At 44.6% G+C, this 142,098-nt stretch overlaps 1 protein-coding gene and 2 long non-coding RNA genes across 3 annotated transcripts in view; 2 read left to right on the top strand and 1 right to left on the bottom strand.

Annotated features, from left to right (window-relative positions):
- LOC118691573 (uncharacterized) overlaps nucleotides 1-15,167 on the top strand; it is a 20,326-nt gene extending 5,159 nt beyond the window's left edge. The window contains exons 2-3 of the long non-coding RNA XR_004981032.1: nucleotides 14,311-14,369; nucleotides 15,088-15,167. This is a non-coding gene — a long non-coding RNA (uncharacterized LOC118691573). The remainder of the gene's footprint in view (nucleotides 1-14,310; nucleotides 14,370-15,087) is intronic.
- A 6,738-nt stretch (nucleotides 15,168-21,905) lies between these two features.
- On the top strand, nucleotides 21,906-112,947 carry WNK2 (WNK lysine deficient protein kinase 2). The gene is given in 29 exon segments (XM_054516062.1): nucleotides 21,906-23,013; nucleotides 58,511-58,683; nucleotides 59,673-59,893; nucleotides 62,941-63,098; nucleotides 70,081-70,169; nucleotides 70,979-71,198; nucleotides 73,633-73,921; nucleotides 75,993-76,189; nucleotides 76,754-76,897; nucleotides 79,078-79,269; nucleotides 80,291-80,794; nucleotides 83,751-84,065; nucleotides 86,801-86,850; nucleotides 87,451-87,616; nucleotides 87,698-87,814; nucleotides 87,967-88,134; nucleotides 88,342-88,387; nucleotides 88,565-88,681; nucleotides 89,126-90,072; nucleotides 90,074-90,148; nucleotides 91,693-91,744; nucleotides 92,181-92,236; nucleotides 92,310-93,001; nucleotides 93,498-93,712; nucleotides 95,223-95,438; nucleotides 96,340-96,438; nucleotides 101,894-101,938; nucleotides 103,423-103,676; nucleotides 110,714-112,947. Coding segments are annotated over 29 exon segments (6,879 nt in total). The 5' UTR covers nucleotides 21,906-22,299; the 3' UTR covers nucleotides 111,062-112,947.
- A 16,938-nt stretch (nucleotides 112,948-129,885) lies between these two features.
- On the bottom strand, nucleotides 129,886-132,809 carry LOC118691501 (uncharacterized). Its single transcript, XR_004981014.2, has 2 exons — nucleotides 132,668-132,809; nucleotides 129,886-131,717 (listed from the first exon to the last, which is right to left on the bottom strand). It is a non-coding gene; the product is annotated as an uncharacterized LOC118691501 (long non-coding RNA).
- Nucleotides 132,810-142,098: the final 9,289 nt, after the last annotated feature.

The raw sequence follows: 142,098 nt of genomic DNA, 5'->3' as shown, positions 1-142,098 counted from the left end.
TCATTTTACCTCAACAGTCACAAAATTTGGCAGCCACTACCATCAAACTTTGATTTTTTTACATATTTGCATTCAGATATTTTTTACTCTTATGTTTTTAAATAAGGTTTACCAGGTCTATCTCAGATTCTGTGTATCTCATCTGCCAGAAAAGGTAAGGGAGTTGAGGTATTAACTACTGCTGCCACTCTACACATGCAGCATCCCCAACCTGATGTGCACATCTTATCCACCTGTTTCACGTCTTGCCTTCAGAACATGTTGAAGGGAATGTGCAGGTAGAGGAAGCACAGCTCACTGAAATGAGCCTCAAGCCAGGCTTCCCTCACAGCTTGGCTGTGATATATAACTGACATTGCCTGGTCCATTACCTCTTGCTATTGAGTTGTCTTCCTTTAAAGAAACTTGTTTGTATTGAAGAAGGAAGGTCTGAGCAAATAGGAGTTAGGAATGCAGTTGCATGGCAGTGAAGCCTTAATGAAAATGCACAACAAGCTGGAGAACTGCTGAAAGCAGAAGGCTTTTGAAAGTATGGTGCACTATATACTTTATTTGTGTTATTGGCATCAGAAAGTGGTTTTGGACGGTGTGAATCTTCATCCAGCTACAGCAGAAAACAGCACCTCTCTGCAGTTGCACTCAAACTGCCTCTGTTTGGTAAGGTATGTCCTCTCTGACAGCAGAAATAACGACCCAGTAAAAAAAACTTGACCAAAGGTTTTTTTAACTCCCCATTAGTGTTTCCCTGCTGGTTTTCCTTATTTTCCTGTATCTGAAGCTGTTTCTATCTGTTGTTGTGTTCATTAACTTCAGCTCCAGAATGAGCAGCTGGAATCAGCATATTTCCCTATAAATTGATGAAACCTGGAAGAAAGATTGCAAGACCCTGATGCGTCTTCCCATAGCTGCTGGTTCATGATGGTGAGGAACCAGTTAGTGACCCAGGGTGAGAGCCTGCTTCAAACAGGCAGCTGCTGCTCGCTGTGCTGAGTCTGGACCAGTGAGGCATACATCCATTGCAGCACTGGCAGGAATGTCTGTAGCATTTCCTTTCTGTTGTTTCCTGGTTAGAAACTGCACATTATTTCACCACTGCATATGTATGGCAGTGTGGGTTATCCTACTTATTTTATTATAGCAGTTAAGGTCTTAGGTTTCTCAAAATACTGTTTGCTTTAACAAGGAAATGCCTCTGCTGTTTGGCTTCCTCTTTGCAGCGTGTTTCCAGCAGATAAGGTGTTTGAACCACTCAAGTGTAAAATGTGAAGAAAAACCATCTAACAAACAGGGAAGGTGCCTTTGTTGAGTTCCAGCTGGTCGTGTGGATGGTAGAACCTGAGCAAAGGGAATCTCTGGTGGGGAGCTCTTGTTGCCAGGTGAGGTTAAGGTGGAGCTGTGCCAGCTGCTGCAGAAAGCCCCTGCTGCTGCTCAGTCTGTGCAACACATGGAGGGACAGAATCACAGAATCACTAAGGCTGGAAAGGCCACCTAAGATTGAGTCCAACTGTTCATCACTAACCCACATCTCTAATCCATTCTTCCAACATTCTAAGCTACTCTGTTTCTGTCAGCTGTCTCTTGCACAGATTTACTCACCAGGGTCACTCATACGGGGGAGTTCTGCACCACGAGCCTGTTCCTGTGCTTTGCCAGGTGAATGCATTAGGCAGGAGTTGGTCAATTCCTGTGTCTGAAACTGACTGAGTATTTCAAAGTCACAGTAATTAACTCTGCCATAGGAGCTGATCTGCTGAACTGTTCTCCCAGCTAACATCTGAAATGTGTTTAATGAAAATTCCAGAGCCTAATGGGTCTTGTCTAAAAGACCTACTTCCAATGACTTATTCCAGTAAATCTATGTTTATGAGAGTGCTCAGGTAATCTCCTGGGGCTTATATCACATCCACTGTAGATTAATTTCAGGCTGTTGGATTTATTCTAAACAATTTTCATAATGAAAGTAAGGTCTCGTTTATTTTTATTTACTTTGTAATTAATGTCAGCTACATATTAGATACTTGGAAAAATGTTGATCAAAGGCCTGGGGTGATAAATTGGGCAGAAGTCTCCCCAAAACAAACGGCCAGCACAATCTGGAGCATGTTCTTGAGATTTCAGTGGTTTAAAGAAGGTGACCTGTATGATTATTATTAAATATTTCTGTTTCCATTGTGGGGGTCAAAACCAGTTTCCAGAAAAAAATGGGAAATAATGAATTAACTCATCAAAGTACATCTAGGTCTGTTCTGTAAGGAAGTTTAGCTGTTAATTTATTCAGATCAAGTCACCTACCTCCAGCTGTCTTAAAACACATTCAGAAGAAGGGGAATGTTCATTCTAGCAAAAATAGTACACTCCAAAACTATAAAATTAAGAGTGGGTAGTAATTATTCTCATCTCTGGAATAGAAGAAACTGCAGAAGGCGTTTGAGCAAAGAGGGCAAGGAATTAAATGCGGATGACTCATATCACAGCTTTCAAGGAGAAATTTCGTTTAATAGATAAAACCTGAAGGCTTCAGATGAACATAACCAACCAAGCCGCAAAATGGATAAAATTTACGGTTAATAAAAAACAACCCACAATAGAAAAGAAACTTGAAGCATCTCTAGACATTGCAGAGATGAAATTAAAGGAAGCTGATCAGAGTGTGGCTGTGGCCATATCATAAAATGTGAGAAGATGGTTAATAATCTAGATAAATGCCACAGCAAATGTAACCACATCCTGTTTGAGGTCCACATCACAGCCTCACCTGCAGCACAACTTTCAATTCTGTTTGCAAAAGGATTTTTAAAATAAAAACTACTGAGAAAAGCAGGTAAGAGATAAGCCAGACAAATGGCAGGCAGGGAGTATACAGGCAAGAGGGGATGTGCTAAGAGATCTGAAGAGAAATCTTGCACTTCTGTCTACTTTGGTTGCAGAAGCAAGTGTTTTAAATCAAGAGACATCAAATCTGATGTATTGAAAAGGCAATACACAGTTTCACTGAGGAGCCACTTGTCCTCAGATGTTGCCTCTTTGCTGGACAAACATTAAGCACTAGAAAAGATGTAAAAAACCACCCCTAAAATTGCTAAGATGGCAATGCATTTATTGCCATAAATAATTGCCATCTTCAGAAATCTACTTAAATCCAGAGCAGGCCCCAGGGAACTGCAAATGTACCAAAGGTTTTCTAGGCACCATATGGTGGTTATGAAAAAACCTAACACAGGCCTATTTTTGAGTCAGCAGAATGGCAAAGAGGAGGGCTAAGCTTTGGAAAGCAGCATGTTCATGGTTATGAAACCCAAAGTGGTAGACAGGCTCAAGCCCTCGACACTTCAGCAACACTCAGTCTATATCGTTTTGCTAGGGGGACATTAATCAAGTGAGAAAATACTCTTGCTCCAGCCTGTGAACGAAGCAAGTGTCATGACAAAAGAAAAGCAAATAGAGCTATTTTAAGATATTGGAAGAGGCATTAAATGCAGTCATGTGTTCGCAGAAGGTTTAGCCTTGGCTGCTGTCTCTTGTCCTGGGTTGTGAGAGCCATGGCAGCCCAGCCTTGCCCTGGGCAGGCTTTGCAGAGCTTGTGTCATCCTTGATAAAACAAAGCCTGATAGTGTACAACTACCTACAGAAATGCTGGCAAAGCATTTCAGAGAATGTTCATAAAAGCATGCTGAGTGCCTTTAGGACATCTGCCTTGCATGAGGAGATTTCTGTTGCTGTGATCTCCTACCCCGTGTCAGAGAGACACCGTGTGATGATTTTTAAGAAATTCATTAGAAAGTGTCCAAAGGGGGGACACAGGATGGGGAAGGTCTGGAGGGGCCCTACAAACAGTGGCTGAGGGCACTTGGTTTGCTCAGCTGGAGAAGGGAAGATTGAGGTCAGAACTCCAGGGGCTGCAGCTCCTCCCGAGGGGCAGCTCCAACCTCTGCTCCCTGGGACAGGGACAGCACCCAGGGAACAGCTGGAGCTGGGCCAGGGCAGGGTTAGGGTGGACATCAGGGAAAGGTTCTTCCCCCAGAGGGTGCTGGGGCACTGAACAGACTCCCCTGGGTTTGGTCGTGTCCCCAAGGCTGCCAGAGCTCCAGGAGCATTTGGACAACACTCTCAGGGATAGCTGGGGTGGGATTGTTGGGGTGTCTGTGCAGGGCCAGGGGCTGGACTCGATGGCCCTTCCAGCTCAGGAGAATCCATGAGTCTGTGGTTTTACTGGTGCTGTCACTGTCCTTCTCCATGGCACTCCCAGAACCTCTTTTCCCTTCGTTGCTTTTCCAGCTCTGGAAGACCCCACAGCTGCCGTGTTTGGGAAGGTGGAGTTATGTGTATATTCATATGTCACATTGGGAAAGCGCATTCCAGGCAGTGGTGGTTTCCTTGCTATGATGCAGCTCCAATGTCTACTGCACTAATTCTATTTTATCCTTGATATAAACAACCTTAGGGATAAGCAGATGTATTTAAATAGGACACATTTGAAACTGATCTTTTATTGTTTCGATATTTCTATTATTTAGTAATTAGATCAAATGGACCTGAACCTAATAACAGAATTTGGCACTGAATAGTTAATTCTGTAATATAATCTGCAAGATCACTGGAAAGAGCCAAATTCAGGGTTCCAGTGCAGAGGATAAAAGTTTATTTTTGCTCCCCTGTGGCTTAGATAAAGGATGTTCGATCTACTGAACACAGATAGAGTTTCAATTACTTATTGAAGTTGGAGTCTATTGGTAAAACTAGAATAACACTTTAGAAAATGTAAATGCTTAAAAGAGTGAGCTTGAAAATTGCCTACTGAGGTATTACCCTAATGCCTTATAGAGTGCAATTCTGCCCCACAAAATGAAATAGAAAAAGATCCAGCTGTAATAGGATATTGCACAAAGGGGAGAACTGGGAATTTTGATTTAAAATAATAATAAAAATATTTTATTAGCTGGTTTTATTTAATTTTTGCAAATATTTTTTGCAAACCTCTGAAAAACATTGTAAGTCCATCTGCACAACAGATAAAAATTTGTACAACAGATTTTGTTATTCAGATTTGTCCAAAATTGTAATGAAATGCAGTACAGAATGGTCTGTGTCCTATTGTCAAAAGTTGCCCAAAAATAATTAGAGTGCCTCTCTGATGCATGACCTGAAAGCCCCATGTTTTAGCTGCTTTTCCAGCTTCTAAGATCTTTGGGATGTTTGCACTGCCCCCTTGATTACAGAAGTATTTAAGAAGCAATGATATTATGAGGTGACACTATTTCAAAACAATTATGATCCCCTATAAAGTGCAAGTAAATTATTAAAAAAACCCACTCACAACTAGTACCAGCAGAAACATTGTTTATCCTGTTTCCTACAAAAGCCGAGCTATAAAGCCACCTAAAGACCCAGTTAAAGAAGGTATGGAAGGACAAATGAAAATTAGGCATCCTCATTCAAATCCTCAATTGTTTCCCACAGCATTTTCCACCATCCTGAACCATGGCTGGCTTTGAGTTCGATGTCCTGTAGAAATGAGGGCTTTTGCCGGTGTAGGCTGTATATTCTAATTTTTACCGAATGTTGTGAACTGCTTTAACTTGGTGGCCAAGGAGTGACTTCCTGGGCAGGAAAGAGTAGGATCAGCATGTTGGAAGCTAGCTTTAGGTGGTGCTGTGCCCAGGTGAAGTGCTGAGCCACCCTCAGCTCCTGGTCTGTCAAAGGACAGCACATTCAGCCTCTGGAAACTGTCACCCTATTTGCAGTTTATTACATGTCATAGAATCCCAGAATGGTCTGGGTTGAAGGGACCTTCAAGAGAATTTTGTTTCACCCCCTGCCATGGGCAGGGACACCTTTCACTATCCTAGGGTGCTCCAAGGCCTGTCCAGCCTGGCCTTGGATACTGCCAGGGATGCAGGGGCAACCTCAGCTCCTTTGGGCACCCTGTGCCAGGGCCTGCCCATCCTCACACCCTTTCATTACCAATGTAATGAAAATTGCAGATTTAACTTTCCAGTGTGCCCTGAAGCACACCCAGCCCTCATTCATTCCCAGTGACATTCTCACAGTTTCCTGAACCTGTTGCTCAGGCATTTAACTGTGAAAGCCACACACTTCTTTTCCCTGTCTAATTCAAACTTCCCTGTCTGATACCCATATGCTTTGCTCAGATAAAAGGTGACATTCAGGTGATGCCTGTTGTTCCAGCTGAGGACTGTGTTCGCTGGGTGCTGTCACCTGGTGCTGCCAGAAACCAGGACTGAAACCTCACTTTGGTCTCCAGCAGCAGCACAGATTTGTCCCCATCTCTGGTGTTCTGACAGAGGCCCTGAAAGGTGATGTATAGTCTTCAGATGAAATTCCTAGAGGCAAACCAATTCTTACAGCTATGGAAATAACAGGGCTTTTGAAGTCTTTGAAAACTGGCTTCCTTTCCAGGAGGGTGCTGGAAGAAAAAACACTGAGATTGTCTGACGTGCCTGAAGCCACTCTGGTGTTCAGGAGCAGCAGACACAGTGCACATCATTTGAAATGATCAGTGTCTCAGCAGCTTGGTCCCATCTCCCAGAGACATGAGCTCATGAACCACTGATCTCTCATCCAATATGCAATTATACATCTTCCTCTTCCACTCTTTCCTTGGGGTTGCACTCATGATTATTATGGATTGATCCTTTAGCAGTGGGGAGCTGGGTGTCATTTCATGCTTGTGGGGATGCACAGGATTTACTGAGCTTTACAGGGCCTGGGTGGAGCATGTCATGAGAAATGGAAGTCAAGGGTCAAACATAACAACTGAGGCTCTTCTTCATTCTGTTGCATTCTCATATAATGGAGCATCATTAAAACCTCTGGTAAAAGGATAATAAAGCTCACAGAATTTATCTGACATTCTGAAAAGGAATTTGCATGTTGAAGAAAACACTGTCTTTTAAACAGTTCTTGTTTCCAAGTTCACATTCTGTGCCAGTTTTCCATGCTAGTATTATCTTAGAATTCAGTGGCTATTATCAGAATTCCATCTTCGAATACAGCCGTTCCAATATTTTGGTGCCGTGCACTTCATATGACCTTTTTAATATTCTGTTGCTTGACTGCTGCCTATTCCTATTCTTTTTGCTATTTACGGTTTTCTAGCCCCATGGGGAAGGAATAACTGCACTGACTAATAATGACTGCTGGAATGAGCAAAATAGTACCTCAAGCAGCTACAGGCCAGCATGGTTATGGAGTTAGGATTTGCAGCAGTCTCATCACAGTGGCAGTCCCCTCTGTTCCCAGAGCAGTTTCTGAGTGCTTTGCCATCATCTCAGTCACTTGCAGAGAGCAGGAACAGCACTAAAGAGCTGTTCCAAAAACATTTAAGAGACCGTGTCAAACTGTAAAGAAAGTGGGCATTATGAGTACAGGTGTTACTAGGTTTTTCCTCCTCTAGTTCATCACGGGGGTTTCTTTAGAGCAACAGTTTACAAGCAAAAAGAAATGAAGCCTTAAAAATGAGGCTAAGAAAGGACAAGAATCTGCAAAAAATCAGGATCAGGGAATTAAGTTTACATAGCAAAACTGAGATCAGAAACTGAACTTTCAGCACAATTTTTTTATGAGGTAAGAGTAGGATCAGAATGTTCCTTCCTGCTTTCCTTCCAAGCAGAAAGGAAAATTGGCAGATATCTTTCGGTCTCTCTGTCCCTCAGGGCTGGGTCCATGGTTGCTGCTGAAGCAGGACTGGTCCCCTTGAGCGGCTATGACAACTCCATAGCACTGAAAGCTTGGAAGTACCAGGAGATGCCTTGCCCTGCCCTGGAAGGTTGGCTTGGGAGCTGGGAGGTTTGTCCTGCTTTCAAAAGTTCATTTAAAAGGACTAAATGTTATCAGAACTTCAAAGATAGGTTATTGGTAGTTTTGGGTACATGGCTGAAATCCAGAGGATGGATTTAAAGAAGGGAATCAACAGTATGTATGATAACAGCTCATTATGGATTTATTATGTTTGTGTTTGTGAAAGAATTCTTCTACTCCTGCATGAATGAAAGTGAGCAGACACATCCTTCAAGTACCTTAAGGGGGCTTATGAAAAGATGGAGACTGACTTTGTACATGGGCAGATAGTGGTAAGACAAGGGGGAACATCTCTATATCTGGATTAGATACTAGGAAGAAATTGTTCCCTGTGAGGGTGGGGAGGCCCTGGCACAAATTGCCCAGAGCAGCTGTGGCTGCCCCTGGATCCCTGGCAGGGTCCAAGGCTCTATGGGGCTTGGAGCAGCCTGGGTAAGTGGAAGGTGTCCCTGCCCAAGGCAGGGGTAGAACTGAATGGGCTTTAAGGTCCTTTCTAACCCAAGCTATTCTTGGTTCTGTGATACTTGCACACTTAAAGTAGCAGAAGAGGAATATGAGCTTAGGGCATGATAGGACCCTATCTTTTCTGGCTGTTTCTTCACTGTGACTTTGGCAATATGTGAAGGGCAGCACTCCTGGGCTGCAGAGTGTTTTTCCTTTGTTTGTTTAGCTTTTGCTATGGGATAGAAGCTGTAACACATAGCTCTGAAGAATCATGGAATATGGAATCATCAAGGTTGGAAAAGACCTCCAAGGTCAGCCAGTCTTCAGCCAAAACCCAACCTGGTCACTAAACCATATGGCAAAGTGCCATGTCTGCTCTTATTTTGAACAGCCCTGGACTCTACCACATCCCAAGGCTGTTCCAATACTTAGCCACTCTTTCAGTGATTTTTTTTCCTAATATCCAGCCTGAACCTCCCCTGGTGGAACGTGAAGGTGTTTCCTCTTGTCCTATCACTTTTTACATGGGAGAAGAGATTGAGAAACCCCCTGATTGCAGCCTCCTGTCAGGGAGCTCTGGAGAGCGAGAAGGGCCAGAGCTGCTGCCTGGGAAAGGCAGATGTCTATAAATAAAGTGAATCAGATGTAGAACCCGATAAGGAGAGAGGAGAGTGTGCAAAGTGTGCTCTGTGAGCCAAATGAAAACATATGGCTTAAGCTTGGGTTGTGTGTGCTGCAATTAACACTGTAAAGGTTATCTGAATATTTTCCTCCCATAGCAAGAACCTAAATTATCCCTTTTATCCCAGAATTGGCAGAAACAAGAAAAATACAGACTCTTCAGGAGGTGGTTTGCAGCCCAGTCCCCTGGGAGAGGAAGGGAGAGGGTGAGATACCCCTGACATTCAGCAGAGGAATCCCAGTTATGCCTCCTCTTTGCCAAGTCCAAATCTGTCTCTTGTGAGAATGCTGCTGGATTGGTAACATTCAGCATCAAGGAATTTGCGCTCAGCAAGGCACCGGCTCCCAAATGGAGGTGCCTGGGGTCTGATTTCTGGGGTCAAAGGGAAATGAAGAGCCTTTCTCTCCTACACCAGCCCCCGATGCACAAAGACAACTTTTCCCCTAAAGCCATTTCTGCTTCACATTTGCCCTAATCAAAGAAAAGGGACTCACATCCTTATTGACCTGTGGAAGAAATCTCTGAGGCAGGTGCATGAATTCTCAAAGCAGTTGGGGTGGGGTCATGGCTCCCTTTGCAAGGAACTATGTGTTAGAATTTTTCTGGGCAACTTTGACTCCTCAGCCTAGAGATCCCATAATATGCAAACATTAAGGGCCTGCTAACAAGATCAGGTCCCTGTATAGAGCATATTCCCTACAGCTTCAGAATGACCTGTGTTATAAACAAACCCAAGGAAGGTTTCCTACCTGTCCTAAGGCAACTCCAAAGCCTGTCCAGCCCTTGGCAGAGAGCTCTGTGTGCCAGTGATTGACTCCTGGCTTTGTGTTCCCTGTGGCACTTTGCAGGGTTCAGAGCTGGCACAGCTGGTGTGAGGCACCTTCATTTAATGGGATGGGGCACTGTAGAACTGCTGTGAAATGAAGGAATCAAGATGTATTCTGTGACATTACATATGAATTTCTCCTTGTAGGAACTGAGTAAATTGAAAGTAATGTTCTTTGAAGCTTCTCTAACTCAGTCTTGCAACCTGCTGTTGAGGGATGCATTAAAGCAAATGCTGTATCACAAAACCACAGACAGTGTGGTTTCTCAGCTGCTTCTGCCTACCCTTGTGTTTGCAAAACTTCATTAGTATGTTTTTGCAGTAAATAAGTGAGAAAGGGATCACAAAAGAGCTCACATGTTGCTCATAGATGCTGCTGTGTAGACTGTTCACTAGCAGCCTGCGTCCTTGCAGTCAGGGCTGGAACAGCCTGACTTAGCAGGAAACTGATGGAAATCCCACTGCCCTCCTATTCCTCTGAGACCAGCAAGTGCTCGGGGCAATGTCCCTTTAGGATCTGGATGATTTGGCCTTTGCACATTGTATGGTTCCTAATGCCACACATCCTCAAATGTTGCTGGGAACTGTGAAAGCCAGAAAGGGCTGCACTTCCACCCAAGCTACAGACAGCTCAGTAGGGAGGCCCCAGCTCAAGTTGCCCAGAGCAGCTGTGGCTGCCCCTGGATCCCTGGAAGTGCCCAAGGCCAGGCTGGGCAGGGCTTGGAGCAGCCTGGGGCAGTGGGAGGTGTCCCTGCCATGGCAGGGGTGGCACTGGATGAGCTCTAAGGTGCCTTCCCACCCAAACAGTCTGTGATTCTGTGATATCCACCCTTCAGTTGCTGAGAACCAGCTGCACCTCAGTGTGAGGAAGGCACTGTTCCCTCTGAGACTGTGTAACTTGTGTTTGATCCCTAAACATGCCTTTCTGCTGGCATCCCCTGCTTCGAGGGGAAGAGCAGTACCCACTACTGGTATTTCTAGTATTTTTTCAGGTTGCCAGACAGACAGTTGTCTGTTTTCACTTTACAATCCTAGCATCTGGGCCCAATTCCTCCAAGAAATAGTCAGGGGTGAATTTTTTTTTTCTCCTCTCAATCTTCACAAATTCCCCAGCATCCCATCTCCCTACCTGTGCCCTCCCTCCCCTATGGTTTCTCTCAGCACTTGGAGAGCCCTGATCATGAGAGGGGAACCCTGGATAGAGAGGGCGGTGGTCTGGTCAGGATCTGCTCCTGGGAAGAAGAACCTTCTGTCACAGACCTGAGTCTCCACACCCACACTCCAAAGGATTTTCCTCAAGACTTAGTGGCCTGGCCATAACCTTTTGGATCATGATTCCCTTTTAAAGGAGTTACAGGATAACCCTCACCCCCTTCTTTCTTCCTTTCCTTCTTACTTTCCTTCTTCCTTTCCTTTACTTTCCCCTTTCCTTCCTCTTCCCCAATCATATAAAAAACCCAGTTTACTAAGCCATTTCCTGTGTTTATTTCTCTTGTGGGATGCAGTTCCTGATGTGGAAGGTGCTCCTGCTCCCTGCTCTTGCTCTGTGTTCGTGCACAATGCTGGAGAATGTGGTGCTGCAGGTGGGTAGGTGCTGGTGCAGGTCCAGGACCATCCTTCTGCTGTCCACAGCTCTCCAAACACAGATAAAAGGGCTGCCTAGTTTGGAGCATATGCAGTCTAAGTAATGTGAGAGCCAGAAATACTCAGGAGACTGATACTCAGTGAGGGAAAAGGAGATGCTCCCTCAGAACACCGAAGAAAAGCAACAGATACACATCACTAGACAAGGGTGGGTAGATGTTTTCATGTGTAAGAGAAAAGTGGGAGACGGTGAGGAGAGGAACCTAGGGAGAGGAGACTGCTGCTCTGCAGTGCTGTGGGTTGTGGAGGCAGGAATGGCAGCAGAGCACAGCGACTGCCTCAGATGGAGACAACGCTGAAAGCATCACTGCCTCTGGAATATGTTCTGGGCTCAGAACACAAGTTGCTAGGAAACTTTTATATTAAAAGGCATTCATCTTTAAACCCTGGGAACATAGTAATAACTTCTCCTCTATGCTCGGGAAGCTGCTTTAATGTCAGTCCTGACATTACTGAGACAAGTAATATGTGAGAGAGAGAAAAATACCTTGAATTATCTTGAGCAAAGATTAAAATCTAACATTATTTTTAGATAGCTTGCAGGGTTTAACTGAGGTTTAGTCATTCTGGTGTGACTAGCAGACACTGATGAAACATAGAATCATACAGCTGTAGAGTATCCCAAGCTGGAAGGGACCCACAAGGATCATCCAGTCCTGCAGTTTTTTCACTCTTTCTTTTTTGTTTGGGGCTGTTTTGTTGGGGCTGTTTTGTTGAGGGTTTTTTTCTGTCAGTTTTTCCTTCCTTTCCTCCCTGACTGGTGGTACTGCCATCCCAACAGTCCCAGACAGATGTGATTACCAGCCAGCAGCCTGAGATGCCTGGTGACTGCAGTGGTGGCTTCATTCTTCCTGTTACCACACTGCATCACGCCAGTCCACTCAGGGAACTGCACAGTACTTGCTGCTTTTATTTCCCCAGTGTGCTCTCTCCCTCTGTGCTCTGGGCACACCAAAGTATACCTGGCTTATTTCCCATGTCAAATTCACAATTTAAAGCATCTTATATGACATGTAATGGTCCCCTAAAAAATAAACAAAGGGTAAAATATCCCCCAAACCACTGCTGATAACAGTACTATGAGTAGTTGTAGTGGAGTTTTATTATTACTCTCACTATGGGACCTGTCCCAGGGTGTTGGCACCTTTCCTGTAGTATGTTGAGCCTCTATCGTTGCTCTGGGGGAGCACTGCAATTCTGAATCATTCACTGAGAGAGAGAACACCCTGCTAGGGTTGACATTAAACATGTTAAGGGATTCTAAAAGTAACATCCTTGGAGCTCTGTGCAATGAAGATTGTTGGGCGTTTTTTTTCTGGATGAAAATGATGGCCTTTATCACATCAGCTGATAGACCTGGAGAAAGCAGACATGTTTTTGAACTCAACCCAATTCTAACTTAACACTTGTATAATGACAACGCAGTGGAATTGGCAACCAGCAGTTCAGCATGAAAAACATTTACCACATGTTTGCCAAAATTACCTGTAACATGCAGGTGTCCTTAATATGTGGTTTTGAACTGAGAAGATCACTGAAGTATTTGGCAGTAGAGCAAAGTAGACAAATAAGCACTCTCTTAACAAGGAACTTGTTATTTCTGTTAATAGTTATTTGTAATATTTATCTAATGGTCTACATCTTAAAGGACATGATGTGTCCACAGCTCAAAATACAGACACACATGGAGTTGGACTTTATGATCCTTATGGCTCTCTTTTAGCTCAGGGTATTCCATGATGCTATGGTAACCTGTGGGATGGATGAGTGGATCTGCACTGCAGGATCACAAGTTGAATAGTGGATAATAATTATATTGCAGGGAATCTCTCCCTCAATGCTCTACACCTGCCACATAGGTAGCTGCAGACTGAATTATGGCAGCATAAAGAGAGATCAGTTCCTTTGAAATCATCTAATGCTTCAACGTTATGGCAACACCTTCTCTCTCATGCCACTTGGTGGTGCTTAGTGATTTTGGCTCTCACATACATAATTTTGTAAACTTACTCTTCAATTACACAACCAGTTGTCACTATGTCTTGAAAATGGGCCAAATCCCTGCCCAGAAAGTAAACCATAAATTCTAATGAGCAAGGTGCTGGTGCCTAGCTGCTAATGACTTTGGTAATCATCTCTTCTTCTCAAAAGCAATAAAATGTATAGTGTGCTAATTTCAAGGAAAAAGTTAAAATATGGGCTTAGAATCTTTGAATGTATGATATCTAGGATAAGAGATGGGTAGAATTGTGTCACATTTGGTTAATTTTTCAGATTAAAAATCATGTTTTAATTTCCCTTGCAGATTTTTGGGATGTATCTGGGTGGGAGACCCCCCATTCCTTTGAGTGCATGTTTTTACTCAACAAGCACATGCACAGTGAGCAGACCCACAATTAAACTAGGAAATTATTATATCACACGCTGATCCTGCCTTCATTTTAATCAATGGCCAGTCAGTGCAATTAAACCAGAATTGGGACCTTGGCTCAGACATAGGTCTTGTGTTTAGAGCCTACTTGGAAATTCAGGACATTGCTCCAATTTCACTCTGCTGTCTTCTAAACTATTTGTTAAGTATAAATTAGTTGCTCTGCAAATCTTATGGAATTCTATGTTTTTATTTTTGTCCAACACTTATTCTAAATTATCAGACAAATACTACTGACCAATGAATGATATCTGATGTTTTGAAAACACTGAATTTTAACATCTGAACCTGAACTCCAGACCTTGATGTTTGGTACCCAAAGTGAGATATGCTGCTTTTATTTTTGGAGGTATGTTGTAACTGAGAGGTCTCAAAGGCTCTTCCTAAACCCTCCTCATGCAGGATGCCAACTCTTGGCAGAGTCCCGAGATCAAGGGTTCATGTGCAGCCTTTTGCTGTTATCAGGGAGAAGAAGGAAAAAGAACAAAGGACTCAGTCCTGGAATCTATTGTCTGTGGTCTGAGGTAGGATCTTCAATGGATTTTCTGGCTTCTTCTTGGGAACTGGAAACAGTAATTGCAGCTTCTTTATACCGTGGTATTTCTCACTTTCTTCTTTGTTGTGTTGGACTGACAGATGAGAAGGAAATTTTGACATAGCAATGTGCCATACTTATTCATCAAATACTGAATACTGCTCTTCTGGAGTATTATTCTACAAGGCATAAGAGTAAGAGTGATATTCTATTATGACCTCTAAAAACAATTCAGAGGTAGCTGTGACTCTGAACATACACACCAGTGGCTCTCCACTAATTCTTATTACAAGAAAAAAAGCCACACATGTAGCTTAAACTGTGATGCAGCTTAAACTGAGGTAGTTTGGAGAAAATGAGGCTCGTGGGGAGGCCTTTTCACTCTCAGCATCTCCCCGACAGGAGGGTGTAGCCAGATGTGGGTTTCTTCTCCCAACTAACAAGTGACAGGACAAGAGGAAACAGCCTCAAGTTGCCCTGGGCGAGGTTTAGATTGGGTAATAGGGAAAATTTCTTCACTGAAAGAGTTGTCCAGCTCTGGCACAGGCTGCCCGGGGCGATGGCAGAGTCACCATCCCTGAAGTGATTTAACAGATGTGTAGATGTGACACTTGGGTTACTGGTGATTAAGGTGGTACTGGGTTAATGGTTGGACTTGATGACCCTAGAGGGCTTTCCCAACCTCACTGAATCTATGGCTTTTTCAGATGTTTGCAGGGGATCCAGCAGAGAGAAGAGCAACATTATACTAAGCAACTGCATACGTCTGCAGGAGATGACACAAGGCCACCTCTCCTGTGTAGCCCACACTCCATGTCTGAGCACTGAGTCCATGGATGCACCTATTTATCCTGAATGTACTGCCTGCTTTCCAATGATTCCAGCAGAGCAGTCAGCATTGGCTGAAAGGCCTGGTCATGTATCTCAGTCACCTTGGGACTCCAAAAGGTTCCTTGTCCTTGTTGTGACCCCTAAACAGGCTTGAAGCTCTGCGTGTCCATGTGGTGACTCCCCTCAGGAAGCCAGTGATGTTTGCTGCTTACTTAAAAGCTCTTAAAAATGAAGTGTCAGTGTACTAAACAGGAGGCTTCTCATGAGGAGGGTGGAGGATGAAGGCTGTTTGGAGCACAGGTGTTGACTCCACAGGTCTTTCATTGCCATCCGTGTGTGACACAGTTTCTGTATTCCTTTAGTGGTTAACTTTTCTAAATATTGTTTTAACTTCAGGTTAATGTTATGATAGAGGTACTTGTGACTTTTGGGTGTTCCTCACAGTGGTGTGTCCAGAGCCACTGGAACCAGTCAGGCACATGGGTGCAATCTTCACAGCACAGCACCTGTTCAAACTCGTTTGTGACATGACCCTGTCGCTAAACGCACATTGCATGAAGGGAGGATTTTGTGCTGAGGTTTTGTGCTCTCACCATTTCTTCAGTTCATGGAAAAGCCGGGATCAAAGAGCTCAGTATAACGAGCAGTGTTGCATAGAGACCAGATCAGCAGATGTTCTTATTGAAGTTAGAAGAACTTATGCCCCATCTTTTATGTTAAGAGGAATAATGGCACTGTCGTTATGTCTTAAATCTGCATATTTTGTAACACAATGTGTTCGATGGGCTCTTTGATAAAATATAGCTTCATGTTAAAAATAAAAAGTAAAAGGTATTCACTTGCTCAACTTAAATATTTAACATTTTGGAAAGTCCTAAGCGTGCTATTAAGTGTCACATTCAACTCCTTGATTTGGTCTGTTTTGCTCTGTTCCTTGTTTTGATCTAATTCTTACATTGCTTTTTCCATCTATTTTGTTTTCATTATAAAGGTACCTGAGGGATCATAGCGGGAAATGGCACAAGAGGTGAAAGAGGTTTTCAAAAAACCCAATTTACTCTTTGAACTCTTGCAATCCCTGTGGACACGCAGGAGCATTTGGAAATTAATTGGGTCATTCATTTGGGCATATGGCAGGCTGAAAGCCATTGTTTTCTGGCAAAGAAAAGCAGATAAATAATTAAGTACAAACTTTGGAATTACACAGTAATTTTAAAACAACTATTCATCATTGGTCAGATTTGGTGTGGGAAAGATGACAGGCTGCCTGTCTGAAAAATAAATCTCACCTTTGTAGAGTGGTGTGGAGAGATAATGCTCAATGTAAATCGTGGAATTGTAAAATAACTGTGTTTTTGCTGACTAAGCTGCCCTTCAGGGAGGCCTGAACACAATTCCCTAGGCACAGCTGGTTCCTGGGCTGGGGAGCAGCAATCACACCTCATAAATCCATACAGCAATGAAGATACTGCCCATTAACTTCTGTGCAGCACCATTAAGCTTGTTTATTTAAGGAACCTGAGAGGTAATGTGGTGGCATATTATTATGCCTATTAAAATCTGTAGGAATTAAAAACATGGAACATTTTTTTCTGTCTAAGCTTGTCATGCATGTTAGAATGATGTGTTGTACCAGTGTCACACTGCAGGGCAAAGAAAGATAAATGGAGCCCAGCCCCTCCTGAGGAGGGTGGCACACACCTTCCCACCGCTTGCTCCCTGCCCTTGCCTGGCTCCCTAACCTGCAAGGTGAGTTTGCCAACAGCATCCATCATTCTGACATAAAGAGACGCTTGTTTATGCTTTTGTGATTAGTTTGTATTAACTCAATGACTGAGTATCATAGAATCAGAGTCATTAAGGTTGGAAAAGACCTTTAACATAAGTCCAACCATCAAATTGAGATCAACTGATACTTAGGAAGAAGTTCTTTACTATAAAGGTGAGGAGGCCCTGGCACAGGTTTCCCAAGAAGCTCTGGCTGCTCCTGGATCCCTGGCAGTGTCCAAGGTCAGACTGGATGGGGCTTGGAGCAGCCTGGGACAGTGGGAGGTGTCCCTGCCCATGGCAGGGGGTGGAATGAGATGACCTTGAATCCTTTCAGGATTCTAGGATTCTATGATACTTGGACCACTGTATCTACAGTCTCTATAAACAAATTATTAGAACAGAACACAGATGACCTAACGGAGAATATATTGTGAAGTTGGGTTTTTAAATGGTCATTATTGCTCTTTCTAAGAAAAAAACAATTACTACATAACACTACATTAGGGCCCATAGCACATGTGCAGGTGTAAGAGCATACCCTGGGTGCAACTGAAAGTAGCTCTCAATGGGTGTTTGACCTGATTCAATCTGGTCATAAATTATATAAAAAACTGAGTTAATAGAAAACTGGAGGCCAGTACAGAGGTTTCCATGGTGTCCTGAAAGCATTTATTTTAAACAAATAAAAAATTTCTCAGTATCTGAGAACCTGAAAGGCAAGCTGGTTGAACAGGACTGAACTTCCTCACTCGAAACTAACAAACATGGAAGGAAAATAAGGGTTGTTTTTAAGTGAAAATGGTTCTTCTTCTCCCTTTTAAAACTAACACTAGCTATTAACTGGGACAAGCTGTCCTGCTCTGTGTCAGTGAGTGACTGACTGTTCCTGCCAGAAGTGAGTTGAGTCAAAGACAGACCAGTGGTAATCTGCTTGTCAAGTGCAAATGCCCATCTGTGCTCTGGGGTGACACGTGTCTCACTCAGCACCGTGCATGGAGGGAGAACTTCACCGGAGGGATGAGCATCCTTTCATTCCTGCAAGGAGCAGTTCTCCAAGTCAAAGGCTTGATTAAGGTCACAGTCTGAGGTAACACCTTCGCCGCCTGTTAGTTGAAACATGCTATAATTTCCAATGCCATCTGCATACCAGTCAGCTCTGAAGGGTGAAGCTGCTTCTAGCTTGCTCTGATGATGGCTGATGATCCAACATTCAGGAAAACTGCAACTGTTCATCTTTTTTCATGCCCTTTGGTAACACAGCACACTGATGTAGTAAGCTGTGTGGGTAGAACAACATCCTTGTGTCTGTGTGTCTGCTGGCTTGCACAGGATGAAACAGGTGAGCAGGAAAATCAATAACAGACTTCTGTTTTGGGTAAACTGAGGAAAGTAGAGGCAACCCCATAAAATAGCTCATGACAGGGTGGAGAAGGTTGGAGAGGACCACAGTGGGTCACCAGGTGCTCCTACTCAAACAGAGACATTCTAGAGCACAGGATTGTGTCCACAGACAGCTCTGAAGTATCCCAGTGGGGGAGACTCTGCACCCTCTCTGTGCAGCCTGTTCCAGTGTGAGGTCCCCTGCCCAGGACGGACATTCTCCCTTATGGAAAGGTAGCTTGTAGGTGACTGTCCCCAGTGCTGGGGGCTTTGGGTAGATGGCAGAAGCAGAGTGTGCCAGTCTGTACTTTGGGTGCCATTGCAGCCCACCCCATATGCCTGCTGAGCATTCCTCACCCATCAGGCATGAACTTGGGACAGGGGACTGGCTTGGGACTGCACAGGACATGGCAGAACTAGGCACTGGATCCCTCCATGGCTGTGTGTCCATTGTGGTCATTGACATTCGGGAAGGCTGGGATGACAGCTCCTGATGGCTGAGGAAAACTTCTCTGTCTACTGGGTAGCATCCCTCTGCTGGGATGGGCCATTGTTTGCTGCCATGGAGTGCTGGATCAGACTGGGGCCAGTCCCACAGCTGCCCATGCTGTGCCATGCTGCTCTGCAGGTGTGGCACTGCCTGAGTGGGGTGTGGAGCCCGGTCCCGCGGTGCCCCGTGCTGTCACACCTCTGCCCAGCTCACTCACCTGGGGACGTGGAGCAGGCAGAGGGCAGCATGGAAAAGGTCAAACAGCTGTCTGGGAAGAAGCATTTTCTTTCCATTTTAGAATATTAAAGATCATCATGTAACAGACTTAGAGCACTTGATAGTGGATCATGATTAAGTTTGTGACATGCAAATTATTGCTAAGTTTTCAGTAGACATATGGACACAGGAAAAGCCCTGGGCACCATGTAGCACTGGACAGCACAAAAACTCAGCTGTGAGAACAGGTCTTGTTTTGTCTGTGGAGCCCTGGGAAGGGGTGAGGGGACACTGGTGCAGCATGGCAGTGCTCATGTATCTTCCTGAGGCAGAGGTGGGATGTTCCCTACACCTGAGGGTGTACAGATTCCCTCTTTCTTCTTGCAAGACCTGGCAGACAGGGAAATCCAGTCTTCTTCCCCCCCCCCCCCCCCCCTCCCTCCCCCAAATTTTTCTCGATTGTGGGTTTTGGGGTTGGTATTTGGTCAGCTCTAGAATATTCCCATTTTATCCTGTCCACCTGCAGAGTGAAATACTGCCAGCTACGTTTAGCCCTCTAATTACCCTGAAACTTATTCTTTTTCTACATGTTGGTGGGAATTTCTGTTGCTCTGAAGAGAGTTTTAGGTCAATTTATGTAATAAGTAGGAGAAGGTGTCAGAGCTCTTCCCCTTCCCTTCTTTTCTCCTGGTAACTGCAGACTGCTCTCCATGTACCAAATCTCCATTTGCACAGAGAGGTGCAGAGCCCAGCATATAAGACTAATATTCGGGAATTCGGGTTTCTATACAGCACACAAATCCGTGTTTCATGCCACAATTGCAAGTCCTAGAAATATCACTGATATTTGAACACTTCAAAAAGCAAACCACTGAAAGATCAAATGCATCCACGAGGCTGAATTATTAGTGAAGTGTGAAAAATAAAACACCAGTACAATAACTACCCAGTTTCTTATTTTAAAGTTGTTTTTTTTAAAAATCATTCTGGACTGAAAATTAATTAATTAAAAGAAGAACTAATTACGGTTGCCTGACAGTCAACTTCCTTTCCCTCAGAAATCTCAGGGATTTTACTTGGTAAAACTTATCTTTTTCTTTTTCTTTATTTCTTTAAATTTTAATAACAAAAACATATGGTATGTTTGTATGAACCTAATACTTGAGAAAGCAGCTTGGCAGTAGTGGCAACCAGAGTCCTTTTGTGAATTTACAGAGCAGAAATGTCACAGCTGTTACAGGGCACAGCCTTTGGCAAAGCCAGTGTCCCACGTCTCTGACCTCACCTAAAGATGGATTACAGAAGTTTGGGTTGGAAGAAATCTTAAAGCCCATCTCATTCCTAACCCTGCAATGGACAGGGACACCTTCCACTATCCCAGGATGCTCCAAGCCCCATCCCAACTGGCCTTGGACATTTTCAGGGATGGGGCAGCCACAGCTTCTCTTGGAAACCTCTTCCAGGACCTCCCCATCCTCACAGGCAATAATTCCTTCCCCATATCCCATTTAACCCTGCTCTCTGGCAGCGGGAAGCCATTCTCTTTTGTCCTGGCCCTCTAGGCTGTTGCCCAAAGTCCCTCTCCAGCTCTCCTGGAGCCCTTCTTCTCCAGGTGAACACCCCCAGCTCTTCCAGCCTGTCTCCAGAGCAGAGGGGCTCCAGCCCTCCAATTATTCTTGTGGCCTCCTCTGTACCAGCTCCAGCAGGTTGATATTCTTCTTGTGCTGAGGCCCCCAGAACTGGAGGCAGTGCTCCAGGTGGGTTCTTCGAAGCACAGATGGATGTCGAGATCAAAGTTTCCCTCTATCTAGGCTAATTTGAAGTGTTGGTCACAGTGAATGATGGGGTCAATATCCATAGACTGATTATTGAACTGCCTGGAATAAAGAAAAAAAACCACAAAAAAGATAACAGATAACCCAAGGTTGTGAGGCTTGTCATGTGTTGTGACCTGCCACGCAGTACGTGCGTGGGCTGTGTGGTGTTTGCAGTGGCCACGTGTGAGTCGGTCCCTGGTCACATTTTGCATTTGAGGGATGCTGATACAAAGATGCTGTGTGCAAATAGTATCCAGTTCCCTTCAAGTCACCTTCCCTTTACTCGCAGGCATGATAATCGGCTTCTTGGGACAGCCACCTCCTGGATCCAGAAATCAGAGGGAGTTGAGGCCCGCGCCCTGCACTCATCCCACACCTGCGCGGGCACTGAGCGCTCAGGGAGATGCTCTGGGGGAGATGTCTGGGAGTGATGCACTCGGGGGATGCTCTGGGAGGGATGCTGTGGAGGGCAGGCTCTCGGGGGATGCTCTCGGCGGGATGCTCTGGAGGGGATACACTCGGGGGATGCCTGTCGGGAGGATGCCATGGGAGGACTCTCTCGGGGGATGCTCTCGGGGGATGCTCTCGGGCCCGTGGGGGCACCTGCCAAGGGGCGGACGTTGCCGGACGCGGAGCGAGGCCGCGGCGGGGCGCGGGACCCTCCCATTGTCTGCGGCGGGGCCGGGAGGGGCGGGGGAAACGGGGGCCGAGGTCGAGGGGCGGCCGCCCACCCTCTGCAGCCTCATTGGCGGTCGCCGAGCGCCGGTGCCCTAAATGGGCGCTGCCCGGGAGCTCTGCCACTGACAAAAAAGCGGCGGCGGGCGGAGGCGCGGCGGGGCTGCCGCAGGGTGCCCGCGGGCAGGGGCGCGGAGCCGCCGGGCGCGGAGCGGGAGGTGCGGCAGGGCCGGCGCTGCGGCGGGGGCGGGCTGCGGCGCAGGGGCGGGCCGAGCCGAGCCGCGCCGTGCCGCGGAGCGCCGCACCGGCAACGGGTCCCCGGCCCCGCCGCGCACCCGGGCAGGCGCACGCTCGGCGGAGCCGCCCCTCCTCCGCCGCCCGCCTTCCCCCGCGCATGGCGCTGAGCGCGGCAGCCCCCGGCTCCGCACGTAAGTAACGGCCCGGCCGCGCCTTTGTGCGCGGGCCCGCCGCAGGTGAGGGGCTGCACCCGTCGTCTGGCGCTCTCGGCCGCGCCCCTGCCGGGCACCGGGGACAAGGGGGAGGCCGGTCAGAGCGGCCGCGGCCCGGCCCGGGGGCCCGGCTCGTCGGAGCCCCGGGGCCGGGGGAGGTGCCCGGGGGCCGGGCCGGGCCGTGGCGGCGCCTCAGGGCTGCGCTCTGCCCCGCGCAGGTGGCGGCGCGGGCGCGGCTCGCGGTGACTCCCCCGGGCCGGGGCGGCGGCGGGCGCTGAGCCCTCGGCCCGGATGGAAAGTGGGGGTGATGCCAGAGCGGCACCTCGGCGGAGCGGCAGAGGCGGCGGCCGTGGCGGGGTTCCAGCGGCTGCCGAGCCCGGCGCTCCCCCGGCCGCGGAGACCGGCGTGAACATGGATGGGCCCGGCGGCGGGGGGAGCGGGGCGGCCGCAGACACGGACGCTGCTGCAGCGCCGGCAGCCCCCGCGGCCCCCACCCCGCCTCCTCGCGGCCCCGGCTCCAGGGACCCCAAGCTGGTCCATCAGCGGTTCCTGCGGAGGAGCGTGGTGGACTCGGACCAGGAGGAGCCCGCCTTCGACCTGCCCGAGGCGGAGCACCAGCGGAGAATCATCCTGCTCCCCAAAACCAGGAGGATAATCGCGGAGCGGGCGAAGGCGGGGCAGGGGGCGGCGGAGGCGGCAGGCCGGGAGGCCGAGTGCTCCGGGGAGCCGCGGGCAACGCCGCCCGCGGGCAGCACCGCGGGCGCCGAGGAGCAGAAGGAGCCAGGCAAGGATGTGGAGCGGAGAGAGGCGCAGGATGCTGCCAAGGACCAGGGCAAGGCTAAGAAAGAGGAGCCCGAGGAGGAGGCTGATATGAAAGCGGTTGCCACCTCGCCGGATGGCAGGTTCCTAAAGTTTGATATTGAACTCGGGCGGGGATCCTTCAAAACAGTCTACAAGGGACTGGACACGGAGACGTGGGTCGAAGTCGCGTGGTGTGAACTGCAGGTAAGCCTAGCTGATCTTCCTGTGCTTTTTTTTTTTTTCTGCCTTATAAGCCGGGAACTAAAGGCGCCGTGCTGGTGTCATTCAGAGCAGCTCAGCCCTGAGCAGCCTTTATGGTCACCATCGCTTAGAATCCAGTGTCTAACTATAGCGCAATATCCCCATTGGCTCTGGATCCACCACCTTATGTACACTCCTCCCACGCTTAACCCCCTCGGCCCGGCGCCGCTGCCGCCGCGGGGGCCGCGCAGGACCCGCCTGGTGCAGCGAAGGTCACGCGTGGCTCCCGCGGCGTGGGAAAGGGCGGAGCGGGGATGCTCGGCCCGGCCCCAGCCCCTTCTCGGGCGGCAGCTCCCGGTTAAAAAGACACCGACAGTCAGTGATTTGAGAGCGTTTGCAGGGGGAAAATTTCCTTTTGTGTTATGGCTTCATAAAGCTGAGAAGCTGCTCCCCCCGACCTTCCCTCTCCCCTGCCATGAAATTGTCACTGTCCTGGTGAATCAAACCTAATATGCCCCGGTGCTTGTCCTTTTCTAGGTACCACGTTTACAGTACTTTGGTTAGGTCAAAGACTTATCTGTCCAAATACCTTTGAAAAGGCAGATTTTTACATTAAAGTTCCAGATCTTCAGAATGAAGTAGTATCATCCAGTAATATCTAAAGAGAATGAAAGTTTAGATGCCGTCTTTTGCTGTTACCCTGTTCTTGGTGGATTTTGTAGCATTTAGTAAAAATCACAGTAGTACATGCCTATTTTTTTCTTTTTTTGCTTATAGTGCCTGCTACCTCACTTTTGTTGGCATCCATTGGAATGAGACCTAATAGAAAAACCTAATACAGAATTGATATTGTTTTTTTTTTTTCAGCCTGAGTTACTCTGTAACTTAGGTGAAAGGAGGTTTAACTCTTATGATTTGGGATCTTTAAACTTCCATTGGATGACTGAGCTTTATGGCCTACAAGAGTATTTGAAACTGATATGGAAATAATGTGTTATTGTACATCTAAGCTCTTGGTTGTTTATATTTAAATGTTGGCCCAATCTGTTTGTAAATTACTCCTGGCTGCCTGGGATAGCTGGGGATGGATATACAGCCACATCTTTATTCTCTGATGATTTCATTACACAACATAATCATAATTCACTGCAGCAGTGCTCTCTTAATAAGAATTATGGGGAACACTTCTCAGTCTTCATAGTCGTGCATTCCCCAGCTTTTATCAGACAGGGATGCAGAATGGGAGACACAGCAGTCGGGCAAGGTATGGAGGGCTGGTGGTGAGGGGCTGAACCCCTCTCTCCTCCAGCCCGGGGGTCCTGGTGGGTTTGTGGGGAAAGGGGGGGTCTGGGGGATTGTTAAGGGGATTTAAAAGAGCTGGTGGAGGAAAGCCTGGGGGCAGGCCTGGGCTTTTGTCTGGCTTTGCTGGGAACTGAATCCGAAGTGTGTAAGGCTTCTGCTTCAGCAGCCTGAAATCCACGAGGGATGGTGGCTGGGGTGCTGCTGGAGGGCAGGTTGGAAGAGACTGATGCTGCTCCTGTCAGTCCATGCAGCCCAGGCCAGCCCCATCACTGCAGAGCCATAGCACAGACCCAGAATTCAGCACGATGCCAGGTTTTCTCAGAGGGCTCTAGCAGGGGGTTGACAGAAAGGGATTTTCCATGTATTTTCTGTAATGGAGCAGCTTTAAGGACCAAAGCCTGCCAAAGGTATTGGGGAACACTGCTTGGAAGTGCTAGTCTGGATCATGTACACCTAAGGAAGAGATTAGGAAGGGAAAACTGCAGCGTGAAAGCTTTCTTACCTGGTGAATGGCCTTCATATTCTTAGTTACACTTGTTTAGGAATTCTTGTACTGACTGTGTGTGAAGAAATCTGTACAATGCTCAAATTCCTATTAGTTTTCACTGTATGTGCTTCAGCCCAAATCAGATCTTACTGCTAGATATCTTCAATTTCATACAGGATTTGCTTTAGGCTCCTAATTGTGGAAAGAAAACTATTGTTTGGCTGCTTTAGAGAAATTGGTGTGAATCCCTTGGAGGCAGGGGCTGCTGGGTCCCTTAAACTCTACTGTGTGCAGTTTTGAGTGATGCCGAAGGTAATGTGAGATGGTATGTGACTTTAGAAGCCATTACTTGGGTCTGGATTGGGAAAGCCTCATTGAATGACAAAAGCCTTTAACGACTACAGGATTAAAGCCTGTGCCTCCGGACTGGATTTGCATGGAGGAGGCAATGGGAGAAGATGTGAATGGCTGTGTTGTCTCTTTGACTTGTAGAATGCTCTCAGTTCAGCTGGGGAATTTTAGGGAAAACATACAGAGGATGCTGTCAAGTAAATCACTTTATTCATAGCTGTTGGGGAAGTTCCCTATAGGTAACAGGAGACTGAATGGAAGCCATCATATCACCATGCTGTTAAGAGACAAAATGCCTTCCTCTGCAGCCTCACACCATCAAAACCCAGGCCAGAGCCTTTTTGTGGAAAAATTGCTGCAACCTGTAGTATTTTTGTGGAGATGCACTTGTGCTTTTTCCACTTGGAGCGGGGAAATGAAAGTGGACAGCATTGAGGTTCCATGCAGGCATTAATCCTGTCCTGGCTCAGCGGTTTTTCAGCCCACTTGTGCTGTTGCCTGTGTGTCTTTGTCCATCTGTACAAAGGCCTCGCAAGCTATTCTTGTTCAGTGGCTTTATTTCGTTGAAAAGACGGCTTTAGGGTTCAGAACTGAAGTCATAGCTCTGATGAGGGCGGGACCCAAGTGCTAGCCAAATGATCTGGGCTTTAGACCTGTCTGAAGAGGTGAAAGCTGTAGTTGAATTCTAGCTAGAAAATAAGGCTATTGTTCCTTCATGAAGCTGAAGTGCTAGAGCAGGATTAGTGTACCCTTGCAGTTTTGGAAGGGTTTGCATTCCAAGGTTTTCAGAAGCTATAATTAATATTAATTGATGGTGTACAGTCACTGTGTGGTGAGGCTTTGGCATAACAGTATTACAGCGTTGCACTCCTGAGTAAAGTGTTGGGTCATGAATAAGGAATACAGGCTTTACCACTCCCCTGCTTGCAAGCCAAATATTCTGTTTAGTTAGATTAATGGTTTCAAAATCCCATCATGTTTCCCTTTGGGGATATATAGGGACCCTGTAAAGAGTCAGACCTGGTATTGTGAAATGCAGAGGCCCCGTTGTACTTTATGGTTCTTGCTTGGACTGTGAATACCACCATTGTATTTAATTTTAATTTTTTTTTGTTGAGAAATGGGGAAAGGTTGGGCTGTCTTATCCTGCTCTCGCAGGAAGGTGTGAGATGCCTAGTGATCATCACAGTCTTATGCTCCTGTATCAAAATTCCAGGTTTTTTTTTTTCCTGAAAAGGGTAGTAACTCCAGGATTTCAAGTAGTGTGGTAGTTTGGCTTTTGTTAGTGTCCTTGCTGGCTGGCAGCATTCACCTGATGTCGAAATAGTAGCAGGTTACTATCTATGCTGGTAATTTATTGGCCAGATAGACTTTGTAGTGTAAATGCACAGAATAATTTAGAAAATCTGAGAGAAGAAAAGAGACAGAGACTATACCTGAAAGCTTGAATCTGGTATTGCTGTCTGCTCACACTAAGTGAAGTTCAAGACCAATTTTGTCTGTTTCCAGTTAATTCTTGTGAATATGACTTCTGTTTAAATTGAAACAATTGGGATTAGCTGTGTTCTGCAGTGTCAGTATGAAAATGTGTGCCTATATCACTGGTGTTTGCTAGCAGAGCTGTTGCCCTGGCATGGAGAAGCAGGGCAGGGATATGGTAGTGAACTATTAATAGACTGCTTCTCAAATTCAGTAAATGAAATAGAGCTGGGTCAGGCTTCACATTCTGCTTGTGAATCACACAAAAATCCTTTCTTTTGCTTTGAGCACATTGTGCCTCAAGATTGGTTGTGTGCCCTTAATTCTGGTGAAATTCTTCATGCTAAATGTGTGGGTCCAGCTGCCTTAAGAAGAATCTACTTCAAATCAGAGCCGTGTGTAAAGGATATTTCTGGTCCCTTTGGTCATCTCATATCCACAGCTGATGGGGGGTGGAAAAAGTTGATGTTGCAAGCTGTCACTGTGGTCATCCTTGCAATTGATATGCAGTCTGACATGAGTGACACATGAGTTTACACAGGTGATGTTTTATGGCTGGGGTGTAACAGAGGTTTAAGGGTTCGGAGGCAATGGTAATGATGTGCTCAAAGATGCTGGCTACTGGAGTTAATGCATTTTGGTTGTGTCAACGATTAGAGATGCTGCAGAGGTTTGAAAGAGTGTCTCCTGGAAGGTAGGAGACGCACTGGAAGGGTTGGGTGTGAAAGCATTGCTGAGGAGGGAGGCTCCTGCCTCAGGAGCTCACCGCAGTGGTGCATGCGGGTTCAGTGAGAATTGAGAAGTTTGGTTTTTAAATTTGCCACGATGTGGCTGTTGACGGCCAGCAGCAGGACACTTTCCTGTGTGTGCATTAAGCTCTGGATTGGGTCTGCTGGCCAGAAGACATAAATATGAGCTAAGTGTTGATGCGTGATGCCTGGGCAGGCCGTGGGTGCAAGGCAAGGGCAGCCAAAGGTGTGTCACACAAGATGTGTGACACTTGGCGCTCCTACTGGAAGAGACGTCTTTGTTGTGCTGCAACAGGAGGGGCTTGCAGATAGCAGCTGGAGAATATCCAAAAGGGTCATGTGGAAGCAGAACTGGTTTGCTTCATATGTATGTATCTATATATGAAGTTATGTTTGGGAATGCATCTTTTCCTTCAAGTGACACTTATAGACAGTATGGGTGCTATCCATCCCAGTGTTGATTTTGATGTGCCTGAAACAGAGGTTGGCTAAGGAGGGCGGCAGAGGATTTTCTTTGTGGTGTTGATCAGTCAAGTGGAAACAACTTTCAGTCCAGTACCTTGCTATTCCTGTGTAGCTCTGAAAGGAGGGAGCAGGTCCCTGATTGTGCTGCCCTCCTGCCTCCTGGGAAGCAGAGGTCAGCAGTCCTTCAGGAGGGGTCACAGCACCCTTCTCCAGCACTGCCTGGCTGCAACTGCTTCTGCCTGGACTCTGCACCAGTACATGAGTACTTGTACATTCTTCTAAGCCCAGTTTCTACACAAACCACAAAATAGAGCCCCTTTTATGTGTCACTGGTCCCTTGCTCTGGAATGTACTGATCTTCAAACCATAAGCAACTTCCTTTATCCCTGATTAAAATTTCATCGTCCTCCAAAGGAATCAGGTCCATATCTCATTCTGGCATTACGCTTATCTCAAGCAGTGTGATTGTTAGGAATTTTGTCCATTTAGACTTAGCTACATAGCTTCTGAGAGATTCTTTCCACATGCAAATGGCCATGTTCTCTAAAAGACACTGGGGTTTTGGGACATGGGGTGGATCACAAGTCCTGCTTGTTCTCTCCTGTCCCCTGCCATCACCTGTGTTGTGAATACAAGTTGAGACATGTTACTGAACACCTCTAAGCCTTAGGAAGCATCTTATTTCCCAGCTGGTTGTCTGTAACAATTGGTGAACCTTAATTGAGTTTCAAATCAGATGGTAAAAAATGTGCACTGAAAACTTTCTGGAGTGACTCTTCCATGATGTTCAGGTAGTGGAGGGGGTGGTGATGTCTCTCTGCAATCCCTTAAAGAAATATAAGTAAACTCATACCTGTACTCATCTTGAATTGTATTTTATGGGAGATGCTCCATCTTGGTCTTGAATGTTCTTACCTGTGCTTTCAGTTCACCATAATCCCCAAAATGCTTTTTAAAAAAAATTACACCCACTGGAAAATTATTTTACTGTATAGTGTTAGTAGAGTAATATGGCTATGTTAAATGTGCTTAATGTGTAATGGGAACAATGGGCAGAATGAAAGACGATGTTCTGGGAATGTCCATCTTGTTCAAACTGACAAGGAAGGAGTAACTGAAGACCTAATACCATCTGTTCTTCAGTTTGCTGCAGTGGGCTATAAACCACTTATTCATGAACTCTGAGGAAAACTGAGGGGGGAAGGCATGGCTAACACTGGGGGGGATTCTAACTTGGTGTCATGGTTTGACACTGGCACAATGCCAGTGCCCCCATGAAGATACCTTCTCCCTGGTTTCTGCTGTGAGATGTGACCAGGAATAAGCAAAGCAGGCTCCTACTTAGGGAAAAAGAACCAGAACTTTATTAACTACTCTACAACTACAGATAAAAAGGAACACACACACAGGGAAAATGAAAACTTCACAAGTGCATTTCCTCCTCCCCCCACCAAATTTCCAACACAATACATTTGGTTCCTCAAATCACCAACTCTCGGTCCAGCACCACCTTTTAGACAATCAATCTTCAGTTCATCAAGAGGAGAGGAGTCCTTCTTGTGCCATGGGCTTCCCCTGGAAACACAGCTGAAGCCTCGTGTGTTTCTGTGTCACTCGTGGCACTGCCTGGAGTACATCTGCCATCGTGACTTCTTCCTTTCATTTCCAGTGCTCTCACCACTGAACACAGACCAGAGCTGCTTCTAGGGTTGTCTTTTAAGGATGCTCTGTCCCGATCCAAAAAAGGCACAGTCTCTCCTTTGGGACACCTGTCCCCACAATCTCTCCTTTGGGACACCTGTCCCCCCCATATTTTTTCACCCCCTGGGGCCGAGGGGCACCAACACTGAACCCTCTTGGTTCTGAGGCCATTGCCTCCCCCTAGAATGCAGTCTCTGTATCACAAGGAACATGGTTCTGTCCATGGCTATACAAAAAGAGTCCAGCAAAAGCTACTCCATCATCTCTTCTCACTAGGATTCTTCTCTATTCTTCTACTATCTCTCACTCGCCCAGACCTCTCTCACACTGGCCCATTTCTTCCTCATCTTCCACTCTATCTTCTAGGAAAGGTCAATGTTCTGTAAAGTTCTCATTCTCCAAAAAGAGGTTAAAAGCTCCTACAAGCGGCCGGCTGAACCCCCCCTCTTCTCCATCCCAGCCGTGCTGCCGGCAAAGGCCCATGTTTATCCAGCTTCAAGGTTACAGTCTCAGGCACCGGCTCGCTTCTCTCTCTCTCTCTCTCTGTGTCTCTGGGGGGGCTGCCCGATGGCTCCCGGTGTCTCTCTCTCTCTCTCTTCCACCCCTGGGCTCAGGCCTACTTCTCTCGGCCTCATGGTTTTCCCCTCCCCCTGCCCAGCCAGCAGCTGGACCGGGGGAGAGACCCAAACTCCTTCCCGCTGGAAATCCAAAAGGACCCTCCCAGGGGAGAGCTCTGCTTTTAACCCTGTGCTCTCAGAGGCGGATCCACGTCCTAAATGGCCAGGTTAAATGCCAATATTAAAGTCTGAATATCCATTGGCCAAAAACACAGCATCCCAAAAAACACATTTCCTGTCAAACCACCACACTTGGCCATGTTATGTGAATTCAATCTGATCTTCATTTTTGACCTCCTTAAAGGAAAATTAAATGTTCTTAGAATGGTATTTGATCCTGTGATGTATCTCAGCACCACCGTACTAAAGTTAATTTGAGTTTTAGATATTGGTTAGATTAATATTTTTTGTAAAAAAAAATGAAAACCTAAAAGGAAATGAGCATTTTGTTTTGTTACACACCAGTCCTGTTTTGTAATGCTTTTGTGTGGGAGGAGGCTGTACAGTAGCTAGTTGCCAAAGCTATTAATGAATATCTTTTTCAGATTCTGGAAGTCCTGATATAGTTAATCTCTCTCTATTTTAAAGGCCTTTTGTTTCCTCAAAATTCAGAGAATTTGAATGTAAACCTATATGGATGATGGCTGCCTTATTGTTTGTTTTGGAATGTTTTTGTTTATTTGTGTATTTGTCGTTTAGGGGAACTGTCAAGTATTTTCCATTAACTTTTTTGCAAAGCATGAGCCTCTAAACTGGTTCAGAAATGAGCATGGTAATGTTATATTTTGTATTCTTGAATTAAGAGGGCTTGTCCAAAGGCAGTGTTAGTGCATTTCACATGCTTAAACTGCCTAAAACCCAGTCAGGCTAAACAGATGGAGAAAGGTTTTTTTTCTTTAACTGAATGATAAAATTTGTTCTATGTTCTATAAAATAAGGCTTTATTAAAAGAGCAGATGACAGTTGGTCACCTCATGTATTGAGAACCGAGTATTGATTTTACAGAATCAGGATTTGATTTTAGCCACACAAATACTATCTGGACCAGGCCCTGCCTCTGCTTCTGAAATGGATGTTCCCTTCTCTCACTAGTGCGTGCTCAAAGGATTAAAGTTGTGGCATTTATTCCAGGTTTTCATAAAATAAGCAGCTTTTTCATGTTGCCTTTCCTGATGCTGGACTGCTTCAGTTAGAGGAGCATTTCAGGTGCCCCATTGTGCTGGCCAGAGCTGGTGCAGCTGTGGTGCTTGACTGAGCAGAATCAATCCTGCTGTTCAAACAGAATGCTTTGGAACGTGGCGGGGGGGAATCACAACATTTCCAGTGGATGTAGCTCTTTGCTGCTGGCCTGTGCAGTGCTCTGCTAAAACCCTGGAATCAGTTTTACAAGAGCCAGATATTATCAAAATAGGCTTGTTTGGTTCCAGGCTTTGCTGATTAATTAAGGAAAACAGGCATGGTTGTTTGCATCTGAACTTGTTTTGTTTCTCTTTCATATCAGTGTGTGTTTGGAGAGTTGTAGATAATAAAGTAAGTGTTACACTAATGAAATGGGCTTGCTTTTATCTCAGTTATGACACTTCTATTGCTAAGAATGGCAGATTCTTCTGTTTTCAAAGCATGAAATTGCAGGAGCTGTGCCCCTCGCTCTTTCCTGGGCTGCCAGGGTCGTAGTTTAAGGTGGTTTGGTAAAGGCTTCAATGAGCCTTGCACATGTGAGGGGAGCTGGGAATGAATCTCTTCTCATGGTGTAAGTTCTTTAGTCTAAGCTTGGCCATTGTGGGAGGGGAGATGGGCAGTACCTCTTCCAGGTGTCATGTCAGAGGAGAGTAGGTGCCATCACTCAGCTCTGTCTCCATGTGATGGGTGTGCAGTTTGAGGAATGGCTGAAGAGTTAATTTCTGCGTCCCAGCTGTGCTCACACATGGGGGGGGGGGGCACATTTCAAGGCTGAAGCCATTTGGGGCATGTGCTGGAGGCTGTAGCTGTTGCAGGCACCTTACCCGCAGGAAAGGCACAGAGCCCTCAGTGTGCTGGCAGCTGAGGACTGGCTGTCAGAGCCCCAGGTGCCTTCAGCAGAGTTCTTTTGGACCCAGGTCAGTTTTATGCCTTATTTTTACAGTCTCATGTTAAATTAAGCCGACTGGATAGTTTCCCACGTGATACCAGATACTGCTGTGGAGGCAGGCTGTGGCTTCCTCTAGGCTATAGACAGCTCTGAATCCCTCTCTGAGCAAGAGGATTAAGCCTTGTTTTCAAAGTACAGAAAGAAGAAACTTGAAGCAAGTAACTGGTTAGGAGAGGGAAGTGAAATGTCTTTTTAATTTGCTGGAATAAATGATAATTTTTATGTTTAGGACTTGACAGCTTGAATTTCTGTCCTCACTCATGAGTACTCTGCCAGAACCCATTCTCCTGCCATGCAGTAGGTACACAACATCACCACAGGGGCTGCTAACATGGAAGGCTTTGATAAGAGGCTGATATCCCTGACCACAAGAAACAGTTAGTGATTAAAAAGTGTGTGATTAAAATGTGTATCTGTTCACTTGGATGAATCTATAATGACAAGTTTTTAACCAGTAAAGCTACAAAACTATTAGAGCAATTCTTTCTCTAAGTAACACTAAAACTTTAAGTACAGCTTCATTTACTGAAGCGTGGATATACTTTTTTTAGTATATATAAACCATGTTTTTTGTTTGAGGGAAGGCGATAACAAGCTCAGGCTTATGCACTTGTTGGCTTCAAAGAATGTTTGCTGCATGGCTGTGTTTTGAGGCTTTTCAGTGTGAAATGAGACACTTGGTATAATGAAGCCTGGGTATTCAAAAGTAACTGCCACAAGGAGGGGACTGGGGATTTGATTTTAGCCATACAAATACTATCCAGACTTTTTCTTCCTTTTATTTGTGATGTTGCTGAATAACAACCCCATTTATAACTGACACTGCTGGGGCTGTAGCCATATTGGGGGGGAATCTCTCAGCACGGAGCTGCTGATGGAGAGTGCCTGGAACAGGAAGGTCTGTGCCTGGGGCAGTTGGCTTTGTCCAAGCAGGACACCACAAAAAATACACACTTTACAAACTTGGTCCTGAAAATTAAATCCAGTGTTGCTGCTGAACCCCATATGCTTTGGGTGTGATAGGTGTGACTGATACCGGTCTGGCTTTGTTATGGGTTAGGGAATGGTTACAGGGTGTTTCATCAGCCCCTTCCTCCCTGCCTTTGACATTTTTTAGAATCACAGAAGGGTTTGGGTTATAAAGGAACTTAAAGACCATCTCATTTCAGTCCCCTGCCATGGGCTTGGATAATTTGCACTACACCAAATTGTCCCAAGCTCCATCCAACCTGGCCTTGAACATGTCCAAGGATGGGGCATCCACCGCTTCTCCAAGCAATCTGTGTCAATGCCTCATCACCCTCAACTGCCTTGTTAGGAAGGCTTTATTAGTAAAATGAATGCTACCTCACAAAAGCTTTCCAGTAGGCTTTTAATAAGCAGTTTAAATTACTTTTTTTCCTTCTCATTCCTTCTCTTTCCTGTCTTCTGCCCTCTAAAAGTTAAAAGGACATGGTTCTGCACCATGTCGTACACTGCCACAGGTTATATACACTTATCCTTTTTTCACATTCCTTATTTTTCTTTGGAGGGTCATCTTAACAATTGCATGAATTATGTCCTATGATTAATCTGATGAGATGCCATTTCACCTGAGAGCCTCCCAGTTGTGCAGAGTGTTTCCTTGGGCACTGCTTTGTGCAGCCTCGGGACTATCAGTCAGTGACAGCTGGGACAGCATCTGGTGTCTCTGAACATCCCCATGAACCTGGGAGAGAAATCAGAATTTGCAGAGAAACAAAGGAAAATAGGGTGACACCTAGTGAGACAAGATACAAAGGCAGTTTATAATGTCTTGTGCAATAATTGTTTCTGATTCTTAGCAGTGACTGATAGTTATCTTTCTGCCTGCCTTGTTGATATTTTGGTACTGCAGTTCTGCTCCTGCAAGTACAGTCCATGTGCTGGAAGTGCTTTTTTTAAAAACAAGCTTCCATAAAGCTTATGTGTTGTGCATTTTTGTGGGCTTTATCCTGTTTGCAGTATCTGAGTTTTAGAATTGAAATTGTAATTTATGATTTCTGTTAGAGAAAGAAAAAAGTCATTAAAACATTTCCACAAAGCTAATTTTTGAGTGCAAAAAGAGATAACAATGTAATGTTTTGTGAACTGTGACCTTTGTGCCTTGAAAGATGTATAGGATATGTTTCCTAATGGATTTCTGACAACAGGGTAACTAATGAAATTCTCTGGCAGTGGAGACCTTGGTGCCTAATAGGATGTGAACTCCCTGTGTGGCTGCTTCAACAGTTTGGTTATTTCTGATAGTGCTCTATCAAGTTTAGTAAAAATTCAGAAGTGCTTTGTTTCCATGTGTTGCTACCATGATTTACTCACTAAATGTATTGTGGAACATATTTTCCTTAAGAAGCAAAGGCTGAAAATCAACCTTTGAAACCTTGTGGTTTTGACAACCACTAGAAATAACAAGAATGGGTGACTTTTTTTACTCTTACAATCACACAGTGGTGTTTTAGAAGCAGCCTTAAATCCCATCCAGTGTCACCCCTGCCATGGCAGGGACACCTTCCACTGTCCCAGGCTGCTCCAAGCCCTGTCCAGCCTGGCCTTGGACACTGCCAGGGATCCAGGGGCAGCCACAGCTGCTCTGGGCACCTGTGCCAGGGCCTGCCCACCCTCACAGGGAAGAATTTGTCCCATAAAATAATTCTTGCTCTTCATGAGTTTAAGTTGATGCAAGATAACAAACTCCCAGTAGTTTTGTTTGTATTTCTCTTGGAGGATCCTTCACTAATCTATAATCTGTGACACAGCAAAGTGCTTAATTGTGTGACTGAAAAAAATGGATGGACTGGTTTAACTGGAAGATCTTACATATGTTGGAATGTTAATTAGTCTTAGAGGTCTAAGACAGATGAATAATTAGTCATGAAAGCCTGTTCACCTGTTTTTAGGTGTTCAGTTAAAAAAAAAAGTTAAAAAAGAAACACTCAGTTTCTAAGGTGCTCCTGTACAGAAGTTTTAAACCCCCTGAGGCAGTGTTTATACATGTTTCAATAAGCATTCTGTCTAGTCTGTTCTTTAAGGATGTGACATATTTTGAAATGTGGTAACAGTCTCAGAGCAGAAGCTTTTATTCTTAGGTTCCCCAAAATTCCCATGTAAATTTACCTGCTTAAAAAAATTGCATGCACTAGTCGTGCTAGAATGGTGGCAGGTCTTAAGAATCTGGCATGATCAAAGTGAACACCCAATTGTTTTTAGTTGATGGGAGGCATGAAAAGCCACACTGTAGCTGAGTAAAGTATGCAGCAGTGTGTAAGCCTGGACCGGGGCTGTAATTCCCGCAGGGGAAATCTCAGTGCAAAATCAGCATGTTTGCAAATATGTGTATTTTTATAATAGAGATATAGTTGGTGGTTCTAGGGCTTAACTTCTCCTTAGGCTTAGATAGGGAGGTGAAAATAAAGACTCAAATGCTTCCTTTGCTTTTCAGAGAATATTCTGGTAATTCTGCCTTTCTGTATGAAGCTGATTTAAGGAACATTGTAGCTGCTCTCTGGCTTAATTTTTTTAGTGTTACACCTTGTTTAATAGCTGATGTGGGATAAATCTGGGAACAGCACTGCAAGTGGAAGTGGACCCCCTAAAAAGATGGCTGTGGAGTGATTTGACTTGATTTAGGTTGCTTTGGTCTCACTGTTGGATTGCTGTTTTCTTCCATACTTATGGCAAGCATTTGCCCTTTGTGTTCTTGGGCTTTGCTTAAGGCTTGTCTCTAAGAAGTATGTGGGCATTACTTTAAAAGACCACACAGATGTGTGAAATAGTTACCATAATGAAGCATTTGGACAGGTGACATAAATACAAGAATCTAGATTTGTCAGTGTCCTCCTAAATTTAAGAACTTGTAAATGAGATTACGGCAATGAGGATTATTCTTTGTTAAAAGGTGTTTTGAAGCATATGGGCTTTGAAAATTAATTGCAGTACATGGCATTCATAATGGAATCAGTAATGTGCTTCTGATAGGTTGAATGATTTTAAAAAAACCAAAAAGCAAATCTTCTTTACCTTGTGAGTTCTCAGGTGCTTTCTTTTAGGAGTGCCTGGAGTCATTTAGGTGGACTGTGAACTGGTTAGATAGTTCTGTCTAAGGCTTTTACAAACATCTGGAAGTGTCTTTACTCTGCAACTGATAAATCAGCTCTCCTTTGAGTGCTGTGTGTGAGACATTGCTAACATTCACTGTCATACTCTAAGGTGCTAGAAAGTTAAGAAATTTGGGGTTTAAAATGGAATTGCAGCTTCATTGAAGACTGTGCTAAAACTTGTTTCATTGCAGTCAATAAATTTTTCATGACAGTTCTAATTTTGAAAGCTTCTGAAAACAAAACTTAAAATATTTTAAGTGAATCACTTCATGACTCACAAATTTTTTTCCCATCTTGAAAATGTCTGGACTTTTGTATGGGATGGTAATCCATGTCTAGATTTTGATGTTTTATTGTTATCACTTTTGTGATATTGAAACCATTGACTTTCTTGAAAATCAGCTGGATCTGATGGCAAGACTAATCCAGCCTCCTGCTGCAAAAAGCCCTTTGCTGAATCCCTCTGAGCATCCTCTTCTAAGAGGTCTAGAATTTAACTACAGCTACTTAGAACCTCTTAGAGCTCCAACTTGTACATTTTTAATCTTGTGGACCAACATAATCTACAAGAGCTGGAGTATTTAGTGTATTTTTAATCTTGTAGACTAAAATAGGGATACCAAATGGGTATCCCTATTATTAAGGGATCCCAGCTTAACTGTTGTCACAGAAATTATTTTAAAGTACTCTACCTGAATTTTACCCTTGCAGACTAAAAAAAACATGTTGTGGTAAAAGAATGCTCTTTGCAGTAGATCATATTCTGTTTGTTTTGAGTGTGCTAACACAAACTGTGTGGTCTCTGAGAACTTTCTCATCCAAAGCTCTCACCAAGCTTTTTTCCAGATGAAAGGCTTGGCATAGTGTGATGCTGCTACTGAGTACCCAGGGAAGCTGCCCACTGCTCTAGTTCTTCACACTGCAGCAGAGAAATCTCACAGATTATTTCTATAATCAGGCTAGTTGAAAGAGTGGAAAGGGTAAGGAGAATTTTTCTGGATTTATAGTTAAGGGAGAGTGGGAAGGACTGATGTGGCCTGTGCTGTGTGTTGGTAGCCAGGAGTTGGGAGTGCATGCTGGGGGGCAGTGCTTGCAACGTTCTTTTAATAACATGTTTTTCACATGTATATTATTACAGGGGGAATTAATGTGTTTTTGTCCTGTAGAAATGTCTAGTAAGAAAGGGATGTGATAAGAAAAATCTCTTCAACCAGCCTTGTCTCAATTTTCAGGGGAGAAAACTCCCTGACTCTCACTTGAGTTCCTCCCACTCTAGGAAAGGTAATGGGAATTAAACACAAAACAGAAACTACCCTGGCATAGTTCCGTTTTTTCCTTTTCATGTTAAGTAGGACGTTTATCCTTTTCATGTTAAGGTGTTTATTTTTCACCTTGTATTTCCTAGTTCCTTTCAGAAGCTGTGGATTGGGGCTGGTCTTTTACCTTTATCACCTGCATAGTGGATAATTGGAAATACTGAATCCTATTCCAGGCCGAGCCCACATGATTTGTAGAAAAAATTCGTTGTGTGTTTATTAAGTTGCAAAATCTTATTTTCATGTGAAATGTCTTAATATTGTGGTGCATGTTCTTGGTATTTGGTGCTTGTAGGGCTCTAGGTGTGTCATAGCAAGACCAAGGATTCCCCTTTCTTACCCACAGGGTGCACATCTGGGAGGTTTGTCAATCGAATCATAGCCCAAACCTCTGTTGACATATTTGTTTCCTATCCTATTTTCTCCTGTGTAATTTGAAACTATTTTTATTCAGGGTAATGTTCTGGAGAACCTACTGTGTTAGTTAATAGATTAAAAAAAAAAAAATACTGACTAAAAATCTCCCATTGGGAATGAAGGGTCATCACAGAGCTTTTAATTTGCTATCCAACCAAGCAACTGTGGTATTTAATCTGTCCTTGGAACAGCAGCCAACATATAAAAGCCACAATACGAAAATTATTAGTTATATCCTCCTCTCAGTTTAATGGGACGTCCTCTAAACTAACCTGTATCGGCCTATGGTGGCTTACTTTAAATGTAGTTTTATTCTCTAAGTTTTTAATAAATAACGAGAAGCTGTCTGGCCTTTATGGGATAACTCATTGTGCTTCAATCTGTTTATTTCCAGATAATTGTTCTTTGCAATGGGTATCCCTATTGTAAGGGATTCCAATTACTAATGGCACAGAAAATATTTATTTATTCTGAACAGACCTATTCCTTTAATTTCTTCAAAGTCCTATTTTAAGTTAGTTAAGGTCTGCTGAGTTACTTAAGAGGTGGTTTTTGTTCTGGATTTAAGTGCACACCTATTTTTTTGGAAGAGATTGTTTATATTCTCTCCATCTGTTTTGCATAGTTTTTTAGGTTGAAGTATTCCTGAATTTCTTTCTCGAGAGCCTGCAAATCAAATTGAGTGAGGAAATTTTTTTCTTCACTTTACATAACAATTTCAATAAACGATTGCATGTCAAATGAAGCTTTTAGTATAATGAATGCGAGGTGCACCATAAGACTTGGTTGTGCCATATAATACTCTGCAGTTAATGAAAGATCTTCTGTCTGAAGTTGAAAATATGAAAAAAAAATCAAGCAGATTCTTCTGTGACAGACAGCAGTTCTCAGTTGCTGCTGAGAAATTGAAGCTGTCTTCTGAGGAATGTATTCAGATATCTTTTTTTATCATCAGAAATGAAACTTATACAGAGATGGCTGCAGATGTGTCTCCCTGTGTGGCCTCTGCATCTCCCCATTCTGCCTGGTGTGCAGGGTGGGCTGGGGCATCTCCATGGGACCAAGCTGTGTCTGTAGGGCAGCAGCTCGGGGAGAGGGATCTGGCCAGGCAGGGGTCATGGGGTGGAGCAGGAAGGCAAGGATTAGTTGGGTTACCTGCTGTGAAATCTGTTTAGCAAGACCAGTGTGGGTATTTTGGGGATGGGAGATAAACTGTGATGGGATCAGTGGGTGGTGGTGATGTCCATGGGGCTCCTGGGGGCCCTGTGGGCCCTGCCCTCCTGTTAACTGTTACAGGCAAACAGAATCATACTGAAAAAACAGAAACATTCTGTTAACTGGCATGGGCAAACAGAATCATAGACACATTAGAGTGGGAAAAGATCTCTTAAGACCATCAAGTTCAACCATCCCCAGCACCACCACCATGTACACCACTAGACCATGTCCCAAAGTGCCAAATCCATGCATTTTTGTATACTTCTAGGGATGGTGGGTCCACCACTGTGCTGGGCAGCCTGTGCTGGGCAGCGTGTGCTGGGGCTGAACAGCAATTTCTGTGAAGAACTTTTCCTAATATTCAACCTGACCCTCCCTTAGCGCAACCTTAGGCCATCTCCTCTTGTCCTATCCCATTTGTTGCCAGGCTTGTTACCTGCATAACTTGTTGCATGAATAAATTGAGGTGTTTGGAAACAGGGAATTGTAACAGAGCCTCTTGTCAAGCAGGGCTGCAGGTCAGTCTGCCATTAAGGCCTTTTCTTCCCATGCACAAGTTGTTCTTGCACAGGCTGTTGCTTGATTGCCTGTGCTATTGAGGAAGAGAATGATTCATAGGAGAGAGTTCCTAATGTTCCTTCCTCTCAAAACTGCTGTGAATGCACATGGGGCAATGCAGTGCAAGCTTATCATGGAGAGCTCTGTCCATATGCAGAAGCACAGTTATACAACGTGGGCATGAGGAACAACAAGAGCTGTTGTCTGCAGTGAAACCGTGAGTGGTGGAGAACAGTGAGCTTGGCATTCCACACCAACACACAGGGCAAAGGGAATGGGATTGTCACAGACACTGATTGGTCTGCTTGATCTCAAATGTTTGCATGGTGTTCACTACTGTTTGGACACAGCAGAGGGAAAATGCAGCTCGGGAAAGAGTTAATCAAGGTCTTAGGATGAGTGAACTGTGTCTGCCTTGTTGGGCACGCCAGGGCTTTCTGCCCGGCTGGTTTCTCATGGGCAGGTTGTCCTTAGGGTTCTGCAGTAGTCTGGAACCTGACACACTCCCAGCTGGTGCCAGGTTGAATTTGGCAACTGCTGGAAATTATGTTGCACTGCTCAGCTCTTTGGGTTTGGGCTTTTTTTTCTGGGAGGTAAATAATAAAGTAATATCAGTGCAGCAGAAAATTGGGATGGCACTCCAAGTGTTTTACCAGGGAAGATAAGGGAAATGAATGGATGCTTGCAAGAAGGGTGATTCAGGGACTCAGGATGACTGAGGGGAGGGGAGGAGGGAGGAGTTGGGATGTATTGGGATGGATGGTTATGGAAAGGGACATGCTCACAGTTCAGGAGCTGCCAGCAATATGCAGTCAGAGCAGGGATGCCTTCTTATCCCCCTCTCTCCTGGGATGCCTGAGCCCTCTCCTGGTTCCTTCACCTAAGTGGAGCTGGCTTGAGTCTTCAGTGTGAGGTGGGGCTTGGAGGATTTCTTCCCTCTGGGTAGGACTTTGCCCGAATTACTCTTTCTCCTTTTGCATGACATTTGCAGTGAGTTGTGGAGAAAGTCCTTGCCCTTTCTCTGCCTTCCAAGTGAGATGCAGGATCAGTGCTGCCCTTCAGCTGCTGCTCTGAGCAGCACCTTTTGTGTCTGCCTGGTCACCTGCCTTGCTGTGGTGGGCAGGGACAGCAGGCACTGCATGCATAGAGCAGTGGGGCTGGGGGGAGATGTGCACAAGTGGGCTGACCCAGGTGGCTTGGATGTGAATGCAGTCGCTGGGAGAGGAGGTTGCAGAACCTCCTCTGAGGTGTTGCTTTAGGAGGGATGTGTCTAATTGGGATGTATGAGCCTCTTCAGGCTGTTCTGAAAAGCTGTTTCTGTTGAAAGATTAATATCCCAAATGCTGCAGTGCCTGTTGCCTTTCCTGGATTTTCCTTCTAACTGGAGTGCCTTGTCCCATGGTTCTAAGGCAGAGCAAGTGCATCAAGACCCCAAAAGGTTTTCCAGAAAATGAGTTAGTGCTGTATTGTGTACCTGGTCCCACAAGTAAACTAAACCTATGGCTCAAAGTCTGAGCACTCCCATTAACCTCAGCTGGTGCTGAGTGTTGCAATGCAATGTCTGCTTTTTGGATTCATTTTAACTAAGAATCTGTTGAACACCTGCTGGGGCTCTGCTCTTCCTCTTCCCAAAAGCAGGGATATGTATCAGTAGGGGAGTTGTGAACCATGAACTCTGCTCTCAGATGATGTTCCCCAACCTTATTGTAGAAAACGTTGGGCACTTCCCTTGGATAACTGGCCACAGGCTACTGGTGCAAACCACTGCCTGCATCTTGCTTCAAAAGACATGTGGAACTGGTCCTTCAGAATCCAGCACGTGGTTATGACAGCACAGAGAGATCTCAGGTATGGGGCTGATAGTGAGAGATGGTTTGTCCATTTGAAGAATAGTATTTGAAAAACAACCCAAACAGTTTCTTAAAGGAGGACTTGAGCGAATAAGTCTTCTTGGCCACCATGTACTGGCAAATAATTAATGGGCTCAAAATGAAACCAAGGACATGTAGGTTAGAGAACTGGGAGGCCTTTCTAACTATGAGCAGTTGGGCACTGACAAATATTCCTTAGGCAGGCTCACTGGAGCTGTGTGCAGGTCTGTCAGGAATTGTGTAAAAATCATTGCTCCTATTTTGGAGCAAGGAAGCAGATGTGGTATTTCCTAGTGACTTCCAGATCCACTTGCTGCAATTCTCTTACTCTGTCCCGTGGCATTGGTCACACACTCAGTGTCACAAGGTTTGCACTGACATTGATATGGTCAGTCCTGTGAGCACTGTTATTTCAACCAGCACACAGATATTATAAGTTTTGTTTAGTTTGGTGAGGAGCCAGCCTGAACTGAATAGTCATCTCATCTTTAAACTGGGATGTTGGCAAGTTCTGTTTGCAATTTCATAAACAGTGGGCTGAACTGGTTTGAGATCACATTAAGGCTTATGGTGCACAACTGCAAATAACAGCCAGTCAACAAAAATCATCCCTGCTCTGCTGCAGAGGAATCAAACACCCGAGAGCAGCAGAGACTTGTCTGGGTGCAGGGAGTGCCCTGACAGTTGTCTGTAAAATGGAAGAACATATCACGAAGGGCCACCAGAGTGAGTGAGAAAGGAGAACCTTGCTTCTAAAGCAAGGCTGGACCTCAGCTCAGTTAGCCTGGCAAGCCAAGAGGTCTGTAATATCTCTGTAGAAGGCCAAAGGCAGGGAAAAGGTACTATAAGAAAGAGAGCTGTGAAGGCTAGAGGATGAAGTTGGCTTGGGAAGGACTGGCTTTGAGCAAACTAAACAAGGAGGAGTAAAGGTTTATTTTGCTTTAGCTTTGCTTTAGCTTTGCTTTAGCAGCGACATGACAAGAATTGTAATTGTTTTAATATGAAGGTTGCTAAATTTATAAACAAGATTGATTATCCAGCATGTCCTGCACTTGACTTTGGTTGCTCTCATGTGAGAGGCTTCCACAAGAAGAAGCTCCTTCTTCTAAGATCTTGAGCTACTAGTTGTCTCTTTTTCACATGTCAGGAACATATTGTCAAAATTTTTAGGTTTCATCCTACACCTTGTAAGTAGTGAAGGTGGACACTTCAGAAAGAGATATATTAACACACGCCCACACATTTTATTTGTAAATATATTTTTTAAGTGCTCATATTGCTTCTGAATTGTGAGTTTTTGCCTTTTGTTTTTAAAGAGCTGTATTATCCTGAAGTTATGTCAGGTTTGCTCCTGCAGGAATACGTGAGTTTTGAATATACTGGTAAACACACAGATTTCTGTTTTCCAGAGAGTGCTTCCTATTTAAAAAGAAACAGGGCAAAAGGCTCTTTTTCTGCTGATGAGCCTTGGTGCCTCTAAGGTTGTGCATTTACACTTTTGTTTATAGGTTTGATTTTTGTTGGAGTTCTTGATGATGGCTGGAGGCTCAGAATCAGAAAAATCACCCAAGCGTCCAATGCCAGTGGAGCCTTGAACTTGAGAGCAGAGATAAACTGATGTGGCCTGATTGATAGTGGTTTATCCAGCACTGGAGGATTGGAGTGGTTTTAAGCAAAATGTTGCTCTACACAGGAAGAGTGTGTGACTTGCTCAGTGTGCAGAGATGGTCACGGAACCTCAGAGCAAGGAGAGCAGCATCGGTGCCTGGCCCTGGCTCTTGGGGTCTTGCCATTCCTCTGGGATTCCAGCCCAAAGTGATGGGGTCATATGTGAACTAATATTGTCATCCTTAATTTATCAGCCTTCATTGGTACAACTGTGGAAGTGATGGTAGGGTGTTCCCAGTAGATGCTGATGTTTCCTGCTGTCGTTCCGATCTTGTTTTAAATAGCCTACTAGTGGTGATTCTTTTTCCTTTTTTCCTTAATGACAGGGTTGAAAAAAGGTTTTCAACCAGTGTTTCTATGACTTAATTTTCAAGGTACCTGGACATCATACAGAATCCTGCAGAATGAAGGAGCCTTATCTTGATATCTTCTAGAAATGCTGTGTCTGGGAGCATTTGCCAAGGTCACTGTTTGTAAGAATACAGTCTTCCCAAGAATGCTGTATCAAGTGTCTTGCTGCCTTCTGCTCAGCATAATCTGAAAGTGTCAAGCTAGTGCCAGTACTGTCACAGCTTATATGTGGTGGGGTTTGGTCGTAACAGAGGAAAAATGCAGCACTTAAATCTCAAAAGCAGTGAAATGTTAATGTGTCATTTTTGGCTGATGCTAAAACACTGAGGTTAGTGCTTGCTTTTTCACAAGACCTCATATCTTGAGAGTAGGTCTGTTCCTGGCTCAGTGTGTATTTAGTGAAGCAGCCAAGTAAAAAGACTAGAAGAAATTGTTGGTTATTAACTTAAGGTTGGTAAAGAGAGACAGTAATAACAAAAGAGGAACTAATCTGATTTGTTGTAGTGGTAAATCAGCTCTAAATTCGTTACTGTATTATCATTATGTTGAAGGGGTTTTTTTGTGAAATAATAACACTTTATTGGAAAGACTATTAAATTATTACTGTTTTTACTAGGCATTATTTTAACATACAGTATGGTTTCTATAAGGACACAAAATGAGTGTGTGTTTGCCCTCCTCCCTTTCTGTTACGGTAATACGGTAATATAATTGCTTTTCTTTCTTCTTGGTATAGCCCAAAATGAAATGGAAATGGTGTTGCTGTTGTGGCCAAGGTTTACAGTTGTGAACCATCTCATCAATCACACCTGCTTTCCTTCCAAATGTTTCCTTTGGCAAGAACATCTGTTGAGGAGAATAGCTTTATTCCCTAGGGCACTATTTTCCATATGCTCCCATTTTAGGGTAAAATTAAACCAGTGGACCTTGTCAGTGTTTTCATAACCAAAAATGGGTCCTTGTGCTTCTGTTAGTAGAACACGAGCAGTATTATTTAATAATGACATGTATCTCTTCCACTGGTGCTCTTCTGAAGAGTGGTGCTGGCTGGCTGTGAGTGGAATTGTTCTTTGGCACACGAAGCAGATGGTGTTTAGTCAGAGAAGTGTCGTATGTCCAATCTGGTGCTGCCTGGCTTGCTGACAGGGTAGTGGTTTGTGGAATTAAGAGCTTGGAGGTATGGTAAGCACCAGGAGGAAGAAAACAGGGCTCCTGTATATTTCTTGTGAGGCTAGTAGAGCTGTCAAATAACCAGATTTCCATGAACATCTACTCTTGATGAGTCTGTACATTTTGTGCAGGAAATTAAGGGCTCCCTGCGTGGTTGGCAGGGATCTGAGACGAGTGGGCAGGCTGTGCTCAGCCCAGCTCTCAGGTGTGGCATGTTAATTTATTGTACATGCACAGTCAGTCCAGCCTGCTCTGGGTGATGGCGCTCACAGGGTGGGCTCAGGCTGACATCTCTGCCTCTCTGGGGATGGACCTGTATGGAAGCTGTATGGAGAGAGACAGCCCAGGTGGGTTCAGGTTGGTGGTCATTTCTCACTGCATCTCTCTCCTCCTGCAGAACTGTGACCTGGCAAAATTAGCATCTGTAGAACCCTTTGTTCTGGTGTGGATGTGACGGGAACACTAAAGCAGTGCACAGCTTTATCTGTAATAAAGCATTTGTTTGCAAAGGAGTATGAGGGCCCAGAAATCCCTGGCAGCTTTCAGGGAATGAAGCCCATTGATAGTGTGTGCACATGAGGATAAAGAGTTGCCAAATTGCACAGTGATGTAAAAAACAAACAAACCCCTTTTGTTTAAACTGTGCTTTCTGAACTTTTTCAGTACCTCTCCCCAGCTACACATCAGCACGAGCTGTGAAGAAAAGCAAAAACTGCTGTTCCAGAGTTCAGCTGGACTTTCAGGTGGACTCATAAACTGCCATGTGTGCCTCCTACTTGGGTACACTCTATGGCAAGCAGGTGTGTGGCCTTGGGTTTTAATGTGCCAGTGAGTTTTAATGACAGCCCTGCCCTCTTATGTAAGCTTTTAAGGCATTTTCATGCCTTGTGCTATTTTTCATGGTGTCTTAACTGCATTTCTTCTGCAATATTCAAAAAGGATATGTTTCCTGCAAGGTCTATCCTACAACCTTTCTTTTTCCCAGGGTGAGGCAGGTACTGGTGATACATGGTTAATACACTGCTTGCATTTTTTTCAGACGACGCTACAGACATCTGTGCTTTTGTTTTTCTGTACATGTACCATTTTCCCCAAGACTGCACAATAACTTGTTGACTGATGAGGCCCTTTCATGTACTCACCTGTCACTTATCGTGGTGACTGTGGGAAACACAGTCCTGGGATTTAAATTCCATACAGTGGGTGTCCATTACTACTGGTAATTAAAAAAGTCTTACTCCAATTGCTTTTTCTCTTTCAGTATTAATAAGGCTGTTGTTTCACAGGTGGAAAAAGCTTTTATTCTATGCAATCACAGGGACCTCAGAGAGACCAGTCTTTGCAATCATAAATGGCCATATTGATTGGTCTTTATTGATAGAAAAGCCTTCATCCTCTAAGGAGAGATGAAGCACCTGAATTTTGTAAAGTTAAAAAAATAATTACAGAGCCTTTAAAGTTACATGGAAGCTAGGCATAGTTCCTAGGTCATTTCTCCAAACTTCTAGTCATGTTTTTCATGATGCTGTATTTTGTTTTTTTAAAAATTTTACTGAGCAAAGAGATCAATCTTCAGAGAAAAAAAGAGTTATTTTTAAAAACTTCTTGGCGAAAGTGTATACCAGTAATGCTATTTATGGATTGATGGATTGAACCATTTTAAGGTGCATTGAACCCAGTGGTTCTTCAATCCTACATTTTGCTGGCAGTACAATTTTCTTTAAGAAAAAACAAATCTAAGCAATCAAATGAAGTGCTGTTCACTACAGTTAATATGGTATGTGTATGCACTACTGTTCTTTTCTTCAGATGTCTTGTTTGAAGAGATTTTAGTCCTTTTATTTACCTAAATTGATAAAGCGCAAATCCTTCTGTTGGTCTGTCTCTCTGGGGGTGGATTCTTCAGTTCCATAGTACCTTGTTGGTGTGCCTGAAGTCAAACAGCCATATGAAAAGGATTTTTTGTTTGCTTTGTGTAGGTGTACGTCAAGGTAGCCAAGAGCAGTGTCATCTCTGTAGATCCCCTCTTAAGGGAGTTGATAAAGTCAGCTTTTGCTTTTTCCTGTCAGCTGAAGAGAGGGAAAGAACAGAGCAGAAGGTTTCCGTATGTTTTTCTAACTTGTATTGGGTTTTATGAATGTAGGAAACAATATGTGATTAAACATACAACAAACCTTTTTGGCAAATAGTCTCTGTAAACACTATCTTCTTGCACTACTCCATGAAATCGGAGTGTGAAGCTCAAACTACCAGGCAGTTTTTTCCCATAACCTAGTTTTCCCATTTGAAAGCCTTTTGAGTATTCTTTAACCATCTCGATCCTGGGCTGTGTCACCAGCCGTTGAGGGGCATGATTCTCCCTCTCTGGTGGGACCTGGAGCACTGCATCCAGCTCTGGGGCCTCTTCAGGAGAATGGTGTGGAGCTGCTGGAGAGACCCAGAGGTGGCCCTGGAGCTGCTCCAGGGCTGGAGCCCCTCTGCTCTGGAGCCAGGCTGGGAGAGCTGGGGGTGCTCTCCTGGAGAGGAAAAGGATCCAGGGAGAGCTCAGAGCCCCTTGCAGAGCCTAAAGGGGCTCCAGGAGAGCTGGAGAGGGACTGGGGACAAGGGATGGACGGACAGGACACAGGGAGTGGCTTCCCACTGCCAGAGGGCAGGGATGGATGGGATAGGGGGAAGGAATTGTTCCCTGTGATGGTGGTGAGGCTCTGGCACAGGGTGCCCGAGGAGCTGGGGCTGCCCCTGGATCCCTGGCAGTGCCCAAGGCCAGGCTGGACAGGGCTTGGAGCAGCCTGGGGCAGTGGGAGGTGTCCCTGCCTGTGGTTGGGGGAACAAGATGAACTTTAAGGTCCTTTCCAACCTTAAGTCATTCAGTGATTCTGTTCTTGAAATCTTTCAGAAAATGAAATGTAGTGTTTCCTAATTATTGTTGCTTCCATAGAGTCTCTGTCAAACGTTGTTTGTTAACTACAGTCCAAGTAATAATTCTTCCATCACATTGTAAAATCCATACTGCTGTAGGCCACAGATTTTAAATTACAAAACAGCTGTGATCAAAGCTGAACACACCAACTCATAAGGAATGTGTCTGTGCCCACCAGTTTGGAATCTGCAAGTACGAGACATGGGTTGTTTTTGTTGGGTTTTTTTTTCTTATCCAGTTTTCAAATTCTTGTCATGATAGGCTGCAGGGACTCCTATGACTGAGCATCACTCACATTTGTTTAGATTTGGGACTGCTGACTTCATGTTTTCAGAGGTAGCGTCTAGCCAAGATTTGAACTTTCTTGTTTGTGTTTGGTAACGACCATTTGAATCAGTATTTTGGGCCTTAGCCAAGGTGATGTGTCGTGTAACATAAGGGGGGCTGTAACAGAATAGTTTCACAGACTTGAAGTTACAAAGTACTTCTGTGGTTGTCTGATCAAGCCTCCTGTATGTGCCTTGGTTTGTAAGAGTTTCTTCAGTGGATTTGGTAATCCCTGACACTCAGAGAAACTGTTCAGCCTGAAACTCCCCAGCATGGACAGTATGCCCCAGGGCTTTACTGGTTCTCAGAGCCCATCCTTAAATATCAGGGTCTATGCTAAGGGGCACGGTGCTCTCTGCACTGGGAGCTGCTCTTCTCAGCAGGAGGGTACCCCAGTCTCTGTTGGGATCAGTCCATGGCCAGGCTGGCCGTCCAGGCCCTGTTCAGCATCGCCAGCTCTGTTCAGATCAGTCCATGGCCTGGCTGTCTAGCCCCAGCATTGTTGGGCTGCTCACGTGCAGTTTACATGAGAAGCTCAGTCCCTCTTTGTGGCCTGTCACTTTTATGCTGCAGAATTCTCCTAATTCTTTCTAAATTTCGCTTTTGTTACTAGCAATGAGCTTTTTTCCATGGTTCTTTGTAAAAATTCAAATCACTTTGTTAGAATAAAACCTCAGCCCTGCAAAACCTCATGAAAAATCCTCAAGGATGTGTATTTTTATTGCTTACCCAATTTTTAATTATTTAATGTAAACAGATATTTTCTGTTTCATTAAAATTCTTAATGTGAAGCAAATGCATTGCAGAAATCTGAGTTTGTTATGTCAATGTTATTATATTTATCAACCCAAACATATAATCTCCTTGGAAAATGGCCCAGATCTGTTTCTCACATACTCATGTTGATGTTACCCTTTCATGCCTTGCTGTCCAAGGGATGGGGAGTTCAATTTTTAAGTATTAGTGTGTTTTAGTTGACAAGCTCCTGTTATTCTTTTGAGCGGGGCTATAGAATGTCAAGCTTTGCAGGAGGGAAAATCAAGAAAAAGGAACTATTTTGTTACAAAAGGGATGCTTTCAGCTTAATTCCTAACCATTATGGGAGACTGTGATGAATGTATCCTGTCTGGGAGTGCAGCATTTGCCTTGGAGTGTTTTCTAACAGGTTGTCAAGTGGTGTTAGGAATGCACCAGAAGTGACAGCTCCTTACAGCACTTAGAAAAAGGTTCACAAGGAAGACATTTCCAAACTCCAGACACATAGCTCTCTTAAATATTTAGGAGCTGGGATACCCCAATCTGAAGAGTGGCTTTGTGGCAGTGAAAGGTCCCTCTCCTCAATTTCCCAGAGCTTTGCAAGCATTGAATGCTTGTCCAGTCTCTTGAGTTGTTATGGCAGTTGGGCTATTTGCTTTTTCCTTCGTCTCCACACTATATTCTTCCCATTCATGTTTTCTTTTGAATTTTACCTCCTGCAGCAGTGGTAAGCAGTTGGTCCTTTCTTGGGTGCTGCATGCTGTGGAGCAGGGCTGGAACAAGAACAGTGTTCCTGGAGCAGCTTCAGGGCCTTTGAGGCTCATGACTTTTCAGATGCAGGAGTTTATAGAGTCATGGAATCACAGGATGGTTTGGGTTAGAAGGGACCTTAAAGCTCATCCTGTTCCACCCTTGCCATAGGCAGGGACACCTTCCATTAGATCAAGTCACTCCAAGACCTGTCCAACCTAGCACTGATATTACCTGGGGAGTTAGGTAATTGCAATTATATGACCCTCTGCAAGGATGTTTTCTTCAAAACAGAAAGAGCAAATTATTCTAAAGGAATATTTTCTGGTATTTCCCCTCAGAGGTCCCTAGCTAAAACTAAAAGCAGGTTGGCTTGAGAAGAGCTCTCAATACTGCTGGTTAGGTGTTGGAACCCAGGACATCCCTCTGGCTGCCCTGGATGGCTAGAGGCCCTGCCAGGGGGCTCAGAGACCTTGGCACAGAGCCCGAGACTTCTATGCCTTTGATTTTGACCCATGGAAAAAATTACCAACCTTAAATTGGTAATTGGAATTGCAAGCCATGAAAGTTTTAAGTAGAATGATAGTTTGTCACAGGGTGAAAAGTAGAATTTTGGGGTTTTTAGAATGGGGACTTGGGGTCCCAAGAGTAAGAATTTGGGCATGCCTTGTTCTTCTTTCTCCTTCTTCCTAGCCTCCATCTTCTGGGTGATGGCGGCACTTTTGGATTGGTTTAGAGTAGGAACACACTTTTAAACATAGGTGATAGGTATTGGAAAATAATTGTAAATAAAGTACACATAGTTTTTAGTATAAAAAAGACAACACCAGCCTGAAGGTGGGGAGTGTGCCACTGACTGACCTGCTGAATGGACCTCAGCAGGTCAGGGAAAGAATGTTATTATAGATAACAGAAAATAAACAGCCTTGAAGACCAGAAGAATCCTGACTTCTTCTTCAGTTGCCGGGCTGGGAAAAGAGACTCTCTGACACATCTTGGGGTCATCCTGACCACAGAGACCCCCGAGATTTAGGGTGCTGCTCTTCCATAGATCTCCTGGATGCACTGAGGAACTCCTTATCCTTTTTCTGTAAGCGTTAGAAATGCAAAATGTGGGCACAGAAGCATTAAATGACTTGATGTAGGAGGCTTAGTAGGCCGCAGTGTGAGGGAAGAACTGAGAAAGTTTCTCTCCAGGATTCATTGAGCTACTGTTGGAGTTTAAATTAAGATCTGTGCAAAGACTCATCACTTTTCTGTTTTCCAGCTATTTTACATTCCTATCCCTCAGTATAATTAATTTCAGCATGTTAGTATAAAGGCACATGTGAACTTGGTCAGTCTTGCATGTTTTGTGGAAACAGGAACATGAAAATTTCTGAGATGCTGAACTTACACTGAAGGCTGTGCGGGCAAGTTTTCCATGCTTGCCTGGCACCAAGACAGCTCTTCACTGGGAACAAGATAAAATGCGTCCAGCTCAATAAGGCTAAGTCATTGGCGTGATAAAGAATGTGGATGGTACAAGATGTTCTTCTGCATGGAGAGCTCAAGATAGCTGCTGCAGCTCTGGCCAGTGCGACTGATGCTGGTGATAATGAAAGACCTCATTGTGGTCTGCAATGTCCTCCTGAGGGACAGGAGAGGGGGCAGGCACTGATCTCTTCCTTTTGGTGACCAATGATAGGACCTCAGTGATCACCATGAAGCTGTGCCAGGGCAGGGTTAGGTTGAATTTTAGGGCAAGGTTCTTCCCCCAGAGGGTGCTGGCACTGCCCAGGCTCCCCAGGGCATGGGCACGGCCCCGAGGCTGCCAGAGCTCCAGGAGCCTTTGGACAGCACTGGCAGGGATGGACAGGGTGGGATTGTTGGTGGATCTGGGCAGGGCTGTCGTTGGATTCAACGATCCTCATGGGTTCTTCCTAACTCAAGGGATTCTGTGGTTCAGTGGCCAAGGGGATCTCCTCATGCTCAGTGCTCTCCTAGGCTCAGCACAGAATCAAGTTAAGAAATGGCTTTTTAGTGCTGCTTTTATGTGACACAAGGTGATTTTGTTAGAAGAGTGGTCATATTAGAGGTATATTCATAGCTGTGGATGATTTGAGGAACTCTGAAAATCTCACCTACAGTTTACTCCATCTGTCTGTTTGGTGTTTTGTGGGTTTGTGGTAATTTTTTTACTAATTTGAACTTGAGGTAGTTTTCTGAAATAAATGTACTTAGTGTGTAATTGAAGACTCCCAACCCTTCAGGGACATCATCACAATGCTTGAAGGGCTATTCTATGGGCATCTTCTAGGATTGGTAAAGCTGCCTAAGCTGGGGGTCACTGACAAATGCAACACAGTCCAAGGGCTTTATTTGGGAGTCAGAAAATATATATTCTACTCTCCATCCTGCCACAGAGGGTAGGGGGAAAAAGGAGTGAGAGAAAGCAGTGTTTGTCTTGGACAGTCTCACTGGGGGAACTGAACTGGGGAGTACCATTCCTAAGCCATCATCACGGACCAACTGAGCATCCTGTTGCCTGTTTAGGGTTCCTGGTGGACTATGATTAATTCACTGGTATGAATATTTCACTTCAATAGTGTTCTACAGAATGAAGTGTGCAATTGCTAGGTTATAACTAGATGGGAAATGGTAGCAATAATGAGATGAAAATGCTGTTTTCTTGTTAGATAGGCAGGATTGAATGCTGCCCCAAGATTAAACTTGCCAGAGCAAAGCTAAATCGAACTTTGCTTATTCTGCTAATTCTTCACACTGTGTTTATTTTGGTTGGTGAAGCTCATTGGCCGAGGGAGCATTGCATGCTGTTTGGGTAAATAACAACATTTGGTAAATAACAACAGTTTTGGTGCCTCCTCTCAGACTGCAGAGGGTGGTCGGGCTTCTCTGGCAGGCTCTCAGGTGAGCAAGAGGTGGCATCTCTCTTCTTTAGGAAAGATACTGTGTCTGTGTAGCAAACACACAGCAAAGAGAATCATAGAATCCTTGAATGGTTTGAGTTGGAAGTGACCTCAGAGATCATCTTCCAACTCCCATGACCTTCCACTAGACCAGAAAATATAAGGGGATTTCATATCTATACAATAAGTTAATTTGCAAACTGCCTTAGAGTAAGGAGGTGAGATGGAAGAAGCACCAAGGGGATGGCTTATCCCAGCACACGAACGCTCTGCTGTTGTGCTGGTGCTGAGACAGGTTTTAATGGTCACAGCACACCAGGGGTACAAGCCCTTCAAGGGCAGTGGATTCTCTCTGGCTCCTGTCCCCCATTTCCAGCTCTTTGAGGGTGATATTTTACGCACAGCACTGAAATGTCTCTCCACTCGTGCTGTGGGACAGCCCAGGATTGAGCCTCCAGGGGATAGCTGGAGCATCCCTCCTGTGCTGACAAGTCCAGCACTGGAGCGAGGGTAATTTACCTGCCCAGTTACTGTGTTTGTGAGTTACAAGAAGTAGGTTGAAGCAGAACTCTTTTTAAAAAAACAACCAATTGTTGCTTAAACTTCAGTAAATGCTGGGGTCAGATGGGATTCCAGAAAATACTGAAACACGGGGTTCTCATGACGTGCCTGAAGTGGTTTTTTCGTTGTTAGGGCTTTTTCTTTCAAGGGGGATCTGGTATCATGGAGCTTTTTTCACACATTGATTTCAGAGTTTCCTTTGAAAAAGGTGTTTTGTGAGGCAAGTCAGAGCTGTTTTGGTATGTCATTTGCATTCACAAGCTTACGTGGAACCTGTGAAGCACTGGTAATTAAGGAAGTTAAGGAGGTGCTACCTGAAATTAATTTAATTGCTTGTGACAAGAACTTCTTTTGTTTAAGCATTGGTTGTCATGGTGTGGTTATGTTGGGAGGTTTTCACCTGTAAAACACACTCTGCCTGTGGTGTACAGAGGTTTTCACCTCTAAAACGCATGGCCTGTCCATGGTGTTCTGTTTCTTGGGTGTGTTTGTGGCTCTTTGGGGATTGGAGATTTGGGGTATTGATTCCCCTTCCTCCTGCCCTCGCAGGACGAGCTGCTGAAGTTCTGAGGTTCAATAGAAGATGTGAATCCCACTGTTCCTCTGCTGTAAGGCTTTGAGGTATGCCTTAATCAATTTAGAAAGCAGCAAGCTATATCCAGCAATAAACCACACTCGGCCTCTTCTACTGTGCCAAATTTAGCCATAAAGGTCTGAATACAATTCCTAATTTTCCATAGATTTCTAGCAATGACTCAGGCAAATAAGTAAATCTTCCTCACCCTGTTCCATAGCTCCTGTTCACTGAATAGTGAGTATCCATGGGGACAAGGACTGCTTTTATGCCTTTGGAAAATGAGTTCCCCCTGGGAAAACCTCCCTGCGCTTCAGTAGTGCCGCTGACAAATAGCAGGCTGTAACTTGGCCGGGGTTACTGACTGAAGGAGAATGTTGGCTGGATTCTGATAGGGAGTGAAGCTCTAAAATCTTTTTTCTTGATTTGCAAGTTGTCTCATGGCATCTACTGTTTGTTCACAGAGAGGAGATTTTATCCTTTAGGATTGCTGTAAGTGATAAGTGCTTATAACTGAGTATATGGGGTGTGGGAATGAAAGGTCCTGGATGCTATTAAACATTTATTGCATAGGCAAGATAATACTAAAGATATAAGGCTGGTACATGAAAGCAGGACTGCTACTGTCCATAAATCCACAGGAAAGTGACAGACAGTTCCACAGGAGACAGCTGGCAGTGGGTCCCGTGGCTGACTTCACACTTGAGGCCATCTCTGATTAGAAGAGTAGTTGCGGTACATGTGCAAAAGTGTGTACTTGGAATGCAGATGTGAAAATGGAATGATCTGAACAGATGTTCATTCTGCTGATGTAGGTATTTGATTTCTGTCCCTGGCTCAGAAGTGCCTCTGGTTTTTCTTTCTTCATCACCAGCATGGGTCAGGCTTCTGCATGATGGAGGTGAGCCCTACCCTCATTTCTGACCTAATGCTCCTACTTGCCTTACAGTCAGGCCTTCATCTGTTCAAAATGAGAGAAAATTAAATAACCATCAGTAAATGCAGCTATGTCAGTTAAAGAATTTAAAAACAAAACAAAACACAAAACTTTTAAGAAAGCAGTATTTATAGGCTAGCTGGACACAGATGTCCATAGGCCAGGAAGTAGGGAAGATATCCAGGTGTTTAAAGTAGTTTAAAATTTTTTAACATTAGTGAAAATTCAAGACTTTAAAAGGAGAAAATTAAAAAATTTCTGTGAAACTGCAAAGCAGCACAACTTTCTAGTTTGCAGCAGCTGTGCTCCAGACCCTTCTCCTACACAGTTCTATGTATTGAATGTGAAAAATTTATGTAGTCTTCTTTGCAAGGGCCCTTTCTTCATGGTGGGGGGATGGAGTTCATTCCCAAATCGATTTCCTCCTTGCAAGGAATTAGGCAAGAAATTTGACCTTGTTTGTTAATCTTGGAAATCTTCTGAAGGCTCAGGTGAAAGCCAGTCTCCTGCTTGTATAATTTTCAGATCCTTAGTCAGAGCCCATATGTTACAACCTGGAGGAAATGATGCTTGGGGATGACTAACTGAACATGTTCCTGCTGTTAATTCGGGTGTCATTCCAGAAATTTAATTAGTAAGTTTTCCCTTTCCTTTTGTTAACACATTTACTTACTAATTCCTGTCTTTGCTGTTGTTCCCCATAAGGAACTTAATGAAGGGATAAAATTTGTAATAACAGACAGAAGCATTTTTTTCCCAGCTGTGATGAGTAGGGAGAAGCAGAGAACATACATGTGTTGAATTAGCAGAAATTTGGTTATAGATAGGATATTCACTTTGTATCTTCCTGCCGCAAATATCACGTTAATCCAGTTTAAATGACTGTGGGGTTTACCAGAATTGAGGCTCTAAAGTGCTAATCAAAAATTCATAGAATCACAGAATGGTTTGGGTTGGAAGAGACCTCAAATCCCATCTTGTCCACCCCCTGCCATGGCAGGGACACCTCCCTCTGTCCTGGGCTGCTCCAAGCCCTGTCCAGCCTGGCCTTGGGCACTGCCAGGGATCCAGGGGCAGCCACAGCTGCTCTGGGCACCTGTGCCAGGGCCTGCCCATCCTCACAGTGCAGAGTTTCTTCCTCATACCCAGATCTTTAGGGTTCCTTCCAACCCAAACTATTCCATGAGTCCATGACCACCTTTCTTTGTCATGACCTTTGTCATGACCTTTCCAAACAATCCTGTTTTCATGTAATTACATTAAAATGTAATGCCTGGAGGTTGTTTCAGGCTTACATCCTTAGTTTCAGGATGAGGACATTTTGCCTTGTGTGGATTATATGATGGGGAATGAGTGTCTCTGACCCCAGTGAAGGTTTCTTGGGTTTGGATTAAACCCTGAGTGAGTCATGCAGTTAAACAGGTGTTTCTGCTGCTTCAGAGTAGAAAACACTTCGACCTTTAAGCCCTTTCAGAATCAGCTTATGTTTTTGCCAGTGACTCATGTCAGGTTCAGCCTGGAGGAATTTCAAGGAGGCTGCTTGAGCCCTGATGGCACCAGAGACCCCTCCTGTGGTGGAGGCTGCAGCCGCAGGAGTGGCTACTCTGCCCTGGCCCTCACCTTGCCTCTCCAGCTGGAAAACAATGCTCAATTCTTCAGCAATGCTCAATGCTTTTTCATCAATCTGATTTAAAAAATCCAGATTTTTTTCTACTGTAATTACAAATAAAACACGCATGTGCCTTCCAGACTCACTTTGTTGCAGTTGCCAAAAATGATCCTGCTTGTAATATGTAGAATATACAGAATATGGTTGTGTGCTGAAGGATAGTTTTAAAAGTTACCAATAAAGTAGCAGTGGAAAAGTTCTCACAGTGCTCAGAAACCTGGAAATGAGAGTCAAGGACTATGGTATTACTTTTTTTTTTTAATTGGAAAGTATTTGCAAATCTGTTGGATCTATGAGGCCACCTTTCCTTTTCTCTGCCAGCTCCCACTCTGCACTTCCTGCCTTGAATGGGGACTTGCTCCTTCTCCTTCCTAACAGCAGTGTGTCTGATTTATTCTACAGGTTTTAAATTAGAAGGAAACTCAGCAGTAGGGAAGAAGTGGTGGATTTGAGAGCAGTTCTGTGGCTCTTCTTGCCTGACTTGTTAGACAGCTTGGTTTTTTTGTTGGTTTTTTTTAGCTTTATTTTTTTGCTTTAGAAGAAAGGTGGCTGGTGCAGAGTAGCAGAAGTGCTGCCTGGCTCGGCTGTGGGTGTTCTGTGTGCTGCTGTCCCTGTGGGGCATGGGGGGCTCTGCCTGCCCTGGGGACCCAGGCCAGGTCACCGCAGGCACCCTGCACAGCCCAGCCCCTGGGCTGCTGCTGCTGCTTGAGCAGGGTTTGCTCTGATGCTGCTCCATGGATCTCAGAGTGAGCAGAGAGCACCCTGAATAGCCCCAGTACCAATGGAAATGCTCCCCCTGTGCACACACAGCACTGTGGCAGGGTTTTGTCATCCACCAACAGCCAAATCATAGTTCCAACCCTGTGTTTCCTGTGATGAAGTCTCCGCGTGAAGTGTTTGTAGCCATGGGAATTCTCATTCCCATCTTGAACTGTCTGGGATTGTGCGTGAGGACAGACTGTGGAAATGGCAGTGATTCTTTTGCATCTTGGCTACAAGTCAGCTGTGTTCCCATTTAATTCATTCTGTGTGCAAAGGAGTGCAGCTTGTATAGATGTACCTAACTGACTTGAGAAAAGAAAGAAGTCTGAGGTCAAAATACAAACTAATTAATCTTGGTAATTGGTGAGCCTTTGGCTTTCTGTGTAAGAGCACCTTCTAAAGATCCCAAAAGCTCAATTTCTAGGGCAGGGGTGGGCAGTGCTTTGACCAAGGGGGGCAAACCAGGCAGGCATGATGGTGGGGTCTGGGGTGGAACTCCCATGCTGCCTTGTTTCATCATCCTAAGAGGTTGGAGCGAGTGTCCAGGCTGCCTCTTTGAGGTGTCCATGTGCTGGGGAGGTCTAGGCAGCCCTGGAGTTTCTTCTGAGCCATGGGAGACAGAGAGTCTCTGCATGTGCTGGACAGGGTCCAGCCTGGAGGGGAAATGCCCTGAAATTCCCCAGGAAAACCAGAGTAGTAGAACATGACATTTTCACATTTCTAATCTAAAGAATTTCCATGCATATGCAGCCTATGCAAGAAGCTGAAGGACAGTTGCAAACACTTCCTTTACCAAAAAGAAGGGAAAAGTCTCCAAAATTAAGCAGAACAGCAAACACATAAAAAAATTTATGTGTTTGGATTTTTTTGGAAAGTAACATGGTTTTAATTTAGCCTGAGGTAAACAGGATGGGCTGTAGAACCCAGTGTGGTGAGCAGCAAGGACCTCAGCTGGTGCTTTGTACCAGTGCATCCAGAATCAGCTGAGGACAGTGGGAGCCGTCCTGGCTGTGAGAACACTCATACCTGGAAATGGCATCCTATGGGTATTAATCCCTTGGATGAGGAGCCTCTCGACACCCAAACATGAAGAAATAGCTGAGGGTTGATCCATCATGCCACGGGTGTGTTCATGGTGACTCAAATATTAGTGCTGTCATAAGAATGGCGTAGCACAGGCATCTCTTTGTTTTCTTGATACTGGAATTAGGCCGAGTGCCCTAGTTCATAATGCTGCTGCTCTCTTACATAAAAGATTTTATGATTGCTCTTGACACAAGCATAAAACAAATCTAAAATTCTGAACACCCTGGCAATGCAGGGCCTTTATTTTTGTCCATCACTAATAATAATGTCTCATTTTGGCTTATAGGACAGAAAACTCACAAAAGTAGAGAGGCAGAGGTTTAAAGAGGAAGCAGAAATGTTGAAAGGTCTACAGCACCCAAACATCGTGAGGTTTTATGACTTCTGGGAATCCTGTGCAAAAGGCAAAAGATGCATCGTGCTGGTTACCGAGCTGATGACCTCTGGAACGCTGAAGACGTAAGTACTGTGCTCCTGCAAGGGGCTAAGAATAGCAGCAGACATTTATAGCAAAATCCTACTTTTGTATGCTGAAAAAAGCCATCTCCAGTTAAAGGAAAAAATGGAGCTGTTCTCTGGTGTCTGTCATTTGTCCCTGCATTTGAACCGCAGTGGTTTGACGGGCAGAATTTTGGCCTCCGTCTCTTTCTGCCTGCTTCCCTGTTTCAGTTATGCAACTCAAAGCTGTTCTCTGATGTGTTTCATTTTCCGCCTGTGACGTTTGGATTTGTCAGGGTGTGTTTTGTGCTTGGCTCTTGAGCTTGTATTTGCATGTTTTGTTAGGGAATTCAAATGGAATAGCACTTGAATGGTAGAATCTCTCAGAAGCTGAAGGTGCTCTAGGTTGTCTCCTAAACAATATGAATTAATAGCTTCTGGTACTGACAGTCTTGTTAAGGCTGATATAAAGCAGTTGGCATGAATTCTGGAACAGATTTTCAGCCCCAATGGGAGCAGTATTCACCCAGTGTGCTACTCTGCCAGTGCATTAGCAGTCCCTACATCTTCCCCAAATGTCCCCTCCCAACCAGCGCTTCAGGTAAATAGAAAGAAATGCAGGTGTGTGGTACAAAGATCTAAGTTTGTGGTTAAAATTAAACTTCAGTATTCTTCTGATTCAAAATTTCAAAATATATGAACATCTTCCAAAGCTCTTCTCTTCATGAAATGAATCACTGAATGATTAGACTTCAAAATATTTGGTTGTATTTGCACCAAAAATGCTTATTATCATCCTCCCTAAAACTGAATGCTCTAATTCCTCCTTTGTAAAGATCTATTTCATTCAATTTTGGGATATTTCTGTGCTGCTCTTGTGGCATCTAATAAAGGGCTTTTATCCATAGTGGAGTTTCAGAAAACTTAAGCTATGATGTTAAAGCCCCTCAAATCTCTAACAAAGTATTTTCACTTCCTTTTTACCCACTTGTGTGTGTGTTGTGCTCCAGGTATCTGAAGAGGTTTAAAGTGATGAAACCTAAAGTCCTGCGGAGTTGGTGTCGGCAAATCCTGAAGGGTCTTCTTTTCTTACACACAAGAACTCCACCAATAATTCACAGAGACTTGAAATGTGATAATATTTTTATTACTGGACCAACTGGATCTGTGAAAATAGGAGACTTGGGTTTGGCAACACTCAAAAGAGCTTCATTTGCCAAAAGTGTCATAGGTAATGCTCCTGTTCTCTTTGGCTTCCCTCGGTCAGCATCGTGGCTGTCTATTTAACATCTTCCTTTCCCATTTTGCACTAGTGATTTTAAAGTAGCAAATTGGTAGTGGAAGTTAAAGTGGGTTTGGGACTGTTGCCTCTATACCCCTATAAAAATAGGAATCAGTAAGTAATGGTATCATAACTTCCTCTTCTCCTTCCTCCTGTATCATCCTTAATGCATAGGGAACCCAGAATCAGTGAAGTCTAAACAGTAGAAATTTCACATATGTACTTGGCTGCTGTGGATCTGCTTAATTTCATTGATTTTAATGAACTCGTGTTTGTTTATATTTGTTAAGTTTCTCTCATTTTTAACTTCTCGTAACTGGTGGTGTTTTTCTCTGTTGAGGGTCAGTATTTCTTCAAATAATTTTTTTGCAGGGTAACAGTTGTTCATGGGACATATTGGAATAATATCAACAATAACAATACTGGGAATAATATAAGTAATACCAATATTGGGAATAATTCCAGAAGTACTAGTACTGGGAATAATATCAGTCATATCTATACTGGGAATAGTATCAGTAGTAGCAATACAAGGAGTAGCATCAGTAGTACAAATATTGGTAAGAATACTAGTAATACTTATACAGGTTTTTGTAAAATCAGTTATGAACAGAACACCATCAAAATACAGTCATGTCTGAAAGGAATTTGATACTGTAAGGGCTGCAGGATGCTGGCAAAGTGTCTGCATTCATTTTGGCAATTAAACTAAGCTTATAATTTTCATGAGCACTACTGCTCCAAGGAGAGAATAAAGGAGGCATGGAAACACTGGTGATGAGTAATGCTGCCCCCTCTGCAGAGGGAGTAGCTCTAAAGGCATATCAGTAGCTGCATTTCACGTTGGCTGGAAGGGATGAAATCAGCACACTGCAGTGTCTCTGCGGGAGCCCAGCCAGGGCAAACCTGCTCCTGCCAAGAGCAGCTGAGTGGGTGCTGAACAGCTTCACGTTTAGCTGGGCTGTTATGTTGAAGGATGCTTGTAGGTATTCCTTTCCACTCCAAGGAATGGGGGAAATGTCATTTTTGTTCTGCTTTGGAATGGTGCCAAGTATTCCATTTGTTTCTTAGACTATTGCTATCACTTTTTCAGATTTGTTTTAAATGCTCTGGAATTCATGAGATTCACTGCTGAGTTGTGTTCCTTCTAAAGCAAGGCAGCAGCTCCAAAATAATTTCTTGTGGCAGCTGTTAACCTTTTCTGAGTATCAGCCTCTGCCTTAGTGACAGCTTTAACAACACCCAGAGAGAGCGACTACACTGAGCCTCCATGACATGGGTCTGGCTGATTTGCTGAGGCTGTAGGCATGAGTGTCTTTGAGGTGGAAGGAGAAGGTGGAAGAACATAAACAAGGGAAGAGATCAATCTTGAATTTTGTGAAATTAATTTTACAGAAATACTTGTTCATAAGTTAAGTCAAGTCTACTCCAGAAATGTGTGCAAAAGCAGACCCTAATTTTGAGGGTTGTCCTTTACGTTGCCGTTTAAAAAGAGTTTTGGACAAGTCAGAAAATCCTAGAATGGTTGGGATTAGAAGGGGTCTTAAAGATCATCTTGTCTGCCATGGCTGGGATACCTTCCTCTGCCCCAGGTTGCTCCAAGCTCCATCCAGCCTGGCCTGGGACACCTCCAGGTATGATGTTTCCTCAATTTCTTTAGGGACTTGGGTGATGGCTTGTACCTGGAGGAGATTTAGGAAGAAACATATTACTGTGAGGGTGGTGAGGCCCTGGCACAGGGTGCCCAGAGCAGCTGTGGCTGCCCCTGGATCCCTGGCAGTGTCCAAGGCCAGGTTGGATGGGGCTTGGAGCCACATGGGATAGTGGTAGGTGTCACTACCTCTCAGGGGGTGGATGGGATGATCTTTAAGGTACCTTCCAATCCAAACCATCCTGGAATATGCCAGAACTACTTTTTCTGATTCTATGTTACTTTAATTAGAGTTGTGCTTTTGCTGCTGATTAGTGATGACATAACAAAGCATTGATGGGATCTGCCAGGGCTGGGGGCAGTTTGGGTGCTGAGGCTGGACAGAAAGAGTTTATCTGGGTCTTTCTCATGGTCCAAAACCTGCCACTCTTTTTTTGGCATCCCAACAGCTTGCTGCTACTGTGCCTTGACACACCATTGCACTGATCTCTCTTCCTTCATCTTTTCTATGTAGAAAGGAAATAAATGAATTACAGTATGAGATACAGTTCCTGGAATGAATTACCCAAATGTTAATAGTTTTCTGTTTTGCTTTGTAAGCCCTCCCTTTTGAGAGTAGTTTGCTGAGGATATGTTGCCAGTGTTGGGGTTGCTGCTTGTCCCCAAGCTGCATCTCCCAGTGCCTCACTTCATATTTACCAAGTTGCATCAGATTCCTGATTCCCTAATTCCTATTGAGTAGGACCTTGTTCTATGAGTAGCCTCATTGATTTGTCCCACTAAACCAGTGACAGAATTAGGTTTGACGTTTTGTGCATGACTCTGTAGGTGATTTGTGATACTTCTGGTTTCCAAAGTGCTGTCTGCCTGCTGGTGGTTACTCTGTATCTCTGGAGGAAACAAAAAAAAAGGCAAATTTGCACTGATAAAAGCAAGAGTGAAGGTTCTCATTTCTTCTTCCCTTTTCACCTCCCTGGCCCTTTACACATCCTTCTCTCCAGCCAGACAGAAACCATTCTATCACTTCGGTATGGGCAGGAAATGAACCATAGCTCATTTTCTTGCTCATTTTTGAAATTTTTCATTCTTTTCCTTCCCCCTCCCCTCCATCCTGCTTCCACTCTGCCCTGCTTTCCCACTTTGGATTATTGTCAACAAGCCATAGGCATGGAAGTGCATACATCGACATTGGATTTGCTCCCTGGGAGATGCTTGAGCTCTTTGGAAATTATCTTGTATGCACCTATACACAATTGTACTGGGCACACTTCTCACAGGTGAAAAAGCTTGTGGTTAAAGCCATTTGGACTCCTGTAAAAAACCGACATTATCTTTGTCTGTGTAGGTACACCAGAATTCATGGCCCCGGAAATGTATGAGGAACACTATGATGAATCTGTGGATGTCTACGCATTTGGAATGTGCATGCTGGAAATGGCTACCTCAGAATACCCTTACTCAGAATGCCAGAATGCTGCTCAAATCTACCGAAAAGTAACCTGTGTGAGTACACGTCCTTAATTGGTATTGGATCCTGTCATTGGAAGGTTCAAAAGCATATTTTGATGAGGTGTTGGTACTGCTGAATGTATACTGCATTCTAGAAGTTGAGCTATCTGAGCTCTGGGTTGCACAAACCTGTTTCAGGCTTATGTGTAAGCTTACAATTCTACACTTGGAGTGTGTTTTGATGCAGCTACATCAAATATTTTCAGTTACCTTTGTCACTGATTTTATCTCCATCAGCCGCAAATACAGCCCAATGGGCTGATGTGTGCTAGTTTAATTCTTCTTAAAGTGTTGCTTTTAGCCCAGAGCCACTCAGAAATAATTTTAAAGCCCACAAAAGGCTTCAGAAGCTGCTCAGCTGTGCAGTTATCTTCATCCTCTGGCTGTAGCAGCTCCCTTGGCATTGCAGGAAGGTGAGTGTGTGCAGCCATGGATCTGCTGGATGGTTACCATGCTCTGCACCATGGGGTGGCTGCAAACCATGCTGCAGCTTCTCAGAGACATGGAATGGTTTGATTGCTCAGGTGAGTTCCTTGCCTTTATCTCTGTTATCCAAGGCTAGGTTGGGCAGGACTTGAAGCTACCTGGTCTAGTGAAAGGTGTCCCTGCCCATTACAGGGAGGTTGGAATGAGATGGTCTTTAAGGTGCCTTCCAACCCAAACCATTCTGTGATTCTGTGATGCTAGATCTGCATGGTTACTCAATGTTGTTATTCCATGGTTCTTTATCACAGTGTTTATTTATTAGCTTTGGCACAAGGGATGTTGGCTCTGTTTTGGTATGGTCCTTCAGATATGGCCTAAATGCTACCAGTGTGGCAGCTTAGGGGACACTTCCTTGGACTCTAGGGGTTCTTGGGGTGGCTACAAGAGGCTCTTCTAATTTCAGGCTCTGTAGCCTCATGTCCTGCCTGTGAGACTGGTCAGGTACTCAGTATCACCATGGGAGCTGGTATTACTGGGAAGGTGTGTGTGCACCTGGAGCCATGGAGAACATCGAGCTTTTCATTGCTCCATGTACCTAGAGAAGCTGTGTGCACACCTCGTAGCCATCTGGAATACTGGAAATTAAGACTTTGCCAGTCTCCTAAGCCTCATTTATCAAAACAATATCCAAGATGGCAAAGAATAATGATTAATCAGAGGATTCCTAATTAGATGTTATATTTCAATTTTTAGACTTTAAGTAGCCATTGTTTTAAACACTGATGGAAGAAGCCTGAGCCAACTCGTTTTCTATGGCAGTAACATTTACACAGCTCAGAATTAGATGGTAAATTATTATAGTTTTGTAAAACTGGCTTTATACTGGCAGCTCCAGAGAGGTGGGAGATGATATTTGTCATATAGAAAAAGCAATGATGCAGAAGCTGTTGAAAGGTCCTTGTTGGGGGTATTTTTGAAGCAGAACTGTCTGGGAGGAAAGCTGAAGACAAAAGCATCAGGTACCAGCACGGAGGGTGTGCAGTTTTCATCTGAATTTGGGGTAGTAGCAGTGGGAGCAAAGGCACCAGGATTCCTTAGATGGCAAAATTGGCATTACTGTTTTTCCAAGGAAAGGGTTAACCAGCTCTCTGTTGAGTGGAGAAAGCCCTGTCAAATGCCATGAGCTGCACAACTGTCAGGCTGGAAGGAGGAGCAGGGGGTGGACCTCTGGGGTGAGGGTGCAGGAGGAGCCTCGTCCTGGGGGAGATCCTCTGTCCCAGGAGGAGCCTTCTGGTGGGCTCAACAGCTTCTCTAGCGGAGTTGCATCTGCAGGGGAGCTGCCGACAGAAGGGACCCTGCTCCGAGCAGTGTGAGTGGTCTGTGGGGTCTGAGGAGGAGCTGGAGGAGTTTGGGGTGTGGGGTCGTGAGCCAGCACCATGCAGTGGGGTCTGCCCTAAGCTGGGGCAGTGATTACAAAAAGACAAAGTAACTCTAAGATCACTTGGAATAAGGGTTAGGTTTGGTGATGCAGCAGCTTGTGCAAGCCTTGGGGCTTATAAACTGAAATATAGTCAAAAATGGAGTGTAAACCAAGAGGCTGAAATTAGACAGTTTTCTTCCAGTATTAGATGAATTTTGGGGCCTCACTAAGAGCAGAAGGTGGCTCTGACCTTCTTGGATGGAGAGGGTGCAGAGCCCCTGAATGCTGCAGCTTCTCAGTGGGACATTTGCTTCTTTATGAAGCTGGGGCTTTTTTGCACTAGAAAGATAAATACTATTTCTAGTGTTTTAAATTGAGGGTCAGTGCATTGTGAAGTGTGTTTGCTGTGTCTAGCTGCCTGATGCCTTTATTTAAAAAGTATAAAATAAAATAACTTTCTTTTCCTGCCTTGGGTTCAGCATTGTAGTGGCAACTACCAGAGGTATTGATAGCATTCATAGGGGTTGGAATTGCTGGCTAGAGTTTGCATCAAGAAGTGACAACCAGCAAAAAGTTTAGACTGCCAACCTTCTGTTGGGTCCCACTGAGCTGATATTCTCCCTGCTGCCCAGCACAGGCAGGGTATGATTTGGGTTTTGCCACTATAATATGTTTTCAGTAGTTTCTACTCTGTTTTCTAACACTCTACCATGCCCTTGCCTGGTACTAGGACATGAGATACACCTCAGGTCCCAGCTGTCCAAATCACACATGTTGGTCATCCTTATTGGTGTAGAAAATGTAAACATTACCTTTCTGAGACATTATTTCAGCATATGTCACATTCTGCATGTCTGTAGTGTAAGATTATAATTTATTTCAGCGACCTTTTATTCTGCCTGACTGTATTCTTACAGCTAAATAGCTGCATTAATTTTTGCATTTCTGTTTTTCTACGTGTGCCTGTATGTTTGCAGTTGTCCAGGATAAGGAGGTGGTCATGTTTGGGAATGTGCAGAGGGGCTCATTTCTCTGCCAGACAAGACATGCTTGTTCCAGCCTGTCACCTCTCTCTGCCCTTTCAGCCTGAATGATGGAGTGTAAACATTTCAAAAATGGATATGTACCGTAAATAGAAAGCACATCTTTCCCAAGCAGTGGGGCCAAGCCACATTTACCACAGTTCACTTTGAAGTGATTTCCTGGTCAGCATATTTGCAGTGCCCTTCGTTCTGATGCCATAATCTCATTTTTCATGCATAACTTGATGGTTTTTCTTACTGAGATTTTTTTTGTGTTTAATCATTCTGCCAAGTGATTTTGATGTAGACAATAGTGATGAAACATTGGAATCCGTGACCTTCCCAGGCTGCTCCAGCCTAGTGTTTTCTTAGGCATGTGCTGCAGAGTGCACAGCAGAGCAGCTGCATCTCCAGAGAGTTCCTGGCCATCTCCTTGGGTTTAGTGGTACAAACCTGTGCTTCAGAACAACCCACCCTGTGACAGTGTTCTGGTTTGCATGTAAAGCTTTCATATTGTTTGTTCTCATCAACTATTGAAGGTTTTCTCAGCATACGCAGGCTGTATGCCATAGTGCACACAGGCAGAATTAATGCTGCGGCTGTGGCACAATGACAGCAGGCAAATCATGTTGTCAATGTCATTGCATGGACTTCTTGTGGCTTTTGGAGATCTTCTTAGATCTGCAGGTAACCCTCTTAGCTTTGCATTAAGATGGAGCACCATTCTGGAGGGAAACAGAGATGAGTTTATAATTGTACACTGTGAAGTCATAGAACAAGATCCTGGTAAAACTGAGAGCTTTACCTTCATTTCACTGACTTCAGAGAGTGTGTACCAAGGTGCAGTTTCAGTTGGAAATGTGGCTTCACCTTTTTTGGTAGAAGGTTTTTTCCATTTTTAGGAATGACATGAGCCTAGAGTTACCTTCAGGTGGAAGGTGGAGTGCTAGCCCAGAGCAGGCTGACTCTGGGGTGGAAGGGCACTTCTAGGGGCCAGGAAAGCCTCTAGAACACTGACTGACGTGGGTCAGACGTGCCAGTGACTTGTGTGGCATTCGCTGTGTCCCTTCAGAGCATCACGTGCTGCTCTTCCAAAGTGTGCTCTGCTGATGGAAAATGGCGAGTGGCTGTTTTTAGACCCTGCAGAATAAGCAGCACGTTTCTTCCCTCAGCATGAAGGATGCAACTTTTTCTGTATATGTCTGGCTGTAGACTCAGATGCCTTGTACTGGAGGGCAGTGGATCATAAATCTAATTTCTTCAGAAAGAAGGGTATGGAAATAAGTGGTGGTGAGGGAGTCAGAATAAATCATCCTGTTTGGTACAGAGAAGCTCTCCATTTGATCTCTCGTTTTGCTGTTGGTTTATATATGTGTATATATATTTCAAGATTTAAGGAATCTGTATTATCATTATGCCCCTTATGCCTCCCAGTGAGCTCAGCCTTTCACATGTGGTGGCATTGAATTTATTTTAATTTATAAGAGGCTGTACAGCTTTCAAACTGTCATGGATAATCTCTTGCCTAATACACTTTGAATTTTGGTGCTGTGTTTCCTTGGGAATGCTCAGTGAAAACAGATGGCTTTTGTTTAGGTGAATGAGATGAGCCCTTTGATGGCAAATAGAATCCCCCTTCATTGTCAGGGGCACTGTGCTGCAAGGGAGGGTTTGCAGCATCCCAGTGAGCTGGCCTTGGAGAGTTTAATGAAGAGTAAGGAAGAAAAGCATCCTATAGCACAGGGACAGGGAGAAAACACTTTGCCAAAGCAACTCTGTTCAGTACTTCACAATTTTTGTCCTCATTTGTTTTAGTCATCTACTCATAGCTGTTCAGCAGATTAACACAATGGATACTTGGAGAGGAGTTGATGCTCTACCAAAGATGGGGAAAGTGTGGGTGAAAGAGTTGCTGTTTTTTATTTGTGGAAGCAATTTGTAAGGTCAATATTGGGAACCAGTCATTGGGGATCTGATGCTCTGGACTCCCTGTGCTAGGGCCTCCCCACCATCACAGAGAGGAATTTCTTTCTTATGTCTAATCTAAACCTGTCTCTCTTCAGGTTAAAGTCTTTATTAGATCTTATTATGTTTTCTTCCTGGAGAGTGTCACACTATTATGGAAATCAGTTTTCTCATAGCAAACAACAGTGAATTGAAATGTATAAGATTTATCCTTCTTCCTGATGGAGAACACACCAGACTCCTGTAGCTTAAACATGAATTATGGTGCAGAGGAGTCCTGCTGAAAATACATTTTGATGGTGCTTTTGTTTTCTTTCATTTCTGATTCAGGTATCAGAGCTCTCCTAAGAGCTTACCATGGCACATTGGAGCCAGCCTGGGCTTTGCAGCCCGGGCACTCCAGTGCCTTTTGACACATTTTTCTAATACACAAAATTTGAACCCTTGTCTCATCAGTGAGATTTAGGTTTGCTTAAGCAAATAATTCTTTTTAGTGGGTCACAGCCAGCCAGCCACGTGTATGAATAATTTCGTTTTGTTCTCACAAAAATGGGTTTCTTTGTATCGCTGCAGCTTTCTGCTGAAACAAAACCAAGGAGCTGAGTCTTGAGTGACTGTTCTGTATATTTATTATTGTTTTTTCAAAATCTACAATTTACATATTTCATTCTAGAATTTCAAGACAAATAGGGGGTTGTTGATCTAAAATTATTAATTAATAAAGTTTGAAATAGAATCTGCAGCTTGAACAGAATGTTCATAAAAGGAAAAAAGTATAATCTGATGCTGAAATATTCAGAAATTCTGAGAGAAGCTCCAGCCCTCACTGAAATTCATCCATAAAAGTTATTTAAGACTTAATTCGGTGTATTATTTGCAGACCCTCTTTGAAAATACTTGTTTTCTTCTTTTAATCCACTGGGTGAGCCAAAAGTCTACTCTGCGGGGCTCCTTATCTGTGACTGCATGAGCCATTATTTACTATTATTTCAGAGTGAAACTTTAATAGGATTTGTATGGAGCTAAATGTTCAGTTCCCATTTAGTTATGTGCTTTACCACATTCTGGTTTTTAGATAAGGGAAATTGTGTTTCCTTTTTGTTCTGCTCATTGACTTCATTGGAAGTACTTGGGTCCTTAAGTGATAAGGTCCAACTGCATCATCTCTTCTCAAATAAATTTTGTCATATTTTCATCCGTATACATCTTGGTTTAATAGGTAGAGGTAATAACATGGTTTTAAAAGGGAATCAATTAATTCTGTGATTTATGTTGGACATCAAAAATACAAAGAACAACTTCTTGCGTTGCCACTTGTCACCTGTAGCTGAATATATACATGGATGTGGGGACACTGATTCTGCTTCCCAGAGTTTTCTTCTGCAGTGGGTAGTTGGTTTTTGTCCTTGAAAGGCCGTGCTCATAGGTTGCTGTTCCAAATCTGTTCCCAGCAAAAATGCTAACATTTGACAGAGATTTAACTAGATTTATAGGTTGCACCTGTTCTATCACATATTCCCAAGGGGTTTCTAACAACATCCTGGGAAATTCAGGAGGAGTGCAGAGATGTTGTATTCTCCTGCTTCCCTGCTTGGTTTCAGGGTTGATCTTTAATTTTTTTATGCAGAGGGGAATATGTTGGAGAGTGTTTGGGTGATGGAAAAGAAGGAGGTTTGTGGGAAACAGGAATATGGACTATTCTAAGGTATTTTTCACTCATTTTCAGTACTAGCTATCTGAAGAAAAACGTGATTATCTGTCCTTATTCATTTAGTGCTTTGAGAGTTGAGGCAAAAACATAAAAGGAATAATTCCAGAAAACGGTTATTTTTGAAATTTAAACTTAGCTGTTTCTTGAATATTCACTTTAGAGTCCAGAGGATATAAAGGTAAGATTTGAAAAAGTTGGTAAAGAAAAAGGGATACTTCCCCTGTGTACGGCTGAGCTCGTGCAAACTACTGTATTAGTTTTGAAGTGCAATGGTATTTAGAAGTATAGTATCCCTAAATCCTTAACTCATTTTTTAAAAGTTTTAGTAAGTTCCTGGGTTGAGTTACCTTTAAAATGCAGAGAAAATATGCTTGATTAAGAGATGTAATGTAATTCTTTTTCACATTAAATTGTTTTTCTTTATGCTTTTAGGGTATAAAGCCAGCAAGCTTTGAGAAAGTTACCGATCCTGAAATTAAGGAGATAATTGGGGAGTGCATCTGCAAAAACAAAGAAGAAAGGTTTGTTTCAAGGGATCGAGTTTTGTATTAAATAACATGTATGCAGGGATTTCAGAACTGTCTGTGGATTTCTGCTCTGGTCTGTGGGTCTGCCCTGTGCAGAAGAAAATGCAGCATGGAAGTGCAGATCTAAATTATTTCCTGCTTTCCTGGCATTCAGTGTCAGGAGAAGCAGTGCTGTTGTATCTCTCAGCCACTCAGCATCACTGTGGAGCTGAGCTAGGGTATTCTTGCAATTTCTGGTTCAGCAGTCCAAAAAATGTCAATGGGAAGGTTCTGTAGGGGGCAGGGAGGGTGATAAAAGCTGGTGTGGTGGATTCATCATGAGCTGTGGTAGCAGATTTCAGTGCCCTCTGGACATGGAGACATGTTGTGCCTAGTTTCCAGCTTTGGTTTTAAAAATTAATGTTTTACTAGTCTCTGCCAGTTTGTCTCGTACTGAGTATTTCCTGACTTTCACAAATACAGTTTTTAGAGACTGCAGCTCACAGCCTAGAGAGAATCTCTTCTCTGGTACTCTTTAGGCTCAGATACTTAAGAAAAGTTGAACAAAGCTATAATCTGCATTTCTCTAAGTGCTTGTGGTGTATGAATATTGCTTAAGCTTTGAGAAATAGGAAATGTCAATTTTTTCTTTTTCAATTTCACTTTGTTTTCAAAATCCCACATCTTTTCAGAAAGAACAAAAATTCATTATGGGTGAACACCAAACAGTGTAAATATTTCCACTTTTAACAGCAGTTTCTTTTTACAAACCTTTCTAAAATTGTTGACTTGCAGTGTTTGATTCTTCTTTATATCCTTTGCAGATATGAAATTAAAGATTTATTAAGCCATGCGTTTTTTGCTGAAGATACTGGGGTAAGAGTGGAACTTGCAGAAGAAGACCATGGTAGGAAATCCTCTATTGCCTTAAGACTCTGGGTAGAAGATCCTAAGAAACTGAAAGGAAAACCCAAAGATAATGGAGCCATTGAGTTTACTTTTGATCTGGAGAAGGAAACTCCTGATGATGTTGCACAAGAAATGGTAAACTACACTTCTGATAAAAATGTGTATATATAGAAAGTAGTGCCTAAATCCCAGGGGCCAACAGGAACAAGCTGGGTAAACTAACTTCACTTGAACCACTCCAGGTGTCCAGTTTGGGCACTTTGCATTGATTTTGGAATGACTACTGCAAGAAAGGGGTGAACGGGGAGCAGCTAACTGAAACATATTGTTTGAAAGCAGATGCCTGAAATCACAGTTTACATAGCTTAGGAACTATAGAGGTCTGGTCTACTTTTAGATTTTTGCACGCTCTTCTCCAGTTTCTATAGGCTGTTGAACGTCTTTGAATTTATTTGGAATCTATTTAGTTCCAGACAGCAGCCAGAAATATATTAGAAGAGTTCAGAAGTTCAGTCACAAAGTATTCTGCATTGAATTCTCCAAAACACTTTCCCCCATCTTTTCTGTTGGTGTTCCTTAGAAGGAATGTAGATGAGAAAGGTCTGTGGTCAGCCGCTCCGCCCCCAAACTTTGATAGGAAACTGGATTCACTGAGTTAGGAGTAAGCTTTGGATTTTTTAACTGATAAGTTTCACTTTCGGAATTTCTGTATCTTTATAGTTGTGTGGTTTTGTTTGGGAATCTGTGTTCCATTTGCACTACATTGTCCTTGAACTCCTATTTTGATGGTATCTTGGCTGCAATTGTTTTGGTGTTCTAATGTCACAGAGGTCAGGGTCAGTAAGCATTGAGCCAAGGGTCTGAACGTTCCTGTGCTTGCAGAAACGTTCCTGTGCTTGCAGAAATGTTCGTATTAGACTCTAAATCCCTAGAGATCCCTTTTAATGATGTCATCACCACTCGTGTTCTGCTCATGAGGCACTCATTTTGGTAATGCTGCCTTGCTCGGCTGGAACTCATCACCATTTACTCTGAGTTTAGTGGGAGGAATTCAGGCTCCTTTGTCTTCTTGTCGTTAGTTTGCAGTAGGTCCAATGTTTTTCCAGCAATATATTATTACAGAACTCATTTAGTTTAAAAATTGCTCTGGTATCATTACTTACTGTTATATTTTACATTTAAATATCGATGGAAATTATTTGGAGTTTCAGAGTTCTCTAAGTTGCTTGGTCCATAGTTGTGATGTTTTATTTTGAAGAGGAAATAATTCTCGTGAAAAGTATATTTAAAAGGATCATGCCCAAACTACGTGACACTGTACCTATTCCCAAATAATTTAAAAATCTGTTTTCTACATTAATGCATACCTAAGAGACTGCCCATTAAATGCTTTCAAACCTGAGGCTGTTGCAGGGGCAGAAAAAGGGGACATTTATGCTAAATGTCTTTTTCTAGTCCTTATGAATTGTGGAACACCAAAGCCATGTGCTTTCATCTGTTTGTTGCTTTGTGTGCTGTGGAAGAGAGGAATGCAGGAGACCTTCTGAGTACAGGGAATTATTTATCATTACTGATGGGATTTTGGTAGTCAGGCAATCCCACCTGCCCAAACGATATGGGCAAAGGGGAGTGGAAACATTCTAGTGGGTTTGGAAAGTGAAGTTAGCTCTTGAAGCTGTGTTTTAAGATGCTTTGCACCCATTAATTTTAGCAGTGAAAATCTAAGCTGTGAAAGTGTCTTATGTTTGGGCAAGAGCAAAACAGGAAAGCCTCAAGATTTCCCCCATGGATGTAAGTGCTTTCAAATATGCATGTTAAGAATGTAGGGAGAGCAGACAGATCTCTGGTACGGCATTATTAAATGAAAATTCATACCCTGCACTGCAGGAGATTATGCAAACAAATAACACAAAGATGAATTTCCATTTTATCTGTTCAGCAGTTGAGTTCTGAGAAGCCTCGTCCCCTTTTCCATCAAATGGGAAGAGTCTGCTTTTTCTTTGTAAAAGTCGATCAATACTGACTGACTTCACTATTTAAGAGAAGTTAATTTGAAACATAATTCTGTTAACATCTTGTCCTTGATGATTTGCTGTGCTATTAAGCAGAGCAATTTGGATAACTCTGTGTGTTGGACGAGTTAAGACAACAAATTCAGATTTAGGGGCAGTTTGATTCACTCCAGGTGCATTTTTTAGAAATTCTTTTTCCTGTTTTGTCTATTCTTTTAGTGTTAAAAAGGAAAAAAATTAGGGAAACCCATCTGCCATTAAACTTTCTCTCCTCAATGGATGTTCAGTGGTGGATAATTAGAGCCAGTATATAGTCAGGTCTTAGACATTATATCCTGGGTTTTTTTTAATGGATTGGGAATAGAAATTCTACTGAGAAAGAACCCCACTCCATCAAGCTCTTGAGTTCCGGTTCTTGAGAGAAATAAATTAATATAAATTCTTGTTGTTTCAAATGGATGTTTTCTTTGTTGGGAAGAGGTTCCAGTATCGTGTGTGTGCTTGTGTGTGTGCCAGCCACGTGCTCAGGACCTTGCTAAGTGTGTGTTCCTCTGCAGATTGACTCGGGCTTTTTCCACGAGAACGATCTCAAGATCGTGGCCAAGTCCATCCGTGACCGAGTGGCACTGATCCTCTGGAGGAGGGAGCGCATCTGGCCCAGGATGCAGTCAGAGGAGCGCCGTGACTCGGAGTGCCTGGACAAGCTGAAGGCACCGCAGGCACAGCAGGTCCAGGTCACCTACCTGTCCCACACGGGCCACCACATCCTGTCAGAGCCTGAGGAGCCGGAGGCGGACCAGCACCCCTTCCAGCAGAACCTGCCCACCAGCGTCACCTCTGTCGCCTGTAAGTCCTGTGTTGGCTTCGTGGGCACACAGGGATGAATGTCTGAGGGGGAAACCCATTGTGACCTGAGCTCAGGTGAACTGATGTGGGTGGTTTTGCACAGTAGCTCAAAATCCACAAACATCTGGGACAGATGCATGACAATTTCAAAAGCAATGAAGTTTCAAGGAAACAGTATTATATAGATATCTTTATATAACTTTGTATATATTTTGCTACTAAACAATTATCACAGAATTTCTGTTTTACTGTTCTGGACTTGTATGTAAGCACATTTAAGTAAAAGATGCATTACATTTAGCAAGACAGCTGCTGCTTCAATTCAGGTATTTTATAAAGGGCTACATTGAGGTCTGCTTTGAATACTGAAATATCCATGTGTACCTGTACAGGAGAAATCCCTTTACATGATACGATAAATAGCTACATTTGATTAACATTCACAATATTGCCACATTCACAAAGGTTTTCATCTGAAGCTAAAATTAGGTTATTTCATTTTTTTGGATCATATACTTATTTCATGCTAGTTCATTTGAGGAACACTGCAATTATGTCTCTTTGTTTCTAGTGCTGCAATGAAGTGACTTGTGCTTCCCATGGCTATGCTGGACATGAGTTGGCAAAATGTTATACTAAATACAACCTCCACAATTTATTTCCTACCCCTCCTCAACTTTTAACCAGAACTTGGTATTATTTGGCAATTTGCTATCAGATTATTTGAACATTTTTCTTAGCATAGGACCTCTAAATTAGGGTAGCACCCATTCATATAATTTGAGATTAAATGTAAAAGCGGAAATTAATAACTTTATGTGTGCAATGTACATTCTATAAAAACCTGAGACTGACTCACAGCTTTTACTTTAGCACTCTACCATTAGACACCCCTATTCTTTTTCTTTTTTCCTTTGAGGTCCTGAATAATTGTTTGTAATAAAACAGAATGTTAATGCAGCAGAAATCCCATCATGAGAATAGGGCTATGTTGGCTCTTCAGAAATGAATTGAATAAATAGAGAGGAGAGTTTAATTTTGGAAAAGAAAAACAGTTGGGGGAATAGCTTGGGAGTACTGAAGAAAAATGTCATCTCTGGTGCTATTAAAAAATAATTTGTTATTTAAAAGCCAAATAAGTAAAACTTTATTTAGAATATGGAAAAAAGAGAGAGGAAGGTGTTGGGAAAAGAAATAGTATTTAAGCTTAAGCTATAATTTAAGATGGTTATTGAAACTGTGTTGCAGTTTTCTTTCAGTTTTGAATTTTAAATCCCTATTAAAGCTATTTGTCCTTGGGATACATCTAGCTGCAATCTGGTTGCCTCACTTCCTTTGTCAAGTGAAGAAAGCAGTAATTTAGGCTCAAACAGAGTTGGGCATTTGTATTTTACACATTTTAAAAGTTGTGAAAAGACTTTTTAAAGTCAGTAATACCGATATTTCCAGTTCCCAAAGGACCCAGTGCTTACCCAGTGCCTGTAGCTGTGCACTTCCATAGGTTAACTGGGCAAATGCTCCACAAGAACTCCCACAGATCTGAGTGTGCCAAACCCATTGGAACCTGCACAGGGGTTTGTGTCTGACCTTAATTGCACTACACTCAAGCAGAGCATGACTTGCTGAACTAAAATCATACAGCATAAAGAATTTTGTCATTTTCAGGGCTGCTGATAAAAGCAGTGTTAAAGTCAGTGCATTCCTGGAAGATGGAACTCTAAAAGACCCCACGATCTGCTCTGAACATGACAATCGGGGTTTCCTCTCCTTTTATCCTACAAAATCTATAAGCATCTGCAATTATGAATGTCAACCTTATGCCCTTTAAAGGATATAGTAAAGTGCCTGAAATATCAGTGTGTACAAAAATCCATGGGGATGGGTTTTGGCTTAAGAGAAGCAGTGTGTGCCTTTTGTAGAGAATAACATTGGTGTTGTATAATTTATTTATATAAAGAAAGGGCTAGAGTAGTAAAAATGCTAATTACATAAACCATGGTGACCTTGCTCTAAGATCATCACTTGAACACGGGGAGCTGTTGAACTTTATTAAAAATGACTGTTCTTCCAGCTGACAGCACGTTTGACAGTGGCCAGGGCTCCACAGTTTATTCGGACTCGCAGAGCAGCCAGCAAAGCGTCATCTACTCGTCCCTGCCAGACGCTGTCCCTCCTGCCATCCAGAGGGTGTACAGCCCCCCCCTGAGCGAGGGCCAGCCTGTGCCCCACAGCCTCCCCCAGCTCGGCCACTACCAGCAGCCCTCAGCAGTAAGTCCAAAGCTTTTTCAAATAGTTCTGTATCTTGGGTCATATTTCATATTATCATTTATGCTCTTGTTCCCAGAGGGTATGGGTTCCAGGGCTGTCTGTATGTACTCCTCACTCACCTCTGCACGCAGTGACCTGCTCAGTCCCTTATCAGTCTGTTGGCATTAGTGGCTTTGCAACAAAGCACAGGAAGGACATGGACCTGTTGGAGTGTGTCCAGAGGAGGTGACAAAGGTGCTCTGAGGGCTGGAGCCCCTCTGCTCTGGAGCCAGGCTGGGAGAGCTGAGGGTGCTCACCTGGAGAGGAGAAGGCTCCAGGGAGAGCTCAGAGCCCCCTGCAGGGACTAAAGGGGCTCCAGGAGAGCTGGAGCGGGACTGAGGATAAGGGATGGAGGGACAGGACTCAGGGAATGGCTTCCCACTGCCAGAGGGCAGGAGTGGATGGGAGATTGGGAGGGACTTGTTCCCTGTCAGGGTGGGGAGGCCCTGGAAGAGGTTTCCCAGAGAAGCTGTGGTTGCTCCATCCGTGGAAGTGTCTGTCCCTCATGCTGCTGTCTCTCTGCAGCCCGTCCTGCCTGCAGTGCCAGCCACACCCGCCGTGGTGCCCCAGCACTACCAGGAGCCAGCAATGCCGTTCCCCGTGGTCCCCAGCACCGTGGCCTCGCTCCCGCTGGGGCAGCCGCCGCCACCCGTGCTGGCCAGCCAGCAGGTGAGAGCTGGGCTCTACCATGGAGCCGTGTCCATCTCAGCCCTTCCCTGTGGCTGCTCTGCCTCACACAGGGTGCCTAGAGAAGCTGTGGCTGCCCCTGGATCCCTGGAAGTGTCCAAGGCCAGATTGGACAGGGCTTGGAGCACCCAGGGACAGCGGAAGGTATCCCAAGTTTCTCTACGAAACTTCCCAGAGCACCTATGTTCCTCAGAGACAGCAGTGTCCAGTGAATGCCCATGCTAAGGAGGGTAGGGCAGGACAGCAGAGGAACAGAAATTAGGGTGAGAAATTCACTTACCTCCAGAATTAATTGTTTTGATCTTGTATCAATATGCACTGGTGGATCAGACATGTGGAATCAATGTTGTATCTCCTAACTTTTATTTCTTTTTCCAATTTGGGTGTCTGTGCATTTACACTGCTAAAGTTATAATGAGGCAAAGTTACCTAATCTGCCTGGATATTTTCCCTTCCCTGTGCCTGATTCAATTCACAAGCATTTCTTGAGACACAAGCTGGATTTGAGAGGGAGGTTTTAAGAAACAGCTCCATTCCCTGAGCACAGTTTTCCTGCTGTAATGTGATGTCTCCTGGAGTGGGAGGTGGCTGAGCCACAAGTGCCAGTACCCTCTGTCCCCTTGGTGTGAACCATGGGCAGCTGTCTGAGCTGCAGATTAACCCAGCTGGGGCGCAAGACCAAGCTAGCTCTGGGAGCTGGCAGCTTTATGAGCTCCAGCCCAGCGCTGTGGGCATGCGGCTCTCCCACCCCTGAGCTGGGGCTTGGTCCTGCAGGAGTTCCTCCATGGAGTGAGTGGGGTCCCCCCCATCCCAGGTGGGCCCCTCCATCCTTCAGACAGTGTTCAGGTGCCTCCACCTTGGCCCTCAGTTTGCTCTGTCCCATCACCAGAGCCAGGCCAGCCCCTGCACTGCCATTCCTGTGTGTTTGGGATTGTAACTGGGGAGATCTTTCCCAACATGAGATGGCAGAGGTTCTGTGTGCTGCAGAGCCTGATGAGGCCACCAGCCCTGTGGTCCCAAGTAAGTCACCCTGAGCCAGCCTATGCCTCAGGGTCATCCTTTTGAACCAGAAGGGCTTTTTAAGTATTTCCAGAACTAATTAGAGGGGCTGAAGAAGAAGATACCAATAGCACATAAAATGTGGGGGGTTGTTACTGATGATTTCCAGCTTTAATGCAACTTTTTCTCTGTTCTGCTGTCTAAAGCCTGGCAGGCCAGGGGAGCACTGCTTTCTCTGGAAAAGTAAAGCTGCTTTTTTGGCTACCACATTGTCACTACAGTACATCAGAAATATCTGGAACCTAGCTTTTACTGCAATTATTGTGGTTGATTGTGTCTCAGGTAATAAGTGTTATATTTTCCATGCCTGCTCCATTATGTAGCAACTTCTGCTTGCCAGAATGAGCTGAATATCAACTGTATCTTGTAAGTTAGTGGTTGGGGATTTCACGAGACCAACTGGAGCAATCTCTGGGATTCAAAGAGTCTGAGTCATTTCAAGTAGCCTCTCCAAGACAGTTACCACTTATCATTTTAGGTAATATATCTTGCATTTAAATGTGTTTTAGGCGTGGGCTCCTGTGCAGTGTTTGAATTAAGAGTGCTCGTCTCTCCTGGGAGCTGTCCCTGCTGGAGCATGACCAGGGCAGGGAATGGAGCTGGGAAGGGGACTCCATGTCTGGAGAAAAGGGGGCTCAGGGAGGACCTTCTGGCTCTGCACAACTCCCTAACAGGAGGGGGCAGCCAGGGAAGGGTCGGGCTCTGCTCGCGGGGAACAGGGACAGGATGAGAGAAAATGACCTCAAGCTATGGTGGGGAAGGTTTTAGGTCGGATATCAGTGAAATTTTCTTCACTGAAATAGTAGTTAAGCATTGGAATAGGCTACCCAGGAGAGTGGGGGAGTCAGCATCCCACAAAATGCTCAAAAAATGTATTGATGCAGCATATGGGGACATGTTTTAATGGTGGACCTTTCAGTGCTGGGTTAGGGGTTGGACTCAGTGATCTTAGAGGTGTTTTCCAATCTTAATGAGCCTGTGATTCTGTACTCCAAGCACCAGGTCTGTCCTGACAGTGAGCTGGGGAGAAATGGGGAGCGTGGCCAGCCATCTGGTTTTTTTGCAGTACACAAGCAGTAACCTTTTCCTTCTTGTCCCCGCAGCAGCAGCCCATCTCGCAGGCAGCCTCCCTGCAGCAGGTGCTCAGCAGCCAGCCCGTGTGCCCGCTGCCGCCAGCCCCCCACCTGCTGCCGCCATTCCCGGCGCAGGGCTCGCAGGTGCCCGCCAGCAGCACCCCCCTGAAGCCCCTGCAGATCTCCACCGTGCCGCAGCTCCCGCCAGTGGCCCCTTCCCAGGTAAGGAAGGGCTGTGAGCATGGCCATTTGAGGAGAAATTTCCAGCTAATAATTAACATGATTTGCAGGTTTTGTGTGGCTATTTTGACTGCATGCCAGTTTAATTAGGCGATAAGAATATTATTGCTCTTTCCTAATTCCTTTATATTTCTTTGTTATTTGTTTGGTGAATCAGAAATCTTCTTTGTGCCCAACTCTACGCCATCCAGTTAAACGCAGCTCCAAAATGGCAATAATTTTTTTGGCGTTGTTTTGTTTTGGTCTTTTGCACTGTCTCCTCTGGCACAATCTCTTCCCCATCCCAGGCTTGAGGGCATGAGCAGTTGCCTGTTTTTATTGCTATTTTCTGACCTCCTGACTTCACCACTTCCCCCAACACCTGCCAGCCATGTCGGTGTTGTTCTGCTCTGGGTCTGTTCTCTGGAGCAGGGACAAACCCTTCCCTTGGCCTAGGAAGGTGGATGGTGCTGTGTTTAGTAGTGACAGCACCATAATGTGAAGCAGCTTGTGCCAAAGGGCAGGAGCAAGCTGCTGCCATGATGCCAGTCTGCTCCATCACTGGGAGATTTTGATTGTAAAAACCCTTTCTCTGGGCTCTTCCGTGCTGCCTGAGTTGCAGCTTGTTTGAAAACAAGGGTTTAAATTGCCCCACTTAATTTTGCATGAAAGAGTTTTGCGTTAGGTCTGGCCCAATTCCTTTTAATTTCTGTTCAAATGAAAGCAGCTTTTAATTAGGATGTTGCTTGAAGGCTTCAAGCTGGTGTTAGAAGTAGTTCTAAGCTTCTAGGGTATAAAAGCATCCCCCTCAAATGTATTTTTTTTGCTTTTACTAATGATTTAAGCGTAAATCAGTTTTTATTACTGCTTGCGAAGCTCAGGGAATGAATGGAAGTGATTAACAAACAGACATAATTATCCTCCTGGCACAGGTGGTTTTTAGGGACTTGTGCGGCAAATGAAACTTCTCTATAGCATCAGTGAAAGCACTGATGCAGTTTATGCAATATTATATTTTTTTCAGATTCCTCAGTTTCCTGTCATTCCTGCAATTACTCCTCTGGCAGGGCTTGACAGCCTTCCTCCAAACCTGTCTGACATCCCTGCTGCAAACGTGCCCCCCATTCCTGCTCCCTCCCAATACTTTGCTCCAGCCGTGATCCTGCCCAGCCTGCCCATGAACCCCACGCTGCCCATGGCACCCAACTCCCCTGCCCTGCCCATGCAGGCCGTCAACCTGCCTCATACCACCGTGGCTTCTCTGGTCCTGCCCTGCCAGCCCATGGTGCCAAACATGCCGGCGGCCACCATCCCGCTGCTGGCTGTGGCGCCGCCAGGGGTGCCACCGCTGCCGCCGCACGCCGCGCTGCCGCCGCAGCCCGTGTTCCAGCCCGCCTTCCAGCCACTGCTGCCCGGCGACACGCCCTCGCCCCACCACGCACAGAGCTCCCAACCCGTGACCCAGGCACAGCCACCTCCTCCAGCCCTGCAGCCGAGTGTCATCCACCCTCCTGAGCCGGCTCACCAGGTAAATCCACCGGGCGCGGGGCCGTGCGCTGCAGGGTGCTCCAGGGCACTGCCTGTCCTGGGGTTCTGTTCCTCGCCAGCATTAATCCTTGTTCTTGAGAGGTTTTGTTGACTTCTTGCTCTCAGTTCTGGAGGTGGTGGCTGAAGCTGTGAGCTGTGGGGTAGCAGGTGATATCCTCAGCCAGGGGCAGGGGTTATCAAGGATAGAGGGCATAATACAACTGTCTTTGGACAGTAAGTGTGCAGAGCACTTTCTGAATTTCCTCTTCCTTCTTGCTCTCAGATCTTGGGAAGTGTGAGCTGTGTTCTCCCAGGTCAGGAGGGTGTACCAAGCCTTGCCAGTGCCTGTAGCTGGTCCATGTACGATGCAGGGGCTGCTGGGTACACACAGCAAATACAGGGGAGCTGGCAGGAGCAGTGGAGTTGTTTTGGTGTAGAATATATTTAAAACAGCAAAGGGAAGTGGCTCTCGGGTAAGGACTCTGGAAAGCTCTGTGGAAGAGCACTATCAGACCTGCAGGGCAGGGATGGATTCTAGCTGCAGACCCTTTCCCCCTTGAAAAAAACAAAGCATAAACGAGCTCAAGCAGTATTTACATGGAAACTGCCTCAGGACTGACAGAGTCTGTAAATACTTCTCTCGCCTCATCTGTGATATGTCAGCATGAAACACAGTCTGACCAGAGCAGGAGAGGACACTCAACCTGTTAATAAGGCATTTGGAAAATCTGTATTCTGCCACATCCCTTCACCATAACACCCTAATTCAAATTTGTAACATCCCATCCCAACCTGTCATGGCATCTTCAGAGCAGTACATAGTTTTTAAATTTCTCTCTTTCAGCCATATATTTCGTACAGGATTACTGTCGTTGAGAATGTCAGCAGCATGGAGTTTGGGGGTGTTACTCAGTGTTCCCTGTGGCTTTAGAGGGAATGGAATCAAGCACACTGGACACAGTGAGCATGGCAAATACCAGAACTGGAGAGCTGATGTTCCCACACCATCCTGACCAAGTCATTAGCTATCAAATATGTGTAGAAGAATTGCATAGGGAAGAATTTGGGTTAAAAAATTGCTATTACAATGTGCAGAGGAATATTTTAAAAAACATTGTTTTGATTTGAAGACTTCTGTTGGAGAGGTATTTCTGTATATAATGCCACGCTGTTTTCACAATTGATGTTTAGCACCTCTGAGTTTTGTTTTGGCTGGGTACATCTGTATGGGCATTCACTTAAGAGCTGCACTTGATGATCCTTGTGGGTGCCTTGCAAGCCAGAATATTCTGTGATTCTGTGATTTTACATTGAAATATTTTGTGAATTATTCTAGTTATATAAAATTTAAAATTGAACCACCCTTCTGTGGCATTACACCGCACTTGTCAGTCTAACAACCCCCCCTTTGGGCAGCCGTGTAACTCTGAGGTGTTATGAAGCACATCCTGTCTTTACTTTTATCTACATTAAAACCTGGAATAATAGTTTCAGCCATACCCAGAACCTGCTGAGAGCACACAGCAATGAAATCGTGTGGCCTAGTTCTCATCTAAGTCTTTTTTTTTAATGTATTTTCCAATAGCCTTAAGTCTCTATGTGATGATACTTCAAAAAAAGTAAAAATTGGGCACACTTTTACCTAGTACTAAAAGTCTTTTTTTCTTCCATGTGCTTCTTTCTTTCCTTCTTCCTCTTTCCACAAGCTCAGTCCCCCTGGAAAAATACATGATGTACCTAAAAGGAGAATGTTCTGATTTTAAATGTACAACCCAAAAGGACTGTTATGCAGAATAACAACCCAGTCTCTAAGGTAGCTGGCATCCTGTCGCCTGGATCTGGTTCCCACCAAGTGCTTACGCACTTGAGTCATTTTAATGCACTGGAGAAATCCACTGAGAAAAGTGAAACTCCCTCTGTCCACACGAATGTGTTGGTAGGATTGGAGTGTTGGCGTTTGGCACATCAAGGGTTAAGTTGAGAATTCAGTATGTAAACTGCACTAAACTGAAGTAGGACACTGGTGTATATTCAGTGAAAGAGTTAATTGTGTCATTTGTACCAGGTCCTGGTTCTACATATCTGGCAGATTTCTTAAAATATCCTAAGTTAGGTTATGGGTAGAATGTATTTTTCTCTGCATGGACAGTGTGGAATTGTTGAAAGCAGAGCAAAGTATTCAGAGGAATGAATTCATCACCTAAGATCTTAAAAGCAAGTCCAGAGGAGGCCATGGAGATGCTCTGATGGCTGGAGCCCCTCTGCTCTGGAGCCAGGCTGGGTGAGCTGGGGGTGTTCACCTGGAGAGGAGAAGACTCCAGGGAGGGCTCAGAGCCCCTTGCGGGGCTTGAAGGGGCTCCAGGAGAGCTGGAGAGGGACTGGGGACAAGGGATGGAGGGACAGGACACAGGGAATGCTTTCCCACTGCCAGAGGATAGGGACACGTGGGATATGGGGAAGGAATTCTCGGCTGTGAGAGTGGGCAGGCCCTGGAAGAGGTTTCCCAGAGGAGCTGGGGCTGCCCCTGGATCCCTGGCAGTGTCCAGTGCCAGGTTGGATGGGGCTTGGAGCAGCCTGGGATAGTGGAAGGTGTCCCTACCCATGGTAGGGGGTGGAATGAGATGAGCTTTGAGGTTCCATCTATCACAAACCATTCTGGAATTCTGTAATTTTTCCTTTCTTAGCAAAATCTGCTTTTGTCCCTACTAATAAACTAGTACCTGATCAATGCACCTTGTCATAATTGTACAGAAGGCATCCTTAGCACTTTTTTTGGTTATTTCATGGGAAGTTTATGTCTGTAGATGTTACTGAGAGCATCCAAACCCAGTTGCACTACGAAGTTTGAGTCCTTTCTTCATGAACACCAGTGACTTTGCTCCCTTGTCACATTGAGTAACTGTCACGTTGAGCCCTTGGCGCAGAGATGTGTGCTAACAGCTCTCGTTGTGTTGCAGCCCATGCCTGGACACACTCAGTTTGCTCTGGAAGCTGGAGCCCAGGTGCCTGTGCTGCCAGTGCAGCCCTCCATGGTCATGTCACCGCCGTTGCAGCTGCAGCCGGAGCTGGTGCCGCCCTGCGTCGCTCCCGAAGGCGTTGCCCAGGTCCATGGCAGCCTTGCCACAGCTGCCCCGCCTGCCCCCATAGAGCCTGGCCTGCCTCTCCAGCCCTCTGCCCTGCTGCAGCTCCAGCCTGATCTTTCGCAGCCACTGGGCCAGCAGCTCCCAGCTCCCTGCTCGGCTGTCGCAGCAGGCACAGAGACATCTCAAGAGGTAGAGCCCTTCCTCTGAAGTAACTCACCAGCCTCAGCCTTAATCTTCTTAGTTACTCCTATGTGAAACAGTGGGCTTGTTGCACAAGGGAGGTTATCCCCTCGGTGTGTTGAGCTGCTGCTCCTTGATGCCAGCAGTTCTGGGTCAGCAAATAATTGGCTATTCCAAATGAAACCTCATGTTGCAGCTCAGGAAATGTCTCACTGAATTAATGAGGCAGCAGGACTAAGCACTTTCTTGTCCGTAGCTGAGATAGAAATCAAGAAATTCTCAATGTGGGTGAGTTAGAAGTTGTTCTGTAGAGTTTCACCCATGTTCTGTCCAGTCTTGTTTTAAATGTCTCAAGCACTTGTTCAACAACCCATCATTTGCCTTAATAAACTACTCCACAATCTGAGTCTTTGTATTGTGGAAGCCTTTCATCCTCTTCAGTTTGAGCCCTATTCTCATTTCATTTAGCATTGTATCCTCCTGTATTGCCTAATGTCTGCTGTAGCCCTGGGATTTTTGTTTCTTAAGATACTCATAGGCATTCCCAATTCTCAGTGGTCATAGAAGCAGGATGCTTTTTATTGTTTTCCTTACAGAATTGTCAGCTCCTCATCTGCTATTTTGACTTTTCTTTCCACTCCCATAATTGTTTAATCTTAAGTCTTGACAGAACATCACAGAACATTTCTTTCTCTTCAGCTGCCTGTTAACAAAACAAAACAAAAGCTTTGGCATTTCTACCTGATTTCAGGAAATAAGTCTAATTTTTTCTCCACTTCTGGATGGAAATGTCCCACTGTGATTCTGCATTCAGAGTGGTTCCTCTTGAGTCTCTGCTCTGAGTTATCTTTCTGCCCAAAGTATGTATTTCACCTTTTCAAAATTAATCTCTTGGTTTTGCCCATGTTTCCATGGCTTGTCACATGCCTTGACCCCAGTGCAGCCTGAAATTCCATTGGACATACAACTCAATGCTGCCTCCAGAAGATGCTCCAGAAGGGCTGTGCTAACACTAAAAACGAATTCTAGTTCCCCATTTTTCCTGTCTGTCAATGGCAGTTTAATTCTTACTGCATCAGCGTTCCTGCTGTGATGTAGGATATTTCCTGGTGAATGTCTGCATCCTGTTGGTTAAGTGTATCAGGAATTGTAGAGCCTGTCTGCAGTGCTTCACCTGCAGACTCCCCGGAAAAGCTGGGCTGGGTCAGGCATATCCATCATTCAAGGTACTCCTTCTCCAGCTGTCTTTTTTCTGAACGCACAACTCATGGCAAGGTCAGTGCTGGTGCCTTCAGTGCGGAGTCCATTCCATTAGAGATTCTGGAAATATGAACAAACCTCATTGTTAGGCACTGTGATAGGGGGGATACAAGTTCTCCTGAGAAACTCGTGGCCACTGAGGCACATGTCTGTCCTTCACATCCCACATCCCTCAGAACATTTAACCACTGGTTTGCTAATTTCTTTCTCACGTCCATCTCTAAGTTAACCACTTTCTCTCACTCACTTTAAGAAGTGAAGCAAGTACCAATGCACATTGTCTCCATGCTGGTTTTCTGGCATACATTACTAAAGTTTCCTTGGGTGTAAGAGAAGTTTCATACCTGCCTATATAATCAAAACACTACATTTTGTTTCTACTCTGCCATGACATTTTTATCTCTTCTGTTGTGTTCAGGCACGTTGCAGCACTTGCATCCAAACCAACTTGAACCAGTCAGGCAAAAGAGGTTTTGTAAGGCACTTGGTTGAGTGCTTTACCAGAATGTCGATACATTATGTCTGTGTTCTCTCTGTTCATTGATGTTGCAGTTTTATTGAAACTGCATTTAAGCTTGGCATGGTGTTTAGAGCCAAGGAGTGGGGCTGGCTGGTTAGCTGCAGAGAACCAGTGATGTTGACCAGTTCCCCTCTGAGCTTTTAACCTCAGCTCATCACTGCTTGAGTCCTCAGTGTAGCAATGGCAGTTGAGGGGCTTGTTTCTAGCTCTGCGTCTATAGAAGTATTTTATAGACATGTTTTTATAAATATATATAAAATGATATATATTTATGGGTGTATCTGGTGTGAGTGTATATACACAGCTATATACACATAAGGGTGTGTGTGTCTTTGTGCATACATGGTAAGTTTGTTACATCAGGGCCTGCAGCATTGTCACAAATTCTATGAGAATAGGTCTGCCCAATATGAAAATCATGCTATGATGTCTGTCCCAGAGCTGCAGCCAGTGAAGAGGGAAGATTTTAGGGGAAATTCATGTAGAGGACAAGAGGACATGATGCAAGGGTGGTGTTCTTAAATGATGAATTTTCATCTTTTGTTTGTAAGTTCCTTAGAAATTTTCCCACTAAGCCAAACACAATGAAAATACTGAGCATATTTTCAGGAAACTATATAAAGCAATGAGCCAAATTAGCAGATACATTCAAAAATAAAAGACAGTGGAATTTTCCCTCAGTCCGATTTTGCCATGGTGGTGAGAACTGTTTTATTCCTTTCACCATCTGATCTGCTGTGGGCAGAGGAAGGGAAGTGGCAGGTTAGTGTCTCTGACTAAGTGGTTGGGGCCTTGGACAGAAGTGATGTTGAAAGGATAAAATTGGGCATTTATTTTATTTCTAGGTTCCAAGAACTGGTTAAACAGAATGGTTTTAGAGTTACTGATGCCAACCCTTTCCTAAAGGTGTTTTTCATCTGCTAATATAATGTGTTTGCTTAAATTACTTTTTCTTGCATTTTAGGAGCAGGCAATACAGGACAAACTCCAAGCTCTGTCCCAGAGTTGCGAAAGGTATTATCACCTCTTTGGCGTAAGAAATGCTTGCATTTTGGAGTCTGTTTTTTCTGACTTGATCAGGAGAAGAAGGACTGGGAGCATGTCTAGGGAGAAGCTGACAATATTCTGTGTGCAGTGTGCCCATTCTGGCACCTGCAGCTCTTTTAATTCCTTAGTTTGGATGCAGCATCCTAGCCTTGGTGTATGTACAGCTGTATGGATCTTCTTTTTCCTCCCTCTACAGCAAACCTTACCTGTTTGACCTTCTGCTGGGAGGGCAGAAAGACAGGAGCTGAGAAAACTTCACCTTAGAAAAGTAGGAACTAGTGCAGTTCAGAGAGAGACTGTCAGGGCCCCTTAAGGGATATATTCAACGTGAGGGACTTGTGCTGTGTTACTGCCAGAAACATTATTAGATCATTTCTTGGTAGGTGTTGTAGCCAGAGTATGTGCCTGGTGTAGAGTAGTGCCCTTCGCTCACTGAGTATTTTCCAGTTGACTCAGTTCGGGCCAAAAAAAAGTGCAAATGTGCCCTTTTTTGCAGCCTCTCTTATAGCTTACATGTGATGCATGACTCCATTGTGTGTGACTCTGCCTTGGCTTTCTCTTGTGAAGCTACATGAGTCCAGATGTTGCTTCTGGCAAAGAGATGAGTGACAGCTTGGAAGGAGCAACAGGAAGTGGAAAGCAAGAAGGAAAGTCTTCAAAGAAGCATAAGAAATCCACACGTGCTCGTTCGCGCCAGGAGAAGTCCAACAGACCCAAACTGACCATATTAAATGCAAGTACAACCTGTTGGAGGGTTAACTCTAGGGTTCCTTTGGCTTTGCCAGGAATAAGGGTTGTTGATCTCTGCATGCAGGTGTGTAACACAGGGGATAAGATGGTGGAATGCCAGCTTGAAACCCATAACCACAAAATGGTGACGTTCAAGTTTGACTTGGATGGTGATGCGCCGGAGGAGATTGCCACTTACATGGTGAGATGTGGCTGCCCACGGGCTCTCAGTGCTCCCAGTTGCTCTAGGCAGCTCCTCGTGTGTGCTTGTTGCCTGAGCTGCCTGGCAGCTGTGGAATGAGGCATTAATAAAAAAAAGTCTGTTTTCCCCTTTATTTTGATGTGGCCTTCTAGGTGGAGAATGAATTCATCTTGCAAAGTGAAAAAGAGACTTTTATTGAACAAATGAAGGATATCATTGATAAAGCAGAAGATATGCTCAGTGAGGATACAGAAGGAGAACGAAGTTCTGACCAGGGAACAAGTCCCCAACAAGATGCAGATAGGCTGGAAATAAGCGAGGTAAGAAACACTGAATACAGATTCCTAGTTTGATTCCTTTTTTTTAACAGCCAGATACTTAAATTACTTTTGCATCTTGTGTTAAAAAACTAAAAAGGTTTCTTAACTAAAAAAATAATGCTTTTGCTCTGTTAAGCCTTACAATACGAACGGGATGCTGGTCCTCTTGCACTGATCCAGCTATTTCTTGTGTTGTCTCTTTAATAGGAGAAGCGTCAGTCTCAAATGAAGACATCTGTGTATCAGCAAAATGGTAAGAGTGCCTTTGAGTTTCTAGTGGAAGATGTCCCTGCTCATAACAGGGAGTTGGAACTAGATGGCCTTTAAGGGCCTCTTCCAACCCAAACAATCCTGTGTAATTAAGACAAAGTAATGATCTGGAGACAATGGAAATTCATGTGTTTACTTGTAATTTTCTTTTCATCCCTAGTTTTGCATACCGGAAAAAGGTGGTTTATTATATGTCCAGTGGTTGAAAACCCTACTACAGATGCCCCTGAGTTTTCTCCCCCGATGCCTCCCAGTGCCCAGCAGACAGAAGGGCCAGGTATCTCCAAACTTTATAGAAAACGTCTTCTCAGAGCTGCTGTGTTGTCTCTCTTCTGTCCTCACCTCACTCAGCTGTGATGGTTTCACTTAATTTAGTCAGAGGAAGAAAATTATGAGTTTTGTTAAGCTGTGCATTTACATGTGCTCGTGCATTTACATATGTTCCTGGTGTTGAACCAAATTGGGAATCTTTATCTGAGTTTCAGTAAAGTGTCAGTGTTTTAGCTATACCTTATCCTGCGGGGCAGCCGAAATTCTCCATCACTATGTGTCTTTTCAGTGAAATATTTTTTGCTGAAATAATCTGAAAATTCTCGTTTGATGTACATAACAGCTATTTGCTGGTGGGAATTGCTAGTGGGTTGTCCCTGCAGCTGACCAGGGGGCTTGGCAGTGATTTCGTTTCCTTTCAAGGTTCACCTTTTGCTTGTGTTCTCTCTAGACCCGGAGCAGTCAGATGACCAGCCGGTGAGCTCTGCAGTGACAGAGGCACCTGGGCTCGGGGCTGGCCAGCAGCTTCCCCTGCATACAGGGGTCAGTGACAGCCCCCTTGGAGCCGCCCTGTCCTTGGCAACGGCTCCTGCTACAGCAGCTCCTGCCAGCATAGCAAGCCAGCCAGAGTTCCCAGCGCCAGCCCCGCCGGCATCTGCCCCGAGCATCGCGGAGCCCGTGGTGGCCAGCGGGGGTCAGCCGGAGTTCCCCCAGCCCGGCCCCCCGGCCCCCCGAGCCGTGGGGCTGGAGGAGCCCGCCGAGGCCCCGGCCCCGCACCTGCAGCCGCAGGCGGACGAGCCGGCCTGCGTGCCTGACGTGGAGATTGCCTGCTGCAGCGTTGGCCCGCCCGCGGCCGCGCCAGCGGCTCCGGGGCCGCTGCCTCCGGACGCCGCGGTGCTGGAGCGGCAGCCGGCGCCGCAGGGGCCGCACCTGCTGGAGGGCAGCCAGCCCGGCGCGGGGCCCTTCGGCAGCCAGCCCTTCCCCGCGGCCGCTGGCCCCGACGCCCTGGCCTTGGCGGGGTCCCAGCTCCAGAGCCCCACGCAGGTGCCGCTGGCCACGTCCCAGCAGCTGCCGATGGTGCAGGGTGGCACGGGGATGGCCGGGGCAGGGGTCGGCCTGCTCCAGCAGCAGAACCCCCCCGGTGCGGCCGAGTCCGACGGCGAGGGCCCCCCCAGGGTGGACTTCGTGGACAACACGATTAAAAGCCTTGATGAGAAGCTGCGCAATTTGCTGTACCAGGAATATGTTCCAACTTCTTCGGCATCAGCAGGGACGCCAGACACCTCTGTGCCACCTGAACAGGGCGACAGTGAATTTACCTTATCCCCTTTTCCTGAAGAGCAAGCTCCTGCCCCAGCGTTGGATGGGAGAGAACCAAGCTATAGCATCCCGGACACCAGGCCAGGAGGTGAAAGCTGCTGCTGAGCCGCTTGTGCCCCTCGTGCCCTCAGAGGCCTTGCCTTGCCCACCGCTGGTCAGTCCCCCAGTGGCTCTGCCCTTCACCCCCTCAAAGCCAGCCTGTAGGGCTGGCCCCAGAGCAGAGCTCAAGACTCACTCTCCTGCGGTAGGCCACGTGTAGATCTTTTTCTTCCCTAAACATTTCATAACTCTGTTCCAGGGTGTGTTACCTCTGCCTGCTGACTGCTTTCCAATGTGAAAGCTCACTTAAATTTTTCTTGTCAGATGCATCCCAAATCATTTTTCAGAAATGCTTATTAGTGAAAGCCAGACTTTCCCTTTGGGTTTAGAAGTGGTATAATACTTTAATTCATCTCCTCTTGTGTCCCGTCCAAAGCAGGCAGAAATATGTCAATTTCTTTGTAGTTTAAGAATGTAAAACACATGCATGGTGTCGTCATTGTAGTTCTAATGAAGGTGATTTTGCTTCAATTTTAAGTATAAATGAATGGCAGTGGTACAATTACTGCCTTAGAAGTCAACTTGGATAAAGCAAACATTTCAAGTACCTTTGCCTTGTCCACATGCTGCAGCCAAAGGCAGACATTCCATGGACATGAGTTTCTTCTGTTTCCTGTTATAGTTTCTTTTGTCTTCTCCTGAGCTTGGTAGAGCAAGACTTGACATGGAAGCCTCTAAGGAAAGAGGTAGCAGGCAGTCAGGGGCAGTGGTTCTTCTGTCTCAGTTGAGCCCCCATGTTAGGTTTTTTCAGATAAAATTCCAAGTTTATGAAATCATCAGATTTGCAGCACATTGTGCTAGATCAGTGTCTATTCCAGGCCCTGGCACAGGTTACCCAGAGAAGCTGTGGCTGTCCCATTCCTAGCAGTGTCCATGGCCAGGTTGGATGGGGCTTGGAGCAACCTGGGATAGTGAAAAGTGTCCCTGTACATGGCAGGGGAGGCAATAGGATGAACTTTGAAGTCCTTTTCAACCCAAACCATTCTATGATTCTATATCTTACTCAAAAGTAGCATTTCTGGAGATAATTCCATCCCTAGCAAGGCCGAGCCTGTTCTGTGTAGCATCAGCTGGAGGGACTCCTGTCGACTGCCCAAGAGGTGCTGTGTGGTACAGGAAAGCAGCTGTACTGGAGTAACTGTTTAGGTGTTAAAAATGACTTTCTACAGCAAACCAAATTCTCTCTCTGTGAAAGGTGCTATGTCTCTCGAGTAATTGGAATTCATCCTATTAAAATCTGTGTCAGTAAGGAAAGAGACATAGAATTTCTGAGGACAGACGTACAGATGAGGAACGTATAGTCTGGCTGGAAAAGCAAACCAGAACAAGGCCCCAAGCATGTGTGTATATATAATATACTGGGTTTCAGTAGCTTGGGCTGCAGTTCCAACTGCAATGCTGCCACTGCTTTATTTCTTTCAAGGAAGAAGGAAAAAAAATGGGGGAGTTGGAGACAAGACTTGAAGGCCCCTCCACAGGCACTGTGAAATAGTTCCGTATTCTCTGGTAGTGCCAGGGCAGCAAGGGGAAGTGAGGGAAGGAGAACACATTCTGCTTTGTGAGACTGAAATTGTGTTTCTTTTTTCCTTTTACTGAAAGTTGAACAAGCCAGAAGTCACTGGTGTGAGTGCTCATCCCTCAGAGGCAAGAGGTGGGTCAGCAGGCGGAACAGGTAATGCTCCTCCGGCCATCCCTGCTTGGTGTCAGTGGCAGGAGTGGGGCAACAGCCCGTCCATGTCCAGCAGCCCTGTGTGTCTCTGAGACACCAAGAACACCAGAATCGTTCAGGCCCAATGTACCATGCAGATTTCATTCTTCTTCTCTTTTTCTCCTTAAAAATTTTAACTGAGTAATGAGATTCCACACACCTGCTATTATTTGAATTCCCCAAATCGCTAGATCTGCCAACCTGCAGATATTTTATATTGCCATTGCTATTGCCTCCTGCATTTTCAATCCTATATTACAAAGACCGGGGTTTTAAATTATTCCTCAGTGGTACACTTCAGTTTATCACAATGAAACACTGGTTTTTATTACATTAAAGCATTCCAGACATAAATATTTTTTTCCCAACTTTAAATCAGGTCCAGCCACAAGCATCGCTTCAGCTCCTGCTGCTCCAGCAAAAGGCCTCCTTCAGGTAATCAGAACTAGGAGCAGTTTTCTGCTTGATTGTTACAGTTCCTTTTGTTAAGCTCTCTTATTTTTGCCAGGTTGCACCTTCATCATCAGGCACAGCTCCACAGATGGAGACTTTCCAGAGGAGTGAGGAGGCAGAGAGGACAGCTTCGCCCGCACACGCAGAGAGCGTAACGCGGAGAGTGACAGCAGATGGGGTGATGAGTAACTTCCACAGGGATGGTTCTCCAGGCTCTGGTTCCTATGGAAAACAGGCTGAGGCTCAGGAGAGTGGCACGCCAGCCAAAACCATTGGCAGGTTTTCAGTCATCAGCACGCAGGATGAATTAACTTTAGCAGCACCGCACTGCTTGAGATTCTCGGCCCCCCCGGACGTGTACCTGGACGAGCTGCCCTCCAGCCCGGACATGAAGGCTGCTGTCCGCAGGGTCCAGACGGCCTCGTCCGTGGACGTCCTGTGCGACCAGGCCTCGAGCGACTCCGCTGACGAGCCCTTCCCGCGGCAGCCGGCGGCTGCTGCAGCTGCACAGCTCTCCCCCGCCAGCAGCAGCACAGCCACAGATTTAATCAAAAAAGCAGCTGCTTTTCTGCAGAGGTCTGCCAAAGGTGGCTCCCCTGGCCCAGAGTCACCCAATGGGCAAGGTGCAAAGATTCCTACGATCAACATCACGTCCTTCCACTCACAGTCGTCCTACATGAGCAGTGACAATGACTCAGAGTTTGAAGATGCTGATATGAAGAAAGAGTTGCAGAACCTGAGAGAAAAGTATGTTGAGTTGCAAGTGATATAAGGGAAGCTTGTGTTACTGTACCTGAGCAGCAGCTCAGCTTTGGATGAGCAGCACTGTAAGGAGTAAACTGGTTCTGGGCAAATCAGGCAATGCCAGGACCTTTCCCCACCTTCCTGCTGTGCATCGCCTTATCTGCCAGTTCCAGTTAGAAGAATAACTCATAGAATCCCAGACTGTTTTGGTTGGAAGGGACCTTAAAGATCATTCCAACTGCTGCCATGGGCAGGGACACCTTCTATTATGTAAGGTTGCTCCAAGCCCTGTCCAACCTGGCCTTGGAGCCAGAGACTCCCCCTTCCAGAGATGGGGAGTCACCACAGGTAGATTGTTGTAGCTTTGCATACTTAGGGATGAGCAGCTGATTGTTTTATAACCAACAATTGTTTTGTTTCTTCTTTTACAATTAATTACACTGTCAGGATATGGTGCTTTATCAAATGCATTGTTAGCACAGTCCTTTTATTTTTTTAGGCATATGAAAGAGATTGCTGAGCTGCAGACGCAGCAGAAGAATGAGATAGAGGCACTGTATATTCGCCTGGGGAAACCCCTTCCTCCCAACCTGGGCTTCCTTCACTCTGCCCCACCAAGCAGCCGGCGCCGAAGAACCAGCAAAAACAAATTGAAAGCCGGAAAGCTCTTAAACCCTCTGGTCCAGCAGCTCAGGAGTGGAACATCAAGCACAAGTAGGTACACTGGGTGCTTCCCTTTGCCTGTTGCTTCTGTCAGTCGTGGCTGTGCTGTGTGATGTCTGGGACTGCTGGAAAGGATGGAATGTTTGTTGGTTTTAAGCTGGCATGCTTTTGGACAGGCTTGTCCCAGGTCCTGGTGGCAAGCCATACCTGCCTGCTCTGCATTGCCTACAGTCCTTGGTAGAGGAATAATATTCCACTTTAATTTGGAAAACAGCCTGGTTACATCTCCTCTATTCTTTAAATCCAATTTACTGATGTTTGTATTCACTTCTTACATGCTGTTATGCCTTATTGACTAGGTGCTATATCTTGTTTCCTTTTTCCTCCAAGATGCCATATATAATAGATGGGATTCCATTTGTTCCCCCAAAGGATGGGAGGTAAAAGCATTTACAAAACTGTGGTGGATGCTTTGACCATGAAGTAATGTGAGATTTTCACACAGCACTACAGTCCTGAGGTTTTAGCTCTTGGAAAAATACAAAAATAAAATTTACCTGGAAAATATTGATAAAACCCAGTACCTATTTCTTCAGCAAAATGTAGAATAGAATATGCATAATTTTTCTCCAGCTTAGTTTGTGCTGTTATTTGGGGGAGCAGCAGCATTTCCAGCATTCACCCTTTATTTCAAACCTGGTGGCTCTTGTTTTCAATATCACTGCATCATAGGGCCTCTTTGAATTTTGTTGCATCAATCTTTATAGACAAGGTGTTGAGGAGAATTTTACTTTTAGCTAAGGATTTCAGCTGAGTTGGGAAAAACAAATATATTCAGAGGCAATAAGTTCTGTGGCCCATCTTGAGGCTGAGTGTTCTTGCCCACAGGGACTGAAGCAATGTTGGATACTGTCTGTTACTTCTACATCTATCTAGATAGTTATATACTTATCTGTAGATATCTAGATAAATGTCTCTATCTGTACTTTTGTCCACACAAATATCTCAGGTAAAGCGGCTTAAAAACCAAAATACTTTGCAATCATGTGTTACATGAATTTATCTGTAGAAGAATCTGAAAGTGGCAATGACAATTATACTCAAATAGCTATAAATAAAAAGTTCCTTGTATCTTTGCTGCATAAAAGTTCCTTATAACTTTTATTCTTCTCCATTTGCTTAATTTCACCTTCGGTGTGGGAGAGCAGATCTCTGTGTCCTGCTTTGTCATTCTGTGTGTTCATCCTCCTCCTCAGCACCCCAGCAGCTCTCTCTTCATTCCAGCAGTGCTCCTTCTGAGGCTCCTGAAAACACAGAGGAGAAACTGTAAAAATCAAACCTGCTCCAGGAGCTTCTTGGAGAAGCAGGCTCAGTGATAGGATATGTGGGTTATTTTCTGGTGCAGGCTCTCCCCAAAGTGTGTGCTCCATCCAGTGCATCAGAATAGTGAACGGCTGTTCCTCTTGGGGTCAAGATACGGATTATTTTTAGGCAGGGATTTTTTATTCAGAGTTTTTCTAGCTTTTGCCATTGCATGTGTTATGTTTGTTTGCTCTTTCAGGTAACCTTTCAGACTCTAAAGACTCGCCCCACAGAGAAAGCAGTAACTCTCAGCCGGGTTTCCCCGAAGCCGCCGCGGTGCCTCCCGGCGCAGCGCCCGCCCTGGGCAAGGCTGTGCAGACCCAGCAGCCCTGCTCTGTCAAAGCCTCTCTGTCCTCCGACATCTGCTCCGGCCTGGGCCCTGACGCAGCCGACGCCAACGCGGGCTCTGGCCAAGGTGATTCTTCCTGCTGCCTGTTTTGTGTCTCTTCCAGCACGTGCTAAAATTAGTTCCCTTCCCTTAGGCTGGAACTTTTTAAGAGTGATAGAGGAATGTGAACCTTTGGCAATCCAAATTACTGGCTTATCTTTAAAAAGAGCATTGCAGTATTGTCAGAAGAGCAAAATTTAAGTATCTTGCCGAGTGTTACCAGCACTCAAGAAGGCATGCCCCAAGACATCCCTAATTCTTAGGAAAGAAATACCTTTCAGCTTTGCCGGCAGTGGCTTTATCCTTAATACCTTCTCTGGAGTCTTCCTTACAGATTCCTGAGGAAAAATGAATGGAAAACAAAGAAGATACAAAAGGCTAGGAGAGCGTTTGCTTTGTTTCATTTTTTTAGCCCCTTGATTACAGTAGACCCCAAGTTCCTCATTATAAACTACCAAACTGTCTTGGGCATGAGAGAAAATAAAAATGAAATTAAAAGAAAACCAAACCCAGGGGACCAAGTTATATTTCCTTTCTATGAGGGGTTCACTTTGTGCATAATTTTGGAGTCCCAGCCACAGGACTGTGCTCCCATTACCCCAGTTCTGAGACCTCTGTGTATTGCCCCCATCATAGGCTTTGACTGATCTTGTTGCCATGCATATGGGAAGTTCCAATGATGATTAAAATACCTTCCTCTCATTGCACATCCTGCCAAACTAATCTACAAAATACCTATCTGTCCTCTTCTGCTGTTATTGCATCCTTTGTGTATGGTCAGTGAACTTGCTCCTCTTTGGCAAAGTTAAGGGGGAGATGTGGAGGTTTAACTAACAAAGCTGATTTGACTGATGGTTTAGGACATCTGATCACAGCTACTTGTACTTTATAAGTGTCTTTGTTTTCTTCCCTTTATATTCATTTACAGGCTGGACGGTTTTCCACCAAACGTCTGAGAGAGTGACCTATAAATCTAGTAGCAAACCTCGTACCAGATTCCTCAGTGGACCTGTGTCTTTGTCCATCTGTTTGTATTTGTTCTTTTGTATTTTATCACAGTCCATCTTTCTTTTACCCCCTTTTTCCAATTCCATGATTTAAATCTCTAATATGTTTGGCAGGATGCCCCTTTTTCTCAACCATCTTTTCTTTCTTTTTCTCTTTTTTTTAAGTAATCATCATGAACACACCTTATTTATATTAATTTTTCATGTGAAAGCTTTTTTTGCACTGCTTTTGGCTCATGCCTGGGCACCAAAAGCATGTGTGGAAGATCTCATCATTTATTATATATAGCCTGATGGTAAATTTTACCCTGGAGTTATCAAAGCTTTTGTACTTTATGTGATTTCTGTTGAAGTAATTTTATTTGCAATGTGGCAAATATACATGTCTGCTGTCCCGGTTCCAGCGACAACAAAACGAAATCCATCCTTCTGTAGACGAATGGTCTCTTTCACACATGTTTGGACTCTGAAGACATGCATGTAGCAAGCTGATACAATTCTAGAAGGTCACTGGAGGGTATAACTTCCATACAAGGGCTGTATTAACTCGATATACAGTACTGTTTATATCCACTCTATTTTCTTTAATTTTTTCCCCGCTCTTTGCATGTGGAAATGCTGAGACAATAGTGCTCCAGCTAGTTCTTTCCAAATCTCTGTCCCAGGTGGGCTTTTCCCCATGCAGTCACTTTAATTACTTTAAGTGAGCGATTTTTTTATGGAATCATAAGGCGCAGGAAGATCTGGTTACTCTAAGGGAGAGTCCCATCAACTTTTTGTGTAAGCTGATCTGGCTGAAGCACTTGACTCAGTTTATTTTCTTATGACCTTATGTGACCTCAGAGATGAAGTCAATTAGCAGTTCATCAAAGCATAAATAAGTAAAAAGCAATATCAGATATTCAGATGATACTTGGAAATGGATTGTTAGGATCCAGAAGTTTTGTCTCAAATAACTGTGCACCTTCTATTTGTACCCTATTTGTCTGACTTATAAAGTAATTGGCAATTCTACCAAACAATATCAAGCTATTTAATGAAAAAAATCAGACTTTTTTACCCAATTGTAGATGCTGCTTTTTAGGCAAACGGATTTTGCTTGTACAATAAAGATATGTTGTGCTGAACAGGTACTATAGGCCACTTACATATAACCTTAGAAGGGCTGATAACGTTTTTGAGAAAGTGTTTAGTTAAATAACTATGGGTTTACAGGAGTATCAGATCTCCCCTTGGAGTTCTGCACTGCTCATTACTATCCAAATGGGTCATGTCAAAGGCACAAGACCACTCCAATACACTCCTCCTAATTTTATGAATAAACAGTATTTTAAGAAATAATCTCAAAACTTTTTTTTTGAGCTCCCTGAAAGCACAAACACTCAGGTGATAGACATTTACAGAATTTATTATCATGTGAGCTTTTCATGACTGGTGATGTCATGAGACAATTTTGCATTTAGGGATTTTTTCTTGATAACCTGAGAATTCTCAGCTCCCAAAAATTCCTGTTTGGTGTTATAGTGGCCACAGTAATTTCTTCTTCTGCACATGTAATTCCCAGAAGACGCTTCAATAATCTTCCATGGAATTACTATTCAGTAGGATGCAAAAGGTCTGGCAATAAAAATCAGTGTATTAAAAATGTTTGGGTGCATGGATGTTGTGAATGAAACCAAGGGAATATGTAAATCCTTTGAATCACGAAGTTTCCTCATGCTTAAATAACTCGGCATGACTAATTGCTTTCTGTTCTCAGCCCATGTGCTCTCTCAGGGTCTGGGCGAGTACAGGGGGAGGTTTGGCCTCCCCCATCTCTGAGTCACACCAGGAGATGGGTGCAGTTCAGGCACTTAACATGACACTGCAACCCTAGGTCACCCCTGAGGGTCCCAGTCCTGAGAGCACAGCTTGGCTGCCAGAGGAGCCTCTCACCTGAGGTGCCTCTCACCTGGGGAGCTTGGCAGGTCCCCATGGCTGAGCTGTGGGCAGGTTTGGTGGGGCAGGAGGCTATTCCAGCTTGTTTTCCTGTGAGCTCAGCAGGTGGGATGTGTGTGTGAGTGCAGGACTGGTGCTGTGTGCATTCCTGTCCTTCCCCAGGGTGGCTGGGGCTGGGACAGCGGCGGGCAGGACGGACAGTAGGATGTTCTATGGAGCTGGGATCCAGAGCAGGTGTGTCTGGAGCCTCAGGAAAAACAGTGCTCAAGGAAGGCCAGGTTGGATGGAGCTTGGAGCAGCCTGCCCGTGGCAGGGGTTTGGAAAAGGATGTGCTTTTAAGGTCTTCCAACGTAAACCATCCTTTTATTCTGTTATTTGAAGGTGATGATGTTGGCAATACCAGCTGGCTCATCTTCCTTTCCCTCTGCAAGAGACATCAGTGCACCCAGCAGGCAGGCAAAGCCAAGCATTTGCATTAAGTGCTAAACATGTTTGCATCCATACCCCATCCCTGGAAGTGTCCCAGGACAGGCTGGATGGGGCTTGGAGCACTTGGGATAGTGGAAGGTGTCCATGCCCATGGCCATGGCAGGGGATGGAACTGGATGGGCTTTAAAGTCCCTTCCAACCCAAACCACTGCAGGTAGGATTCCATCCTCTGTGCAGTTGTACAGGGCTGGGACATGACTACCCAGTGCCAGCAGCTCGGTGGCGCCTCCAGACCGTACAGAGTCCTGGGTCTATTCCATTAGTCAAGGTTTCCCTGGTATTTTTTTTTGTTTGAGAGCTGTTGAGAAACACTGTGCTGCGTTTTCAGAAATGCTCCGAATCTGTGTGTTTGGTTAAGGAAAACCAGCCCTTTGGCAAGGTGGGATATGCCAGCAGGAGACCTGCTGCACTGGCAGAAACGTTGGCAACTTTAAAAATCAATGTTCAGATGGATTAAAGACAGTATCACAAGGATCTTGCTCTGGTTACAAGATCCATCAGACTCAAACACTTCCACAGTGTTCTGCAGGACATTTTGAGCCATGTACAATATTGACTTCTCCTTTGTATGTTTCATGAAATAGAGTATTTTTGATGGGCTTTGGCATAATTTTATCCTGAAAAAAAATAATCTGCATAATTTTTCCTGGGCTAAACTGCAAGGGTGCCTTAGGGAAGACTTTTCACTGATTGTGAGTGGAATTTTCAAAGCTCCATTTGGCTTAGGCTTGGAATCTTGTGTAATGCAATTTTTTGCCAAGTTTGTAGCAATTCATATACTGTATGTGCATATGCAATTATGGAAATGGTCTAGCAGTTTATTGCCATTTCCATTTTTTTTGTAGCTTTCCAGCTTTTTGGCAGCTGTTAGTGCAAATATGGGACAGTGGATTTTTTCTGTTCTGTATAATAGCTATTTAATTCCTCAGATAAGAGATCTGGAATTGGAGGTAAAATGCTCTGCTGAACTTTCACAATCTTACATTAAATCTTAATTATTATTCATCTCCTTAACTTTACTGTTCTTAAACATGTTAATTTTAGCAGTAATACAATTAATTGGGTGAATTAGATCTACAAAGTGAATTTTTAATTTAATTTGAGTTCATAACCAGCCATGGCTGATAACTGTCAGTCCCTGCTTGAGGCAGTCTCACCGCTTACGGAATGTTTCCCTTCTCCCAAGCCCCACACTGGAGTGATGCTGCTGGAAGGAGCAGCTCTCTTCTCGGTGCCTGACTCTCCTGTGGTATTTTCCTCAGAGCTGGAGCCCCCCATGCAGGTGTTTCATGAGTGTGTTGAGTATTGCCATTTCTGTCACTTCCCCAGGTTGGGTTTGGCACCTGAGGTGCTTGGAAACCTGTGCCTGGCTGTGCAGGAAGCAGAGGGGTTGGCAATGAAGGGGATTTTACACACATTCGAGCACGTACTGCAGTCAGCTGCCTGCTTTTATTTCTCGTGGGCAGGTGCTTTCCATTTGCATTCCTGTTGTGCTAAGAAGTGCTTGTTGCTGCAGGAAATAGCCTCTAGGATTGCTGCTGTGGCCACTGCCGTTGTGGGCACTTGTTTCTATTGTGGGAATTGGTAGCTTACGTTGGGATAGGCAAGGTAAGGTATATCTGAGGGAAAAGAGAGCAAAAGATAAAAGAATACAAGACAGATGGTTGAGTTGTGAATGTGACTGTGTTTGTTATCTGGGCTTTGAAATGAGAACTGAACTTGGTCATGCTTGTGTTGTTGTAGTCATGTCCTGATTTTCTCAGGATAGAAATCCATATGAACTATATGAAATAATAAGAAATTCTTTCAGAGCAGTCCTCTGTTCCTCATGCCACCCATATCTAAGCACAAACATCTCTTCTCCCTTACTTCCTCCCTCCCTTGTTTCTTTACTTTCTCTTCCTCAGTCTCTGACTGAAATCGCTTCCTTCTCCTCTGAAGACTCATTTAGGGCCTGTGTCAGCCTGGACCTGCAATCTCTGAGTTTAAAGCTGCATTTCTGGCACAGTAACAAAATGTTACACCACTGTTTACTCTAGAGAAAAAGCACATCATCCTCTATCTTACTTTTTTGCCCCAGTCTGATTTTGCTCATGGTTTCAAGTGCTTCTTCCCAATGAACCCACCATAGCCCATGTCAGACACTCATCTCCCCCCATCCCATAACAATATTCTTCTTATCAAGTCCAAAATACCTTTCAGGAAATTTTGGCACCCAAATAGCAACGGTGCCAATGTCTGGCAAGATCTGACAGTCGAGTCGGGGTCTCGGCACACTTCTGGCACTCTGCTATCTATCAATAGACTGTAAAATCATGATGAATGATGGAACAAGACAATAATGAAAAAAACAAGTAGTTTAGTTAAATTAAAACTTGGCTACCCTGACGGATTATTTTTCTGCACTTGGACAAGGCATAGGAGAAGCTCATTCACAGTTCCATTCAATTGAAGTTCAGAGTCTCACATTTAGACACAAATCCTACAAATATACTATTTGGAAACAATTGGCCTCAGACCTGCAGAACAATGTATCTTTTTGGACTCGTAAAACAAGATTTTTAGGGTTGTTTTATGGTTTGTCTTTGCAGCCAGACTAGCTTGACTTGTTCCTGAAAGCATTTTTGGCCTCCAATCACAAACTAAATTGACATTATTTCCTGCATTAATAGGAAACAAATCAAAACCTTCTATTAGGAAGCCAAGGCAATTTGGGAAAAAAAAAAAAAAAGGAAAATAAAATCAATTAAAAAAAATTTAAAACCAACCAACCAAAAAAAACCCAAACAAATGCATCTTTAAGTCATGAGCCCTTGCTTTTGGCATGTTGTGGTACTTCCCAAAGCTTTTGAATGGCTGCACATTAAGAAAGGTTTGAGCTGTCCAGTTATTTAGGCTTCCTTTACTCACCTGAACTGCTGACTTTGTCTGTCCTTTCTTGCATAATAACTACTTTCTGATTGCTTAAAAGTACAGAAGCTTGTCCATCTGATTTGTTGTGTTTAGTCTTACCTAATTCTGTGTGTCTTGTATTGTTTTACCTTGTAGGGTCCACCTTGAAACGACTATGTCTAGGCAAAGATCACAGTAGTAGTAACTATCCCGTTTTTGTTTCTCAGTATTTCCTTCATGGCATGGGATGTTCTTTGCTTTTTTATTATTATTTTTTACTAAAAGCTAATTGTTTAATAACTAGAGCTGATGCACTTACCAGAAGCTAGACTATAAATTGTGATACTTTGAGAGTAATGCATGTGCTATGATGTCTTGGGAACCTTGCATGCTGCAAGAGAGTCGTGGTGTTCTGTGTGTGAGACCGTGCACGCATGCGGCCAGGGAACTGGGTCCAGTGTCTGTCTCTGAAATACACACCTCTATATGACTGCAGTTCTCTGCTGGAGGAATTGATAGCTTAAAACCACTCCAGCCCCCTTGAGCTGCATGAAATATTAAACACCAATTGAAGAGCTTTCTTCTAAAAATCTTTACTTTTCTCACTTTTACCCCAAGTGAAGGAAAAGGAATTGAGCAGTATTCGCTTAGAAGTGACATTGCAGGTTGAATGCATGATCATTTAAAGGTTATTAATGTACTTTATATAACTGTAGGACTAATTAGTGTACTTGGTTTCATTGGCTGGTAACTGATTAACAGAGAAAATATTCCATGTTCATGTTTGCTTATACAATCATTTTACTACAGTTCTATGAACTTTTTGCTTGGAGAGATGGTCTTTATTTCCAATCTTTAGCTGTCTCAAGTATGTTAGCTGAGAAGTTACTTTACATTTTCTGCTTAGGTCAAACTCAGACTCCTTCAGTTGCAGTGCCCTGCTGAGCTTGCTGTGTCAGACTTGTAGTAACTAAGCAGAAAAAGGGCAGAATTTTTTTTTTTTACTAGTTCTTCTAGAAAGAAGTGAACATACAGAATTAAATCTCTATCAGTACTCTTCCTGACTGCTTTTATCTACACCAAAAGTTCTCTATCTTTGTCTCAACCAGTCACCCTGCCCACTACAGCCTCTCTCCTCTCTCTTCTATACTTTCATGGTCCTGATGGGGTTTTTTCCCCCAAAATACACAAATAGCCATGTGAATGGTCCTGGCATCATCGAGAGAGGTGGTGGGCTCCCAGAGGAGCAGGAACCAGTCCTGCCTGTAACCTCTGTGACAATAACATTTTTCCAGGAGGACAGTAAACTTAAGCAAGTGAAATAAATGGTAAATTAATTTTATAAATGCTTGCAATGTTAGCAATACATCCCACCTCCCTCTTCCTCATGGTAGTGTCTGAGGAGATGTTGTATGGGATGTCAGCTTTATGGGGCTGCATTCCTGGCTTCAGTCCCTGTCCCTAATTTCACCCAAGACAAATTAGTAGCCAAGGTAACATGATGTGATAGAAAATGCAAACCCATTGGACTTGGACCATTTCTTTAAGCAAAGGTGTTCTGCAGCCAGGAGGGGGGAGGGTTAGAAATCCGAAAAGCCACCACTAGAGTGGCAGTAGGTGAGAAGGGGTTTGAGCTGCAGAGATAAGGCAGAGACACCATCTCAGCTCTCTGTGTGATTTTCCAGGATCCTCGACCAACAGCCTGGTGACATGTCCTGAGCCCCTCCCGCAGTCGACGTTGCAGGTTCAGGCCAACAACAGTAACAACAAGAAAGGGACGTTCACAGATGACCTGCACAAGCTGGTGGACCAGTGGACGAGCAAAACTGTTGGAGCTGCACAGACAAAACCTTCTTTAAACCAACTGAAGCAGAACCAAAAAAGGCAAGACATGGAGCCAAAGGCTAACCCCATGCAAATGCAGAATGAGACATGTGGAGTAAGTGGCCCTCCTTGAAGGACATACCTTTTGCTATGTGTCTGACAGCCTTTGCAGAACTCAGATGTGGAGGAGGACATAGACTAAAATTACTCCAGATAAATGCTTTCTATAAATGTCCAGATCTTTTCATTCAGTACTAAATCAATTTTTTTTTAATTGTCCTTTGGAATAATCTTAAGGGATATATGGGCAGCAATGTCCTTTGGAATAATCTTAAGGGATATATGGGCAGCAATATATATATAAATATTTATTTTAAAATTCCAAACTGCTTATTAACAGCGATGCAGAGCAATACTCCTATCATTATCATCTGTTGCTCAACTTCAGTTTCAGCTATTAGTAAAGTTTCTTTTTGATGTTTAATATTAACTTTCCTTGGAACAGGGACTGGTGGCTCTGTGGTTGGGAGCCATTGTTTGAGTGGAATTGGAGTGAGTTCTGTGCTGGGAGAGGGGACAGCTGGGAGGGTGCTGACCCTTGCCTTTTGGACAATACCATCCTCAAAAATGCTGTCAAAGTATCCTACAACAAATAAGGAACTGGAAAGCCCCCATTGGTCCCTTTCTGTTCTCAGCAGCAGGACAAAGCCATTGCAGGTGCATCATGTCTGCATTCAGTGCTGCTGAGGGCTGATACAGAGGCAGCACAGCAAGAAATGAGCACGTGTCCAGAATCCTAGTTCACCATTCTGGCCCACCCTGGTCTGGGTTTTCAAATCTCCTCACTAGCTGGAAAGTAATTTGACTAGTAATTTGACTGGTAATTTTTGCTGGGTTCATTTTCTTGGAAGACTGCAAATTGAGCCAAAATAGAGGAAAATATCAGTGAGGAGCTGTTTTGTAATCCCCTAAAAGCAAGAGAACTAGATCTGGATAGCAAACCACTGCCTTTTTGGGATGTAGAAGGAAAAAGTCCTGCAGCAGTAGTAGCTCTGTAGCTGTTGGTGAGGTGAAATGTACCAAAGCAGGAACCTCACCAGTACATCTGCTTTGGTACCTGCTGCTTCTTGAGTCAGTAAATAATCCTTTTGCTCAGTAATGCTTTAACCAGCTCAGGAGTAAGCAATGTCTACTTAAGACCCTTAACAGTTTTCATAAAATAAGTCAAAGTTGGTGCTAGTAAACCCAAACTAAAGATTTCCATAACGAGGCAGGGAGGGCACAGATTTTGTTACGTCACTTCTTACTTTCTTTTGATGCACTTTTTGCAGCGTTTTGGTCTCTTTCCCCTGAGACTGCTGCAGAAGTTTGAAGTATGTGGATGTTTTGCCCACCTGTATCTCTGGAGAAATGAGTGGTTATTTTACATATTTAAATCATCTGTCACTATCAATTTAGGGTTAATTTTACCTCTTGCAGTTTGGTGTCTCTGTCTCGAAGCCTGTGGAGAAAGCAGTGTGTCACTGTGAGAGCAACAGGAATGTTCCTATCTCAGTAGACTGGGTCTTAGAGGGTTTGTGTCTTTCTCAACCATGGCAGTTGTTCCAGGGAATCAGCAAAGCTGACTGAAGTTTTTTGGAGGTGATTTACTAGGAGCATGGAGAGGTTGGGATTCCCTGCTCTTCATTTTGCATTGTTCCTTGTTGTGTGGAGGAGTGGCATCAGCTGGAGCCCTGGGGTGGGTGAGACCTGGGGTGGTTTGGGGCATGAAGTCCTTGTAAGGACCATGCTGGCTGCAGCAGAGATGCAAGGGCAGATGGCAAACACTGCTGGTGTGCTTTTTGTTGAGTGTTTTGGCCACAAAGATGGCAAGGATGCTGCAGGTGGCAGGTATGATATACAAGAGTTTGACAGGGGTTGGTTTGGGAGTTCAGCATTGTTTTGCTGTTTGTACCCTCTGAAATTGGCCCTAACTGGAAAATTGAAGTTGAGGGAGAAGAGGGCTGCATGGTGTTGGAGAGAAATAGCCAAAGGAGGAGGAAGGGAGCAGCATGAGAGAACTCCTAGTGTGGACAGCTGGACAAGTAACCTGTGTATCGGAGGGATGAGCTCCATGGGTAGATGGCCTTGTGGTGAATCACAGCTGAGTCAACTGGAAAGACAAAAAGAACTTGGGAAATCACATAAAGGATGGAAAAGATAGCTTTCCAAGAGAGAGAGAATCTGAAGCTCAGGATGTACTTCTTCAGTTCATCTGGTAACACCGTGTTTTGTTGCCTCTTTGGATCAAAAATGCCTTTGCAAGAAAAGAATAAGGATTTCCAGCCCATCAGAGAAAGTTATAAGGTTTTATGTTGGAAATAAAGGCTGGATAAGTAGGAAACAAGGTCATTCTTATGCTTTTTGTGGGTTTTTTTTTAACTGGAACAAACTAGTACAGAGTTGTTAGGGTGGGCTGTCTCACATGGGCTTAGTTTTGGGAAAAGTGGTCCCTTGTGATAGTCACAAATGAGGGGCTGGGGCTGGCAGGATTTGTACCTTCACTTCTGCCTTGTCTCTGGGGATTACTGTAAAGAGAAATGCCCCCCTAAAGGGTTTCATACAGGAGTAGGAGTGAAGAGAGTTGTCCCACAATGAAAAATACATTAAACAAGCAAACAAAAAAACCCAAAATGTTATCTATACATTTAAATAGAAAAATACATTTTTTATTTTAAAATTTTTTCTTCCTGTTCACCTACTGTTATAAATATGCAGGGCAGTTGTGTGGCTGACTCAAACAAAATCTTCTCTTTCCCCCTGGAACAGAGGACTCACTTCCCTGAGTTATCTCTTTTTTACTCAAGACTCCTTCTACCACTAGCAGCAAATTGTTTGCTGTGAATAAAATATATTCTTTTTTAACTAAGTGAAAGCTACTCTTTAAGGCTGGAAATAGAAGAGAAACTGGTAGTGTGTTAAATAAGAGTGAGTGGTTTTCTTTTCATCCTCTGCCATCAGAAGTGTAGACAGCAATAATGTAATTGGCATGTAAAGGAAAACTTCACATTCTGCTTTGTTTCTATGGAAGTTACCAGTCCATTTGCCTGCAAATCCTGGTTGATCATATTAGAAATCTGGGGGAGACCTTTCATAGGGGGAGGAGCCTTCATACATTTGTGTCACAGGAGCATTGAAATGTACCTTTTCAAATGGCTTTGTGAAGCATGTAAATGCAGGTAGATTCTCAGCAGCAGCAGTTTGAAATGCAGTAGGAAATATTAGAACCGAGGTCAAACTGCCTGAGTGATTTCTCTATGTGATCTTTGTGAAGATATGATGAAATAATCATTTTTACAGGTATTTTGGTTAGCATTAGTCAAGAAATAAGTTTAGGAATATGAGCTGCCTTCTGTGCAAAGAATACTGAATATTGTGTACTTAAAGACACTCTTTGGAGATGCCTGAGAATGAAGGGCTTGCCAAAAATGTTTTCTATTCTCCATGCTATGTGTAGCTCCACGGGTTTTACAGGAAAAACATCACCTCCAAAAAGGCTGAAACATGTTCCCTGTGCATAGTGAGGTTGTTTCTGAAAACACACAGGTCTGTGTCACTGGGTGATGGGAGCTGGGGGCTTGGACACCTTCAGCAGCATCTGAACCTCTGCTGGCATTTCCTGACTCATGGGCTTGGGTGTGCTGCTGAGAGGAGCCAGGCTGGACATGGCCACGATGCCAAACCCATGCCGTAGCCCCTTCCCTGTGTCTTCCCTCTCTGTTGGATTGGGAAAATAATAAAAAATGAATCTGTATTTGAAACTATTCAACACTGCCTTGGTCTGAATAGTTTTCCAGGGAATTGGAAAAGCACACACACATCTCTTCAGGAGTGCCTAAAAGCTTTGGGGTTTCAACAAACTAGGCAGAAGTGATAAAAGAGATATCCATCTCTTTTATAATCCTTACCAGCTCATGTTGGCAGCCAGCTCTGAGTCTGCCCTGTGACTCAGTTTTGTTTCAGCAATAGCTGGTCCATACAGAAGGAAAACACTGATGCTAATGGGGTAGCCAGCAAAAGAAAAATTGTCTAAATCCTGCCTTTTCAAATGGGTTGTGATAGTTATGGTTAGCTTTCACAACAGAATTACCTGGTTTCCTCTGTTCTGATATAAATCCAGAAGTATTTATGGTGTTGGTATGTCACACCCAGTGCTTGGCTGTGTAGTTTGACTGTACTGGAGCTGTAAGTATCACTGGGGGTAGTAGCACTTTGAGGTTTGCCTGATAGAGCACAGGAAAAATTATAACAAGTCCAAACAACAGATTTGGGGTATTTGAACTACCCTAGTCTTTGTCTTGTGATGTTTATCCATTTTTACCATTGTTTTCTGGTATGTTTTTTCTGTGTATGTATTACTCTTGTTTTCTAAATGAGTTTGTGCGATTATTTGGGGGAAGGGGAATAAACAGCCACAAAGGAAAAACTGCCAGGAGAAGTCTGGTGTGGAGGAAGCAGGAGCTGGTGGCTGGTACCTGCAGGGACCTGTGCAGGTGCTCAGAGCAGAGGTTTGTCAGTGCAGGGAGAGTTGGGTGCATGCAGGTGAGGTGGCACGAGCAGAGGTGTGAGGGTGGCAGGTGAAGGTGCCACTGTCTCTCTTGGCTCAGTGAGTTCCTAGCTTCAGCAGAGGAGCCTAGTGAAGATGTAGAGGGGAAGAGCTTCCCTTCCTACCCATATGACACATGGCACCCTGCTCTCCTGAGACCCCACCCTCAGGACTGCCTGCAGGTCTGGGGTCCTGAGCACAGGGAGGCCCTGGGGATGCTGTGAGGGCTAGAGCTGGCCAGGCAGGTGTGACAGGAGCCCACATGGGCTCTCAGCTGTGCTGGGGACCATCACCCCTGGCAGCTCGGGCTCCTCCTCAGGTGAACCCCTGACCATGGACACAGCACTGTGCAGCACAGGGGCATCCCTGGCTGTCATATCACATCAGCCTGGCTGGTTTGAGATGCTGAGCCAGTCCTGTTCAGGGCTGTGCTGTGATCCCAGCAGAGCGATGCACAAACCTCTTTCATCACTGCCTGAATGTCCATCTGCTGCCCTTTGAACAGGACCAGCAAAGGGACTTGCAGTCTTATGGCTTTCCTGGAGCTAGGAAATCCACAGCTTTGGGGCTGCTTTTCTGGCATATGTTAATTCTGATGTTTCAGTCAGCACCTCCATGCAGGAATTGATGGGATGTGTGGGCCTCCATCAGTGTTGAGTCATCAGAACTGGTTAAAAAGGTGATGGTTAAAAAAGGCCGTACCCAAGAGGCTCCTACCAAGGGAAAGATGCAAGAACCGGGTGCCATGGCTCTTAAAGTATGTATTTAGCTCAGTTGAAGCATAGGAGGAAGGTAGAGGAAGCAAAGTTAAACCATTAACGTGTGTTTGTCGTGACATTGTCAGGTTTCATGTGTATGTGTAATGTTGGGTTTGGGGCATGACAGTTTTTTTCTGGTCACACATCTGTAGCATTAAATGCAGCCACTGCTTTACTGAGGAATTCAGCTGAGAAGGAAAAAGTTCAGAACTGGAATGAGTCAGATTTCTCAGGACTTTAAAGGAGCTGAAAATAAGGTTTTTCAAATTAATTTTAAAAAGGGCAAAAATGTAACCTCACATTTTTAGTGCCACTGAGTAATCTCTTGCTAGTACAGTCCAACTCCTGGCCCTTCACAGGGCACCCCAACAGCCCCACACATGCCTGAGAGCATTGTCCAAAATGCAGCATTTTCACAAACATCTGTTGGCATTCCTCACAGGTGCTTAGTTCAGTGGAAACCACCATTTTGAGGATGCTAAAACAATAATAACAGCATACAGAAATCTGCAGGTCTTAAAAATATATCCTTGATTCCTCTGTTTCTTGTTCTTTGGTTTCTATTAATTTTGGTGAGGTTTTTAACATTGTTGGTGTTAAATTCATGATCCTGAAGCATCTCCTTCAGTTCAATGTTCACTATCAGATTCAGGTTTCAGGTGAGAATGAGAGACAGGGAAGTGAAGGAGAGCATCAAGTAGTCCTGTATTTTTCTAAAATTGCCCTTAGAACAGAGGTTAATGCCCCAAAGTAGGACATCCTGGTGTCATTGCAATTTTTATTGTTAATTGAGAAGAAAAATTAAAATCACAAGCATGGAGTAAGCATCCCACACAACCTTAAGCATATATTCATTTTTTCTGCTGAAATTTCACCTTCACACCAGTTTTATCAATTGAATGTGAACTATCACATTGATGGGAGACTCCCAGAATTAAATAACACCCTTTTTTCTTTATGCCATAAATAGATGGCCTGGTGGGAGCCCTGGCAGGGAGCTGTGAATTCTGTGACATGAAAAATGTAATGAAATGCTGCAGTCATTTGGGGTAGCAGCAGTTCCCATGGTGTCATGCAGGATGGAGTGTGTAATTTGGGAAGCTCTGCCATCCCATCTTGAGGGAGGAGCGCTCTTTCTCTGCCCCTCGCATGCCAAAGCTGAATAATTGAAGTTTATGTTAATAGAATTTTAGAAAACTGTCTGGAATTGGTCCTGGCAGCCCATGAGGCAGAGCAACCCTGCTGTGTCCTCACTGGCTTTGCCTCACCTGGCACGACCAGCAGCAGCGCCAGGCAGCGAGCCACTGTGAGAGGTCTCCTGCCACCCTCAGCTCCCTGCGGCTGGGTGAAACAATTTTGTACAGAAATAAGGGCTGGAATTTTTAAAGTTCTTTTGAAGCTGGCTGGTAGAGCATGGGATTTGGGTTAATTCTGCATTTAGTGAAGTTTATTTACTTTCATGCACAAGTTAACATTGAGTTCCTTTGGACATGTGAGGGTGTTAATTTTCACTTGTTTAATGATGCTTCCTGTCTTTTTAAACAATGAAGTTATATTGAGGTAACTTTCCCCTCTGCCTCATATCAGCCTTTTCTATTAAATTCCAAATATTGTCTTTAAAAAACAAAAACAAAACCCAATCCCCCAACAAAAGTATAAAAGGAAAAAAGAAATGAGCCCAAAAGAAAGCCCCAAGGACACTGTGGCACCCCTGAGCCTGTGCCCGCAGCTGCCCCAGGGCCCGGCGTTGGGCTGACATGGGGAGAGCAGTGCCCTGTAGCAACACTTGTTGTGTTTCTCTTTTTGTAGGTAAGTTCGGTAAGGACAGGACTGGGGAGCAAGTGCCCCGTTCCAGTGGCTTGCCCCATGCCCACAGGATTAGCTCCTGGAGCTGCGCCATCCCTGCCAGTGCCCGTGCCAGGGCCCGCGCTGGCCGGCGCCGTGCCGCCATACGTGATGCCTCTCTGTCAGTACGGAGCCGTGTTCCCCTCACCCGTGTACGGAGTGCCGTGGCCGGGCCCGGTGGCGCAGCCGGGGCTGGTCCGAGGGCCTGGCATCGTGCGCTTCTCGCCGCTGGGCCGGACCTGCCTGCGCATGTACCCGGTGCCGCTGCAGCGCCCGGCCCGGCCCGCCAGCCCGCGGCTGCGCATGACCTAGCACGGGACCCTGCCACAGTGACCCTCCCACTGAGACTCTGCCATGGGCACCTTGACACGGCTGACCCTGTCAGTGGATGGCCTTGCCGTGGGTGACCCTGCCCTGGGTCCCGGTGGTTGTGATGCCGTCACGTTGGAGTGTTTGCTCTGTACATGCCGTGGTCTGTGTGGGATGGGGTGGGGCCCGGGGCACAGCCATACACTGCATCAGCAATCACTGTGAGGCGGCGTCACCACAGATCATTTGCTGTCAAGGCAATACCTGCTTCTGTCCCATTGCTGAAGACACTTTATTCCTTGTGTTCCATTTCACACTTGTGATCCTTAACATCATTGTACTTGAATTGATAATTAGCAAATTGTACTAACCCTGCAGGAGTTCAGTGCCTTGAATCTCAGCTTTCCAGTCCCAGCTGGAAAGAGATGTACAATTATTTGAAAGGTGTATTTTATTTACAATCTGCTTGTGAGTTGGAGGTCTTTTTATTTGCAAAGATATTGCAGGTTTACAGTTGATGTTCCTCATCAGTTTCATTCTGCTGTAAATGCTTTGTTTTTATTCATGGGTTGAATTTTCACTTCTGAAGCTTTTAGAAATAAGAATTGTGAGGTGAGGTTTGTTTGACATGCTTGTTTGATGCACTGATCGTAAAATTGTTGGTGTTTGTACAAGAAGTAGTGAAGTGTCCATTGTAATGTAGGAGCATTTACAGAGTGATCTAAGGAAGGTGTATATGAGGTCAGGGGAACAGCTTCAGGCAGCGCTCTCCCTTCTCCTCCCCAGCCTGTGGTAAAGTCATTGTAGATGACGACTTAATTCTGTAATGGGCAGCAAATGCTGTTTTCCTCTGGATCAGCAGCACATTGGATTTCATTTCCTTTCCCTATGTTGTGCTTTTATAATTTAGTTAAATCACAAGCTCATGCATGTTCCAGAAGTGAGGACAAGTAATGGAGCTGTTGATTCTAGCAGACCATATCTGCAGCTGGCTGTGAGCCCCCTGTGAGCAGAGCACATTTTGGGTTCTGCTCTGGCCACTGTACTTGAGGGCGATGTCTGCTCCTTGGTGTGCCAGCTGTGTTCATGCTAAAACAGAATAAAAATGTGAAGCTGTTCTTTTTCATATCTGACACTTCAAATTTGGTGTCTCACCGCCTTCTGTTTGGATTTTTTTTTAATTTATTTATATATTTATCTTTGTTTTTACCCAAGTTTGCACTCCAGGTGGCACGGACACCTCTCTCCTGTTCGAAAGTTGCTTTTTTCCTATTTTACTGTGCATAGAGCCTCCACCTGCACCTAGTGTAAAGGCACAAGGTAACCACTAGAGCTGGTTTGCCATGGTAAGTCTCCTTCCTTCCCTGAGCACTATGGGCAGCATTACAGGCACAGGACCCAGGTGTGGCCATACCCAAAGGCCCCACAACGACATTTTGTAGCCCTCTGCTGAGGGGCAGAGATGTCCTGTGCTGCCAAGCTGTGAATTGTATAGTTCTATTGTACTTCAAGCATTTTACCTGTCTAAATTACTTTGTTTGTACCCTTTGAATATATTATTCCATCAATTCAGTTAGAATTGAATTTTATAGACAATTATGCAGAGTCTTCTGCCTGGGCAAAATACTTACTGCAGTAAGAGATTTCTGTTCTCTGTACCATGTATCTTTAATTTGTTTGGGTTTTTTAGATTCATGTCGGTATGCTTCATGAGCAAACATGGAAAATATGTTCTCACACCGGGTTCCCTTCGGCTCACACTGAATCCTACAGTTTATGTTGCTATTGCCTGTATAGTCCATCCCTTGTATACTGACGAAGTCAGTGGCACTAAAAGTCCCAAGAAATTGTATAGATTAAAAAAAAAATAAACATTTTGTGCTTGAAAATGGTGTGAAAAACCCAGTGTTTTCCTAAAACATAGAGCAGTGTCAATTTCCAGCTGTTCCAGGTAATTCTGTGTTTGTTTTCCAGACTCGTTCTTGTCCCTGGATTGTGTAGCAGGAGCAGATGTGGTGCCTCCGGCAGTTGTTGGGTGCTCCCCACAGCAGTGCCCAGTGTGTGTGCTGGCACCTCGGGGCACCGAGCCCTGAGCCCTACCTGGGGCTGGGCTCTGCACAGCAGAGGGGCTGCAGCCTCAGCTGGTTCCTTTGAGCACATGGCTCCCTTGGGGCTGCTGGTGCTGCTCATGAGGATGCTCGCTTTGGTAGGTGGGAAAGAGGCCCATGAACTCTCTCCTGAGCTGCAAACACTAGGGAACCCCTTCTGAAGGATCCTGTCATCATTTCGGTGGGAGGAACTCAGTCCTGTTGCCAGCACCCTCTTGGCAGTCACCATCATTGAGTGAGGCTGCAGGAGAAATGAGAGAAGGGCGTGCAGGTGTGACAACTCCTGCTTCTGTCTCCGTGTGGCTTTGCTGTCTGTGCTGTGTTGGTTGGGAAGTCTCTGGTCCACGCTGGCTCCCGTCTGCCCCACGGTGGCTGCGTTGCATGGCTGTGCTCCCGGGAGAGGCGGGGTTGCTGGGGAGCAGGGCATGGATGCACCTTCCAGGGCCTTGGGGGATGTGCACCTGCCTGTTGCACTGGGGCCAAGCAGGAGCTCAGAATGTGTTGCTGGCATTGTCGTACTCATGATTTTTAATTTCCTGATGGCCCTCTTGGCTGCAGCTCTTCTGGCTGTTCACTTCAAGCCATGGTTTTTTTGCCCTCGGCTGTGAGGATTGTGTCACAGGGTGCTTTGACCTAGGTGGCAATAAAGCAAATGACATGAGATTAAATAAATGGAGCAACTTCTTGAGCAAAAGGTGAGCCAAGAGTAAGACAGAACTGAGGGGTCCATACTGCACCTAAAAAGATCCCCTACAGATCCCAGAACTGAACTTGTTTTATTCCTGACTGAATATTGCTTAAACATGCAGCAAATGGGTCAAACCTGCTGGTAGAATTCCTGGCCTTGCTGGTTCCAGTCCTGCATGTCCTGTAGCTCTGCCATCACCCAACATTCCCAGCCAGCACTGTGCTGCAGGGACATGTGGGAAGTCAGCACAGAGGCTCAGATACCAGGTTTCAATGAGGGAGCTCACAGATCCTCTGATTTTCAGTCTTTCAGTTATATAAATTTAATACAAATCTTGAAAAAATGTTTAACCCCCATAGTCACCCACCCAGCAGTGGGAAATTTTGCAGTTTTCAGTTTGGGAAGTTAGGAAAATGGTTGAAGTTTGCCTGTGTGCCTTTCATTTGGCCTTCTGATTGCCTTATGTGGTGATGGAGTATCTTAATGCATGACTGCATCCTGCTTTCCCACTGCATTCCCAACTTGCTTGGAGTAAGACTGGACATGGAGAGGAGCTGCTGCCATTGGCACTGCTCATCTGCCATCTGGGATGCAAGGCTGGGCACTGGAGATGGCAGGGAGAAACACTACCGGGTTTAAGGCTCTTTTGCAAATCTGGATCCAACCTCCCTGGAGCAGATTTCACTCAAAAGAATGATGCAGCACTGGCCCTTGCAGATTGCTTGCATGTTTAACTCTGGTCTCCAGTCCACAACTTGGAAGAGGGAATATTTTAAAAATCCTTTAGAAAAGAAAAAAAAATGTTTGAGAAGTTCATTTAAAGAGGAAATGTTGCCCAGAGCAGCTGTGGCTGCCCCTGGATCCCTGGAAAGGATCCTGTCCAAGGCCATGTTTGGATGGGGCTTGTAGCAACCTGGGATAGTGGAAGGTGTCTCTGCCCAGGACAAGGAGTGGGATGAGATGGGCTTTAAGGTCCCTTCCAACTCAAACCATTCTGGGACTCTGTGATTACTTAACCATTACTCCATATCTGTCTTTACACTGCTCTGTTTGTGCCTTCTACTTTTCTCTGAAATCTTTGACATTAGCTGAGGGCAAGACAAGGAACTGAATGGGTGAGGTGTGGCGTTCTCTGTGCTCCTGCAGAGTTACTTGTGTTGGGAACAGGGTGCCAAGAGACAGGATTCCTGAAATGAGCTTCTTCCTCCAGGGAAGAAGCTGTTTGGTGTTTGTGGAAGGAAATCACTAATACTTTGAATCATTAGTTTAACTTGGCTTTGCCAATGGTAGCTCTTTCCCTTCAAGCCTTTTTCATAATCCCAGTGCATTACTGTCAAGTCTGGGAACATGCAGAATTTTTCCAGAGAAGCCCCATGGATGGTTTTTGAGTTTGTGTTGATTGTTTGGTTTGCATGTGTTTGAGCAGGAAAAACATCTGTCTTCACATATGCCTTGGAAGTTGGCTTTAGGGAATTGTAACCAGAAGTCTCCTTCTAAAATTTATGTGATGTCAGTATTGCTTTCCCTGTCATCCCCACTCCCCCCACCACCTACACTGCAATGAAGGAAAAGGTTCAAGGCTTTTGGAGTGAGATCGATGTTTAATCATCAGATAGCAGCTATTATGGCAAAAGCTTGCTTTGTTTTCTGCCTTGCTGCCAGCTAGTTCCCCTCAAGTTTTCCATGGATGCTGTTGAAACTGTTGGCTCAGAGACAGTCACACATGAAACAGTTTCTGACTGTGTGTCATGTGCAGTAAGGTTTCCTTGCCTTCTCCAATTCTTCCTCTGCCCTCCTCTGTCCTGATTTTGGGTGATTTGTCTGGAGTAGAGTGGGCATGGTCTCTCTACAGAGCTTTCGACAGGGAGTTCACACTCTTCTTGTCATGGCTGGATGAATGTCTGATATGGGATTGAATTTATAAAACAACAAAACCATGATTGTGTGTTATTTCTGACTATGATCATTCATCATGGATTGAGTCCTTGTGGATCACCTCAGTGGTTCGTGGTGTTGGGCACCTGGCTGGTGCTTGGGCAGGCTCAGTTTCAGTGGAGCTGTCTGATGTGCTGACCTCTGTTATTATTTTATCCCCGACAGCCAGTTTCCTGTCTGTATACCCCAGAAATGAGCCCAGTTTGTTGATCTGGTGGGAATTGTGCTGTGACTCATGTGTGTGCCTTTTAGCAGGGGCAACATTTCTGGCTGTGGAGTGATCCCTGTAGATTCAGCAGGACAGGGATGCTCCAGCCCCAACCATGCTGCTGCCAGGCTCCAGAAGTGCAGTGTAATGAGACAGATTTTAGGGGCTGTCAGGCTACAAATTCTGCTTTATGAAGGAATTTGGTGCTCAGAGTGGTCTGGACCTGCTGCACTGCTGACTGTGCGAGCAGTGGCTGTGTGAGCACAGAGATCACTTATACCTCATCCAGGTGGACATCAGTCTTGGATCAGGAGATGGCTGCTGTTGGGAATGATGTGATCCTCTCTCCTCCCTTCTCAGGGGTAGTCGTGTGCTATCAAGGCTGTTTCTGCATATGCTTGGATCTATATTTGATTATCAAACTTTTGTCTTTAAATAATTTTCTCATGCGGACTTTAGGCTCTGCACGGGTCGAGCCTTCAGTCTGCAACACAAAGTCTCAGGAAGCTTTAGGGCTGACACGGTTACTGTGGAGAAGCTGTTCATAGACAATGCCCTATGATTTGATAAAGTATCTGTTAAAACATGAAATGCTTGTGAGAAGCTCTTGGTTTTTCCAAATCTGGTGAGCAAGGAGCACTTGGATGAATTTCTCCATGCAACAGGATGAATGCATGGTGAATATTGAGCACATTGTTGTAGTCACAAGGCAGAGGGAAAAATTAGGATTGTTTTTTCCCCTCAGAAAGGAGCACATCCCTACACTTTGCCTTTCATGACTGAGGCACCACTTGAGCACCAGCTATGGCACTGTGGCTTTTGAAGAGCTGGGCATGGTGAGAGCCTCTCCAGCCACTCTTCAGGGGTCTTCTCTGAGCCTGTTGCAGTTTTTGTGAGGCATTTAGGGCCCTGACACGTAAAAAAGAAATAACCAGCTGCAGTCCTTTTCAAATGGGGATTCTTCAGGTCTGACATAAAATAGCCCCAAAAAATATTTACACTGGTGTTGTTTTTTTTTTCAGTGACTGCAAATAAAGTAAAAGGTTCCTCAGCATTTCTAGTTTGTTTATCAGACTAGACAGACTGAATCTGGTATCTTTGTCTCAGTTAGGCAGCAGCTACAGGGTGTGCCATGGCTGCCTTTTCCCACAGTTCTGCTGTCACCAAGAAAACTCGTGGGTAACTGCACTCCCTGACCTCTCCAGCACTGCTGCCTACCCAGCCTGGGAAAGCTCAGGCTGACTGAGCCTGGAGTAAGAGGTGGGGTTGTTGCCCATGGCTGAGCACCTGTGGGGGTTTGTTTTAGGAGCTAAGTGCCTGGGGAGCTGGCTCTGTTCTGGGTGTTGTGGCTGACCCACTGCTGCCAGATGCTTTTTTCCCACTTACCTGGAGATAGTTAATTTTGTCCTATTTTCCTGGATGAAACTCCATGCCAAATGCTGGTTATCCACCATGAGCGGGTGTTGGGGTGGATCCAGGCAGATCTTCAGAGCTGACAATCAGAAGCTCAGGGAAGAATTATGAGGAAGACATGATTTTCCTTCCCTTAAAAGTAAATTCTTCCTGTGAACAGGCAGAGCAGGCAATACAGGAGGGAGAAAGTTGGGATTGCATCTAGCAAACACAAAGCCCAGACCACAGAGACCCAGCAGGAGCTGTGCCAGATCCTGGCAGTGTCTGCACCGTGCACTGTCCCCAGTGTCCCCTGCCTCCCCCTCCGTTCCCTGCATGAGCTCTGGGCACTTCCCAAAGCTGTCTGCTCCGTCACACCCATCTGTGCTGCCCCTCCACAGCAGCGTGCACGTGTCTGTCTGTCTGTCTGTGGAGCCTGTCTGGGGTGCATGTCCCCCAGCACATCCCCAGCGTGACTGGTGCTTGTGATGGGCGTGTGGTGCTGGCTGGGGGACACGAGGGGACACCCTGTGCTTCTGCTGCTGCCTCAGTGACGCGCTGCTCTCGGCACCTCCCTTGCCTTTTACCCTGCTCCTGTCATTGCTGTGCCCTTCACGTCTGTCCAAGCACCTTCCCCGTGCTCTGCTCCTCTGGCAGCAGATGGATCCCATCCCTGCCGGCGTGGGGCACAGCATCCCAGGGATGCTGCAGGGCGGTCTCTTCCAACCCAACCATTCTGTGATCCTGTGATCCAAGGCTTGACTTGTTTCTTGACAAGGGAGCCAAGCCTGCAGGCGTGAGGAGCTGGTGCCACGACCTGCCTGGGCAATCCCATCCTCCTCTGACACCCGCACATGGCCTCACATCCATCTCCCCTCCTCCCAACAAACTGAGCCAAATGCTGGCTGTCTGCTGCCTCTTTCCATCTCTGCCTCCTGGGAGCCTGGCTCTCCCCCCACAGGAATGAGAACTCTGGTCTGAGGACCCTGTGAGGTGCTCAGGTTCTGCCACCAAAAGAAATGGTTTACACACCTGAGCTCTCAGCACAAGTGCCCGTCTCTGTCCCTGTTTCCAGGGAGTGGGACCAGGAGTGCGCTCTGGCAGCAGCACCTCTCATACACTTGAGGTGCCCCAGCTCACGTGGCCTTTTTGGGTTTGGTTTGGGTTTTCCTAGATGTGAAATCCATATTTTTTTCTTTTAGATTCTGAAAATGAGACCATCAGTGAGTGACACGTGGCCCCCACAGCTACGGTGCCAAGCGCAAGGCCCTGCCGCGGCCAAGGAGGAGGAGGAGGAAGATGGGAAATGATTTATCGTGTGTGAGGAATTCTGTGCTGTTCTGGTCCATTCAACGCTATTTTGTAACTTCTTTCTAATAATTTTTTTATTTATAGTTGGAAATACAAAACTGTTATGCAATAAAAAATAAAGGAGAATTATTTTGGGGGAAAAGGATTTTGTTCCAAATTGTTCCCTTCTGTTGTGAGCCAGGTTTCCGTGAGCAGCAGATGGAGAAGAGGGAGGAGGAGGAAGAGGAGGAGGCACTCCTTCAAATGCTTTTTGTTTCACACAGTTAATTGTCATTTAAGCAATTTTCCAAGTGATAAACTAGGCACGCATACAAGAAAGAGAAGATCCAGTTCCATTTAAATTTCTCACAGTTCTTTTTTAAAGATGAGATTCTATTTTAAATCAACTAAAATCAAGTTAAAAACCTCCAGATCCTGCACTGGAGAATGAGTCTGCTTGTCACTTCCCTTTTTACCTCTCTCTTTTTCTCATAGACTGACCAAATTTTCTTGCCAGATTTAAATACAGTCTCAAGTCACTGCTGATTTTAAATGTAAGACTAAAATCTCCCAAAGATGAATGGGTAATTGGAGCCATTTTTAAGACTCTAAAGTGCCTTCAATGATCTAAACCGATGCAGTGGGGGTTTCTTTCTCTGGGTTCCCTGGCGGTGGGTTTCAGCTGTCTCCTGGACTGAGGTGATGGACAGAGTAGTTCATAGCAATAATCTCATGAGTAACCATTTATCCAAGGATTACTCACCTGGTTTTCAGAAAGCTGGGTTAGCATTGTCCTGAGAAGTGGGAAAATGCTGCTCCTGCTGTTACATCTGGGCCCCAAAATCTCTGCACCCATGGGCCTCCCTTGCTCCTCCTGCATTCCCAGCCCAGGCTGTTCTCACCCTTCTCTTGTTTTTGATACCAGAGCCACAGGAGCCTCCCCTGCCCATCAGCCTCTTGGTACCACCCTCCCTGCAGCTGGAGCCAGCCATTCTTTTTGTTGTTACCTGCTATGTCTGTCTTTTCCAAATCTTGGTTCTAAATAATAAATCTTATTTTGATGCTGTTGTTCCCTATTTCCTTTCCACCGTGGCCCCTCCTATCCACCAGCAGGGGTGAGGAGAGCACAGGTGGAGGTACATGTAAAGCTCCAGAACCATTCAAACACTTGGTTAATTCAGAATTTTTAAGCCCCAGGGCCAAAATATACATCTTTATGGTAATTTTCTGCTTCTCTGGGGTGCCTCCTGCCCTGTCCTTTTCTGAGGAGATGGACGGATCACCTGCATAGGAGCAGGTGCTAGATCATTGCTGGCCTTGGGCTTCCCTGCTCACAGGAGGTACCAACCTCTGTCCCTTCCCTAACTGGGGGGAGAAGGGGGACCCAGGTGAGTGGGGCACCTTCCTGTTTCTCTTTTGGTTGTTCTCTTTTCCCTGGCTGGGAGGGCAATTCCCTGCTGGGTGGGGGGACAGGGGTGTCATGTCCCTGAGGTGCTTCTCCAGGGATGTCACTACTCCAGCGATCATAGAAATAAAACACTGTGCTGTTGTCTCAGATTTTTATTCCCAAGTTTAAAAGATGGTTTTCTCCAGGGAAATCCGTTGCAGGATCTCCTGGGGTCCAGAACTTCCTTCATCAGTTGTTCTGAACATTTTGACTGCTTCTACAGACCCTTAAGCTCCTCCACAGCTGCAGGAAACCAAGGGGCCTCTGTCTCCAGATCAGCATTTTATAAATATTCTATTAATATTCAGATTAAAAATAAGGATTAGCACCAGGATTAAAGCTCAGGAGTGGAAGCTGCGACAAGCCCTGGCTGGTGGCTGCTCCCCACATCTGCCCAGCCCACCTGGCTTTGGATAATCTCTCCTCTGAAGGACTGCTCCCTCTGGGAGGGTACCCCTGTGTTTGCTGCTTGCTTGATGGTTTGAAGCTGCTGAGGGTCCCTGAGCTCCTCTGGGATGAACCACTGAATGGGATCCTCTAATTCACCCCATTATTCTGTGAGGGGGAACGGGTTTAAACTAAATAAGAAAAAATTTAGATTGGATTCTAAGAAGAAATTGTTCCCTGGCAGGGTAGGGGACCCTGGCACAGGGTGCCCAGAGCAGCTGTGGCTGCCCCTGCATCCCTGGCAGTGCCCAAGGCCAGGTTGGACAGGGCTTGGAGCAGCCTGGGACAGTGGGAGGTGTCCCTGCCCATGGCATGGGAGTAAAAGGATGGCTTGTAAAGTCCCTTTCAACCCAACCCATCCCAGGATTCTGTGGTCCCAATATTTCATCCCAGCCTCCCTGCTGGAGAAGAAGGGATGTTAGTACTGGGGGTTTATGGCAATGGAAGGAAATTCTTGCAAATGTTGAAAGCACAGCTCAGTTCCCTGCAACTTCAGGGGCTGCTGAAGCAGCGAAGTGTTTGGGTGGCTGCTGATTTTGAGAGGCAGGGAAGACTGGAAATGTTTCAAATCCCCTCTGGATTTTTGCAGTTTCTGTAAGACTTTAGAGGATATTTAAATGGTTTATTTTCTGTGCAGTTTCTCAGTGCTTTAGTTGTCTGAGCAGGAGAATATCTGCAATTAAAAGAAGGAATACATTTGGTGAGAGACTGATGTGACACCTGGGGGCATGTGGAGATGTTTAAAGCTGCTGCTGGATGTCTAACAGGGATTCCAGAGGCTTGTAACACAGTCATGGAGATGCAGAGCCAGTTAAAAATGTCAAACATAGCAACATCATTCTCAAATGTTTGCTGATAGCACATGAGCTGCTGGACTCAGTGGTGTGTGCTTCGGGAGAGGGATGGCATGGGGAACTCCATAGGGCTTTGCAGCCCTAAACCTTTTATTTGGGGACCCTTTGGGAGGTAACTCGTGTTTGTTATCCTTCTTAGAGCATGCATTGGTTTTTTAAAAAACCCCATAAACTGGCATCAGTGGAGCTCTGCATTGCTGTGCTGCCTATTGGTGGCAGAATGAACTTTCTGTGTCCAAAGATTGGCTGGTGATGCAGGGGTGGGAGAAGGCATCTGGAGAAAGACACCTTCCTCCCAAAACCCTCCCTGTGGGTTTGCTCTCACACATGAGAAGTAATGAACACCTTGAAAATCACTAGCAGTATCCCATTTGCTGTTGCGGTAGGATTCTAGGAGCACATTTCTGTATTTATTTTATATTTATTCAACAGTGAGAGATGTTATGAAGAAGCTGACAATTAGCAATGCAGAATATTTCTGTTTACTGATGAGCAAAGACAAGAAAAGAGACATGCAACTTGTAGAATTCAGCAGTTGGAGACTTTTATTTGTCCTTTCTATTTCCTTCCACCTACTGGAAGGTGTCCCTGCCTCTGGCAGCGGGTTGGAATTAGAAGAGCTTTAAGGTCACTTCCAACCCAAACCATTCTGTGATTGTATGATTATTCTTCACTGTTTTCTACCACTTCTTATTACAAAAGCAGACAAGGAAAATTGTTCAGAAATCACCTGGCTGGATGGTTTCTCCATGGGAAAACACAATTGCTGTAAAGCAAACCCAAATCCACTTCAGCTGGAGCTGACACTATGAGCAGGTTTCCTGTGTCCAGCTCCAGCTGAATTAGAAGTGCCCAGAGTGGGGCTGTGCCCCTGTCCCAGAGCTGTGGGACCCTCTCAGAGCTGGGCTGGGCTCTCCATCAGTTTTGAATCAGCTCTGAGATGCTTTGAGTTACCTCTCTTCCCTGGGTGCTTCATCTGCATTTGCACACCTGTGGAGTTGGTCCTGTAGGGAAAATGCCTCAATTCCACGTCTTTCTCACAGCACTGTTTATTTTCTTTATTTAATCTCTCTGGGTAAAATTTTGGCTGTGCTCAGTATCAGCAGCTCAGGCTCTGGTGACAAACACAGTGTCCCCAGGAGTGATGGCCTCTGTGCAGGGCAGGTGGGACTGTGCTGGCCACCAGTGGGCAAGGGGGCAGGGGGGCTCAGCTGGGTCAGGGGACCCCTGCTGGACCACAGTGGGGGGACAGCCTGAGATGACGTTTTCCTGATGAAAAAGCGAAGTTCCCCCTTTTTCTTTCCTCTGCTCCTTGTTCTGCAAAGCTGGAGCATCCCAAGGGGCTGTGCCCACCCTGGGAGAAGGGTCTCAGGAAGCTGGGGCTGCTCCATGGGGGCAGGGCTACTGGTAAGGGTACTCTGAAAAGGGTACTCTGGGCTCTGGAGGGGGTACATGCCTGCATACCCTGTGACAGTGTCATCCCTGTGGCTGCCAGCTCACTGCCCAGCCTGTCTCTTACCACAGAGTGAACCAGAGGGAAAGCAAACCCTGGGAGCAAACAGGGAATTTTTTAATTGTACTTTTGAATCAGATCTAGGACAAAATGTTCAAGATGTGGGCTGGAGCCTGGACAATTCCCCTGTGCCAGGCCAGGCTGGGATCCTGGGGGAAGGCAGAGGTGCAGCATTCTGTTACTGGCCTCCAACTATTCAAATTTCTATTTTTTAAGAAATCTCTGTGTTACATCCTGGCTTCAGAAGATACTGCTGTTACTGTTCATGAAATGAACAGTAACAGCATGGACATGTGTGAGCTGACCAAACCTGTTCCCAAACACTGATTTTTGCAGAGGACTAGAACTGGAGCATGGAGTACAGCAGTGGCAGAGTGGGTTTTTCAGGACTTGTTTTTCAGGGTGGGTTTTTCCACCGAATGCCTGATGGGCCGGAGCTGGCTCTCTGTGGCAGCAGCCCTCAGCTCTTTGTCATGGTGATCAGCAATGCTTCACTGTTGTCATGGTTGCGGGGTTACTACAGAAGCCAAAGCTCTGCACAGCCCCTTTATTCATAGTTTCAGTGTATAAACTAATTAAGTCAACTGAAAGCATCAGTCTGTTTCCTGTGCCTTGTTTTTCTAATATGTGGGATCAGATAGACCTGATTCCTGCTGTCCTCCAAAATATCCAGTCTGACTCTGCTTCAGCTCCTTGGCTGAGTTTTGTACCTTAACACCAACCAAAGTTCACTGATCACTTAATTGTCCAGAAAACTCCTTGCAACACTGAAAAGGTCTGTGGAAAATGTCTTTTGAGCTGCTAAGATGAGGCTGAGAGCCAGTGTGTTGCAGCTGTGCTGCATTCCTTATCACTGCTTTGCTTGGGGCTGGAACTCGGTCACTGTGTTTAGTTTCTGAGTTTATGCACTGCTGTGTAAAAAAGAAAATGGTGGCAAAATGCCCGGGGAGGATCTCAGCAGAGCACCTCAGTCCTGCCCCAGCACGGGAGGATGGAGAGGGACACCCCCGCTGGCAGCAGCTGCAGCTGGCAGGCACAGTGTCCCCTCCGGCCAGGGGAAGGTCGGCTGCACAGTGACACACAGGCTCATTTTTTATTAAAACCTGATCTAAGCAGAAGCTCTGTGTGAGCCTGGGAGCGGTGGCAGGAGCCCCACTGTCTGTGTGAGGCAGCAGCGGTGGCGTCGGTGTCAGCCTCTGTCAGGGAAGGATTTCGGAGATTTGGTGTCCCCACTTGTGTCCTGGTCACTGCTCAGCTCATGCGCTTAGTAAAACCAGAAAGGGAGCCTAAAAATCCTCCTAGGCCTGTCTGAGTGCTGCTGTGGTGTCTCCCAGGCTCGCTCTGGCACACAGCCCTGGGAGGGCAGTGCCAGCCCCTCACCACCCTCCCAGGAAGGGGAGCAGTGATGGAGGAGATGCAGGAGCCATTGGACCTTCTCAGCGTACAAAGGTGTGGGTGGATAGAATATAAGAAAATAAAGATAGTGTAGAAAGTAATCTTACCCCTAAGGAGTTGCAGCTGGGCCAATTATCAAAGATTAGGAACAGGCCTGATTTTAACAGGCCACAGCTGTAAGCAATGAGAAGAAGAGCGCTGTAAAAGAGTGGGGTGGCTGGGTGAGGAGGGAATTGGAATCAGTTGGCTGCTTTGTGAAGAAGGAAGAGTCAGTGCTTTGAGGAGCTATCCACGAGAAACACCAAGAAGGTATGGAACTTCTGTGATAAGGAGACAACAGAGTGGAACCCCTGCAATAAGATGGCAACACAAAGGGAGCTGGAATTTGCACTCTTGTTCCACTCTTGTGGAGCTGTTGGCCGTGGCCAGCACAGTGTCTGGAGGACATGTGCCCCTTCCAATTCTTTGTTGCTCCACAAACATACAGCAATAATTGCTTTGGTTGCTTTCTTAGCAAATATTTTTACTGTTAATCTCATTTTGACAGAATATTTGTGGGGAGTAAATACAATGGAGGCCCAAACATACCAAATCTATGAGTGGAAGATGATCTTCTCTAGCTCCAGCCCCAGCCTGGGGGTTTTATGGTGCTGAGTGCACCGGCTGGAGTTCGTGCCCCGCCAGATGCCACGGGTTCACGGCTGGCATTGTCCCGGTACAGGAAGGGTGTGAGATTTGGGACAGGGCAGAGGGAGGGGGTGGGGTAGGGCTCTGTCCTGCCCAGCAGAGCTCAGAACTTGCAGGGACTCGCTGTAATACCTCCATGAGAGACAGCAGGGGCTAGAGATGACCAACAGAGCAGGGTGTGAAGAAGGCAGTAGGGCATGGAGTGCGGGGCAGGGACAGAGCAACCCAGCAACCACCACAGAGAATTTAACCAGAACTAAAGGAAGTGCTCCCAAGGGCTCTGCTGTTTGCTAGTCAAAATCTGCCAGGATAAACTTTTTTTTTAAAACAGTAATAGTGTAGGAAAGTGACAGAGACAGGTCTGCAGAGGGAGGTGATAGTGACTCTTTGCTGCTGAGGGATGCTGGCATAGCTGAGCCCCCAGCCAACGTGGGGCTTTGTGAATTCACTGACCGGGACTCCTACCCTGGTACCTGATAATCTTCACTGCAAGCCAAAAATAAGCAACTTTTACATGCAGCTGAGACTACTGTTTTAGCAAACTGCAGACCTATAGAATATTAATTAATCCAAATATTATCGGGTGGGACGTACCTGGGCTCGTCTGACCCTTGCTGCTGGGCCAAAGGCGGCAGCTGTGATGTTTCACCTCAGAGATCCATTTGGCTGGCTGGATCGTGCAGCTGGGCACTCGCAACAAATCCAGGCATAGTAGAAACTCAGTTTACCTCTGGTGGAAAAGGTTCAGGGGATGGTGAAGAGAAAAAGGAGAGGATTCTGCTGTAGAGTTTTAATCAGAGTTTATTCCAGGATGACAGACCTCTGAATCTTGTAACAGCTCCCAACAGAATCCAGACCACATGGTCCATGTCTCTATTTAAGCCCGGGGACAGGGGGAGGGGAAAGCAGAGGTTTGCACACCTGGGGGGTTGGGATAGGTGAAACAGGAAATGGCATCACCTTGCAACATAGACCCATTCTGGGCTCCCAGGTGAAGGGACATACTCATTCCTGTTAATGAAGGATTTCATAAACATCACTTTCTCTTATTCAGCCCCACCAAACAAAGCACAGCAAAAGACAACTATTGATAAATACCCTTAGGGATAAGTATCAGGCTGGAAGAACCACATCAGCTAAAAGTTAACTCCTCCCTTTTAACAGGAACCAATTAGTCTTGAGTTAATGCAGGCTGGAAATTAGAATACAGTTAATAGTAATGGGAGGATAAAAATTCTGGAGCACCTTGTGATTGCAGAGGTAGTTTGAGAAGCTTGAGGAAGGATTGTGCAACTAAGAAGAAATTTCAGAAGGGAGAAAATGGCTTTTTGTTGTGAGTCCTGAGGGATTTGGTGAACTGCTGGGAACAGAAGGCACATTTTGTTTTTCCCCTGCTAGATCCCTAGGGTTATCTGTGGGGGTAAGAAAAAAATCCTGTTGGTAGATCATCTAACTTGGGGGTGTTGTTTTTCTTTTCCATCTTCTCAAGCACTGAAGATTGGTCTTGGCCAGAACCAAGATGCAAGTGAGATTTGCTAAGTGCCATTAAAATCCTGGGGTCTGGCTGGTGGTGCTGCCCAGTGTCCTCCCAGTCCAGACAAGGTCAGGGCTGGGGTGGAACTTGTCACTTGCAGACCTCAGCCTTGGCAGAGGGTGCCAAGAGCTGGTCCTGGTGTCCCGCTGCATGCAGGGACATGGGACACATCCCAAGGATCACCAGCCACTGCCACTGAGCGGACGGGAGTCTGGGCGCCCTCACGCCAGGATCGCAGCCCCGCTGACTTCTGTGAGTGTGCATGTCCTCCTGCAGGCCATGGTGCTGCCGTGCCTGGGGCGGGCAAGCAAAGACCCTTTGTCCTCCGACACCTCTTGCCCAGCTGCAGGCAGATGTTGGGGCATCGGCTGTGTCACCCCACTGTCCCTTCCCTGCCTCAAGGTCTGTGCAATCATCCAACACCCAGCACTAGGTGGACAGCAGGTGATGTCTAACCTGTGGCTGAGGGAGGTGCTGGGACACGTGCTCGGCGCCAGGTGACACCAAGGGACACGTGTTCAAGTGTGAGGGGACAGCGCGAGGGTGGCTGCTGTCCCCTCACAGCATGGCTCACTGCCTGGGCCCGCCTGCTTTGGCTCCTGCTGAGGCAGGGTTAAACAGCCCGCGGGCAGGGCCTGCACACCCAGAGGATCCCAATAAATGATATATTAGCCTTCTTTCCACAACAGAGAAATAAAATCACAGGCTGATATTTCATTTATTAAATACATATATTTTTGGAATAAAATTCCACGTAGCACTAGAGAGTGATGCACATCATAAACTTTCCAGCTCTCCCATGGATTTCTTTGGTCCCCTGTTAGCAGCGTCAGGACTGGTTAAATGTTCTACTTCTGCCCGTTCTGTCACAACCATAGCACTTTTGTGGCCTCTCAAGTGAACACCCTGCACTGTCCAGGCCATTGTCCTTTCTTGCTGTTACACAGGCCCAGAATATTTAAAGTGTGTGCGCTTTGTATCACATCAGGCTGCTCTATGAAAGAGCTCTTCACTGATTGTAAAGTAATTATGGCGGACAAGTTTCACTCAGTCCCAGAATAGCCTGACATCAAATTCTCAGCTGAAATAAACTGCTATCTTGCCATTGCCTTGGCCACAAACCAAACAGGATGGAGAAGCACAGGTCTGATCCCAAGTGGGAGCTGTGAATGCGGCAGAAGAGCTCAGTCATAAAACTAATGGTGACTTAGACTAATTTATTTTATTTCATTTATTGTTATTTTATTTCATCTTATTCTATTGCTTTTACTTTATTTTAGAAACTGCTGTGAAGGCTGAGATTAGTGGGGCCTCAGAATATCCAGGTCAAAGTAGTTAATTATTTAAACCAAAGAGAGCTTTCTTCTGAGCCCTTTTAGGTTGGTGGCAAAAATAACCTCTGGTTGAAGGCTGGGAAAGCAGGACATGAGGCTCATGATTTAGCACTGTGGATGTTCTGCACAAGGATGACCTGTTCCTTTGTGCCTACACAGCATATGGGGCACGTGGGCATGGGGCAATATAAGAAAACATGAATAACAAAAACAGAGTATTCCTTGTTCAAGCAGCACAGTTCTAGCAGGAGAGGACTGGCAGATAGATTAGCCCACACTTGCTCAGATTTAAGCCCTATTTAGACAGTGAGGGTTTCTGCCTCCTGATCTTTATTCCTATTCTGAGAAAAGCTGCTTTTCTGATACATATCCTGATACAAAGTCTCCTTGATAGCCCACAGGGATGGACCTGTAGTTGCCACCCTTTAGGCATAACTTTAGTTTCAGTGGTTACTGGACTCAGGGACTGCTATAGGTCAGGATGCTGCTGGCTGAGAGCTGTGTGTCCTCACAGCTGTCATCTGTTCACTGTTGCTCCTCTAATTTTGAAGAACCACAGTGGTTCAAGGAGAAAGGAGTGTTGGGACAAGAGGCTTCACAGAGAAAACTATGGGTTTAAAGGATAGGGGTCAGCTATTACCATCAATAATCTAAAGGCTTTGAGCTGGTGATAGAGCAAGGAGGCACAGCTAATTGCTGGGTCTCCAACTGTTTCTGAAGGAGGACTAGAGAGGGATGAGGATGAAGACATCTCAATAAATCATGTTAAAAAAAAAAGGAGCCTCCATAAGAAAGGTGCAGAGGACACAGCATCAACAAGAGTGGCTGCACCTGGTGGTGGGCAAGGAGAGACACAGGGGGATAAGACCTCTTCAAAGTAAATCCAAGGATTCAGTCACTTTACATCTTTTACTGTGCTCTGAGAATTTTTACTGGGTCACAGTCCTCCAACTTTCTAAATGTTTTTTCAATTTTAATAATATTTTAATATCAAACCAAGTAACTTGTGAACAGCAACAGGTTGCTTGCAGTCAAGCACATGAATGCTGTAAATGACAAAGCAAAGTGAAAGACTTAAGAGAATGAGAGTGTATGACTGTGACAACAGTTTGTGATGTCAGGATTATCACGTGATAGCTGGATAAAAGACAAAATATGTTTTCTATTAATTTAGTTAAAGCCATCTGGGTTTTTTTTCACATGTTGTCTCAAATTATTTTGTCTTCTCTCAGTGGCAGAGCTGACCCCTGTTGACTAAGTGTCTTGGATTAGGGCAAATTTGGGAGAGAACCTCCAAAGGGGTTTCTCTATAAAGCAGATTTAAGCAGCGCTTCCTTTAACTGATTTGGGAAAAGATTTCTTGGGAGGAAAGTGGAAAAAAACCTCTTTATTTAACAGGCAAAATATTCACCAGCACAAAAAAAAATTAACAATATTGAACAATAGAACCTCTTGCTGCTTAGAAGAGATGACACACTCAGAAAGTGGGCTGTAGCTCTGCTATCTCATTCTGTTATCAGTCCCTCCTGCACTGGAAATGCCGCAGGACTGGTCCAGTCCAGTGGGCCACAGGTGTGAGCTGCTGGTGCTCTTCTGGGTTTTCAGTCCAGAGCAGGTTTAAAGAGTTCCACAAAAAAAGAAAAAACACAGTCCAGAGAAATTCTCTGCCTCGGCTAGCTAAAAACTAACTAAAAAACAAAGGAGAGCTCTATCCTGCTATCTGTCCTTGCTGCAGACAACACAGTGCAGGAGTAGGATGCAGGGGAGCAAGAGCAGTTTCTGATAACAAACTCCACGCTTCTTCTCACTCCCGCCGCCCTTCACTCTTGGAACCAGTCCTAAAGGTGCAAGACTTATTTCTGGGCTAAACTGACAAATGGGGATACAAACATCATCAAGTCACCCCAGGACACTAAGATATCTCTCACTGAAGAGGTTTGCACCCCAAAATAGCCCACTCCTTTTCCTCCTGTGAAGAAAATAGCATGAATCATGTTTTTCCAAGGTTAAATGGGTTCTTTATTTCTATAGGCAGGAAAAGAGTGCTTCTCAGTAGTATTACAATTGACTAAAATATCAAAGGATAATTATTTTTTGACTCTATCAAAGGACACTTTTGATTAGCATTTAATCAAGCAATGGCATACAGGCCTAGAATCACCCTGTCATGAACTAATGAAGGTATTTTCTAGCCCAGAAAATGCTTCTCATTACCATTAGGGGCAACAGAAATGTGCATGTGGTGCTAAGGGTTTGTTCTCAAGTTCCAAGATCTGCATGTTGCTGTAGCAGAACCTTGAACTCCTAATAATGCAAAGCTTTTTCCAGAAAAAATAAAAATGCATAATTCATGAAGAATGATAGAACTGATGATAGAAGAATTGATGATGGAAGAACGATAATTGGAACTTCTCAGATTTAAAGGCCATGAAAAGATCTTGGATTAGATCCATATGATATGGATGATTTAGATAGCAATGTCTGTGCTATAAACTGAAGGCAAGGCCAGACATCCCTAACACGGACAGGACAGCAAGTCCAGATTGCCTGCATTAATGACTGGACTTTATCATCCACAGGAGGTAGCAGGCAATCTACAAAACTGGGAGTTGCAGATGGATTACCACTATTAGAAAAGGAAGTGCAGGTAGCTGGCAAATACCTTTACTTATTTTGTAAACCTTACTTTTGAATCACCTGTCACCAGAATCATGGGGTAAATCAGGCTATCCTGATTTGGTTTTGGTCTAATATGTGATTTATCAACAAACAGAACATTGGTACCAGTGGGAATGATTTCCCATGTTCACTGGCATTGCAGCGCTTGAGAACAGGCTCCAGAGACAGATGCTCTGAGAGACCCACATTACCAAGTTACCAACAACCAAAGCATGTGCACAGAGAAAAGGACTAAAATTCCCAGGTGAGGAATTAGAAGGGAAAGAAAATCTCATTTTCTGATTTCCATTTATAACCAAAAATAGCCTGTCTGCTATACCTGATCTTTGGAAAAACGGTGATTATGAAGACTGGTGGTATTCAATTCCTGGCAGTGTTGCAGCACACTCATAGGGGACTTAGAGTTGCAAATTCTGCCTGGCAAAAACTCAGTGGAGTTAATCATATGTAGCAAATTAAACAAACAAACAAAAAAGCTGGTGCATTTAGGAGGATCTGCAGCAACTGAATCTTTTCTTACCCTTTCTAAGCAAACATTCACAAATTGCAGGAAATGGGGAAGGTAAAGACAGAGGGCAGTGGTGGGTTTTGTATCCAGGATCAAACAACCTATATATGTATCTGCAATTCACAGAGTGAAGCAGGTTGAGAAATTTGTCTATATTCTTACAATAGTCAGAATTAAAGCTCTCCTGCAGTGAAATAGTTGAAGTTAGTCCACCAACATATCAGCTGTGCTCTGACAATGAGGTGATGAGCTACTGTATGGCCCAGCTCCTGTCCCAAGGAGGCAGGTGTTGCAGAAAGGGCTCCGAAAGCACCAGCAGTGGGTAGGATGTTCACCAGCCATGGGCTGGCATTGCCAGCCACAGACATTTCAAGCAGTCTTGAAACTAACATGGATTTGCAGCATGGAAAGAAAGATATAAGAGGCAGGAAGTCAAGGTAGTTTTGGCACAGCTCAGCTGGATGCAGTTATCTTCATCCTGTATCCTAGTGGGCTGGTGAAATGGCTCCTGAACATCACCATCTGCAACACATCCTTCTGGTGCTGAGGAGGTTGCCTAGAACATTCTTGCAGAAATGCACCTTTTTGCTGTTGCTGATTTTGGTGACATGAAAGAGTCTCAGTCCCAGTATCTTCCTCTCTAAAACCACAGAAAGGGTAAAATTAATCTCTGGTCAATGGTTAGGGTTAAGTTACAACAAGCTAACTCAAGCTCAGTGTAACTAAGGCCAGAATTTACAATAGAGTCATGGCAATTAGCATTTGTGGAAAGGAACACATCACTGCTTTAAAGGAAAACTATTTTGCCATTAGCTCAAAGTAGCTTGTAAAAGCTTTCACTGTGACTAAGATCTGCAGTAACGTTGGAGATCATTTAGCCAAAGACTGTGGTATAATGCCTATTTATGGCTTTAGCATTTTAAGGTTTTTGTGAAGTAAAGCAGTAGGGATGCAGTGGACTCCCTTGCATCTGCTATGCCACAAGAGAGCATGTGCCTGCTCAGGAATAAATTAGGAGTTACATATTCAATCACAAATACACATGGAAGGAGTTAAGAAGAGTTGAATGCTCAACTCTCATCCACCACTCCACAGGCATAAACAGAGCGTGCTATGGTCACTTTGTTTGGAGAAGAAGACAATTCTGCTGGCATCCCAGTGCAGCATCCCAGAGCCTCCCACCAAAAGGGTGGCTGGTTTCACCCCAGCAGTAGGGAAAGAGAAGCAAAAGGTGCTCTTAGTTCAGAGATGTCCCAGTTGTGCTTTGTATTCTTCCAAGAGGGAAGTAAATCAATGTTTGTACTGAAAAATGGGCTGTGGAGGTGCAGCTTACACAAGGCTCCACAACTCAAAGATGCACCACGTTTAGACCCATTACATGTCTTTCCTGGGAAGATGCAAAGAGGATTGTGATGGCAATATCCTTCCTTAGGCAGGCTTTGGGGGTTTTTTCCTGGCAATAGAGATCTTTTCTAATAAATAACTGCTCTTTCTTATGAGCTAGCTGTTGTCAGCTCATATTTGTTTGAGGAATTTTTCCTTTTTCTCTTTTCATTATTTGTCCACAAGCAGATTGATTTGGTTCAATACCTTTTTTTTCCAAACACATGTGCAGAAACCATTCTGGAAGTAACTCTTCCTGTAGATCATTTGTGAACAACTTGTTGCAAGAAGTCTTTAAACATTTGTCCCAACTCCATTCATTGTATATATACACTTGCATCATGTGTCTATTTCTGTGAACAAAACATCAAAAGAGCCAGTCTTAAGTATTCTCCCTAAGAACAATTGAAATTTTGCACAATTTCACCATTTAAACATTACTTCATTCCTAGAAATAATGGCAGGATTCTCCGGTTGTTGTAACACTTGAATGAAAAACAAGCCCAGCTGAAGAGTCTGACCAGGACCATGCTGGACTCAGTGCAAAGTTCTTCTTTCTCCATTTTTTAGATGGAGGAAAGTGCTCTTCTAGGCTGCTGTAAAACAATGTCTTTTAAGAGAAAAGTTCAAAGGAATGATGGCACCTTTCAATGGGAGCTGGGTTGGGTACCTTGCATCCTCTCACAAAGAAAAGCACTGGAGTGGCTCTGAAAATATGGAAAAGGAGGTAAAAGTCAAAGCCTGAGTGCTGTGGTACACCAGAGCTAAGGAGCTTAAGAATTTCAAATCCAAGTCTCACAGTTGGCCTGAAATGTTTGCTTTGAAGGCACCTGTAAAACACAGGCTTGACTCTGGTTGGTGTGCCAGGGAAATGCTTTGCTCGTATTCCAGCTACATTAAACAGCTGCTGCAGCTGCCACCCCAGCACTCTGTGATGTTAAGTAGGAAAAATGGAAATGAAAAAGTCATGGAATTCATGGATGATGATATTTGTGATTGTAAATGGGACATGGACAGGCATCTCTTCTGTTATTCTTTACAGTCCACTATGAAAACAGGAAGATTTTATTTAAAAATAAAAGATTTTTATTTAAAAGATTTTAAAATTTAAGTATAACTTAAAAATCCACATAGAAATACTGCTAGTGAGAAACCAATTACCATTTTTTCAAATATGAATTTTGGAAAAGAAGTTTTATTTTATTTTTTGCTCTCTAACTTCTTCTGAAATGATTTTTAAATCTGTCAGTGCAGAAAAGACTTAGTGCACTGTGTTCATGTCCTTAACCAGCACCATCTGAGATGGACTGAAATATTAACTCTCACTGCTCATGAACAACTCCTCAGATAATGTAGTTTGTGACAGAAATAAGTTATTGATGTTATGCATCAAAGTTCCCTGAACCCAAGGTTCAAACAATCAGTTTCAGGCTTGTCCAACAAGCTGGGTGCCAGATGCAGCCCAGCCATGGGGATGGGGGGAGCCCCACCCCCCTTGCCAAGGTCAGCAGAACCCATAAAAACCCATAAAAACCACGAGAGCCCTGGCTGTGGCACAGAGTGAAATCACCGTGAGACATTCCAGTGAAAGAATTTGTATATCATGGCAATTTGTATCTCCTTTTGGTGATGTAGTTGAACACTGCCAACACAGTGCTGGAAATCAATACAGCACAGCTGATGGCCTGTCATGTCCCACTGCTGGCCCTTCAGAGTGAGACTCTGTTAACTCTGTACTCAGAAACCAAGTCCCTCGAGACAGGAAAATTATTATGAAGTTGAACAACAATAATTTACACTTAGAAAAGCTCTCTACTTTTCCTTCCACCCAGAGCAGAACAGAGAACTCTTACACAGTTTTATTGTCTACTGAAGTGAAATTTTACTCTTTGGCAACAGCAAATAAATTCATGTTTCTTCTGCTGAGTTGCTTAACTAGTGTGGTGCTGCGTCCATGCTCTAGAAAGGCCTGTGCATTCTCCTCAGAGAAGGCAATACTGCATGCAGGAGTGGAAAATCTGCTTTGGAGCAGTGGCACAGCTATTTCTGCACCAAATGATGTGTATTCCCCTTCCTGTTAGATGTGGATCTCAATCATAATAGAAACTTTAAATTTAATTTCACTTATAGTTTATGCTGAATCACATAAAATGTGATCAACTCAGAGGCACAGCATTACTGCTTTGCAATTTTCACCTCTTGCTGGTATTGTTTTCCCAGCACCTACGTGCTGCAACTTCACATTTGGTATTGTGATACCAATGGAGTTTTAGGGCAAAGCAGTGAGGATGTGCTAGCATCAAATAAACTTTAAAAAATCAAAACTTTGTAAGAAGATAGATTCTTTCCATGGATTTCCTGTAATTAGTACAGAAACCTACGATAGTATACGTCAGAGGGGAAAGTTACTGTACTAAAAAGTCCCGAACTCCGCCTGCCTGCCTTTGAATCTGCAGGTTGAAGCTGACCGGGCCCCTGCAAGGGCGGCAGTCCCCGAGCCAAGCCCCGTGAGCCGCAGCAGGCGGGCTGTGAGCCCGGGCAGCCCCCACGGACGGCGGCGCTGCTCCGCACGGCGGCTCTCGGAGCGCCTCCTGCCCGCTCCCTGCCTGCGCCTCCCTTCCACCGCGCCAGAAGGGAATTCTGGTTCAGCTCCGTCGCGCTGGGCTCTGCTCTGCTGGTGTGAAAGAGCACAAAATGAGGTACACCATGTACTTCTGCTCTTGAGAGCAGGTATAATCTCTGTAATTACACCACAACTGCACGGCAAATAAATACAGAGCTACTGCGTGTTCCTGCAGCTTACTTGTTAATTATGCACCACTACTAAGGAGTTCAAAGATAAAGTATCATTGCAGGATTTAGGTGCCTGCTAAGGCGGGTCATAATGGAATTCATGCTATTGAAGGCTTGCTTTTGTTGATTTTCCAGTGGAATGGGGAAGGGAAACAACTCACCTCATATGCCCAAAGGCTTAAGTGCAGAGGCACACTACCATACAAAATAACATGGCACAATTAGGAAAACTGAGTGAATAAACAAACAAAAATAATTTCCAATAACAAATCACTTTTCAAATTCCATGTAGTAATGAATTCCATTTGCTTAGTAATCCTCCTAAGCAAATGTGTTTAAAAATCACTGGTATTACATGCAGTATAACTGCTATGGGTTTCCTAGCTCAGTATTTAAACTTTTATGAGCTAAAATTAGAGAAAATCATCAATTCACCGACATCACTAGCAAAAACTATCGTTGCAGCAAGGACAGGGCTCTACCTATAAGCTTGCCTGGGCTCTTGAAATTGTGTATTTCTTATGGTATCAGACATAGAGCACCATGTGAGGCCAGTTCATAGCCTGTGTTAGCTCCCCTCTGAGCTGCACTGCAGTATTTTGTACTACTACTAACTAAACTTGTTACTTTCAATAGGTATTTTAATAGTATTCAAAAAGATAAAATTAGCTTCTCTATAAATATTGCTCTTCTCCAAAATGAAGCTTCCCTTTAAATTATGACTCCATGACGGTTGTTTGGTCGGCCATTTATAATGACTTTTACAACCTCTGTTGGATCACCTTGGATTTTATTTGTAATTTTTTTTTTCAATTTCATTAATCTCATATTGATTTTCTTCCTGAAAGGTGTTGCTGATGTTTCTGAGCCTTTCTTCTATTGAAGTTCTTGGTGTATTTCTTCTCAAAAATGTGTCTATTGCAGAGGAAGATGTTGGTCTTTAGGGATTGCAAAATCAGGACCAGCAGGGACAAAATAACCAACTGTTATTTTCTGTTACTTGTAGAAACCTGAGGTACAGAATAAGACCTCACTGAAACAGGCTGTGCATAACTGCAGATGAAAACATCAGATAGCTTCAGATACAGAATGACTGTTGGTTTGAATGAGTTTATGTTTATGTAATGTACGTTGAGTTCAAATAAAAGGGAACTTTTTGTCTCCAGCACTGTGAACAGGGCAATCCAATCGAGGCTCCTTAGCACAACTGCTGCAGCTGATGGAATCTTCTGAAGATGGAAACCTAGACCATAAGGAGGATGAAAAAAGAGAAGGCAACATACCTTGTTTTCTTTCACTCATTTTACTCCCTCCTCCCTCCCTGGAGCCTCAAGAACTGTTTGTAGGTCCTCCTAGAACAGAGCCATCTACCAAAGTGAATGCAAATGGTGTTTCTTCACTCACAGAGTCTGCTCTTGCTCTCCCTGAAATCTGCAGCGAGATTCTTGTTGTCTTCAGTAGTACCAGGACAGGTTAACCAGGCCTTGAGAGTCCCCTAATGAAAAAGAGCTAAGAGTACTGAATGGGAGAGAACATGGCTTCCTTGAAAGGCTAATTATTTTGAGAGCTATCCATTCAAAAAAAGTCTGATCAATGGGAGAACAAATTAAAAATGAAGAATCTTTCATAAAACCAGACAGTGGAATTCAAGAGGACAGTCACAAATTAAAAGAAATGTCAACATATCAAGTGGCAGGAACTTCAAAAGGCAATTTTTTCCCTCATTTCCATAGGCATTCTTCATGAGCACCATCAAGAAGTGTAACATGCTAATAGCTAATAACAGGGTAAGTTAGTAAATTCACTAATTTACCAACTGAATAACTTAATGTGTATCAAAGGAATAGTTTTTTTCATTTAATTCCTTTTTTTTTTTTTAGATACAAACTAAGCTGAGTATTATCAAGTAGATAAAAACTGCATAGATTACAAGTCATCACTAAAACAGCCATTTTAGAATTAAGATTGCTTTTTTATGTTGGATGTCTCCTTTAGGTTTAAGCAATCACATATCTTTTATCCTCATTAAAATTCATATTTCAAAAAAGAAATTGGGAAGGTATCTTTGTGGACATGTGATGTTTTGCTAAAAACAGTGTTTTGCAGAGACAGACCTGTCATGATCTTAAAATCTGAAAATATTGAGGACTGCAGAGGGAAGAGGTTACCCAGAGTGAGATAACAAACATTTGGCCAGGTAAAATGACAGCAGACATAATCCAGTGTTGGTTCAGCCCTGCTTTGAGCAGAATGCAGGAGCTGATCTAAAGGCCCTGTCCAACCAGTATTTCTATGGTATAACTAAGATTTAAGCCAGTGGTGTTATCAAAATCTTAACATAGATGATGTCAAACAACTAACTTAATATTCACACACCAGAAAAGAGGAAGGAAGACACACCTCCCCAGCTGGCTTGTTTTCTCAGAGCCAACTCCTCACCAACAGGGCACACCACTGCAATGTGTCACACACTGGTATCACCTTCCTCTCCTCATATCTCAGCCACAAACAAGATGTGTTGTGATGCCCCTTTAATGGGGAAGGTCGGGCTGTTGGAACTAATGGTTTTGTGGCAGATGGAGCAACATTTGCAATTGGGAAAAAAACAATCTCACACTGCCAAAACATTAATAATTCCACTTTCTTGGAAATATTCTGTCACTGTCACCGCTACATGTAAATTTGTCATGTAAATATGACTTCTTCCAAGGAAAAAGGCATGGTTCAGCAGGCTTTCTGAGGACAAGGACCTCTCTGCACCTGTTTTTTCTCTCCTTCAAAACTATTTGCTTCCAGTCACAAATTTTCAGAGCTGCAGCACCATGGGGGTGATACTCGTGGTGATTTCAGTGAGAGACTGGCACAAGCAGGGCTGGTTTGGGCAGGCCGGCCCATGGTCCCCACTCAGCTGAACCAGGCAGTCAGGACACAGTGAGACCCAGCAGGGAATGGCTTTCTTTGGTTTCTTTGCATATTTATGCACACTGCATCTCTTTGTGTGAATGCCTGTGTTCCTTACACTGTGAGAAAAACAAGAATTTCCTGATCTTCCTTTACACAACACAGTATTTTTCGTAGCCTTACAATGTCTTTTATTAATTTACTTTTAGAAATAGACACTCATAATCCTTTCAAATTCTGCATCTATACAATGTCAATGCATTTCAGTGAATTTTTCAGTCCATTTATATTCCAGCTGCCTGGTGCTGGAGTCAGACATGTGGTGGTAGTACTGCAGGCAGTAAAGATGTCCAACCTCTCTGCAGTTCTCCTTGCTGTAATTATTGATCTCTGGGGAAACTGAGCCTCCAACACCAAAAAACCTTTCTGTGATGCCTGATTGTTTAGCAGAAGGTAATGGGACCAGTGAGCTTTTAGTTTAAAAAGATAGCCATTGTCCCTCCACTGAGGAGGAGCTGAGATTTATTTTTAGCTTCACACTTTTCTATACATCATGACAAAAATCCGAATAATTCTATTTTCGTTTAGGAGGAAATTATAAGACAAAGAAATAGTCTGATAGATTTTAGATTAGAGCTGCTTCCCTGAGAACAGGGGCTGTTGCAGTGTGGTTCCATGCCAGAGATAATATTTTTTGCCCCAATACTGTCAGCTGGGCCAATATATTTTCAAGAATCGCTGCTCTAAACTGAGAGTTCTCCAACATGATGCTTTGGCAAATTTAGATTACTCTCTCTCTCTGTCAGTGCTGAGATTAAGAACTCATTAAGGTAATCTGCATCATAGTGATATTTTAATGATTGCTCTGAAATGGAAAAATATCACACATCTGTTTTTATTCTGCAACTTGAGACATACCTTTAGGAAGTCAGTTGCTGATTACATGTTTGGGCAAATTATGCTTTATCTGCATGCTTTTCCATGCATCATCCTGATTTGGGAACCTGAATGTCATAAGCAGAAAGCTATGTTAATTGTACAGTTTTGGAAGTCAGTGTAGTCCAAAACATATTCCTCAAGACCATCAGCCTCACAAAGTCTGCTCGAGAAGGTGGAGATGTTCTTTAGCTGTTAGAGGAATCAGTCTTTGTCACAAGAATCTCCAACAAAAAGCATCTTGGCCTTATGGATATGACATATTTCTGTTTCCTAAAACTAAAACCCATTACATATATGAACTGCTATTGTAAACACAAGTGCAAGTAAAAGACTTCTACTGTTGCCGGATTCCTCCTCCTCCTCCTCCTCAATTTAGGCAGTCAGCAAAATTACTTTCTCAGTATTGAGTTACAGTTAAGAATTGTTAACTGTGGTGTAACTGAGAGCAAAGACAAAGTCAACAGGGTTTCCTTCGCTTGTGACACAAATAAAGCCTCTAAATTAGTTTAGATCATAAAATTGAAAGTATGAAGTATAGAGAAAATCATCATAAAACTATAGAGAAAATTTGTGCTACAAAAATAGAAGTTTCTTACTAAAGCAGTTTTCATGGAAATGCTCACAGTTGAGTTAGTGTTATTTGCCTCTAATTTGGGCTTTATTCTCCATACTGTACGTTAACAAACTTAAACCACTTAATGCCAAGTGCCTTACACATTTTTCTTTAATTAAATTTCTCCAAAGAATCACATTACACAAGCACTTGCCAATACAAAAGCACACTGAGAGATTCTGGGTAAAATCCAGGCACCCCTACTGTCACCAGTAAAATTCCCATTGAAGACATTATTCTACTGTACAGATCTTTACTATATATGGGTAATAAAATTATCTTGTCATTTAGGAATTAAGTTCTTCAGTACACTATTCTAAGAACCTCAGCTCTGAATGAGCTCCGCTGTAGCACTTACCACCTCCCTTACTAGACAAAACCAACGTTACTTCGGAGCCCAATAATGTCTGTTTTCAGGTACGTTTATAATTGCTGGAATATTCAGCAGATGCCAGTTTAGACAAGCTTCCTGCCTGTGGATAGAGGTAGGTACTCAGTCTAATAATATGCAGTTTTACTACAGAGTTTGAGCACAGGATTGCCTGCACTGAGCTCTTGAAGAAACCTGAACCATTGGAATTTAGGGATTCTCTTAACTGATCACTAATAAGCTATTGGTGATTAGTACATGAAAGTAGTGCAAAAATTAAGTAGATTTAGGATGATCTTTATGATCATTAACAGAAGACCAGATGTAACAATTTACTTGTATTTCATTTAGAGCTATTTTTTGTCTGTGTGAGATGCTGAAGTGGATAGTTCTGTGATTCTTCCTCTGACACAGGTTTTTAGCATCATTTTTTCTTCCATAACTCAGCCATACATTGCTGTGGGATTTGATGTTTGGGGAAAAAAAAATCAATCAAGTCTGCTCTAGGCCAGCACTGGTCAGCAAGGGCACAAGCAGGAGGGTTTGAGCTGGTGCCTGCTCCTGCCTTGGCTCTTGGGACATCAACATCCTGCAGCTGCAAGAAGGACAAAGGGCTGAGGGCAGCTTGTCTGCTTCAGTGCAAAGTTACTTTCCTAACTGGTATATTTTTGCAGCTCTAAGATGTTACCTAGTTACCAGTGAATCATAGCCTGGTAATCACTCAGAGAATTCTGGGGATTATTTACAACAAGGTAAGTGACCCTGAATAAGTCAGGCTGGGGACACTTAGGCTGTCCAATTGTACAAGAGGAAGAGACTCACACAAAATTTATTTGAAGTGTTAAGATTAAACCTGCAGTATGAAATTCATTGCCATTAGTCTTGACAACATTAACTCTATTTAAAATCTATTGAACTGGTTTAAAATTAAACTTCAGGTTCCCTTCACCTGCAACCTAGCCCTGAAGCTGTTGAACCCTGCGTTGTCCATCCCATGCCAGATTTTCCCATTTGGATGGAAGATCTCTATTAATAGACCCTAAGTGGATATTTAAAAAAAAAAGGAAAAAGTGAGATTACCCAATTACCCAATTCTGCAAACAGCCATGTTTGCTTGCTTCAGTTTTGAGAAAGACTGTCCAAAATTTAGTTTCCTGATGGGTCTTAATCTTCCCCTTTTGTGGTTCTGGACCATCCATCCCTCCTGCCTCCCCCAGTGCTGGCTAAGCAGGGTTGCTAAGCGACATGTTCTTCTCTTCTGTACGTTAGCAGAGAGAAACAGATCAAAGACACCCACAGCCTTGAATTATTTTATAAATGAATTTAAAGAGACACTCTCCTGTGCTGTATTATGTGGGGGGAGACCAAAAAGTTGCTGGGTGTAGTGAGAGTAACTGGAGAATTAAACTGACGTCTTCTGGAAGATAAGAATGCTCTCATAAATGAAAGCGGTCTAGTATTTGCCTTTTTTCTTGGGTTTTGTTTTTTTTTTTTCTTTTTCAGAACAAGATTACAAATTTTTTACGCTCATTAATGTTTCTGGTTTCATGGCAGTCAAGACATTGAGTGCAGGCCAGGCTGCATGTGGGTACCACTTTCACAAGTCAGGGTTTCTGTCATTGAGTGACAAGCTTGCAGGGTTTAACTCTTTTCATCTCTTGCAAAAGAGATTATCTTTTATACAAAAATGTTTAATTCTTCACTTTTTAAACATTTTCCTGACTGATGTTAGACAAGAAAGCCACAGGACAAAGTTCAAGTGATGTATATTTGAAAGAATAAATGAAGATATGGAAGTAACCTGTGAAGATCAGAAAACCTACAACACTAACATCTCAGATCTTGCTGAAAAGAATGAAAATCAAATGACTAACCTGTAATTACAAAAGCTGGGAATACACAAGTTTAAACATTGTCTTACAAGACCACTTTCCTGGCATCAGCTCAGTTCAGCTGCTCTGTGCAAGCTGTGGGGTTTGCAGGAGCAGGCTGGCAGCTGAGGCAGGTGCTTGCTGAAACAGA

Source organism: Molothrus ater, chromosome 11 (assembly GCF_012460135.2).
Source record: "Molothrus ater isolate BHLD 08-10-18 breed brown headed cowbird chromosome 11, BPBGC_Mater_1.1, whole genome shotgun sequence".
Lineage (NCBI taxonomy): Eukaryota > Metazoa > Chordata > Aves > Passeriformes > Icteridae > Molothrus > Molothrus ater.
The sequence above is the reverse complement of the archived record's forward strand: the minus strand, read 5'-3'. Positions and strand labels throughout refer to the sequence as shown.